A 144,179-nucleotide genomic window follows, 5' to 3' on the forward strand; every position below is an offset into this window, starting at 1 on the left:
CCTAAGAGCCAGAGGAGTGGATGACAACAGGGACGATCATGGCTGGATGGAGCAACACCACAGAATTCCTTGCAGACTTCTTGACCTAATTACGCACCGAAGCTGCCATCTCAACCAGCTATTCAAGAACAAGATCAATGTGATGACAATTGTGAAAACAAGGTTTTCACCCTAATCTTCTATTATATTTCTTCACGCATGGCTTCATTGGAACTAGCTATGTCATGTTCCTGAAGGTTTGGATCCAATTATCCCCCCGGTTACAACCTGTCACAAAACTAGAGATTAGCATGAATATCCTGTCAACATTTTTTTTGTTAAACCCTGATCTCGAAAATCTGACTTGGATGACAGTTACTGTGCTTGAAGGATAACTGCAAGAAATCTTTTTTCGGACACACAAACATTCTCTCTTGACACAAAAACACCAACCGCCATTATGTCAGTTGAGTAGTAAATTTGATAAAGAGGGGCTGCTTCCGGGCGAATCCTATGCGTAATTGACACATCAGCTGACAGGTATTTTTCTCGTGCTTCCTCTGCACATGCAGCCGTGGCACGCTGGGCTTTGCCTCAGGCCTCTATATCCTGGCTCTCCTGTTGTGTCTTAGAGCCCGAGAAAGGCCTCTGGCATGTATCTCCTGGAAGCTGCTGCCCAAGGCACCCCGCAGGCCCTGAAAGATCTCATTCGCTATGCTGCGTAAACAGCAGTGCCCGGGGGCCTTAGAGGAGGAGGTACACACACACGAATAGTGGAACCCCCCCCCCCCCACACACACACACACACACACATGGACATGAAAGGAGAAGAACCAGCTAGGACCAGCTAAGAACCAGTTCTCGCCCTCTTTGTGCCTCCGTTTTTCTGCTTGTCACTTTTCTCTTGGTTTCCTCTTTTATTGAGAAGGGTTCAGCACGGCAACAATGCTCAGGGCTTTCTGTACGACCACTCAGCTGTCCTCTGCTCCCTCTGGCCTGCTCCACTTCACATCCTGCCCTTTTAGATGTCGCGTTTTATCACATTTATTTGAAACGCCAAACGTAGTTTAAGGTGAATAAGCCACGTTTTTTTTTTCATCTAGCAGCCCTCCTCCTCCGCGGCGGCGGTGTTAGCCGCCACGTTGCTGTGGGCTTAACTGCACAGCCAGGCCGCTCGGTGTGTCTCTGGCTAAAGCCGGGGCAACGTGGTCGGGCAGCAAAGCGCAGCCCCACAATGGCACATGTTGTGCGGTTTCCTGGGAACGGCTCGGAGAACAGTGCTAGTATTGTGCCAGGCGTCATTATACTGCCGGGGGCCTCGCTTTGGCTGTAGTTTGCCAGGCCACTCGAGAGGCTGAAAAGGTATTTTCATCGGGGCCCTAATTGAAAAGATGCCACCTTGAATTCAGCAGATGCCAGTATCCCGCATTCGTGCACAGTTGTAGCAGAGATGCTGACGAATCACTAGGAAGGACCACGCTGTCACTCACGCTGTCTACAAATCATGAAGAGGCTGGGGGGCGGGGGGGGGAGCGGCTGGAGAACAAAACGCGATTGGCTGCCTGGTTGCGAGAGTGCCTCTTCAATGGCCTCACGCAGTGGAGCTTCAACACGCCAGACCTGATTGGTCGGAGTCATGGCTCCTACAATCGTCGTGTTAACAAAGGCAACACGTGACATCCTTGAAAATAGCGGAGAGTGAAAACACACTCATTCAGCAATAAGGATCTGCTCACCAGTCCTCCAAGCTGTGAGCAACTGACGGTGACATTAACATAGGCAACATGTGGAGAAAATGCGCCTTTAAAAGTAGGGCAAACTGGTGCCGGGAGGAATGTGATACTGAGATTTAAGGCTCAGAGGCCCACATGGCATCAGGTATTATTAGCTATTAAAAAAAATACAAATATAGCTTCAAATAATATAGTTTTAGTTCAAGCCATAAATGCAGTGATAACGAGGTACGAGTCTGGGGGGGTCAAGTGCTGTATAGGAATTAGGGATGTGCGCGACTAGTCGTTTAATCGTTTAACCGCCTACTCATTTATTAACCGTTTAGTACTATTTTACTAGTCGGTTAAACGCTGCATCTTGTTCTTCACGCCTCTGCCTCGGCTTCTTTGTAAACAGGCTGAGCAGCCAGGGAGATAATTGCTCCTCCTCCCCGCACTCGCAAAACAATTACGTCTCGACTCGAGATCAGCCATCGCAAAATGACAGAGAAGATGCAACGAGTGTTCGAGGGGGCAGAATATGTGGCCATAACTTCAGACGGGTGGACGTCCATAACCACCGAGTCATACATGACTATAACATGTCATTATCTGGACGAAGGACATCTCCGCAGCTGTGTGCTTCAGACGTGCGCCCTGGAGGAAAGACACACCGCTGAAAACTTGGCTGCCCAGCTGCGAGGTGCGATGAGTGAGTGGGGACTGGATAACAAAGTCGTCGCCTGTGTGCATGATAATAAATAAAAACCAATAAACGGGGCAACTCCAATCGTGAACAATCTCAGCATGAGACACCAGCTTTATTATTCTTCCGCTTCCAGCATAACCTAGCGTCAAGATCTCAAAACAACAACACACACACTTCCGTTTCCTGTCTTCAACATAAGAGCCTACAGTGCATTGGCTGTCTAGAACAACATACATAAACATAAACATAAATTATATATCACCTTCATAAAAATAGCTTACACAATCATGCAAGACACGCTGGAACTCCGTCCTACAACATTATTCATAATAAATGCCATGCATTGCATTGGCAAATGTATCAGAAATGTATTTCTCTTTCATTTGTTCACCTTTATTCAATCAGTTGTTGTTACATCAATATAATTTAAATTAACAGCTTGTACTGAATGTTTGGGCTAAAATAGCTCCTAAATACACAAAACATTTGCATTTTAAACTTTTAAATTTTTTATTTAATATGTATATTAAATTGCGAGTTTTCTTGCTTATAGACTAGTCGACTAGTCGCAAATAAAATTTGAGACTAGTCGGCGGGGAAATTAGTCGAAATTCCCATCCCTAATAGGAATAGGGGTGGGCAATTATTTTTCTTGGGGGGCCACATGAGAAACTCTGATTGTTGTCGGGATACAAAAAAATATTGTCATGCCATGACCTCAAATTGTATCACTAGATGAAATTATAGAAAACATACTGTGCACTTATTCTTCAGCATTTATTATATTAAAAGTCACTCCAAACAGCCAATTTAGCTCATCTCATTTGATTTTTCTAGCTTCATAAGTAAAATGGTTTGGTTTATGTTAGACCTCCCGGGTCAGACAGAACCATCATCAGGGCCGGTTCTGGCCCCCGGGCCGCATAATGCCCAGGTCTGTCCTAGACTATAGTTAACATCTAATCTGCTGGCATTCTCTGGCATCTACTGGTTATTCAGAAAAGGCGAAATAGCAAACAATCCATCATAGAAGACTTTTGTAGTCCCATAAGCAAAGGTGTATAGGTCAGCTGCTGCATACTTGCACACATTTTTGTGACTCACATTTACAGTGTGGGAGATAATGGTCTTTTAAAGCTTAACTCAATGCCCGCCAACGCCAGCATTAAAAAAGAAGTTGCCAGCCACTGCCAGCCTCTTTGATCATTTTCACTAATCTTTCAAGACCCACAGAATATTTTGTTCTATGAATATGTAAACACTGAATATCCCAAAAGAAAGAAGAGAGACCATACTTTAGTTTCATAGAAAAAACAAATGATTTATTTATTTATTTATTCTAGCTTCATCCGTTCTTTAGTTATAACTTGAACGTAGTCGAAAACATTTTGTAAATGATTGGCAATGTTCACGCCGGATCCCGAACCGAATCAAATGTCTCTGAGGGCGGATAGTGACTGGTGTTACACCCAACTATGCAGCCCATATGATTTGGTTTCCCTTTCAGGCCAAACGTGAGGCAGATTCACCACGCAGAGGGGAGCCAGGGGCCGGGCGGGGCGACTGGTTCTCTGTGTCTGGAGCTCATCTACCGGCTGAAATTCACGGTTGGCAGCGCCTGGTGAAAAAAATTCCTTCAGCTTCGATTGACAATTAAGCTGCCCTGCTGTCATGGAGTCCGTGTTATCAATGAAGCTGCCCTGCTGTCATGGAGTCCGTGTTATCAGCGTGTTATCAGCGTGTTATCAGCGCGTCAGCTGGGTTAAAGCTGCAGTACCAACGCTTTGAGCAGCAAGCCTGGAGCTTTTTCTGATGGGAGAGTGTTGCTTTTCCTCTGCTTCCTGGTTTTGGAAGCATTGTCTCGGAAATGATGTCCGATAACGTCAATGGCAGGAAAAGAGTTCACATGTTTGAACTTTAATTACAGCGCCACTGTCTGGTGGATTGGGGTCATATTTGTCTGGTGGATTGGGGTCATATTTGTTGAGTAGCAAGCCATCACCATATTCCATGTCTCTGTCAGCTATATTGTAGAAGAGAATCCTGCTGCTTCAGACCTCAGACCTGCAGTTAAAACTTATTTTTTGATCAGGGTCTTTTTATTTAAATTTTTCACATTATATCGCAGGTCCAACAGAAGAAGAAAAAACTTAAACAAAACTCCACCCACCCCAAATACCAGACATATGCATGTAAACATTACAAACATTATACATAGCCAGACATCCATAAAAGAAAAATACACAATATAAATCAAATGAGATGACAGCAGTTAAAACTTTTAATGCAATGTTTCAGTTGTCTCGACTTCATAAGACCTAAATTGAGTGTCTCTGTCATATGATATACCTCCTATATCTCACGGGAAATTGGAAAAACAAAGGAAAAAAGGAAAAGGATAACCAGCACAATTGGGTTTCGACCCTTCAGGCCTGAAACCCCAGTATTGCAGAATAAATGAAAAAGGTTGTGTGTCCATGAGCAATTAATGTCTATAGAGCGACAACGCTCTGCCAACAGAAGTGAAATCACATGCTCGCTAGTCTGGAGACACTGTCATACTAAAACACACGTGCAATTGTCTGCATGAACAATCACCATTTGCCCTGATTTGAAAAAGCATTGTTACGAGAGCCAGGCTTTCTCAACACATGGAGGGAGGTGGACAAGACAAGTGCATCGGTGTGATGATGACTCCATCACTCCCTACCAGTTTGAAATCACTGTGCTGTTCATTGAAGCTCTCCACATCAATAACGAGGTGAGTCTATTTTCCCCAGCTCAGGCTGACAGGGAGTGAATCCATCTCGCTCTTCAGTCTGTTGCTCTCAATATAAGAGGATGAAGTGGGTGGGTAACTACTCCACACATTTGTCTCAATGTGCAATCATTATAGGTCTGTGCTTTGAGTGGATAATAGTACATACACTTTACATGATGTCTACATTCACCCATTCACACTCGCACACCAATGGTGCCTGCATTGTGATGTCATCAGTGACGTCATAAATCCTTCCCTGCTGGTTATAAATTGGACGACTCACTCTTGCTCACAGCCCAGCCCACATGAAGCAGCTCTCGTGCCTTGAGCCGGCTCGAGTCAGAGAAAAGCACACGCGTTGGCATGCGTTCGGTTACACCCAGAAAACAGTGCTATCCAGGCCATTTGATGCCACCCTCAACACACTGTGCACATGTACACGCTTCAGCTCGCCTGCTCTGACGTAAGCCACTCTGCTGAGAGACGCCATCCCACAAGAGGGCCAATAGGGCCAGGCAGTTTCTCCAATGGCTAAGAGTTCCCCCTAAACCAGTGGTTCTCAAATGGGGGTCCGGGGACCCCCAGGGGTCCTTGAGGGTGTTCCAAGTCAAAAGGGGAGTCATTTATTTTCGCTATAATTCCATTCATAAGTAACACAATGACTATTTTGGTCATGGGTTTTTTACACTTTCTGTAATAAAACATCTAAAAGCATCAATCTTATTTATTTATTATGGGGGACCGTGGGACAAAATCCTATCAAATAGGGGTCCGTGGTCTAATCGTTGTCAGTTTAGGGGTCCTTCATGTGAAAAAAATGTGAGAACCACTGCCCTAAACTGATGGCTGACCCAGAACATATCTGCATACTGAGTGATTACTTTATCCTTACATGTCGCCATGCATGAGCTGCATTGTGTGTCAAACTGGAATAGCGCCTCCTCCATCACTACTTTACCACATTCTCATAGGCCTGTAAGCCTCAGCATCATTAAATGAGTCTCCAGTGTAATTCTCAGAGGATCTTAATCTCCTGACGTGCGTTTGGACAATCATCAACTGTGAATTTCTTTTTTCACACTCAGGCCAGGGATGGAGTCAGCGAGTCGACAGTAGAGAGCTCAGCTGCTTCACATGCTATCCACAAACTACTGATTAAATCCTTCAGATCACTCGCCGCATCATCGCACACACAGATCATTTAAACACAGCACAGAAGAACAGCTGCCTCACCAGGCATCAATACTCAAAACAAAGAAAAAGAAAAGAAAAACAACTAACTAAAAAGTTTGTATATCGGCTGCTAAAAAAAAAGTATCTTCAGTAGCTGTGCTGAAAAACAGATTGACAGATTCAGTGTCATCCTCCCTTTCTGTCCATGAACAGAGAGTGATTTCCTGCAGATTAAGAGATTATACCAACACATCCCCACAATTTCTGATCATCACCAGCTAATAGAATTTCCTTCAGAGAACAGTTTTAGGGTAAAACAGTGGGCTGAGTTTTGGGACCATCCCTGACAGCCTTTGTTTCAGCCCCCAAGATGACAGACGGGATCAGATGAGGGCTCATCTCGCTCCGAGGGGAAATCGGCATCAACCCTCTCGTGTCACTCCGTGCACTCTCGTGTCACTCCGTGCACTCTCGTGTCACTCCGTGCACCCTCGTGTCACTCCGTGCACGCTCGTGTCACTCGGTGCACGCTCTGGTCACTCCGTGCACGCTCGTGTCACTCAGTGCACTCTCGTGTCACTCCGTGCACTCTCATGTCGCTTCGTGCACACTCGTGTCACTCCGTGCACCCTCGTGTCACTCCGTGCAGCCTCGTGTCACTCCGTGCACGCTCGTGTCACTCCGTGCATGCTCGTGTCACTCCGTGCACGCTCGTGTCACTCCGTGCACGCTCGTGTCACTCCGTGCATGCTCGTGTCACTCCCCGTGCATGCTCGTGTCACTCCGTGCATGCTCGTGTCACTCCCCGTGCATGCTCGTGTCACTCCGTGCACGCCCGTGTCACTCCCCGTGCACGCTCATGTCACTCCGTGGCGTGCACTCTTGTGTTACTCTGTGCACTCTCGCACCTGTACCAAAAACAGCTACAGAGGAGTGAATAGCCATGCTGTACCCCTGCATCATGTCACACACAAAGCTGTGTTTAAGTGCTGCTGCATATGCCACTGAACACAGCAGCTGTCTGGAATAAGCATGCCCAGTAAACATTCAGGGAAGATGCTGCCAAACACTGCGGAAGAGCCGAACAACCATCTGTCTGTATTCTGGTTCTTCACACAAGGGCACAGATGCATATACAAACACAAACACACACACATGCGCACACACACACACACACACACACACACACACACACACACACACACACACACACACACACACACACACACACACACACACACACACACACACACACACACACACACACACACACACACACACACAGTATAGTGTAATCACAGGAAAATATGGTGATTTTGTTAGATGGATGAAAGTTATTGTTAAACGAATGAAAATGAACAGCTAGGGACAAAGAATAAAGCTACAGGCATGATGACACTATAGTGTAATTGAGAGAGGTGTGCTACATGACGTGCTACAAATCCAGCATGAGGCGTTAGCAATTTAGCTTCTGCTTTAACAGGAATACCACTGCACTTCAGATTCCAAACATGCTACTTTTTATGATCAATGACAAACACCCTGTATTTGTACAACCTTCCCTACCGTCTCACGTAACCCAATACAAGAGTAAAACTAGAAATACTGCATCGTGGTTTGCGTCCGCCAACAAGTGAGCAGTCTACATCCATGTCTGACTAGACTCATACAAGTGCAAATACCTTGAAGCCCACAGCACAGTGGTGTGGCCATTCAGCCTTATGGCACTTTAGGCAATGTTTGGGAGGACCTCAACAACACGGCTAATCATTTTCAACATGGAAAGTGGTCCTACTACCCCTACCTCAAAACCACCCACATCCCCCCAACCACTACAACGCCCTACTCTCTATGACCTTCCTATCCATAGCTATGGCCCCGTTCCCCTGGCCTAGCCCCACCCCTCACCACAGTCCTTCCCACCACCCAGAGCCCCCTATCCACTCCCTCTACCCACTAGGGATGGGCATCGAATTTCGAATTTTCGAATAATCGTTGTTATTATCAAGGTCGACTTTTATTATTGAAATTCGAGAAAAAAAAAAAAAAAAAATTTTTTTTAGTGAAATGTTGCATTGTCTCCCCTGATTCTAAGTATAGTCAAATCGCTTGGTTTGAGCAAGTAAAACAATTTTTATAAGCATTTTAAGCAAGGTTTATGGAAAAATGAATGGCGGATGAAATCCCATGAAGAGGGAGAGGGGGTGACTTTGGCACCCCTTTTTTATTTTTATTTTCGAATTTCGAATTAAATTCGAATTTGGCCAGCGAATTTCGAATAGTGTTTTTGCTAGAAATGCCCATCCCTACTACCCACCCCTCGAACCCTGACTCTCTACGACCTTCCTATCCCTATCCCTATCCCTAGCTACGGTCCATTTTTCCTAGCCTCGCCGCCTTACTGCTCACAATCCCTCTCACCCCCCACATACCCCTAGACATTCTCCCAACCAACCCCTCGAATCCTGACTCTATTACCTTTGTATCCCTAGCTACAGCCCCTTTTCCCCCTTTTTGTGAACTTGAGGCGTATTCTGCTTTAAATGTGCTCAAGTCTCTCTCCCTCAACAGACACGACTTGCCTCTCCTTCCTGTGCTTCCTTCATCACTAATAGCATCCCTCACCTTCTCCATCTCTTTGATTTCAGTGCCAGTGTCAAACTCTATCTCTCTCTCTCTCTCTCTCTCTCTCTCTCTCGCTCTCTCTCTCTCTCTCTGTGTGTACTGCAGGCCTTGAATGCCAGTGTGATTAGCCAGCAGGGTGAATAGGAGATTAACTCCCGACACTGAGATTTGTGTGTCCCCTTCTGAGATGCTCCCCATCTCTGAGTTTCCCTGAGCTGCTGTGAGAAACACACGTCAGAGACTATATGAAATGATGCAGTGGGTGGTATCTGCTTGGAAACGCATTTAAATATCCACAATCAGGTGGAAGGTATTATCTCCCACTCCCACAACAAGTCAAGTGTTTATCACACAGTCTCTAATCAGGATTATACCACTGTGTGTTGAGAGTGGGGGGGGGGGGGGGGGGATTACAATGATTTCCAATCTCCTTTGATGATTTTGTAACCTACATTTCGTTACAAGTGCACATACTGGTGCATACCAGTATGAAGTGGAGAATTGCATGGCATATTGGAAGGGGGGGGGGGGGGGGGGTGGCATCAGAAACACCCCACCGGCCACGGCATAGTGTATTTTCACATTTGACCTATCAAATATGTGCACATACTCTATGAAGATTGTCTATAGATAAACATACAGTAATCCATAGTGTTTTGAATGACACACACATAGGATGAAGAAGCCAGCCATTCAATGCTTGTTGTGCACGTTTGCTTAATTACTCAGCACAAACAATCTGATCAGCAACTATAAAGATATGATGTTGTGTTTCACCAAGAGTGCCTACAAGAGGCACACATTTCATGAGTTGAGAGCCTATTTAAGAATACGACTCTTGATTGAAGATAGAGGGGGGGATATTGACATGACAGGGCAGATCATCATTCATCCCTATTCCCTCTTCTGTGAGCTGTTTTGTGACTCTGCACTTTCATTTCCTCCATGAGAGAGTGAGAGAGTCCACTGTTTGTGTGGACCGACTGGCTGTGGTCTCTGTGGATTCAGGGTGTCTGGGCTGGGCTGCAGTGTGCTGTGAGGCAGAGTGGGTTGTCTTGGTGGAGGCTACTGTCTCGTGACATGCCTGCGTGGCAGCTCCAGCCTGGTGGTGACTCACTGAATGTGAGTTATTTATAGAACACACGCATCACATCCTGTCACTATGACTTCAACTCTCACATTGGACACCCCACAGATAGGAGCGGCAACAGCACCACCACACAAACAAATGTGCACAGAACAGGACTCCAAACACTGCAGACAACAGGCCAGGTGATGGGGCACAAAGAGGTATGAGGATCAGGCATTATAGGCCTATGACCCAAGACAGGAAGTGAATGTGGAGATGTAGGGAAAAGTCTACAAGAAGGAGCGTGAGGAGGAAGCCACTGAATATCACAATGTCATTGCAGGTATGATGAGCTAGAAGCTGCAGGGCTGCAGTCTGAACAAGAACAGTGTCTGAAACAAACAACAGGACAGGAATGTATACCAAGGCCAAAAGACTAGTGCAGTAATGCCCCTTCTAAAATTAACTCTCCACGGGCTGTTTGGAACGCCCTGTTTTCAACTGACCGTAATGCCCTTCAAAGACAATGACAGATTTCCTCATTTAAAACACCTCTCCCAATGTCTCCGTCATCACGCTGGACATCGACAGTAGTGACAGATTTCTCTCACTCCTGCAAGAAAGCAGACGCTGTGAGGCGTTTAGGGGACATCTGTAATTTGTAGCTACAGAAAATAACCTGGGTTCCACTTAAGCTTAATTTATACTTATTATAAAGTGTCGCTCAGCACATGGTCGCAGACGAAAAAGAAAGCGTCGCTCATGGTGTTGCATTTATACTTCAGAGGACGTTTGCCTCGGTTCAACGGTCACGTGACACTCGAACGCTATAAGCAGCTGCAGACAGCCAAAAGAGAGGGAACGAAATGCACAGTGAAACCACCTCGGAGGCAAGATGTAACGTACTTGGCTGCAGCCGTATATAAACAGCACACAACCACACAACTCACCTCCTCTCTCTCTGGGAAATTAGTCACGACGTTCTTTGTGATTTTCACGAAGTCATACATCAAGGACAGGCTGATAGAAATAGCGGGGACACGTTCATTCAATCGAGCAAAAACTAGCAGGTGGACCCCAACCAAAACAAGGAAGTCAAGCCTCAAGCGTGTGCCGACTATATAGCCAATCAGACTTGCGCGATACTATGACGTAGTCAGCAACACTAGACATTTCACCAGGTAGCAGACACTGCTCGCCGACACTTGAAAGTGTCGACTCAAGTCCTCATTTCTGTCGGCGACCGTTTCAAAAGTGTCGGCAGGCGAAGCATAAATTGGGCTTTAGGCTATGTTGTCGTGTGCTACTGGACATGTAGCTAACTTTGCAGTCTGAGCCATCTTACATTATCGTATCAGACTGCAGCACTTCATTTATATATTAGGATCTGTATTTTGTTGAGGAAAAAGGACTGAGGGAAAAAAATGCCTTTTAGTTTAAACCATTGGTTTGGCCGTGGTGCCCTACATTTGGGCCGCACTGCCCCAATAAGTTTGTATTGGCCTGCCCTAAACATGACTTCATTCCAGGCCTGAAACAATAGATACAGATTCAGAGGTTGTAGAGAAACGGCATGGTTATTCAAGGCGTCACCAGGATAAACACATGTGGTGTGGAAACAAACAGTCAAAGGCAGTTCTTGAGTTCTACGGGAGCGGTTCCAAAACCTTTTCGGACTCATTGTCCACTTGAAAATCTCCTAAATGTTTGCGGCCCACATGAGACCGTAAACAGTACGGAGGCCAAATAATGTGTTCTCAGAACACTTTTTATTTTAATGATCAAAGGAGCTGTCCATCAGCACCACAGCAATGTATCACAGGAACTACGGTGCTGGCTAATCTTTAAAGAGTTTGTGGCATGGCAAAAGAAAAATAGATACTTAAATACTTAAATAGATACTTAAATACAACTCATGGGGATAACACCTGTTGTGTCATTGTGTGTCTTCATGTGTCTTCCTGTTCACTTTATGAGTGTTGTAGTATTCCCATGACGTCACAGGCATTTTCCTACCAATATGGTGCTACAATACACACAGCTCATTGGCTGTTTGTGTCACTTGATTGTAATCACCTGTTAATTGATTACAATCACCTGTTATTTTCCTACCAAGATGGCCGTGTGGTGATGTAACAGAATACTATCAATAGGATTGTCCGATTGCAAAGTATCAAGTTAGACTTTACCGTTAAAACACATGCAAGTTTGGAGAAATTGTTAAAAGTGTTGACATAACAGAGGTGACACCGATACACCCCTCTGCATCCTCTTATCTCTTTCTCTCATACAACGTGACGCATTAGACACAATCACATACATCCACTTTATGGTTTTTACATCTAAATTACACAGCAAATTAGGGTATTGTCGAAGAAGATTGAAGGACGTCCTGCAATCATGTTCTGTGTTTCAGTCAGCTGGCAAACGGCAGAAGGAAATCTGACAAATCTACACTGGGAAAACTGTTCTCTGAAATAATCTTCTGAGTCATTCAGTCAACTAATAAAAAAGAATCCACAGTTTTGACATGATAATTGCTTGAATAATTGTGTTAGTTCATGTGGAGGTGGGCATAGACTGCCTCTGCAGGGTCCAGTCAAATCAAATAGCTTCCCTTACCCGGGTGAAAGCTCCAGGAATGCGTGCCGTGCAGAGGGCACTTCAAATAACCGGATATTTCTGGTACAACTGTTAAATCACTGTTCTAAGTTAATGAACTAGAAAAGGTTTCAACATTCCATTTCAGCCATAATCTGACACCTCTCGATGAAATGAGTTTCAATCTACTAATGTCAAGTTAATTCATTTATACGGGCCTTCATCATAAGCATGTCTCAAAATTAGCAATAGCTCATGAAAACAACACCTGGCCCTGTGTCTAAGCAAACGTAATAAGCACACAGTTATTCCAGGTTTAAGATTTCAAGAGATTTGACATCTTAAAGTGAGATAAGAGACTTTTCAAAACAACTGGTGGCTACCTCGGCCTGTTCAGTCATTCTCTATAGTGTCACGCACACAAACAATAGCCTACCTTTTGTTTCTTGCCTCAAAGTGGATATGTTGGAATATTGTCCTAAATGTTGTCTTTAGATTAGCCTGCCCCTGTTCTGTGACATGCTAACAATTAGCTTGTCTTTAGATTAGCCTACCCCTGTTCTGTGACATGCTAACAATTAGCTTGTCTTTAGATTAGCCTAGCCCTGTTCTGTGACATGCTAACAATTAGCTTGTCTTTAGATTAGCCTACCCCTGTTCTGTGACATGCTAACAATTAGCTTGTCTTTAGATTAGCCTAGCCCTGTTCTGTGACATGCTAACAATTAGCTTGTTTTTAGATTAGCCTACCCCTGTTCTGTGACATGTTAACAATTAGCTTGTCTTTAGATTAGCCTACCCCTGTTCTGTGACATGCTAACAATTAGCTTGTCTTTAGATTAGCCTACCCCTGTTCTGTGACATGCTAACAATTAGCTTGTCTTTAGATTAGCCTAGCCCTGTTCTGTGACATGCTAACAATTAGCTTGTCTTTAGATTAGCCTACCCCTGTTCTGTGACATGCTAACAATTAGCTTGTCTTTAGATTAGCCTAGCCCTGTTCTGTGACATGCTAACAATTAGCTTGTTTTTAGATTAGCCTAGCCCTGTTCTGTGACATGCTAACAATTAGCTTGTTTTTAGATTAGCCTACCCCTGTTCTGTGACATGCTAACAATTAGCTTGTCTCTAGATTAGCCTAGCCCTGTTCTGTGACATGCTAACAATTAGCTTGTCTTTAGATTAGCCTAGCCCTGTTCTGTGACATGCTAACAATTAGCTTCCCTTCTTTATCTGAACTGGTAACAATCTCCCCCAGCGAGAGGGAAATATCGCGGAATGATCTGTGAGGATAAATTACTTCTTTCTTTTTTTCCACAGTTAGTAAGATGACACTTAATCCTCAGAGAGGTGGACCCGTGCTCCAGTTTAAATAATTCTCAGTTTTCTTACACAACTTAAGAAGAGTGGCTTCCCTAATATAAGAAACAACAGGAACCTGCGAACCATACATTCCACTGGGCAATGGACTGAACTCAGGCTAAAGACACAAATTGATCTTACATCATTACATTATCCTTTAAGTGTGAAAGACAATTGTGTTCAGAAACTACATGACACTTTGGACTAGACATCCAGTAGGTCTATCTAGGCTCTAGCGTTTACAAGACATTAGCTAGTTAGACATGGCAGAACTTGCTTTCTCCTCTAGAGAGCCAGCTGTGCATTTCCACCGTGCCTCCAAGTGCAGCACGAAGCAGGTTGCCTGGGGGCAGAATGTAAAGGACAGCATGGACGCAGCCAGGGACAGGGGGCAGGACACTGAATGTAAAGGACAGCATGGACGCAGCCAGGGACAGGGGGCAGGACACTGAACATAAAGGACAGCATGGATGCAGCCAGGGACAGGGGGCAGGACACTGAACATAAAGGACAGCATGGACGCAGCCAGGGACAGGGGCAGGACACTGAACATAAAGGACAGCATGGACGCAGCCAGGGACAGGGGGCAGGACACGGAATGTAAAGGACAGCATGGACGCAGCCAGGGACAGGGGGCAGGACACTGAATGTAAAGAACAGCATGGACGCAGCCAGGGACAGGGGGCAGGACACTGAACATAAAGGACAGCATGGATGCAGCCAGGGACAGGGGGCAGGACACTGAATGTAAAGGACAGCATGGACGCAGCCAGGGACAGGGGGCAGGACACTGAATGTAAAGGACAGCATGGACGCAGCCAGGGACAGGGGGCAGGACACTGAACATAAAGGACAGCATGGATGCAGCCAGGGACAGGGGGCAGGACACTGAATGTAAAGGACAGCATGGACGCAGCCAGGGACAGGGGGCAGGACACTGAACATAAAGGACAGCATGGACGCAGCCAGGGACAGGGGGCAGGACACTGAACGTAAAGGACAGCATGGACGCAGCCAAGGGTGCTATGAGGAAACCTTATATTACTTTTGACAATGGGAGAAAGTATCAGCAGCTAACATGCCTTCCATCCAGACAGTCGTCCCTCACCACCACACCACTCAATGGCAGCTCTGGGTTTTGTCAGTCATGTGACCCGAACCAAAGTAGCGCCCTCTGGTGGCTGCACCCGCTCTCGCTCATCACCCTCACATGGGGAGAGAAAGAGAGAGTGAGCATCATAGGGTCAAATGCAATCGGCTCGAAATACAACTCCCGCAGTGCCTGGCCACCATGGTGCATGTGGCACTGCTGACTCCATCACATGGAGTCAGTCCCAATCCCAATCCACTGACAGAGAAGTCGTGACCCCAGCAGGCGCACTGTGTAATCAGATCAGTGTAAGGCTTATGTATCAAAACCCATCCTAAGAACTGCATAGAATACAATAGACTCCATGGCTTGCAGTCATACAGGAACGTGGATAAGAAGTCCAAATACAGCTCTATAACTTATAAGGCTTAATGCAACTCTTGGGGTGGTTTGATTATGGCAAAAACCATAATCATGATTATTTTTGACTGATACTGAGATCACGATTATTTAACAGGATTACTCATTGACTTGCCCAACATCATGCATTTATTCTTGAAAAAACCACTGGATTTAACACTGTACGCATACTTCAGTGTACTTCAGTGTACTTCAGTGTACTTTAGCGTACTTCAGTGACGCGTACGGACCTCGGCTGCTCCTCGGTCCTGCCGCATCACTGTCGTGCCACTAACGACAGTAAAGCACACCCTCTGGTGTAATATTGCTTAAGTGAAAAGTCACATTCTACACAGTCAGTAACGGGGATTTTCAGAGAGTAACTCGTCTTCACTGCCCTACAGACTTTAACAGTAAGTGACGTTACCGATTTTCAACCAGCTTTGTATCATTACAAAACCAGTAGTATATCCGAAAAATGTGAGCAGTTTTGCAGTTTGACAGTTATTGAGAGTTGATTTGAGTTCAGTTGTGGACCAGTGATGTATGACATCACTGGTGTGTTGCCCTCAGGGGATAGTGGGGATTATTCTGAATATTATTAGTATTGTAATGCTGAAGGCTACAATGTACTTTATTGAAGCTAAGGATTAGATGGAAACTCTACAGGATGGATTATTATTTTAAAGTCTACTTTCTTCTCTCTTTTTTACCAGACATGAGCAAAGTCAACTTCCCTCAGGGCAGCAATTAGCTACGTAGCCTAGGCCAAATAATGACAGATGGGTAGATATATATATATAAGACATATTTTAAAATACTGTATCTATATGTGTGGTGGCCTGCAAAAAGCATTTTCACATTTTGATATTTCCAGAAATTATAAACTCTCCTCTATGACTGAGATAGCTCTCTCAAATCAAAAGTTATGAGTATTTTTAATGTTATGTGTCGACAAGTAAAATGTGAGAAAAATGGCTTTAAACATCCCACAACATATTTTCTACAGTGGCATTCCATCTAAAGCATAAACATAAATACTTTCCCTTTTGTTTTGTGAAAATAATTATTCGCCCATGATGTATTATGGTGATGAAAGTAACCAAATCACTCCAACTCTCAAAATACTTGCAAAACTCATTTTCAACCTTCTTTGGCTCATTAATACCAACAATGTGTAGCAGCAGCGACACAGTGGACACAGAGCAGTGCAAGCATTTATATCAAAACGTCTCAACTTTAGACTTTTGCAGTTGAAACATCGGCTGTTGTAACAGACAGAGGAACGGGGTAAGCAAAGGTTTCCAATTTGGCAAACTGTTCTAGAGACCAAAAGCAAATCCCTGTAAAGCCTCCAGACCAGACGTTCATATCCCATCACAGTCTAATACTGTGGAGCAGTACAGTCACAGCAGGGGGTTGTTTTTCTTACAGGAGGCTACATTACATTCTAAGAAGGAACAATTCACTTGATGTTTTCTTTTCATTCCTGCACAGCTAAACCAATACCTGCACGCAGGATCAGGATAACAAATGAACACAGGACTTATTAAATAAGAACTGAGTGAATCCCTGTGCCCATTTAACTCTGCATTCATTCTCACACAACTACAGTGAAGAAAACAATAGTTAGGAGGGAGAAGCAGATATGATATAGTACTGATCCACTAAACTGGCTAGATAGATATAACTGCTAAAAATGTTTAAATGCCTTCATTATAATCATTGTGACACTGTAGGACAAAACCATTCACAATCTGGTGTGACTGACTGGACTACGGCACATGTTGTACTACTGACATGATTACTGTATGGGTTTGAACAGAGGAGCCATGACCTTTGTTGCATGACAATGCATGCATGCATTCCTGCATACATACATACAGTACATACATGTTGTACATACATACATACATACATACAACATACGGTACATATACACATACACTCTCTCTCTGCCCACCTTTCCCATGACTATACAGTATATCATCTAATCAAGCTGAAAGGACATGAATTGTCAATCTCATAACAATCCTCACTTATCCATGGATGGATGCACACACAACCACATGCACAACACACACTGTGCACGCATGTGTGTGTGTGTGTGTGTGTGTGTGCATGCACGCACGCACGCACGCACGCACACACACACACACACACACACACACACACACACACACACACACACACGAGCACCGGCTTTATCCTCACACACCTGATCAAAATATCAGAGTGCAAACAGCCTGCTGAGGCAAGGTCAGTGTGCTCAGAGTGTGATGTGAATCTGGAGTGGCCTACCTCACTGTCCAGGTCAGTGTGCTCAGAGTGTGATGTGAATCTGGAGTGGCCTACCTCACTGTCCAGGTCAGTGTGCTCAGAGTGTGATGTGAATCTGGAGTGGTCTACCTCACTGTCCAGGTCAGTGTGCTCAGAGTGTGATGTGAATCTGGAGTGGCCTACCTCACTGTCCAGGTCAGTGTGCTCAGAGTGTGATGTGAATCTGGAGTGGCCTACCTCACTGCACGCTCCAGAGGGTAGTGGAGGTGGAGGCACATGACCGCCTGACGAGCCAGTGGACTCAGTCAAACAGCCTATAGCAGTGGCCGGCGGCCCAGGCGTGGGCTCGTCCAGCAGTTACAGCAGGCTTCAACATAATATTTTTCCCCACTGGCCCACTTGGTCAGTAGATCAGAGTTTTACTGGCCCCCCGGGCACGGCCAATAAATGAAAATATAAATAACTTTTTCTTCCATATTTTTTCCCTTTAGAATTGGTTGTTTTTCCATTAGTTATGGATATGTAATGTTGATATATTACACAGATACACAAAATATTAGGCACATATTGGATCAGTATATGAATGCAGTAAGCCTCTTCTCCTCTTTAAGGCCTGCACATTTATTATGTCTTGCCAGCAGGGTTCAAAATTAACGTTTTGGCCTATCTGCCAATGGCTGGTAAACTGAGAAAATTTACTATAGTATAATACTTCTAAAAAATGCTCTGGCTAGTGAACTGGCCCACCGCGCCAGTGACATCATCTTGCCCTCCATAAGCCTTTACTGGCCACGGGCCAGCGGGTTATTGGTTATGTTGAACCCTGCACAGTCTCACCTGCTGCTCTCAAGCCATCACAAGGGACTCAGCTTTGCAAAGTGTGAGACTCAGGCTGTTGCCTGCAGGTGTCAGAAACCAAACCATGCTGCATGGAGTTTCATCCACTGTATGAGATTGTTCTTACTGGATAGAGAATAAGATGAGGTAATTAGGTAAATGACAGCACACCCACAGGCACACACCAGACACCCTCAGAATTCCTTTATAATTAATGCTTGGGACATACGCTCTTCAATGATGACAATGCACATCACAAGACTGGTTAACGATGTGTTTGTTTCTACTTAATTGCATTGCCTTAACCACAAATCAGGAAAAAAACCTAAACCAAAGTGTTTCTTCATGGTAGCACTTCCTGCCCCAGTAATCAGACCCTGAACTGCTTTTGAAAGTGGCTTGGCCCCCTTCCTTCCTAGCCAGACTTGCCATTTGACCAAAAGCCTGGGTGCATGGCCCACAACAGTCTAGATCACCAAATATGAAGACCAGCTGGCACCTGCAGCCAAGCTGTGAGGTGGTGTGAGTCAGCTGTGGATGCTTGAGCAGCATCAACATAAAAGATATGACGTGCAATCAGAAAACGAAGCTGTCTGATATTGTGCCGCTGCAGGAAGCCAGCTCAGTACAGTAGCAGCGCAGTGACGCCTCAAACTCCCATACTGAACAGTTACGCCTCAAACTCCCATACTGAACAGTTACGCCTCAAACTCCCATACTGAACAGTTACGCCTCAAACTGCCATACTGAACAGTGACATTTCATGAGTGCCAATCTGAAAACGCTGGCTGGCGTGCAAATGTGCCAGTTTGGTTCCAGCGTACAATGACTGTAAGCAAATGTATGAAAATCATGGGGTCCAGGAATCCCCAGGGGGGCTGCGGAAGGGCTGCCAGTTAGAGGGTCCTCCATGTCCAACCATATAATTGCACTATAATTATTTCATTTGAATAGCCTATATGACAGTGACAGAATGAGCGAGCGTGGCTGTTATCATGATAGGCTTCAGTTCACTCTGCAAAATGTTATTATCTCCCATAACTAGTCTACTGTGTAAACATTAGGCTCTGTGCCAAATCATATCTAATGTTACAGATGAAAAATCGTCTCACATGGGCTCCGTGGGGAGGAGGGGAGGTCTTTTCAAATGGGGTCCATCCATGGCCCATCTAAAAGGGAAGCTGGATGTGAAAACGTGAAAATGTTAGAGAAATGAGAACCCTGCTCAGAACGTGCTGCACGTTTGTAGGCTACTGTGATGTCACCTCTCTCTCTCCTCTCCTGCAGCTCACCTGGCGACAGACACATGGCGCGCGCTTGACCCTTCGGTTTACCTTGACTTCTGCTTTCCATCAAGTGGCGTTTTGTAAATTCTCGCATGCATGCATGCAAGCTAGCTAGCAGGCATATTTCAATCCATTGTATGTTTAATGTGAGCTTTGTTTCGTTTTTTCTATCCAAATTATTATCTTTTGGGTCACCTGTGAAAAATGTGGATAAAGTTTAAACATGGTTACCGGTGCTCTATGATGTCAACGTGAAAAGACCAGCGGCTCATTGAATATGTAGATAAAATAAATGTAAATGCCCAGTGCATCTTACCAGAGAACTGTGGTGAAGTCGGCTGTCCTCAAACTCCCAAATATTTCCACACAGAATCTAGCCTCCGCTGGCCGCCTCGACCCGTCTTGTCTCCCGCTAGACCCGTACGTGCTCCCTCCACATTGCGTTCATGTCATGTGTCCCTGTTCGTCCGTAACTCTCTTCAAAGTGGGATGTGATGTGGAGTCAGAGAGAGGGTCCAGAGTGGTTCCGCCTCTCGCACGACACGGCACGGCACGGAGCGGCTCCAATCAATGTGCTGTACAATGCATGAGCGCGCGCAGGGATATACAAAAAACCCTATTTGGCACGCGCCTGTTCAAGCGTTTCGAAATGGCACTTGTCAAGATTTATGATTTGCGTCAGTGTGTCGTCTTCGTTGACGTAACAAAAATAACCTTCACGTGCTGACGGCGGCGGAGTGTTTTTCATGTGCATCATGCATCATATGGATTCATCGTCGCCTCAAAAACGATGACATTCACATTCAGACAGAGGACCACAGCACAGAGGACAGGTGGACGACAACGACACAAACATTGCGCACTATTCGATGCCCGAGCCTACCTAGGCTATAGTGATGCTTTCGATGGTTTTCTCCTCCGTTAGTTCCAGAAATATACAGGCATGCGGTTATCGATTCAAATACGAATCTAATCTCTCTCTTTTTTGTGGCACTCGCGTCGAGGCTAGTAACCAACAAAGAAAACAGCTGCCTGTGCCACCATGTGTCCAAAGCCCACTCTTTCTTACGCACAAAGGATACGCACGCACATACCACATTTAGGTCATCGGCGGCATCGCGCTTTGATGTCACACCGCTCCGGGGAATCTCTCTCTCTCCCTATTATATTCCTCTATTATCGCATACAGCTACACTGGGAGATAGGCATACTCCTGTACAGCTGGTAGAAGCCCGTATCAATTTACTTGACCTAAATATTGATTTCAAGTAAACATCTATCTGCATTCATTGGAGATTGCATGTGTGCTTGCTTTTTATCATAATAACTGATGATAAAAATAGCTTTCTATAGAAAGTTCATTTATAGGGTGAGACTCTGGAGAACATGCGCCATGGGCGCACTTTTTGGGGGTGGGTGGGGGGGGGGTGTGACCAAACTCATGCCCTTCACCTCACTCAACCAAAGTTTCTCTGGCTCGAGCCCTGATGATCACTGATGACATCACAATTCTGTCTATGGCATCACTGATAGCACAATGGCTACTATGACATCACCGATAATGTCACAATGTCTCCTTCTGTGGTGTTTCACGGCAGTTGGCATCCTTCATGTTGCATTGCCGCCTCCTTCTGGATTCATCCATGACATCATCAGTGGGTCTGTGCTATGACATCAGTCACCACTGGCCACACCTACTATTACATCATCAGTCACCACTGGCCACCAGGCTGGGCATGTTCCGGCCACCACTCAACGATTCTGGGCCTTGACTGTGTGTATGACAGCATCAGTCACTACTGGCCACCACTCTGAGCATATGATCAGTTGACATCATCAGTGGGTATCATATCACTTGACGATTGTGGGGCATGATATCATCACTGGGTATGACATCACTTGACGACTGTGGGGCATACCATCATCAGTGGGTATGACATCATCAGTTTGCATTTGCATGCTCAGTTGTATGGATTGTGTTCGTGTGTGTCGCCGCGCTGCCGCATCACGCTACCCCACCAGCCTATACAGTATTACTAAGATGCCTGGCATTGACCAACCACACATATTCCATAGAAAATGTATTTACACAGCATTCCTTACATCCAAACACCCACACTAGCATACATACAGTGAGTACATACTCAAAGCTGAGACATTTACTTTACCAGTCTACTACCATGCTCAAATTAACACGCGGCTGACCCCTTGCTGTGTCCCTCCCCTCAGTGAACATGGACAATGAGCGACCCCTCTTTCCTTTGAAGCTGTCAGAGTAAAGCTGACCTTGTGGAGAGGAGAGGACATTTTCACCTTTGGGATATGCACAGCATCTGCTCAGGGGTGGACCCAGTGGGGAACGGGCTACCCATCGAGTAAAGGGCCAGAGAGGCAGAGAAAGCCCCCCGAGCAGTTCAGAGGTCAGCAGAAGAGCGCAACAGATGTATGCTATAGCTCAAAAAAGAGGATCTCGGGTACATGAAGGAGAGATGCCGTTTCCCCTCTGTTGTCTTCTGATACAGAGTTCCTATTCACAAATAACACACATTGTGATCGGCTGCTGTTCACTTTAGTGCCGTCAACCCAGTGTAGTCGAGTCACTCTATCTTGAGTCCGAATTGAGTCTCGAGTCCCCAGTGTTCGAGTCCAAGTCACCAGAGAAGAGTCCGAGTGGAGACCCCATGAGTCTGTCCAGAGTTACTGAACAATGAGTGTGCTACAACAGGGTCTGAGGTGAGGGTGAAAGGAAAGGCATCTGCAAGCTGCTTCTGCAGGCCGTGTTTTTATTCATCACATGCACTCCCCCCTGTTCTTCTCTGCATAATCGTATCGTCTCACCTTGTCTCACCTGGTGACTTGAAAAAGGTGATGCACATATTTTGGAGGATTATTGTGCAGGGAAGTCATATTATTACATGTGTGAGGTGTAACGAAACGCTGCACCACAACTCAACATATGACCTGAGGCACTAAATGCCTAATGAGATATATGGCAGCACCGCCAAAATGTATTTTATCACACAAATGACATTATTAGAGGTGGACAGGCTCAATTATAAGTAGTTTTATTCTGAAAACTGACAGTGTGTTAATTTGGCTGGAACAAATGGTTGCTCTACATTGGTGTTTACAGCAGAAGATCAAGTTACTAGAAGCTCATAGAAGCCATCAAAACACACTCAATGTTTGGCCTTGGCCATAACAAGGAAGATGCCTGTTCTGATGTTTGATTGGCAATCAAACATCAGAACAGGCATGTGTTTTGTTGTGTGTTTTAATGGGTTCTATGAGCTTATTGGCACCATGGGGCCATTGAGCAGACACACTGCACCTTTAGCAAAAACACTTCTAGCCCGGTGAGCAGAATCATCTGCCCTTGATCGTCTCTATTGAGCAGAGATCAAAATGTGAAACTGCCCTCAGCTTGTTTGTCAAATGGGGTGTCTGTTGTGCCAAGGAGGCTCCCTCCCAAGTGCAGAGCTGGATATGGGGCTTACAGTACCTTCCATTCTCTGCTGCCCTACAGCCTCAGCCATGCACATGATTTGGAGAAAGAGGAAGAATACACCTCATCATCACAGACCACTAAACCCATTCAGTTTGTTTTGCTGGCCTCTGCTAGACGCTGCAATCAAACTCAATTAAGGTCACTCTTCACCAAATGATTTCATCCGTTGGGGAGGAGATATGCCATCCGCTCTCACAGGCAATATGGCCCAGCCACAGATGAGCAAGAAGTAGTCATGCTGATTATTATGGCTATGAAAATACTCATGAAGTGTTTTTCAATGAGACTAGCGCAGTATCTGCGTGAATGGCTGCGCAGCCAAGGCACGGCATCGTATAGGTTTGGCCATTAATCTGTGCAGCCATCGCAAATTTGGTCATTCACCGTCCCTAATGACCTAATTAAAAAAAAAATCTGTCTCCCTTAGGTCACCCGCAGGGGTGCTCTTTACACTTCCTGAAAGATTCAGCGCGGTCACACGTAAAATGACATAGCTGTGGCCGGACACTTATCATATAGGATGCTTTCTTATGTAGGAGTGCACATTTGGGTGAATTAGTCTCAATGCTGTGTGAAATGGTGGCGACTCAATTCCTTTCGAGCTGCACTGAACAACACCACTGATAACACTTGACATGGTGCCTGGGGGGCTACAGGATGAGTCATAGGTGTTAAAGAAAATAGCTTGCCTGATCAGTTGGTCAGGTTTGTTTCTATAAGATGATGAAGATGATGATCAAAAATCCATTTAACTAATTTTTTTTAGATTTGATCATTTCAATTCTATCATGTTAGCAGTGTGTCCGGGAGTCTCAGGCTGCTATAGTTTGTAGCTTGAGGCTACCTATTCAAAATACAGGAGGGTGCCGGTGATATCCCTTGAGCATATATATCAGATATATATACCAGAGATATATGTTTGTTGGATAAAAAAACTTTATCCGACAAAACCAGGTTGAACACCATGGCTGCTGGACTGGTGGTTTCAATGCATCCTTCAATATTTCTTAGGTTTGTGATAGACAGCTTTGCATAAATCCTTCATAGACGGTTCTCATTTTCACTTGATTTGTTGTTTTATCAAAGTAGCCACAATGTGGGCCTCGAATCCAGAGAAAATGCGAAGTATACAGAATTTTACCCTACAAAAAAAGTTAACTGAGCTTTTGATCTCAACAGAGAAATGTGTCTTGGAATGGAAATTAGAATTATATCCCTGAATTAAAATTAAGTTGAAGCGCAGCTCAGCTACATGTGATGCTCCTGAATATCAAAACTGATTTTGGTGTGGGAATGTTTGTATAGTTTGATTATTGACTCCTCCGAATATGTGATTAACTGATGTGAACAAAAAGTGTGGCAAATCCATGAAGGCTGTTTGGTTTGACGCTCTCCCACATTATCTGACGTGGGAGAATTCTCTGATCTCTGTGTTCATTGAAATCACCAGTGAGGAAAATATTGCACTGACCCATTTCACATCCCCAGAAGAAGAATTAATTTGAACTTCAGTAACACCCACAGCCAATACAGCCTGTGCGGTCTTTATAAGAATCCCTGTGCAAATAACCAGCCTATAGCCTACTCTGTAAAGTCTCCGTAAATACAGGATTTGCTACATGAAGTTCAAATAGGACATGAGATTTTTCCCACCTCAGGCAACTTGGCGAGGATAGAACAGAGACTTAAGACTTTTTCTTTTCTGTAATGAAATCTCATTAGAGAAGGCTTAGCATCAATACCAGTTACATAATGCAGCAGCAGCCACGAGTAATCCGTTTCTGGAGCCTTTATCGAGAGGAGACATCTGTCATACCAGGGAAATGTTTGTTATTATCTCCAGACTTCAATCATGCGAGTACATTTTTACAGAGCAAGTTCACAAAGTACCCCCCTTTTACACACACATAAACACACATAGGAGGAACACCTGCCCCACGCTCTGCACAAAAGCCCCGGCAGGAAGGAGAGCAGCCCTGAGCAGTCTCCCCCTCTGTGGGAGGAATTCCATGAAGGAGCAGCCAGGTGCGTCTCCATGCAGGAGAGAGCAGACAGATGACCGAGCGAGGCCCAGAGAGGGAGGAGGAAGGTCGGGTTCAACATGACCATGGACAGCAAAGATCAAGGCAAAAGGAATACTAAGACAAAAGTTCAAACGTTTTCAAACAAGTCTTTCATGCGTCAATAAAAAGTTGTTCTGTGCTGCTTACCATGGTTCAGAAGGTAATTAAAAAAAAATCCCAGCCAAATTCCCAGCCATTTTTCAATATTGGTAATCTGAATATTGGGCTTATTTGGTTAATGGAAATAATTGCAATTATAATTTCGTCTGATTACTGCTACTCACTCAAGATAGAAAGTGCCCCCCCCCCCCCCCCCCCCCCAGTCAAAACTGGGAGGGGGAAAATATCCCCGGGTTCAGATTTTCAGCCAGTAAAACTGAAATCTTTACAGGCTGCAAATCAATCTCGATCCTGACAACAATGTCTGGTGAGTGCAGCCAGCAGTGGAAATGCTGGGAAAGCGTGGGATGGGATGTGTGCTCAGCGCGCCACAGTCCTGAAGCAGCTATGACAGGCTCATACAACACAAGTCACACAGGCAGCAATCTCCTGCTAGAGAAGTGAACTCTGTATGAACTTGGTACAGTATGATTGACCACTCAGCTTTATTGACCAAACAAACAGTAGTGGAGTAATCTGCACACAGCGAGATGTGTATCGAAATGTCCAAACTGACATGTGAGATCAACTGCATCAAAAACTTTGTGTTCAAAACGATACCACCTAAAACTGGTGCATTCATATGATAACGATGTTTAAATAATCAAATTAGATTGGCCCTTATTGACTAATAAGAAGACTATATAGTACAGACAGACAGTGAATCAACCTGGAATTTATTATGTAGTATGTACAGATATTATCAAAGCCTCAGGGCATGATAGGAGAAATATCCCAAAAATGTTTGGAAGGAAAAATAAATAATGAAGAAATGCCTCCTTTTATGAACTCTAAAATTCCTAACATATTAATACATAATACATCTAAGTCTTTTTGTGTCTGTTGTATGTTCTTTAGTTATTGAATTCAGTTGTGTTCTGTTTGGACAGCTGGCCAGGGTATTAAACGCCTTGCCTGCATGAGACAAGTGTATTACCAGTGTGGGTTCTTCTGTTTCTCATGCATTTGCTGCGAGTATAGTCTTAGATGTATTTCCTTTTAGATCCCCGAGGATAAAAACACAAACATTTCAAACGGGGACGAACACTAGACGGTATGTGCTTTGGATCACTGTGGCTCCACCACACTCCCCCTGGCAGCACGCCACAGCAAGTTTCCCCCTTTAAACCATTAAACAGGCAGAATTAATTTACATTCATCCACAACAAATAGGAGGCGGCCATATAAACAGATAATACAGCTCTTTAAAAGAATATCAGTCAAACTAATCTAGCTCAAAAATGGAGCAGCACGCCTCCACTGAGAGGATTAGAGAAGCGTGGCAGGAGGAACTTGGTATTGATTTATCTGAAATGATATGGGACAGGAGTCTGTCTGTGGTACAACTCTGCTCAGTTAACAGCAGACACCAGCTGATCCAATTTAAAGTCGCTCACCGTCTTCACTATTCCAAGCATAGGTTGCACAAGATCTTCCCTTCTGTCTTGCCACTATGTGATAGGTGTCGGGTTTCAGAGGGCACACTGTCCCATGCTTTTTCGTTCTGCCCTTCACTATCTGGATTCTGGGCCAAAATATTTGATTGGTACTCTAAAGGCCTACAAAATAACCCTTCAGCCGGAGGCGGAACTCGCCATCTTCGGCTGCTCGGAATCCTCTCCGCTCCTCCCTACGGCTGTGCAGCAGTCTCTGACACAAGGGACGACTGTCGCCAAGAAACTCATTCTGAAGGAATGGAAGTCCCCCTCTCCACCTTCTTTTCAGCTGTGGCTGACGGACATGGTCTCGGTTATACGGATGGAGAGACTCAGGTTCCTGAGGACCAACTCACTTAAAAGATTCTCAACTATCTGGGACCCATTTCTGGCCTACTTTGACGAGGTTAAGAGTGACAAGTGACTCACCCAGCTGATCTCTCATGGAGCCCTTGCGTGGGATCCCACGCACACCATCTCTTACAAGCACATAAGCACCTCACTCATGCAGCTGGTAGCACCACGTTGTAATATTGGAATGTTGATAGTATGCCTTTTCTTTCTTTTCCTTTCTGGTGTCTGAGCTTGTTCGTTTTTTTTGTATTGTTCTAAGAAAAATAGAAAAATAAAAATGTTGACAAATAATGGAGCATCACAGTCATGCCTGACAGAGGTATCAAGGTTCCAGGTTATTGTATTTGTCTCTCATGGCAGAAATGTGTCTTGGGTTAGTTAGAGGGTGAAATGCTGCATTACACACCATACATTAAAAGACATGTGCAGACAGTAGCATAAGAGCAACAAGTTGAGGTAGTCACAGAGTCATTCATCACAGTCATGCACACTAATTAATTACCTTACAGGCATGCTTCTCGGACCATACGCATCATAATACAATACCGTAGTGCAAAATCCAATAGGTTACAGTGCAATACAAATGATACTAGTGTATCTCTGTATCTGTACCCATAGGCATATGGGAAGGTTTGCCTGACAAACATCTTGGTGCCATTCCCTCGTGCACCCAGAGAGTTACTACTACACTACATTGCATATTACTCAGTTCTTCTAGGCCTCTGTTAAATTAAGTACAAGCCTGTGTGTGTGACTGGTCTTCTGGAAAAGAACTAGAATAAATACGATCGATATGTATGAAATGTGCTGTGTTGAGGACTGTCAGCTGACATGAAATCACAAGTTAATTGTCTGCAAGGTTGATTTAATGTCAGAGGGTGCAGATCAGAAGTGAATGTTCATTCAGACTCATGATCTACCTTCACATTTTCTTTCCTCTAGTTCATAAAAATCCCAATAAAACCCGAGATGGAACTGTAGCTTTCTGAGGAGATATTTTTAGACACATCGATACTGTGAATTTAGGTGACAAGAATTGACAAGAAATTGGGTCAGTTGCTGTTGCTGCAGGGGGCGGGGCATAGCCTGAATGTAAAAGATAAGAGGCAGAGGTAGTGACAAGACAAGTCAACTTTGCTCCAGTCCAGGCACAAGTCTCAAGTCAAGTCCCAAGTCTAAATGTAGCAGTATCAATTAATTTAATATCTTACAGAAAACTAAATATCTAGCACTTTTCAATGCACTATGGTTTTAAATAGGACAGCACTTGAGCATCATGAGTTTGATTTCTATAATCAGTTTCAATCTCTATAAATGTAATCATTCCATACAAATTCAGAACACATACTTTAAATTCTGTTGTCTGGTGGAACAATCTCATCACTTACACTGTGTGCCATTTACACCAGTTATTTCTAACCAGGGCCGATGACAAAAGGAAAAAAGAGGCCAAGCCCAAACACCGGCAGTTCAGTGAAAATAGATATTTTGTGTGGATTTAGGCTACTCACCACATACAGCCACAGTGTTTTCTCTGCAGCGCAAAGAACGAGTGAGGGGCTACTATGCATGGCAAAACCGCTCAAGGGGTACAAAAAGGTTGGGAACCACTAATTTACACAAACACAATATCTTTTGTCAAGACTAAACATTTTCAAGTCATCAAAGTACAAGTCAAAGTCCCAAGTCTTAAGTTCTCTTCATGAATCAAGTCAAGTCTCAAGCAATTAAAACTGCCTGGAGTCCCCACCTCTGGTAAGAGTGAGGTAATGTTACATTGAGAGGCACAGTTTGAGTAGTAGGCTGTTATCTAGGTCTTATGACCCTCTCCGAAAGACGGATGACAATACAAGGAAAGGTCTTTTCAAGCTGAAACAGCTCACAAGTCCACCGTGCCAAACTGAATTCAGACAAGTGCATGAGCTTTAGGAACTTGGCAATACTTTGACAGCAGCAGACATCTCTAGTAAGCCGAGGCTGTGCCAAGCGCCAAACTGAGTAGGCATTCATAAGTGTCCTCGAGAGGGACTGGACACAGTTCATTTTGTGCTGCAGCAGTCATCAAGAGGCACACACACCAAAGCCGTCAACTTGATACTATGAGGTTAGTTCATCACAGCGTTTGATGCTATGAGGTTAGTTCATCACAGCATTTGGCTACAACTCAAGAGGCGAGTTAGCTTTGGCCTCCTTTTTCGTTTTCATGTCACCTGATGCCACTTTATGAAATCATAATGGCGCTGATGGGCTCCCCGTCAAAACCAGAATCGAGTTTAAAATCTTGCTACTTGTTTATAAAGCTTTAAATGACCTTGCACCTCAGTATATCAAAGACATGCTAATTATATACAATCCAGCAAGATCTCTCAGATCCACAGACAGCGGCCTTTTAACGATCCCTCGTAGCAAGTCTGCCTTTTGTATCTATGCCCCAAAGAGATGGAATACCCTGCCTGAGAACCTGAGAGGCCCCCACACTGAACACTTTTAAAAGCAGGTTAAAAACCTTTCTTTTTACAACAGTTTATGGCTAGGTTATTGGTTTCTTGGTGTGTGTGTGTGTGTTTACATTTGTATTTTTCTGCATTTTTACATTGTTTCGTCTTTGTATGTAAAGCACATTGTGTTGCCTTGTGTATGAAATGTGCTATAGAAATAAAGTTTGACTTGACATGGGGGGGGGGGGGGGGGGGGGTGTTATCCTGACCTAAAACAAATGAAAATAAACAAATAAAATAAAGATTCAACTAAACTTGTAACTACCTCTGTATTCAGTTATGTTATGACCAACCATTTGGTTGTAATCCTCCCACTCCATGCCCAGGAGGGAGTCACCACTGGATAGGCAATGTGAGGGAGCAGAGGCTCCACAAAGCTACAATGACAATAGGATGAGTAAATTATGTCACTTGACAAGCCATTATACAACAATAGGGCAGGAATAGAACACGTCATCTGGGCAGCATCAACCTTTCCCCATGTTGAGGCTTGCTGTTGATGTCAAGCCTATAAGTGCAATACAGAAGAGGTAGACAAAATACAACAAAAAATATAGATATCACAATGTATGCACGAAGCAAACATATTTTAATTTTCCACATTATCATACTAATGGCTGTCTAAGGATTTATACTGATGATTTCTATGCGCTGGGAGACATTTGATAAAAGTTTTTGTCATCTGACCCAAGTTTAATAGTGATCATTGGTTTAAGCAATATCTCCTGAAACTGATACTGCCCCCTGGTGGAGATTAAGTTTACTCTCATCATGAATTCACAGAAGTCACCAAAGTCAAGCAGCTTCTTGTTTGTCAGTAGACAAACCGTGCATACACAAAAAGCTATGTAAGGTCTGTGAATGTCTCCCTCTCCATTGAAACTCGATGCTGCAGTTTTAGATTTGAATATACAGATTGCTTCATAAGATGTGATTGCAGACCACACAATGTAAAACAGTGAATAGTGAACTAACAAACTAGGACGTAGAGAACAGCAGAGCAGAGTATAAACACCAAGTTTTGTCTCAGTGATTATTAGTCATCAGTCATTTCGTGATTGCAGGCACAAAATTATTGCATTGGATATTTGGAATCTTATATCAACATATTGACTATTTTCAACTGGAGTGAACATTCTAAATGAAATTTAAATTAATGTTTCAATATCGCTGATTCACCAGTAGCTGTTATATTATTATACATTGTGGAAACTGTGATTATACAAAAGTAGTTGTGCAGTTGCGTGCACAAGACAACCCTGTACAGCAGTCAGACACTTAGGACATATCCCACTGTAAAGACTGGAAGAAGCAGGGGAATGGGAAGGCAGACAGGAAAACAGTTACTACACCAACACACGAAACACCCCACCACCCCCCTCCTCAACCCCACCCAATGAAATAAAATCGAGATAAACCTCTTGATAGTAACATGATGAAGAAGAGATTAGTAATTACAATATAAAAGTAACAATGAAAGACTCAGCAGGTTCACATTAATTTTATGTACAAATATCTATACAAACTTTTACATGATCCAATGTCCATTCACCCGATGACAAGCATTTAAAACAAACCTGAATTTTATATACAGAGAGAACGTAAAAATTGTAATTTTAGCAAATAAGAAAAACTAAACAAATGAATAAAAGTTTTGGCTGAGTATAAGGTCCTAAAAAAACCAAAAAGCTCATCAGCCATTCATTCCTCTGTCAGGGCTCTTACAGTTGGATCAGTCCGCCATGCAATTACAAATTCCAGGGTAGAAGATGTTTCTCACTCTCTCCAAATCACTCGGTTTCATCAAAGCGTGCAAACATGGCCTTACGGACTGCGTCCTTATAGGTGTCAGATGCAGAGAGTTCATATGAACTTGCTTTAACGCCCAAGCCCGTGCCCTTGGTCCTTAATGAAGCCTGTGGGGGAGATGCAAAGAGACAGTTATGAGAAGAGACGGACTGGACACAGGTAGCCCTCAGGTAATGCCACTAATTGGATTCGCACTGCGAAAGAACACATGAACATCCATACTCCATCTGGCAGGAATTGCTAAGAGGGAGACGCGAGCATCACTTTGATGGACGTGTCAAAAGTCCTCTGTTAATTGTTTCTGGCTTCCTCACCGAGATGGGGGCTGTGATGCCCTGTTGGTGGCGCCCCAGGCCTTTGCCCTCTTGCCAGCCCATCGCCTGCAGCATCTTGTTCCCGATGTTGTCACTTGTTAGACCGTCTTTGGTGGGCTGCTCGTAGTTCCTGTGTTGGGAGGATGAGATGGAATGTAAGTACCGTGGCAAGACTGACCCCATTCAGGATCAGAGATGTCTCATCAGGAGAGCCACTCTCTCCAGGAAAATCACTTCCAGGACACTGATCTGAAAAGACACACAATGTGCAGTAGCTTCCTTTCAGAGAAAATAAACGGTATAGTGATAGGATGTCCCTTAAACATCTTTAAAATACTTTGCATTCTATGACTGTGGATCATTGAAAGACTATGGAGAGCAAAAGGGGGTTCTGGAGTATGCTCCATCAAGGAAAAGACTTTGGAAGAAGACTTTTGAGAGAACGGCCTGTGGCCATATGATTTTTTTAAGAACTTGTCTATAATGGTTTTCAAGAGGATTTTACTTATTTTCATGTGTTGATCGTCTTTAAATTTCTACGTATTTGAGGACATGTGCAAACAGTGACTCAGGTCTTACACTGTAGGGGTTGGAGGGTGAAAAAATGGCTTCTTCTTCTTTGGTGCAGGAGGTTCAGGAACGCCGTACTTCTCCCTTCTCTCTGCAGCTCTGTCTCGGTATTTCAGCTGTAAAGTGACGCAGATGACCATGACACTGTCTTCACTGTCCACTTATTTCAAAGATTTCTGAAGGGAAAAAAACTGGAGAAATCCTTGAGCCACATACCTCAGCTTCTTTCCTCGCCAGCTCCTCCAGCTCAGCTTCTGACAGCTTGGCTCTTCTCTGTATTTCCAGGTTTTGCTAAACAATTAATAGCAATTATAAGTAATTGCCGAAAGGTGATGTTACTAACTGGTCAAATTAATATTTATTATCCAATTTAATTTTGTATCGAATGATATTTGATCACCTTAGCAGATGGCAGAGCCCAAAATATAGATAGTGCCATGCAGATTCAGTGTCATGTGGATTCAACACCTGCTGTTGAATCTTATTTTCTAATCATGTTTTTTATTTTTCTTCTCCCAAATTGTACTTGGCCAATTCCCCCTGCTATCCCGGCCGTTGCTCCACCCCCTCTGCCGATCTGGGGAGAGTTGTAGACTTTCACATGCTTCCTCCGATACATGTGCTTCTTTTCACCTGACAGCGAGGCGTTTCACCGGCAGGACGTCACGCATGGGAGGATCACACTATTCCCCCCCAGTTTCCTTCCCTCCCGAACAGGCGTCCCGAGTGACCAGACACCCCACCGGCTTCCCACCCGCAGACACGGCCAATTGTGTCTGTTGGAACGTCTGACCAAGCTGGAAGTACCGCTGCCGGGAAGTGAACCTGGGTCTTCTAGGTGGTGGTAGGCGAGTACTTTTACCTCTACACTACCAAGACACCCCGACACCTGCTGTTTACTATCTTACCTTGTGCAGGTCAGACTGCTGTTGGTGACGCAGCAGGGCCTCCTTGCTGGGGAACTGCCGTCGACAGAGCAGACAAGTCTTCTTATTCCAGTCTGTCAGCTTCCCTGCCTCCTCCTCTGCCTTTTCTGGACCCGCCTCCTCTGGGTCACTGTCCCCATTGTAAGCTGCAACCAGGCCACTCTAACATTACAAAAATACATAAATAGGCGAGATGTTAAGGGACATGTTTTTTTGTATAGCTTAACTTCCATGTTTGTGCATTTTTTCATAAAGCATATCCACACCTTGGATGAGGTCTCTTGCTCTGTGGCCTTCACTTGCTCCATAATAAGAGGCTGCATCTCAAAGCCTGCAAATTGCTGAAATGAAGCAACACAAATTAAGTCAATAAGCAGACAATATAATTTAAAGCTATAGTATCATACAGATGTTCAAGACACACATAGACTCTCTGGTTATTACTTGTGGGGTACATCTAACATGCAAGTGATGTCTCTATGGCAACTACTATTGCAAAGGTATTGATTTTGATAGTAAAATATGTAAAAGTGGACATGGCTCAGATGGGTGGCTAACAAAACACAAATGAAGGTGTATGTTTTATTCACAAACCATCAAAAAGTATGAAAAAGTCTGTGATTTTGATGAATCTATAAACGGGGAATGAATGCATGCATCATACAAGTGTGCTTTTCCAGTTAGCCATGTGTGTCTGGCTGTACTAGTAGAATTTATATAATATTCTGTTACTCTAGTCCAGTGCAAAACATTTATGGAAAAATCGTGATCTCAGTACCTTTTTCTCAAAAATGGTGAACGCTGCATCGGCAGCTGCAGACTCTCTCCTGTCTTCATCCTTGCATTGCCCCGGGGCTTGGAAGCAACTCTTAGAACTTTCTTTTTGCTTGTTCAAGCTTTTTGCCCAACGCTCCATGTCTTTTGCAATCTGTCAATTGAGAAACATCCAATATAGATATCGTTTCAATAACACCGTAACAGCCGTTTGCAAAAATACAACTGTTTTTCTTGCCTGGTTGAGGTTGCATTTACCTGCTGTGCAGACTTGCTTTTTGGCTTGTCTTTCTTCTCTTTAGCGCTCATGGGGCTTGTGGGGCTGCTGGTGGTGTTAGGTGTGGAGGCCTGCTCCGTGCTCGTGTCCGATGCTGCTGGTGCTGGGATGTATGCCTGCTTCTCACTGTCCCAGTACAGGTACTGCTGGCTCTCAGAGTTGTAGTAGTACTATTGAAGACGAGCACAACAAAAAGTGGATCCAAGTCAAAGAGAGATTGGGGGTAATTTTTATTTTTTATTTTTATCTGCCCTCCCCCCAATTTCTCCCCAATTGTACTGGGCCAATTCCCCCTGCTATCATGGTCGTTGCTCCACCCCCTCTGCTGATCTGTTGTTGTAGACTAGCACGCGCTTCCTCCGATACATCAGATGCATACAGTCGCCAGCCACTTCTTTTCACCGGACACTAAGGAGTTTCACCAGCCAGGACGTAACGTGTTGGAGGATGATGCTATTCCCCCCAGTTCACCTTCCCCCGAGCAGACGCCCCTACTGACCAGAGGAGGTACTACCAGGACTCATACCACATCGGCTTCCCACCCGCAGACATGGCCAACTGTGTCAGTAGGAATGTCTGACCAAGCCGGAAGTTGCCGCTGCCGGGAATTGAACGCGGCTCTCCGCGGTGGTAGGTGAGTGCTTTTACCTCTACACTACCCACACGCCCCTGGGGTCAAATTACCTCTGATGGAATACAAATGCATAGTGTGAGACGTGTCTATAAATACAGTGAGACTCTAGACGTACCTGGCTGTTAGGATCATAGTACAGGCCACTCTGTGGATCGTAATAGTAACCCGATGACTCATCATACTGATAAGAGTAGATGTCAGGCGCAACTAGGAAAAAAACAACATAGAAGCCCATATGTAAGGCTGGCAACATATTATGTACATTAAATATAGTAAAGTTCTTCTATTCATGTACATACACAGAGGCTTTTCAGTAGCCAACTCATCTTACCAGATGTGTTTACTGTGGGAACAGCAACAGTGGAGGCTGCCGATAGCAGGGATGAGTTGCAAACACGAGCAGTCTGTTGTGTGCCACCAACAAGAGAAATCATTCAATAAAGACAAACAGCGCCTGGGTGGCGTATTATAAACGAGCAGCTCTGCCTGCCACGGACACACACGGAGAAGATGTGTTGATGTATTTATTCTCTACCTGTAGTGCAGGCTGGTAAACCTGAGAAGTCTGGGAGATAACCACACCTGTGGCTGCAGGGATCAACGTCTTCCCTCCTGGAGCGGCTGCAGCAACACAATACAAATCAGATTTGGTTTGATCACATTGGCACTCTCAATCCACGTACAAAAATGAGCCAAGCGGTCTCTGAGTGACTGACAGCTTTTACTACCTCCTAGTAATCCATCTCCAATAACAGGTGGCAATCCTTCGCGTTGCTGCTGCCATAGCTCATGATTCTGTCCCTGTAGAGGGAAAAGCACTTAGTAAAGCCTTGTTTGTTAAAACCATCGTCACAATGGAAGACAAAGTGTGTGGACTGACCTGTGTTGACTGTGATGTAGTGTAGTCAGAGGGGGCACCTGAACCTTGTTGTAACTAAGAGAAAAAAACAACGATGGCGATACATTATGGACACAGAAATACCATTTTAACCCATTGATACCTGATGCAGCATTTGTGTGTGTATCCCTTTAAGTCTTAAAGGGATACACACACAAATGAAGGATATACACACAAATGCTGCATCAGGTATCAATGGGTTAATGTCACATCATCACCCACTTAGCATTAGTATACATTCCAATATGCATTAAAATAGAATTAAATTAAGAACAGAAAATACCTGGCTGAATGACCACTGAGCAGCAGCAATGGCTGTGCTGGCATTGACAACAGAGAGAGCAGCAGGTCTGATTCCATCAGGCTGCCCCGACTCTCTGTAAGGGAACAGTGGCATTTTTGAGGACTATTTAAAGGAGGTGGAGTATTCAGCACAGATGTTATACAATCTTCCTGGTTTGCATTTTAACATTGAACTTGCGTGTAGGAACTCTCCAGTACAACTCAACAACAAATAAAAAACCATTGACCAATCCATGACCTGGCTTTCCATGCCGGTAGTAGAGCTGCATAAATTTACTTATTTTCATTCTGGTGCACATTTGAAACAATGAAATAAAAATAGCTATAGCATGTGGGGGAAAAACAACGTATAGGTGCAGTTCAAATTGTGTAGAATCTAAAAGAGCTTATATACATCTTATTCAATGGAAACTATCCCGAACTTCAATTGGAGAGGGGGAAGGGTGACAATGACTCACGACTTTCTCGCACTCTTGGCATATTCCACATCAATTGTATTCCCATCAAGGTTTAGCGGTGGCTGAAGGCTCTGTAGGCTGGTGAGCAGCTGAGAAGCCTCCTATACAAGAGGAATTGAAGACATACTGTAAGCTATTCTCATAAACCCCCAACAAGAAACACACTGACATAATAGCAACATATTCCCAGCAGGAATAACATACCAGGGGAGATGAGAGCTGAACAAAGGCAAAGCCTCTGTTCTGTCCTGTTTGCTTGTCTTTGATGAGGCGGATGTTGGCCACAGACAGGTTGGCGTAGAGTGCCAATATGTTGAAAATCGCATCAACATTTGAGAACGGGGCAATGTTTCTCAAAAGTATTGCTGTGAAAGACAGAAGGAAACATGACTCTATGCACAATACATGTGCTGAAAGAATATATTATTTGAATCCATAAAAAAAAAAACACTCACTGTCCCCATTGTAATCTCCACACTTGAAACACTTCTGCCTCTTCCGGAAATTGTACAGTCCGCACTGTGAGAAACCAATACATGTTTTAATTTAATTTTAAGTAATTGTGAAAAAAAAAAATATATATATATACTTTCACTCTGCCAATGTTGGGATCAGAATGTAGTTTGAGATGACGCTCACATCATTGCAAACCCAGTTTTCTTGTCTCCTGTTGCTGTAGTGCACGGCAATGCCTTTCCCCTGGATCACCAGCTTGTTCTGTCAAGTCAAAAGACAACAGTTATTTCAAATTCTAAGAGGATACAAGCCAAAAGGAGCAGGTGAGGTCCTGCCACTATCCCACCTCATGAGTGAGCACAGCCAGAACGGGGAAGAGTGGCTAGCCTGACGCTCACTAAGTCAGAGTCCCTCAGGGAGTACAGGGAAGAGTGGTTCAGAGATAGAGATGTTCAGAGAGAGAGAGAGAGCTGCAGGTCTCTGTATGAGGGACCGAGTTCTCCAAAACGTTTTAACGTGTTTCGGCTCGGAGTGCTGCCAGCTTGTCCTCGTCTCATTCCAATTTTCAGATTTGAAAATGGATGTAAGAGACTGAGGACGGGACTGAGACGGGCTTCCGTCTGAAATCGTGAGCTGGAGCAGTGTGCTATGGAACCCTAGAGCAATTTCCACACATCAAGTATGGACTATGCCCAGTAAATCAGGCCTGGGTATTTACCGGACTTACCCTTCTAGACATGAGGGATCATTGTTTCTAAACAGGAGCAGTCAGGAATAAACAAGACCACTTGGGCCACTAGATGAACAGGTCTACTCTTCAAAAGCAGAGGCAAAAGGCCTTGTGCTCCCTGACACCCCAAACCTATTGAGATTAATATGCCCCTACATTTGTTTATGCATAAACTTGATTAACCATCCAAACAGAACACAGAAAAGATCATGACTCCAGTATTGGGGGTTTCATTCCCAATAGCACAAATCATCTGACACTAGCATGGTTCATATTTAAAGTTCAATACTCTATTTAATTCACAACATGAACTAAGCAGCTGCATGACTTGTGTTTTGCCTGTGAAAGTTATTAAATATTCGGCACATTAATCAACCAAGTCCATGATTCCAAAACATATCTGAAGAAATAACCTCTGCTATTAGTTTGACATACGGTAATTTACTTCAACTAAATATGCTAAGCTTTCAGATGTCTAAACTGCAGATACTTCAAAACTCTCAATGATCAGTCACTCATGGTATCGGTTATTTGGGGCTCTACATTTGAGGATTGTTTGGGCAACCTGGTTTGTCTCCATCCATCGGGTAGCATCTTGCAAGTGATAAAACTCCACGAAGGCGAAACCTCTGCTTATACCTAGAGACAGCATTCAAATATAGACGGGAGGCGTGTTAGTTAGAATGCTTTGATACAACATTCAAACGCTCACAGACGGCGTGCCGTGTACAGTCCAATTCAAAGTCAAAACGGAAGGAGATGCTAAGAAGGTCAAAGGGATTGGTGGTGGCTAACCTAAACCACAGCATTAAAAGACTTCACAAATATGATGCAGGTACAGTAGTACATACAGCTACCTCCTTACCTGGCCATATCATCAAACCTATGTTCACACAAACAGAAAACATTCTATAGAGAGACAAAGTGGAACGTCACTTCCTGCTTCAGCACTGTACCAGAGATTTTCATCCGCCATTTATTTTCCCATAGAGACTTCGTAAAATGCTTATAAAATAGTTTTACTTCGTCGAACCAAACGGTTCAGCTAACGCTATAATCGGGAGAGACCATAGAACATTTAACTCGGACCAAAAAAAAAAACATTGAAAAAATATTTTCTTTAAACCCACATTTTTCTTACGTTTTGGCCCCGGTGAAATGTTATGCGATCTCTCCTGTTTCGAAATATACCTGTACCGTTTGGTTTGAACCAGTAAAACTATTTTTATACGCATTTTACGAAATGTGTATGGGAAGGCGGATGAAAATCTCTGGTACAGTGCTGAAGCAGGAAGTAAGCGGTCACAGTTGCATTATGGGACATTTTGTAATGGCAGTGATAAGGGAGGCAGAGTGGGGGGGGCGGTGAAGGCACGGTGCATGGACGTGGACGTGAACGTTAACGGGAGACACTCCTCTCAGCATCATAAACACTCACCTGTCCTTTTATTCCACAAGCGGATGTCCACAGGCTGGGGGCCCTGCAGCTGCTCAAGTGCTGTCCGGATCTGCACATCAGAGGGTGACCGTCAAATTCATCCAAATGCAACAACTCTACAGTCAAACAGTGCAGAGTCATCGACACCATATATGACTTTGAGGATTTCTGACTGCCTAAGTGTACGCTCACACCGTTACAATGTGCTGCCCTAAGCATCATTTGTACGTCTAATTTGAAAGAGCAGGTTTCACTGCGCACTTAAATTCAAAACCAGCTGCCACTATCAAATCACTATGTCCCACTTTCAAGCGCTTACCAGAAACACCCGCAACACCACCAAAAGTGCCCCATACTAACTCGTTATGATCAGAATACAAATGATGATGACCCACTTTTCAACTGTTACTTTCTCCATTCTCATTTTGGTTGTTGTTGTCATAAACTCTCAGCTGCAGACTTACTGCCTCTTCTTCATTGTGATAGTCAGCTCACAAAAAAGCAGCCGATGTCATGTGCGAGTTAACCTTTTCTAAATTTTAGACAACTTTGCCTTTCATGTAAAAAAGTTAGAAAAAAATAAAAATAAAAAAAGAGCGTAGAGAGAGTAGCAAATGTCTGAAGGTGCACTTAGGACTTATAACGAAAAGTAAGAGCTGTGAGACATACGGCATCCTCCGTGACATGGACAGAGAGACCCTTGAGCATAATGATGTGGCTCCCCTCCTCCTCCTCCATTTTGTAGTCCTGGTCTGGATGATCCCCATCGTAGTCTTCTTCAGATCTGTCACTGTTGTGTCGTTTTCTCCCCCTCTGCTGCAGACAAACAAATAATGCTGTGATTGTCAAACTGACAATCTTGATGTTTCCTATTCCCCTGTCAGACGTCTGAACAGTACACGAGTATGCAAAGTAATTCCTATTGACTGACCTGAGGACTGTCTTGGTCTCGGTACCTAAAGCGCTCTCGGTATCCGTCATCACCCCAGCGTCGATCACGATCCCTCTCTACATCTCTGTTTCGTCTATCATGCCATTCTGGATGAATCCTTCCTCCATCTGAGCTATATCTTCCACTGCGTTCACCCCGACTGAGCCTGAAATACAAACAAAGGCACACAGGAATGCCCGCATAATTGACATGAAAAAAACAACAACATATGGTATGGCTGAAACCTGAAGGCAAACTAGTCAACGTAAGATGTGGAAAAGAGGGCCTGGCGTAAATAATGCCCGGGTCCTACTAACAAACAGAATTCATGCCAATACGACAGTTGATCAAAACCATCATCTTACCTTTTATCATCTCCCATGGTACAGTGCAGAGGACCCACGCCCGATCAAAGAACCCTGGAAGAAGATTATCAAAAGATAATTTCTTAGCCATTCAATCAGATGAGTTTTTGAGTCCATATTGCATGAGACAGACAGACAGATAGCGTTAGATAGATAGATAGATAGATAGATAGATAGATAGATAGATAGATAGATAGAGATACTCGGGGGCATGAATGGGAGCCACAAACCAATCCATCTCAACTTTTGAGCTTGTGTGCTTTGATGCAGAATTTTCCATTGAATTCCCTGACTCAGCCTGGCATCGCCGCCAGACCAATCCACATTGCACAGCAAATGAAAATGAGATTCGTCAGGTTCCCAGGCGGCTATCACCAGAGACCTTGATATTGACCGTCTATCTTTGCTATGACTCACATTAATTCAGACCAGAATTCTGGTCGGGAGTCTCACGTTGAGGCTAATCCTAGCTGTGTTAACGTTAGCTGGTTAGCGTAGCTAGTAGGCCAGACAGGAGACAGTACCGTGTCAATCACTCACCGCTTGAAAATCCTGTAACACCGTGTTGTCTTTCTCTGATAGAATGATAGACGAAGGATTTCGTGGTGAACAAGTTTCAAAGTGAGCGACTTGTTTACCTGCGAGCTAGCTAGCGATGAAGATTTTCTTTCTTTCTTTTTTCTTCTTCTTCTTCTTCTTTGCGTTTTTGGCGGATGGCAATAGCAACTTTAGGTGCGTACTGCCAACTACTGTACGGGAGTATGTAGAACAGTATCAAGTTTACATTAGTTGGAGGATCTAGGAAAATAAAATACATACAATAATAATCATCATAATCATCATCAGCAGTATAAATGGGAGCTGGGGCTCTGTGTCTCTGTCTGTCCCGTGTGATGTCAACAGTGAATTACTCACACACACAAGGCTATAGTTCAGTGATGATCAGTGACTAGTCTCTTAGAACAGACGAGTTGGCTTCCGCAATTTTCAAATGCTCTCGCCATACCGTCTGTACGTTAGACCCCCAGAACATGCACAAGGAAGTAGTGAAAAAAACCTTCAGACCGGAAGGAAGTTCGACGGAATCTGACCAATCACGACACGCGTGTCCACGAAAAATATGTTCCCCCCGGAAACTTAAACCGATGCAGGTTGCTAATGCTAGCAGTGCTTTAGAATTACCATGGAAGCTACGCCGACGAAACCGGTGAAAGAAGACCCTGATAGACGTAAACGATGTGTCCGCGGCTTGGAGGAACCTCGTGCAAGACGTGCACTTATTCCAGAGTTAAACGAAAGTGATGAGGTAAGTTGCTAACGTTACTGAGCTTATCGTTCGTCTTACTAATCAGCGTTAGCTAACGATAGCTACAGCAGTATACAGCTAGTTAGCTAATGTTAAATTCTGATTGGACGAATGAGCGGAAGTCCCGCCTTTCAACTTCCTCTTCCGTTTGGTGCATGATTCTCCCCCACGAAGTACAGACTGTATATAGCTGCATCCGCCGGATGTAGATAAGACAGTCTGTTTTAAGAGACTAATCAGTGACTGACAGTGATATCATACATACGCATTGTGACATCATCAGTGATGTCATAAATTCACTCTCACACACAAAGCTATAGTTCAGTGATGATGTCACTGATGACATCATCAGTGACTGATGTCATCAGTGATGTCATATATAGGCATTGTGACATCATCAGTGGTGTCATAAATTCCCTCACACACAGGTTATAGTTCAGTGATGCTGTCACTGATGATGTATCAGCGATGTCATAAATCCCACTGATGACATCAGTGATGTCATAAATTCACTCACACACACAAAGTCAGGAGAGAGACTCAGGGAGAGAGAGGAGAGGGAGAGAGAGATAAGAGAGGGGGGAGAGACTGAGGGAGAGAGAAGGGGAGACAGACGTGCCAATAGGGCAGGCAAGGCCACACAGCAGCCGAGCTGCGGGCGAGCTGTGAATGCGAGATGCGAGATGCCTAGTAAATATAAATAATGTAAGGAGGGCAACGGTGTAAAATGCAGGCGAAATTAAGATGAACGAAGGTGCTCTTTGGTAAAAAAAAAAAAAAAAAAAATTACAGTCAACCCACTTCTCCAGGGACCACTACACCACTTGGCATCAACCACAATTGAAAAGAAGGTGAAGAGGGGGACTTCCATTCCTTCAGAATGAGTTTTTTGGCAACAGTTGTCCCCTGTGTCGCCCTGACATTGTGGTGTGGTCCACCAAGGCAAGAGCGGTGCACCTCATCGAGCTGACAGTCCCATCAGAAGAGGGGATTGAGGCTGCCTTTGAGCGCAAGAAGGCCAAGTATTCAGAGCTGGCTGCTGAGTGCCGGGAGGCTGGGACAGGGAGACGTCCCTGTCACTGCTCCGCCACCAGGAGACGTTCTAGTGATTAAAGGAGCGAAACGTTGATGAATGGTGGTTCCTAGCTGATGACCCTGCAGCTGACCCGTGGGCACCGGAGGAGGTGCGACAGGCATCAATGCCAAGCAGGAAATACCACCTACCTACATTAACTGTGTCAGAGACTGTTACACAGCTGTAGGAAAGTCCAGAGTTCTGCCTCTGGCTGAAGGGTTATTTTGTAGGCCTTAGAGTACCAATCAAATATTTTGGCCCAGAATGCCTTTAGTGAAGGGCAGAACTAGAAAGCATGAGATAAGTGTGCCTTCTGACACTTGACATCTGCCACACAGTGGTGAGACAGAAGGGAAGATCTTGTGTAATTTATGCTGGGAATAGTAACTGACGGTGACCGACTTTAAATTGTCTGCTATTGAGTTGTAGACTCCTTTCCCATATAATGTCAGATAAATCAATACCAAGTTCCCCCCTGCCATACATCTCTAATCCTCTCAGTAGAGGCCGTTGTGCAGTTGTCAAACAGACATACTGTACAAATCTAAAGATAAGATGCTTGGAGTGAAGAGCGTTCAACAAAACATATAAAAGCATGTTTATTTGGGACTGCTTCAAAGGTATGAATCTTGGATCAAACATAATCTCTGATTTGCAGGTATCTGAGCCAGTGGGTGCCGGGCAACTCAAACTTCCTCTTCAGTAGCCTACATCAAATTATGCAAAATTACCATCTACTGTATGTATAGGTCTCTGATGGAAACCAACCCCTTCTCATTCCAAACAAACCCCATAGTAAGGGGGGGCAGTATATTTAGTTTTTTTTTCTGGCTGTGACCAACACCTCCTGCTCTGGATGTGCACAAGTGCTCTCCTATTTTTATTTTCTTGTTTATATACATTTGACAATAAAAGCATAAACCCCTTGAGATGAACCATTTCGTTTTCAAGGGGGTCCTTAACACAAATATACAGAAAAAAAAACAATAAATACCACAAAACACATTACACTCACACCACTAATTCCCCTAAGAATGCAAAAAAGAAAACAGAGAAATACATCCTGTAATAAATATACACATATATCCATATACAGTAAAGCTGCATTTACATACATCACACATATCAGAAGTAAATCATTTCCATTTCACAAGTATAATAATTAGAAACAAGAGCAGGTTGTTTGGAGATAAGTAAAGAACGATGCCTTAAGAATGGAAAAAGGTAAATAAGGCCACATTGAGACGACAACAGTCTCTGCATAAAACGGCAAACTGTTGTTGCGTTCTGGCCTTTGATTCTGCGTTTATACACAGTGTTTGTGATAACGATTCGTGTAGACTGGAACCGCAATGTCATCACCAACTCCAAGCAGCGTCAAGTCAGAATAAAATGGAAACTTCACAATAATGGCAATTAAATAAAGTAATAGCCTTATTGATGCACATAACGGTTTTTGTGTGTGTGTCATCCGAAATACAAAAACACATATAACACAGGCAAAATGGTAATTGGTAAGCAACTCGTTATCAGACTCTGTTGAATGGCAATGCGTTGCATTGTACTTGTGCCATGCTATGCTATATTGATGGGCTAGGGGGGGGGACATGTCGTCACATTAATTGTGTTTTGCCACATTGCACGGCGGGTTATCACGGAATTCCACTCTAGAACCTGGGTCCAATTTTTTTTGCGTTTTCAGGCCCCAATAATGCCGTTGTCATGGAAACGGAAGGCCCAAACACAACAAAATGTTGTCCTTTTATGCAGTGTTGTCATGTAAACTATAGGCCTAAGTGAACTGGGCAGATTCTTCCAGTCAGATGGAGCTTTAAATTTAAAGGCACGTCGTCCAATATGTTATGGTAAATGTCAAAAAACGGGAAATGTTTTTCGCAAAAGACCAATACAACTACATTTTTCCCAGCAGAAAGGGATCCGTCAGAATGCGCTTCATCCTTAACTTCATCCTCAGGCTGCTTTCTGCTTTCAGTAACATTTTCATGCGTGTGGTGATGTCACTGTCCTAGAAAAAGCGAACATAGCGATGTATGCGGATGACTCTACTATATACATGTCAGCACTCTCAACCAATGAGTTAGATATTGTTTTAAATGCAGAGTTACGTTTAGTGGCTGACTGGGTTGAAAGGAATGAACTAGTTCTCAATATTTCAAAAACTAAAAGTATGGTATTTGGCTCACACCATCTGTAAAAATCCAGTACTAAACCTTATATTAAAAAATTTAAGTATTAGTCAAGTGCATGAAACAAAACTGCTTGGTATTACCATAGATAATATATTATCATGGACAACACATATAAATAAGATAACTGCGAAAATGGGAAGTGGGATCTCTGTCATTAGGAGATGCTCATCTTTTTTAAGACCCAAAGCCACTAAACTTGTCACTCAAGCATTAATTCTGTCAAATCTGGACTACTGTCCAGCAATCTGGTCCAATAACTGGATATGATTAGTAAACTACAAATGATACAAAACAGAGCTGCACGCATTGTACTCAATTGCAATTACAGAACAAATGTTGTAACAATGCATAAAAGTCTTAACTGGTTATTTGTAAAAGATAGATTGCTTTACTCACTGCTGGTCTTTATTAGAAATATTTCTGTGACAAAAACACTGGGCATTCTGTATCAAAATCTATCCTTCAGTAAGGACAAACATAATCACATCACTAGACATGCTACTGTGGGTAACTTCACTCTTCCTAAAGTAAGAACAAATGCTATGAAACGAATGGTCATGTAGGTTCGAATGGAACTTGCTCCCCAGAGACATCTCTAAAGAGAATGGTAAAACAAAATTTAAATTGTTACTGAAACATCTGTTATGTTAAAAACTGTGTTATGTTAAAAACTGCTGAACTGTTATAGCGCACTGATATTGTATGTCTGATAACATATACCTTATATATTGCACTACTTAAGTTACTGTACTTTTACTATTTTGTGTATTGTATTTTATGTATTACTGTACTTGCTATGTGATCGGACCCCAGAAAGAATAGCCGCAGCATCTTGCTGCGACTAATGGGGATCCTAATAAACTAAGTAAGGGATAATGTATATTGAGGCGGTGATTACGGGGGAAATAATGACCGACAGGTGATGATTGAGCCCGACGCGCAGCGGAGGGCTTAATCATCACCTGAAGGTCATTATTTCCCAGTAATCACCGCCTCAATATACATTATCCCGCTTAGAACATGGCCTACAACTAAATCATTCAATAATCTGACAAAAATAATTATTCAAATAGATTTTTTAATAGCGTTTTCAACGACAAAGCGGTTTCATTCGTAATTGGCACACAAGACACCACAGCTGCAACTGGTTGGCCTAATTAGTAGTGTTTGCTGACAAAAAGCTCTTATCAACTGATTAATCCAGGTGTGGCAGAGCAGCGGTCGGTTGTCGAGAAATAATGACCGGTGAATCTTGTTGATTTACCAATCAGAATCGAGTATTCAAGAGAGCCGTGTTCTAAACTAAACTAAACTGCAGCAAAAATCATGTGACATTAGCAGTAAGAACTAAACTGTAACAGAGGAAACTCTCCAGTTGAAGCAAAATTAACCTTTTAGCTTCTGAAATAGATTTATCAGGATGGTTGCTTTGTGTGTGAACTTTTAGCACACACACACACACACACACACACACACACACACACACACACACACACACACACACACACACACACACACACACACACACACACACACCATTACATTTAGCCTACTTAATGGGCAGAGATGGGCAGTATTTGAAATACTTGTATTTGAAATACGTATTTCAAATACTTTTTTGTATTTTGTAATTTGTATTTGGCTGGGCAGAGAAAAATGAGATGTAATTTGTATCAAGATACTTTCAGATCTTGTATTTTGTGTATTTCAAATACATAAAATACATTTTTCTTTTTATTCTCAAATTGACACATGTAAACATTGACACAGGTTTAAACTAAAGATGGAGAAATTAGTTGTACTAAAAACAACTAAGTGAACTAAACTGAAACCTGATATGAATAAACAGAGAAATTACTTGTACTAAAAAACAACTAACTGGACTGAACTGAAACCTGATTTGAATAGGAGAAATTAGTTGTACTAAAAACAACTAAGTGAACTAAACTGAACTGAAACCTGATATGAAAAGATGGAGAAATAAGGTGTATTGAAAAACAACTAACTGAACTGAAACCTGATGTGAAAAGATGGAGAAATTAGTTGTACTAAAAACAACTAAGTGAACTAAACTGAAACCTGATATGAATAAACAGAGAAATTACTTGTACTAAAAAACAACTAACTGGACTGAACTGAAACCTGATTTGAATAGGAGAAATTAGTTGTACTAAAAACAACTAAGTGAACTAAACTGAACTGAAACCTGATATGAAAAGATGGAGAAATAAGGTGTATTGAAAAACAACTAACTGAACTGAAACCTGATGTGAAAAGATGGAGAAATTAGTTGTACTAAAAACAACTAAGTGAACTAAACTGAAACCTGATATGAATAGATGGAGAAATAAGTTGAAAAAACAACTAACTGAACTAAACTGAAACCTGATATGATTCAGAATAGATAGAGAAATAAGTTGTACTGAAAAACAACTAACTGAACTAAACTGAAAGCTGATATGATTCAGAATAGATTGAGAAAGAAGTTGTATTGAAAAACTAACTAACTGAACTAAACTGAAACCTGATGTGAATAGCTGAAGAAATAAGTTGTACTGGAAAAAAAACAACTACCGTAACAGAACTATACTAAAACCTGATATGAATAGATTGAGAAATAAGTTGTACTGAAAAAAAACCTAACTGAACTAAACTGAAACCTGATTTGAATAGGAGAAATTAGTTGTACTGAAAAACAACTAACTGTCATAAACCTGATTTGAATAGATGGAGAAATTAGTTATACTGAAAAACTATAACTGAACACCAAATTACCCTAATGAAAATCAAAAATGTCTTTCTGTTGCTACAAGGATGTCTGAGCTTCACTGTGCATAATGATGGCTGTGCAGATTTTGACACTAGAATGGTGTTACCACTGCTGATAGTGGAAAGTTGTATTCAGTGAGTGATTGTTCTTTAGTAATTATGTTCTAGATAGCCAGGTTGTTTTGGATTTTGTTTATGAAGCAGAAGGAGGGGAAGTCATTTTAAGGATGTAAGGATTTGAACAAGAGTCCAATTTCATGGAAGGCCTTTTTTGTTTGAGATGCAGTTTCTCATCGTTCCTCTCACCGATTCACAATTTCACAACCTTAGACAGGATGTGCATCAGGGCATTCAATTCCTGAAATGTAACCTATAGTTGTATAAATATGTTTGCACGTTAAATAAATACTGTGACGACAAGTTACTGACATGGTGGTGAATGTGAAGTTGTTTAAAGGGGACCTACTATGCCTTTTACCTATTTCAGTTATTTATATATTGTGTTATGATGTCAGATATCTATGGCTAAACATAGTCAAAGTTCCAAAACTTGAGGTTAACATGCAGAAATGCTGCCTTTAAGTCAAAAGCCCTCACAGAAGGTGATTAACAGCTGAGCTGAAGGAGAAATTAGTTCTACTGAAAAACAACTAAAACTAAAATGGAAGAACTGCAGTGTGTTAGGGCAGTGGTTCTCAAATGGGGGTCCGGGGACCCCTAGGGGTCCGTGGCACTTTGCAAGGGGGTCCGCGAATTTTTTTTGGGGGGGAAAGCTTCATAGTTCAATGAAAATATTTGATGCTTTAAATCTAAAATGGTTCATGGATTACATTCTAATCTAACAAACCTATCAATTTAAAAGTGAAGCACATTACCGTGGAAACAATTAAGCTTCACCCAAAATCACAAATCAGAATGAGGGGGTCCCCAGTATATTTTCTATCTTGTAAGGGGTCCTTGGCTGAAAAACATTTGAGAACCTCTGTGTTAGGGAGTACACATACTGTGACAGAGGACTAAAGAGAGGATTTACTGTCTAAGGAAACCAGAAAATTTCACTTTTGAATAGCTGAAATCAGAGAATTAGGACATTTTCCTTAAAGAAATGTCTCTAAATGATTAATAGATCATCAAAATAGGCAATTAATTTAATATTTGGCAATTCATCTATGAATTGACTAATCGTTGCAGCTCTTTATAAGTTTTTATAAAATGTATTTTCATGTATTTTCAAAATACAAAATACGTATTTGTATCTCAAATACATTTTCAGACAGGTATTTTGTATTTGTATTGTGATACATTTTTTGAGCAAGTATTTGTAATTTGTATCAAAATACTTTATGATGTATTTTCGCCCATCTCTGTTAATGGGAAACTGTCTCTTGAATGATAACCTCATGCTGCACCAGAAGATGTAAATAAAAACTCCAGCCAATGAAACACCATCACAGATTTGTAAACACCCTCCTCTGCCTTTCTTCCCTAACTGATCTCCCATTGGTTTAGACTTCTGAATGATCCCTCCTCATGGCGGAGTCTGTCTGATAGTAGAGTACATGCTGTTCTGGTCCATGGTGGCTGGATGGAGGTTCTGATAGGGGGAGTCTGGGGACGTCACCTGCAGGTTTATGGCATCAGAGTTTCCCCTGGTGTTCAAACCTGTGGACAGACAGTACAAAGGTTGTTTGTTTGTAAGAAATGAGCAGCCTAAGACATAGTGAAGATGATATCGACAGGGTGGGAAGATAACTCACCATCACCTTCCCTCTGTGTCTTCCATTTGCAGAACAACAGCAGACCAAAAGGCAGCAGCAGCAGCACAACAGCAGCAACCACAGCTACCCACACACCCCAAACCGGAAACATTGGCTCACCTGGGCGAGAGACACGGAGAGAGAATGGGGAAGAGGGGAGAGAGGGAGTACGAGAGCAAGTCAGAAAGAGAGAGAGGGGCAGGGGTGAAACAATGACCTGATATAAGTGAGAAAAACCATCCTATCAGGTCTGATCAACTAAAGAGAGAGAAATCGTAAATCCTACAGCTACAGTCATTGGATTTGTATCACTATTATAATGTGAGATTAACAAGAAATTACCAATCACAACGGGAGAGAGGGTTAAAAATAGGGAGACTCCTGTGTGTCGGCAGGTATGATGTCTAATGTGTGGCCCTTCGCTTACTTGATGTAGGTCAGTATGGACCTTTGGAAAAAACGTTGCCCACCCCTGATTTAGGGGCACTTTATGGTAATTCGAGGGACCTTGTTTTCGGGGCATCCTCTTTTCTTCACCCCCCCCCCCCCCCCCCAAGTTTGGGGCCTTTTTATGGGGTGGGGGGGGGGGGGGGTTGGGCGTGACTTTGACAATTTGGCCAACCCACTGTTGTTTCCCGCCCCGGAGGAGGGCGAGACCCTCCTGGACCCCCAGGGACCGCACTTTTGGCATCGTGCTTGCCTTAGTCTTTTTATGTGAATAACATATCTAAATCTTGCTTCATCCAAAATTTTTGGATGAAGCAAGATTTAGATATTGTGACTAAACTAATAACCAACAGCACAAATAATTGACAAAAATCTCAAAATAAATATACAGTATTTACCCTAATGAGAAAAGGAGCAAATGTGATGGTTAAAACTGAAGAATGAGATCACAACAGTCTAATCCTATTAAAAATGAGATATTAGTCTAAATCTGTCTTCAAACGGCCAACATTTGAGAAAAACTTCTGAAATCATGTGTTTGGGCCTGAGGATGTGGGCCTGTACAAATTGTGCCCCCCCCCCCCCCACCTTTGAAATGTAAATTTCAGCTTCTGCTGCACAGGTGTGAGTTTCATATCACACTTTGCACCATAATGGAATTAAATTAAAATTAAATGGAATCTATCCAAAACATACGTCACTGCTGAAGTTAGACCGCAGTGTTTACTCATAGGAGGTGACAACTAAAATTCCCACCGTGGTCTTTCTGTCTTCTGCTTCCGCTGCGCATGCACGTGTGAGTTTCATATCACACTTTGCACCTTGAGTGTTACACGGTGCCAAGTGGAATCTATCAAAAACATATACCTCACTGGTGACGTTATAGACCAGTGTTTACTCATTATAGGAGGTGACAACTAAAATTCCCAGTATTTTTTTACCTTTATATGTTAAAGACCGTTAAAATGTTTGTTTTTCCATCTGAGCTCTTGTGTCCCCAACACCTTTCCACACAAAGAGGCCATTCATACCTGGCATTAACATGCATTTTCTGTCATCAGATTGCAATCAGATAGTGCTTGATTTCTGATAGTGCCTGATTTCATTTACACCTGGTGTTAACATGCGTTTTCGGTGATCAGATCGCAATCTGATTGCAATCTGATCATCCAAAATGGGTGTCCTCTCAATCCGCATACAGTTGTTGTATGTGGATTGAGAGGACACATTGCATTTACACTTGTGTTCAATGTGTACACGATGCATCCCTGACCACCTCCAGAGGTGGTTTGGCCGATCAAATTGCAATCCGTCTTCAATGTGTCTTGGGGGAGTTTACACCTGTAATTTCAAGTGGTCAAGCACAATCTGATGACAGAAAATGCATGTTAATGCCAGGTGTAAATGGCCTCAAAGTGACGCCCTTGTACATGAAGATTTAAAGATGTGAGTGTTCAACCGGGTTTCTTCAATTTAAGCTCAATATCAAAGATCCGATCCGTCTCACACTCCCCCCGGACCACGACCCGCTACAGTTTGCATACCGCCCCAACAGGAGCACAGTGGATGCAGTGGCACACGTGCTCCACACCGCCCTGTCCCACCTGGAGGGGAAGGACACCTATGTGAGAATGCTGTTCGTGGACTACAGCTCAGCATTCAACACCATAGTACCCTCCAGGCTGGTAAGCAAACTCAGGGACCTGGGACTAAACACAGCGATGTGCGACTGGATCCTGGACTTCCTGACAGACCGCCGCCAGGTGGTGAGGGTGGGCAACCTCACCTCCTCCCCGCTGACCATCAGCATAGGAGCGCCCCAGGGGTGCGTCTCCAGCCCCTTCTGGTACGACCTCTACACCCACGACTGCGTGGCGACTCAAACTTCAAACACCATCGTGAAGTTTGCAGACGACACAGCAGTCGTGGGGCTGATCTCGGGGGGCGACGAGACGGCCTACAGAGAGGAGGTGAGGGTCCTGGAACAATGGTGCCAGGACAACCACCTCTCTCTGAACGTCTCCAAGACCAAGGAGATCATTGTGGACTACAGGAGAGGGGGGGGCACACACCCCCCAATCACCATCAACGGCACAGTGGTGGAAAGGGTGGACAGCTTCAAGTACCTGGGAGTCAACATCCACCAGGACCTGACCTGGGGCGGCCACACCGCCACTGTTGTCAAAAAGGCCCAACAGCGAATACACGGACTCAGGCGCCTGAAGAAGTTTGGGCTAAGGAAAGAAATCCTCAGGGACTTCTACAGAGGCACCATTGAAAGCCTGCTGACTGGCTGCTTCACCGCCTGGTACGGGAACTGTTCCACCATGGACCGCAGGGCGCTACGGAGGGTGAGGCGCGCGGCCCAGCACGTAACAGGAGACGAGTTGCCAGAACTGCACGAACTGTATAACCAGCGGTGCCTCAGGAGGTCCCTGAAGATCATCAAAGACACAAACCATCCCCACAACAGCCTGTTCTCCCTGCTACCCTCAGGGAGGAGATACAGGGTTCCAAAAGCACGCACAAATCGCTTGAGGAACAGTTTCTTCCCGCAGGCCACGAGACTCCTTAACATACACAAATAGTGTAGTAGTCGTACCGTACCGTACTGCAGCTGCTACCATTATGTATGCCTAATGTTTAATTGTATGTCTAACAAGGTACATGCTATTTGCACCTGTATGTCAATTACGTCGAATTTAAAATGTCTGAACACGTCTAACGTATGCACAATGCCTAATGTTTAATTGTATGTTTAATAAGGTACATGCTATTTGCACTGTATGTCAAATACGTCGAATTAAAATGTCCGAACACGTCTAACGTATGCACATGACATGTGCACCTATGTGCAATGAATATGCCACTGACTTGTCTTATCGCTATTCTGCCTCATTGCCTATTGCTGCTTAGTATTGCTTATTGATGCCTATTTCTTATTGCCTATTGCTCATTGCTTGTTGCCTATTTGTACTATGTCGTAAACGGAGTCCACAGCACAAGAATTTCACACGTGATACTTGTACCATGGAGTGACAATAAAAATCTTGAATCTTGAATCTTGAAGAGGATTTTCTTCAAAATTCAAAAGATTCCCAAATGCAGTCTATGAGGAAACAGCTAAATTTATTTTTTAATGTCAAAGACTCCAGGTTAGAAACAGAACAGACTTTTAAAAGTTTTTGTGTCCTTACCAGAGACGAGGTGGAAGGTGTCCCCAAATGTGAGACTCCCATTTTTTATGTAGGCACAGAAATAAATCCTGTAATCATCCGCGGTGATGATTTTAATCATGAGTCTGTTTCCCTCCAGCGTTACATATTTTGTTTCAAATTTGTAATTGTCCTTGCTGTATATGGCATCAGCAGTTATCTTATTGAAGATACGCAAGATGTGCACACGGATCTGGCTGAGCTGCATGTACCAGAAGATATTTCCATCCTGCAGAGAGCAGCTAAATGTTGCGTTATGTCCCAACAGTGCCTTAACTATCAGGTTCTCAGCTTGGACACAGATCAGGAAAACAGGGAAAATGACCCACACCAGCTTCATGTTCTTCTGCAGCGAAGACTAAAACCAGTCAAAACAACAGACACAGCCTGACTCTCTGAGTGACGAGACCCCTGCCTGTCACTTCACTTCTTATGTGACAACTCTGTCTGATGTGGGCGGATTTTAAGTTGTGTTCTTATGGGAACACCACACACACACACACACACACACACACACATACACACACACACACACACACACACACACACACACACACACACACACACACACACACACACACACACACACACACACACACACACGTTGCCATAAGATGAGATAAACCCAGTTGCGTTGGCTGAGGGACCGGGGAATTACATTTCTGTTTATGGACACTCACAAGGAGGGGCTAAATGTATACTGTGTGTGTGTGTGTGAGAGAGAGAGAGAGAGAGAGGGAGAGAGAGAGAGAGCGAGAGAGTGAGAGCTTGCATGCGCTGTACATTTTACCCCATCAACATAAGGCTTAAGCCTACTGCAAGTGTTATGGAAATTGCTCAGAAACACCCTCATTGTCAATATACTGTACCTGGAAAGCCATACATCCTATAAGCCTTTTTAGAGGACTTGCTGCTAGACTAATAACTGTTTTGGTCATGGGTTTCATACACTGTAATAAAACATCTAAAAGGCAAACATCTTATCAGAAGGGGAACCCTGGGACAAAATATTATCAGATGGGGGTCCGTGGTCTAATTTGAGTCACGGGCCAGTTAGGGGTCCTTGTGGTCCCCAATATTTATAACAGCCGAGCTCCCGAGTACCTCAAAAACCACTTCCTGAAGAGCGGTGATGCTCATGCGCACCACACCCGAGCCAGCATTGCTGACCTGTGCATGCCAAGGTTTAAAACCAACATGGGTAAGTGTTCGTTTTAATTTTCTGGTGCGGTGCATTGGAACAAGCTACCTTTACCGGAAACCAGCATCTTAAAAAAAAAAAAAGAGCTAAAAACCTGCAGACTGCGGTTGAGTTTGTTCTTCAGAACCTAACCTAAAATAAACACTGACATTTAACACATTCACATACACAGAGAGATGTGTTAACCACAACCAAACAACAGTTTAACTGCTTTCTGCAGCACGCATAGGGGGACTATGAGATGACGTGCCCCTCGGCCAGATACAAAGATCTCCACCACCCCTGTGACCACAACAGGAAATGTTTGCAACAAACACAGGCTCGTATGAGCCCCATCACCTAAATCTCAAGTCTATTTACAGCTCAGAATGTACATAGTCACAGCATGTTAGAAAGGCTATCTGGCAATAATCTTTGACTACGGTACTCTTAAAGTCACTTCACTTCTAACAAATGAATGACCTTATTGCATGTTGCTATGCTTTTTTTTTTTTTATTACCTCCACGAACCATTTCAATATGGTTTCTTTCCGCCCTAATCACAGCACTGAAACAGCCCTGGTAAAAATCACTAACGACCTCCTCGTTCCTCGACCTTCCTAGGGATTTCTGTTTTTCTGATAAAAAAGAGAAAAATGATAGAGTCCTATGTTCCTATCACCACAAAGTACAATTTCCGCCTAAACTAAAGCTACGTTTACAGGACTATAATTCATTATCTTTTAAGGTAAATCATTTTCTGACGTTCATACCTCAGCAAATCTGATGAGGAAAAGAGTGAGCATTCTCAAGTTATGGGCTTTTTGTCACCTTTGCCCTATTCAGACTGGCCTAATTTGATTGAGGTAATTCTAAAGAACAGCAAAAAAGATTTTATTTTTATTTTTACAGTGCACCTGAACGCAACATGCAAGATATCCGCTGAATAAGTGTCCAATAAATGTTCATGTCATTCTGGCCAATACTTCTGTTATAGCATTTCAGTCTGGAATATGGAATATCTTTCAATAATCTATGATTTAGCTGCTAAATTGTCAAATACCGCCATCTGCTCGCTACCCAGGCACTTATGTATGTACTTAACCTAAACTAACTTAACCTAACTAACTATCCGGTGTGCACAACACTGTCAGCCTAAACTCCGGCTGACACCCCAAAAACCTACAATCCGCTACAGAAAAATGTATATTGTTTGTTTATTAACTGGCCCCTCGCCTTCTATCATTTCACGAAAGTGGCAAAGCAAGTTGAGTATCCCTGACCTATAGGGAGAAATTTAGTTTGTCATTGTAAACCCACAGCACAGTAATGATGACATGTTCTTCATAGATCTAGCCTTTTAATTTTTCTCTTAAGCTTTCTCAAAGTACACCAAATTCATGCATTTTACTTTAAAATGTTTCAAAAAATCTCCCTTCAGGACCTGCATGCAGCCAGAACACTGAAGCGGCCTCGGTAAGATCATGGCCGACCCCTCCCACCCTGGCCACGAGCTCTTCAAAACACTCGCCATCGGCAAGAGACTGGGGTCTGTCAAGACCAGAACCTCTCGCCACAAGAACAGCTTCTTCCCAACTGCCATCGGCCTCACCAACAAGTCCCGTAAGCCCCTTCCACCAACTCCCCCCCACCTCCTCCTGAACTCAGCTGAATCCCCCCCCCCCTCCACTCGTCACTTAAAGTATTACAGCCGCTTCCTCTACCAGAACTTTACAAGATTACTCTTGCTAACAGCATCGTGCAGTGTGCACCGCTTACGCTTAGACTGTAACTCATATTTAATTTAATGCCTATTTAACTCGGACTGTAAATTCATGTAAATTCACTGCCTATTTAACCATTAGCCTCCATTCTATGATGATACTAACTAAATTGACGACTGTCGCTCAGCTGGTTCTGCTTGTGGGCTATCGGCATAGCGGACTGTCGGCACTGCGGTCTGGTAACGCTAAAGTTCCGGTTGCAGGGAGCTGGATGTAGATAGTGGTAATTAACACATAAACTCGTCGTTTTCAGTGGGGGTTGTAAAAAAAGGCCAACCTGAAATCCTTGTTATTGGCGATTCCATAATTAGATCTGTTGAACTTCCAGGCGCCATCATCTACTGCCTTTCTGGTGGTAAAGTTAATGACATTATTGAACTCACACCAGTCCTTTGTGATCAACATCCCTCAGCTCACACACTCATTATTCATGTGGGTACCAACGACGTCATCAACAAACAAGCAGTTATACTCCGTGAAAAGCTTCAGTCACTTGCAATTACAATCCAGAGCCTTGGTAAAACCTGTGTTTTTTCCGGCCCCATTCCTACACTCTCTCATAATTCTGAACGTTTCAGTCGTCTTTTTGGTCTCCATGAATGGTTAAAAACCTTCTGTACTGCAACTGGGTGTGGCTTTATTAGCCATTTCGATTACTTCTGGTCCAGACCAGAACTTTTTAAACTGGATGGCCTGCACCCAAATATATCAATGGTGTTAAAACACTCACAAATAACCTCATTCAACACATTGCTTTCAATTCTGATTGATACAGACCTCAGCATGACCCCACTATAGATATCACCCCCATCCGCATTTATGAGCATCCCTCCCAGGGTCCTGCTGAACACTCCTCAGTTTCAAACAAATCCTGTATCAATCCAGAGAGTCTCTCTACCATCTCAGTTATAATCAATAACAGACCACCTAGCAAAAATAATTTTTCAAACCCTACTGGTTTCTCAAGATTAGGAAACATTGTGCAAATCAGCACAAGTAAGCCTGATCTTACACCTTCCACATGGCCCTCAGATGATTTTAAGTTTGCACTACTGAATATTAGATCGCTTTCTAGCAAGTGTTTTTATATTAATGATTTTATTTTAGATTTTTGCCTACACTTTTTATTTCTTACTGAATGCTGGCTCTCGTCCACAGCTTCTGCCACGCTTGTAGAGGCCTCTCCCCCAGGCTACAGCTTTTTATTCTCTGCTAGACAAAACAAGAGAGGTGGTGGAATAGCAGCCATTTTCTCTAACCAGTTTACCTGCAGTGAATGCACTTTTGGAGATTTCTCAACTTTTGAATATCTTGCCATGGTTATTAGAACGCAACACCTTTTTTCTCTGCACTACGGCCTTCCCTAGAACTATGGTTGGGTTTGTCACATTTTAAAACACCCCTTTTATTTGGGATGTTTTTTTAATGTGGCTGTTTTACTAGTTTTTATTCATTTATTTATTTTATTTGTATTCAAACACCCCTTTTAACTTGTTTTTTTTTATGTGGCCCTCACTTGTGTTTGTTTTGTTTGTAAACATCCTTTTAACATTAATTTCTTAGAGCATTATTTGTTTGTTATACTTTGTCCTATGCTCTTTTTAAGTGTAAAGTGTACTGGGACCATGCTTCATGGTGATTTTGCACTTTAAATAAAAATTGATTGATTGATTGACTGTAGCTCACTGTATACTGCGTGGAGAGGGACGGTAAAGGCAGTGTGTATCTTGGTTATGTATGGGGGATATGGCAAATGAGCGAAACTCCCAAAAAGTTGGCGTAACCCTTTAAGAATAACTATATAAAATGAATAAATAAATAAATAAAGCTACATGATAAATAGAAGGCTTTAATCGACTTGCAAGCACCTCTAATTTGTATGGGACAGTTTGGTTGCTTGGTTAAGCCAGTCGAACTGATTGTGCACCCCCCCCCCCCCTCTAATTAATTAATTAATTAATTAACTTTAGCTTCACCATACCTGGTACTCCTGGTGTTATGCTCACAGGTGGAACCTTTGTTGTCACAGGCTGATCTGTGTGGATTAACAAGTTGAAAGGTCAGTGATCAGCAAGGTGCTGTGGACATCCAGTGGTCGTATACTGTATATCTATCTATCTATCTATCTACAGTATATAGGCTTGATTTGCATGAGTGGATAAATCACTTGCTACACTGGAGTTAGGCTGCGTTTCTGTGCATGGTACTACCCCCCCCCCCCAAACAACAACAACAACAAGAAAACCTTCTCAGCTACAAACCTGTGACTTTGAGTTCGACCTCTTGTTCCTTGAGGATCCTGCAAAACGGGATAAAACAGGTATATAGTCCGTGGTCAGTCAGCTGGACCTTCTGCAGAATTATAGAGTAGTTGCCCTGGCTGTAGAGCTCAGGGAAACTGTAGGTTCGGTCCTTGTAGGGAGGCTTCAGGGAGGAAAGGTCTGGTGCATTGCGGATGATGTCGTAGACGTTCTTCTCATTTTCGTACCGCCAGTATACGCCCTGAAGTTCCTGTAGCTTGTCGGAGGGGCTGCAGGTACAGGGTAACAGGATGTCTTCCCCTAAGAAACCGCTGATTATCTTCAGGGCAGCAGCTACAAGATACCAAAAACAAAGAGCTTTATATAACAGAGATATTCTCCTACCTTTCTCATTGTTATATATTTGCATATTACTATTTTTTTAAATGTCCTTTTTTATGACATGTCCTGCACTCAGCATCACGGGCCGGACAATCCTTCCATAAATGCATTTTCGCATTTCCACATCTGCCACATTCTGAGGATGTGGCATGCTATACAAATAGCCTATAGGCTACACGCTGCCTTTTACGGGAGGTGTGCGAGGTGGGTGCAGAATAGGAGGAATGGATGTTTGATGAGGATAAGCGCAGTTTTTACAGTAGCCTAATATAGTTTTATAAGTGTATATGGTTTATATGTTTACAGTTTTATAAAGACAGTCACAGTCAGCTGGACGTTGGAGCCGCGCTTTCACCCTCCCTCGCAAGGCTCAGACAACAGGAGTAACAGAATTAACAATGCAGAAAGAGATGACACAATGACGGGGAAGGAGAATTTAAAGTTGAAAAATAAGCTCTGTTCGGCAATTAACTGCAGAAACTCTGACAGCAAACAACATGCCTTTTATCGTTTCCCCAAAGACCCTGGAAGGTAATTATTCACGACCGTGAACAATGAAGGCTATTAGTCTCGCTCTGAGGCTATAGTATTTTCAAGTTGAAGCTGTGTTCACCATATTATGTACATGCTAACTAGTTAATTGAAACTAAGATGACCAGGGTTACAACCTAGTCACCTTTAGGTGAGTCACCCTTTTCATCCCGAAATAGGCAGATTTCTGAATGGTTTTATGTCTGCCCTAGCTGGTATCGGTCACCTTTTTCCACTAATCACTATGAACAAACATCCAAAAACATCAAAGCTTGCCTTTTAGCATTTGGAACTGAATCCCCTCCAGTTTCCCCCACCCCCATTTTCTTACTCTCAGCAGTTCTTGTTCATTTTAATAATTAAAATGTCATGTAGCCTACAAATCAATGAAGGAACAAACAAATTAATTTAGGAATAAATACATGCTTCTGCCTTTTACAGGTGTGCCAGGTGGGTGCAGAATCTGAGGAATTCAACTTTGATGAGGATAAGCTCTGAGCGCCTTAATCGGAGTGTGCAGTGCACATTTTCACCCCAGCCAGTTTAAGACACCGTCTGATGTGTATGTATTTACTGAAAAATATCACAATCAAACAATAGCCATCTTGGCAGGCCATCTTGGCAGTGCCCTGCTACCAGCCTGCTACTGACAGTTGCTTTAAAAACATCAGTGGTCTCAGCCCTGTGCAAAGATTTCTAATTGGCTCATTTGAACACATTTCAGAAAAATCGCTCTTCACAATGTCAATAGAGCAATGGGCTTTTGACTTGGCATGTGGCCTTGTGCCCTACAAAAAATTGCGACGCCAAAGGCCAAATGGCCTTTCCCCTAAAATAACGAAATTCCCACCCTGAAAAGATGTGCTTATTTGAATGCCCATACTCCTAAAGGCAACATTCAGAGAAAATCGCCCTGAAAGTTGAACAAGCTTGGTTTGCTATAATATTTTTCAATGTACCTTCTATTCTCTGTTGGAGGCAGTGTGCTGTTATAAATCTTTGACAGATTTGTCTACTTCATGTGGTTTTCAAAGTGGGAGGCGGCCCTCAGCAGGGGGGCTCGGGATCCAAGCAGTTTCAGGGGAGGCTCAGTGAATTGAAGTGAATAATATATGAGCTATTACATTACCGTAGTTATCAAAAGGAGAAGTGATTTGGTTAAAGAGATAGTTCAGAGATCCAGTAGTTTGGGGGAGTTTTACAGTATATCCCCCACTTTTTTTTAGTCAGAAAGAAAGAAATGTCTCCAGACAGAACTTATGGGGGGGTACCTTTTATGTATTTTGTGTAGTCTGAACTATGTCAAAGAGCAATATCTGGCTATCTTGGCTCAATTAAGTGTTTTAATTTATGTTTATATGTTGGCATTAAAATTCCATGATTTGACCATTTCCACTCGAGTCGACTAATTTATAAATGGGTGATTTAGCAATGGGAGTATGCCATGTCTTGTCTCTTTGTTGTTTGAAAAATTGTTAAATAAAGAGTTAAAAAAAAAGAATAGCTTAACTTTTCTAGCCAGGTTCAGTCTATCCAGGCCTATCCCCTCTACATTTTTACGTTAACATACATTTACTTGAATGTTTGTTATGGTATAGATTTATAGGCTACATGATTGCAAATTCTACATTGACATTTTTTCCCCCTGATTATAGTCTGGACCATGTCTGCATATAGCCTACTGTTGTAGTCAGTGAATTTTTCAGCAAATGTAATCAGAATCAGAAAGACTTTAATGATCCCTGGGGGGAAATTGGGACAAATTAACGCAGATTTATCTATATACAGTATGTAAGCACACATGGAGCTGATCTTTCATCAATAAATGTGTTTTCTTTATAAATAAATAAATCAGTAAATTGAATTAGTCATTCTGAACCCATGATTTCAAAGTGCTGTATTTATTTAATAAATTAAATTCAGAATGAATGTTTACATGTTTCTGCTTTGATCCTGCCATTGAATAAATAAGTAAATAGTATAGGCTAAGTAAATAGAATAGACGATATATATCACAATATATATGTCCATTCTACGACTCAGTCGGCGGGAACTCATCCCTCAGCGCCTTCTCAATCTCCTCTCCGGAAATGTCAACAACATTCAAGAACCTTCTAGCTGCATCCATCATCATCTTAATCTTTTCCTTTTTTCCCTTGATCTGCTCTGTACAATTAATCACCATGGCCATAAATGTCAAAAATCCTTTTTTGTCCACACAAATGTTTTGTTCAACTCCCTTCTGTTTCTTCTCTGGTTCCTTTTCAATTTCTTCCATTGTATCGCTCTCATTCTCCACTCTTTTAACAGCTTCACCATATGACATACCCTTCTCTTTTACCCTAATCTGAATCACTTTCACCTCATTTACTCTCCTTGGGAACCCGCATGATGATCACCATCACAGTGTAGGCACTTCGCCTCGTCTTCCTCTAAACACTTGTCTCTCTCACACTCCTTTCCCCCACATCTCCCACATCTCCTGACCCCTCTACACACAGCAGCAACATGACCATACTCTTGACAGCAATAATATCTCAGCAGTGCTCTTTCAAACGGCCTTACCCTATAACAACAATAATCAACATCTCTCAGGCAACTCTCCATCAAAGGTCAAACACACAGACAAACTCTCCTCCCTTTCCCCCTCACGATATCGCGTCAATCTCTTTGCATCCAGCACACCCTCCACACATTCAAACAACTCAGCCTCTACCGACAGAGGCACACCACTCACCACACCCTTCTTCCTTGCCTCAGATCCAAGTGCAAAACATGTTACACTAGCACGACCATAGGTAGAATCCCTATTACAGGACACTAAGTATTTAAATTCTTCCACATTTTCGACAGGCTGGTTGTCAATCAGTACAGGTGTAAAGATGTGTCCAGCGTTCCTGTGGCTCGCAATGACTAGCTCCCTAGTCTTCGTGCCGTTTATGAGGAGGGCGCAGTCATCACACCACTTTACAAGCTGTTCTATGTGATGGAAATAGGTGGATTGACCGCTTGTGTCCCCTGTCCTCATGAGGCCCACTAGCGCCATATCATCGGCATATTTATACATACAGGCCAAAAGCAACACAGTTGCAGCTGCAAAATGCAGGAGTAGCCTAGATATGAATAATCTGTGAGCAGGCGATCCGATATGAAATTGCTTAGATGTAGTAGGCTATTCTAGCATGTATGACCATTTCCAACCCAACGTCAGCCTCAGCTCCGTTGTGCACACGGCACCATGCGCTTTGGAGACGTTTATGTAACCTTTTTATGCCGGTTTAGTGATATTTCTCCACTCACCATTCAGCTGCAATCGATCGGCGGGGTCAAACAACATATCTAGGCTACTTGAGAGCACAAAAACGAATATATAAAAACATATTCCAAAGTGGTAAGTAGGGCTTAATTTAAATGTAGCCTGCAACAAATGCAAGGCTTTAGTACTTGATAAATTCAACAGGAGCCTTTTTTTGTCTTTTTTCTTTTTCTTTTTCATTTGAATGCAATGTATTTTTCATATTGGGACCATATGAATGGTGACTCGCTGTTTCCAGAGAGCTGATTGGTAAGCAGGTGGGTCTTTCATGGGTTTTGATCTTATCCTCTGAACTTAACCTGCTACAAAGCGTAGAGCATAAGTTGCTATGGTGATCCATCTCGATAAGAAGTTAACTAGGGTCGTGGTACGGCAAAACTAGGGATAAACCTGAAGTTACCTCGCTAAGCCAGTAATCTTGTTTCGTGGTACAGGCTACTGGTCTCCATTAAATAAATGAAAACAAGTCATGCATGGTAATCAGAGCCAGCCTTCCTTGTGACACGATTGTCTGGTTCAATCAGACAATCAGACTGATTGCATGTCTTCCTCGAAATGTCTGTAGGCTATTATTAAATTATTTATTAATATTTTATTCCTGACAGCACAGGTGTTCATATGCGTAATCCTTTGAAATCTCTGTGATAGTAATAGCAGAATTTGTCAGGGTCTTTGATCTTCTATCTCCAAATTCCAGATAGATAGCCTAAATAAATACATAAATGAATAAATAAAAAAATAACTTTATCCCTCTCTCTCTCTCCCGATCCCCCCTCTTTCTTTCTTTCTCTCTCCTCGCATGGCTATCGTCGCCCGACGTAGCCTACAATGTAGGTCTAACAAAACATATTCTTATAATCATAAAATCTCTGGGAATTATGTTTTCCATGCCGGGAGGCTATAGCCTACCGGAGTGTCTCCTGGCCAATCCAGGAGGCTTGGCAATACAATTTGGACCGTTTGATTTGTGGCTGTGTGAACTGTGAACACAAACGAACCAAGGCACAAATGGGAACAAAGCAAATGACCTAGAGGTGTGAATACACCCTTGTCTCCACAGCTGTGTCTTGATAATGTTCCCAAGTAGGGATGTCACGATACTAGAATTTCTACTTCGATACCGATACCCAGGAAAATATCGATACTCGATACCATTTTCGATACCACGGGAAGGGGGGATGATGACACATCAAGAGGCATAAAAATAAAATTAGACAGATGGACGGACAGACGCACACTTCTCCATAATCTAGGCCTGATAAAACTTTGAACTTGGACAGCATATTACCGCCACTCTAGCCCCCAGAACACATTTAGCTTGTAAAAGATACCCAATGATAGGGAGGGGTTAAATGAGTGATTTTTCATTAAAAGAAAGCACTGATAGTATCAAAACTGTTGCAAATGAGTATTGTATCCATTTACATTTTTTAGTATTGATACTTTTGATGCTATCGATACCTGTTGCAAATGAGTATTGTATCCGATTCAAATTTTCAGTATCGGTACTTTTCGATACTATCGATACTTTTGACAACCCTATTCCCAAGTCTCCACTAGGGATGCAGGGGTTAACCGGTTTGACTATTAACCGCGATTTAAAACGTCACGGTTATATAACTGCAGAGGCTCCGCTACACCGAGTGTTTTGTTTCACAACAGTTTGTCAGTTTAAAACTCCCGTGAGGCGCAGACAGCGCTGGAAGACACGGAACAGTCTTGCAGGACAGCGACGGAAGGTGGTCGACGTCACGTCCGGACGGGTCGCAGCGGAAATTTTGTAGGGAAATTGGACTGTCACTGTTTCAGTTTAATTTAAGAGATAGCTATTAAACAAAGGAAGCGAACTGCTGTTTTGTCAATGGAAGAAGCTGATGAAGGTGGGGGGAGTGGGGAAAATATGAAAAGTAAAGGGAAAGGAAGGAAGCTTTCGAGCGATTCAGAAGGAGGGGCAGAAGGGGGGAAATCTAGTAAGATGATGAGAAGGGAAAACAGCCAGGCAGAAGAGTTTAAAGTTATCTTTAAATTAAAGGAAGGGCAGTCAGGGTTTTGTTCCTTCAACCCTATCAAGCTTTCTAAAGCATTGAAGGGAGTGCTGGGAGACATCCTAAATGCGAGGCTCATGGCAGATGGGAAACTGCTGGTGTTTTGCAGGTCTGCAGCTCAATTGGCCAAAGCTGTTTCAATGTCGGCAATAGGGAAAAAGCCAGTGGAAAGCTTTATCCCAGGGAGAAGGGCTGTTGGTTTGAAAGGGGTTAAATATGGGGTTTCACTTGAAACCAGCAGGGAGGAGCTAGTAAGGGATGTTGGGGGTGCGAGGGTCGCTGAGGCGTCTCGCATTAGAGTGTTTAGGGAAGGAGCTAAACGTGATTCAACCACTGTGGTGGTCTTAACTTTTCAGGAAGAGCATCTGCCGGAGCGAGTGTTTCTAGGATGTCTGTCCTTTAAAGTTCATCTGCATAGGAGGCCACCATTGAGGTGTTTTAAATGTCAGAGGTATGGCCATATTGCAGCTGCTTGTCAAGGAGTTAGAAGGTGTGGGAAGTGTGGGGGTGAACATGAGATTTTTGACTGTAAGGAAGTGGAATTGAAGTGTGGAAGCTGTGGTGGAGGGCACATTGCTGGGAATCGAGAGTGTGGGCAGTATAAGCAGGCTATGAGGGTGCAGCAGTATAGGGAGGTAAATAAAGGGGTGTCTTATGCTGAGGCTCTTAAAAAAACTGAAACATGTGGTGAAGCAGGTGGAATGAGAGAAAGGGCAGTAATAGCGCCTCCTCAGGTTGCATGTGTAGCAGAGGATTCAGTGGTGGTGAGCAGGGTTAATTTCCTGGCGTTCATTGTGGAAGTGATGTGTGAGATGAAGAAGGCCAAAAATAACTCTGATGTGGTGAGATGTGTGTCCCGGCGCTGCTGGTGGAAGCGGGGGAGGCTCCACTGAGGCTGCGACGTGCAAAGCTAGCTCTAAATTATTGGATCAAGCTAAAAGGCTCTGTAACAGCACTTCCTTCAATTTCTTTGCTGTCTGAATGTTGGGAGTTTGGAAATGGTGCTAGCAGGATGAATAGGTGCAGCTATATTAATACAGTAAGGGGGTACTCAGAGGAACTGGGTTTTAATAAAATAAAGGTAGGGCCCCCTGTGTTCTGGCCACCTGTACCTCGTTGGCTGTGGTCAGAGGCGGAGGTGGACTTAACAATAAGAGAGGCCATACAGGAAAAGCGAATAGGAAGTGTTGCGGTGGGCGTGGAGGAACATCTTAGTAACAACTGGAATAACTATATCAACATTTATACGGATGGCTCAAGAGACCCTGAGAGTAGAAGAGTGGGTTTTGGAATGTATGTCTCTCATGCCAAAATCAGTCAGAGTAGGAGACTGCCTGATGGTATCTCAATATTCTCAGCAGAGTTGATCACTTTACTGTGGGCATTGTGGTGGGTGGAAGAGGGGGGATTCAGTCAGGCTGTTGTATGCTCCGATTCTCTTTCTGCCTTGATGGCTTTGGGGGGAGGTGAGGGGGGTAGAGCTAGAGTAGATATAGTTGGGGAGATCTTAATGAAACTGACTGAACTAGAGAGGCAGGGCTGTAGAGTGTTTTTTTTGTGGGTGCCAGCGCATGCAGGAGTTGAGGGAAATGAGGAGGCGGATAAGCTGGCTAAGCAATCTATCTGGGCCCTTCTTGATCTAACTTCGTTCTCTCTCTTTCTTAAAAATATATATATATATATATATATATATATATATATATATACTAACCTAAAACTTAAACGGTGCAGCTGAGCTGATAAATGCCGACTTGTTCAACGAGCAACAGGTTAGCGGATGTGATAGATAACATCATTAGGCTACATTCCCAAAACGAGTGTTATTTTGTGACGAGCAAACTTTTAATGTCGGAGTTCGACAAGGAAATGCGATGCGAGGAGGGACGCGCTGCGCTGCAGTCATGGGCTGCAGTGCAGAGTACTATCCAGGCAGCGTCAAGCCAGCGTAAACACAGCTGCTCACGTTCTAGACCAGATATTGCTCCCAGAATTATTTTACAGCGGGAGCCTCACAAAAATAAGGTGGATAGACAGCACGATTAAAACCACTGACAGGTCTAAAACACTGCATTGGAACAATTTAGAAGCAATTTATGAGACAGACTACTGTTGTTTATGCGACATAACGTCAGCCATGTGCTTCCTTGGAAATTATGCGATCGTGATTGCTTCTGCACTCTGCAGCAATCGGCTTTTGATTGACAGGCAGCTGCATGTCTTCCCCCAACGGCGTTCAGGCACAGAAAGTCTTAAAGGAACTGCGCACCGGAGGGTTCCGGCCCACTTTCACCAGTGTGGCTAAGGCCAGTTTGGGTAGAGGTAGGGTAGATGTGCAGGTGGCACTTGGCAAGATGGAGTGTCGGAGCATCATTAGCAAGAGGATTAGTCGGCAGTGGCAGCAGGAGTGGGAGGGTGACCATAAAGGGAGGAAACTATACAGTATCCAACAATCTGTGAGAGCTGGTAACAGGGTGAGCATGCCTAGGTCAGATGACATTAAACTGACCAGGCTTAGATTAGGGCATTGTGGGCTGACAAGTGGGCTGAAGATTATGGGGAAACATAAAGATGGCAAGTGTGAGCATTGTGGAGTATTGGAAACTGTGCAGCATGTACTGTTGCAATGTTCACACTATGCCGAGGAAAGGAGGGAATTATTTATTGAGCTGGGCAAACTGGGAGTTAAAAGCTTTTCCCTTAAAACACTGTTGGGTGATACAAATAAATAGTGTTAGGGAAGTAGTTTGCTTCCTTGTAGCTACAGACCTGTATCAGAGGATATAGGTCAATGTGCAGTGACGTAGTTTAACAGTGTGAGGCAGCAATGCACCAACCCGTGCCTAGTCTGCCGGAAATCTAAAGAAGAAGAAGAAGACAGCGCTGGAAGTAGAAGAACCTGTCTCTCTCGCTTCGTTTCCGCACGGACTATTTAGCGGAGGCACCAAACACAGGCAGCTGCCATGTCTCCCAGTAGTAGCCAGTCGGTAGCCTAGCCATGGACGCCAGCACCAAAATAAATGTTGCAATACATGTCCCGCAAGGTTTCTGAGATTAGGGGAAAGTCTGAGCTGGTGTTACGTTAAACCAAACGTGGGGAGGAGGCAGCGGATTTGTTTAGCGACAGTCAATTAGTTAACGTTAGCTGTTGTGGCTAATGTTAGCTAGCTGGCCATGGCCTAGCGTACATAGTTCAACAGGCAGCGGTCCTCGAGCTCGTTGTGACCAAACATCCCCGCATTTAAAGCACTTCATGCTCCCAGAGCTGGCGTAAACCATGGAGAACCTCATGCTTTACACAAAAAGAAACATCAAGGGTTTGTGTCAACTCCAAAAGCAACCCGCTAACGTTACATGTAGGCCTAATAACGTGAAGCTAACGTAGCTAGCTGCTTGGCAGTCATGATCTGACTGAGACAACGAAAACAAATGCTTACATTTACATAACAAACACCAGTCAAGACCACATATTTTCCATGCCTGCCCCATCATCACTTCAATAGAACTGACCCCAATGCAAAATTCAGACGGCCCATTTAGTTGCCAGTAGCATGCCAATAAGTCTAAGTTACTATGCCTTTTGTGTTTTTTCTGCAGACTAAGCAGCTATAGGCTTTCGCTTCTATAAAATAATAAAATATTTTTTGTATTTTTTTTTCTTTTTTTAATCCCAGGTGTGCATAAAATACAGGTTAAGAACTTATTTTTTTAAATACAAAAATGTGAAAAAAGTAACATAGTATGTTTATCGTATCGGTTATTGGAGAATATTTATCGGTTAGCCTAAGCTCAAGTAACGTTACAATAATGATTAATACCCCGTTAACGTTACTTGAGCTTCCCTTTGATGAAATGTTGGCCGCAAAGAGCAAAGACGTGTGTACTTTGATGGTAGAAAAAAAAGCAATTTTTTTTGCTCTCCCCAGCGACTGAACCACGTCGCACAAATCCACAACCTCCTCCTTTCTTTCTCCGACGGGATTCTGTAAAGCACAAGCCAGGCGTGTCTCCTCGTCGGTTTAGTGCAACCGATAGCACAACAGGTAGGCTATCCGGCACTTCGGCTGAACAAACAGCGTGAGTTGACTCGCAGGCAACGGAATGAACAAGTTTTTTTTTTACCGCCAGGTGGGCGTTCCCGGCAGCACGTAACGCCCCTTGAAAGCTATGAATACTATCGGCTGTAAAAAATCCATATCCTGCATCCCTAATTTTGGTTACTGTATTATTAGTCTTCCGGAAGGCAGCAACTGTTAAGATTGTGGGGGAAATACAATAAAACCTCTATTTAAAGAATGCTCATGTGATTTTTATACGTCCATAACAATAATCGTGAAACCGTGATAATCGTGGTTTTTTCTCAGACTATAATCGTACATCAAAATTAATCGATGCATCCCTAGTCTCCACTAGATTGAGCATACACATAGAAATGGAAACAGGTATAGACGGTTTTAACTTGACAACAAAAACATTCTAAATTGAACCCCCGCTCACTTCCTGTTGCAGTGTTTGCTATGGACATAAAAGAAAAAAAACATTCAAGTGCAGGACTGACCATTCCGTGAAAACCGTCTATACAGCTGAGCAGCGAAAACAAAAGTAACGATGTCGAGTGAATATTTCTGCAGTTTGCCGAATGCTGAGAAAAAGGAAGTGCTGTGGGGTTGCGCTCTGGTGAAAACCGTCTAGGCTATAGGTTGTGACACACACACACACACACACACACACACACACACACACACACACACACACACACACACACACACACACAGATCAACAACACTTTGCTTAATGTAATAATGTGAATATTTTCAATTAATATTGCAGTTGGAAAACTGCAGGAAAACTGAGGAAAATGCATTTCAACAACGGGTCATGTTATTGAAAATTTTGACACCAAGATTTTTTGTTATTTTTACTGCAAATCAAATGTATATTGGTTCCAAATATCGGTTAGCGGTCATTTTGATTACCGATAATCGATAACGTTATCGGCCCTGAAAAATCGGTCGATCCCTAAAAAAAATCCACTTGTCCCGGACAAGCCATAATGTCAAGCCCTGCATATTTATATGTATATTTACCTGTTGACTCGAGAGACAGCATCAGCATCAGCATCAGTGCCAGCTGGTGACGGCTGGTGACATTTTGCCTGAAAACAAAGAAAATGGTCAATGCACACTGCCGAGAACCCTTCACATCATGCTACCCCATTATTCGGGGCTTGAAACCCTAAATATAGCGAGTGGCAATAGCAGGGGTTCAAGTCTTGTGCAAATTGAACCACTAATAGTCCTTGAGGCAAATTTGTAGAGCACATTTAGGTGAATGTGTGGAAAAAAGTTGCTTGGAAATTGGAGAAACGGTGTGGGAGTTACAAACATATGCTACTGTTGTGTCAGCTAGAATTAGCTAGACATATTTTCTGTGAAGCCCTCTGGGAGATGCTTGTGAATTAGGGCTATAGAAATAAACTTGACTTGAAGTTACTGCCTTTTTTGTGTTAGGCCACGCCCACTTTTACCATCTGCGGTGCCCCCTTTTGCTAAAATTGCAAAATAGCATGTTAGAAATGCCATTCCAGATGAGGCTGGGAAGTTTGCAACCGATTATCTGAATGGACATGATTTACCGCTATTACATGGTTACACCATAGACCCGCCTACTTTCACCAATCATGACAAAACTTCTGATTTTGACTAGTACATCCTCCTTGATATATCTGCCAATTTTCGCGATCATTGGACAAACAGGTGCGGAGTTACAGCCTTCTTTGTGTTAGGCCACACCCATTTCTGGCGTTTATGGCGCCCCTTTTTGGCCAAATTGCACACAATTTGACACATATGGTCTGTGATGATCTCCGAACATCTGCACCAAGGTTTGTGATGTTTCGTTAATCGATCATGAAGTTATGACAATTTAGCTGAGAGGCCATGCCCTCTCACAACTTTAAGGGTTAATATCTCCGAAATTAAAGTAGATTTCAAAAATCCAAAAATCAGGATTGTAGAGCTTGCTCCATAGATGCTTCCTGGCGATTTTGGTGGAGATCGGTCAAACGGTCTAGGAGGAGATGTCGGGAAAAGAAAATTCCAAACTTTTCAAAATATCTCAAAAACCCTCAAGGCGGACCTTGAGGGTCTTTGAGGCAAATATGTAGAGCAGGTTCACCTGAACATCTGGAAAAAACTTGCTTGAAAATCGGACAAACGGCGTGGAAGTTATGGCCTTTAAGGTAAAACCTTTAATTATAGCGCCACCTTCAGGCCGATTCGAAAAATATTTCTTGAGCAGAAACTAGTCACCAATATCTGTCATTGTGCCAAATTTCAGGTCTCTGCAAACGACTGTGAATGGACTTGATTTACCGCCATTACATGGTTACACCATAGGCCCCGCCCACTTTCATCAATGATGACAATACTTCTGATTTTGAGTAGGACATCCTCCTGACACGCTTCCTGGCGATTTTGATGGAAATTGGTCAAATGGTCTAGGAGGAGATCTCAAAAGTCTATATTTTCAAACTTGGCAAATATCTCAAACTGGACGTATCTCCACAAGCGTAACTCATAGAGACTAATGGGTGGCAGCATTGGATTCGGGGTGAAAAAATACATATAGCTCTTTTGGAGGGATCGCGATCTGACCTTCCCTTTCCCAGAAAATGTAAACATGTCTCTGATTGGATAGTGGGAAATCTGCCTGTTAAGTACCACTCCCATGTCCCACTATATGCATGCAGGGGAATGAGGTTTTGATTATGGAGCTGATATGGGGATCGATTGAGAGCCAGGGGGCAGGGGGCGATGGTTGAGTCATCGATGGCGAGTGTGATGTGTCGTGATGTTTACCTCATCTCATCTCTCTCATTTGGTCAAGTTCAGTTTTGTCATTATTGAGTTTCAGGAAGTTGAGGAGGGAAAGGGCTGTAAATTGTGATCTCTTTTATTAACATCTCTGAACCTGTACATGCTCTTTTTCATGTTGGCAGGTATGATCTTAAACCTGCACATTGACATGTTAATAAAAGCAAAAACGAACGGCAACTATATAATTACCTTTTCCTCTCTCTCTCTCTCTCTCTCTCTCTCTCTCTCTCTCTCTCTCTCTCTCTCTCTCTCTCTCTCTCTCTCTCTCTCTCTCTCTCTCTCTCTCTCTCTCTCTCTCTCTCTCTCTCACACACACACACACACACACACACACACAGACACACGCACATCACTTACCTGCTGTTGTAAACGGCCATCTCCTCTATTATTATTACTTGCTAGATGTCCAAAATGTCCTTATTTTATGTTCTCTTTCTCATCCGGAAGTAATCCTGCTTGGGTTGGGTTCAAGTTGGGTTCATGTACGACGTCGACTCCTGCTGGTTTCCTGTCGTAAAACAGGAATATCATGTGCAAGACAGTCCCAGAGATGGCAGTGCCCCTGAAACAAACAAACACACACACACACACACACAAACAAGACACATTGCTGTGGTTTAATATACGTGAGACTGAGCTTAATACAGAAACACACACGCAAAAAAAACACAATATTGACATGAATTACGATATTAATTAATACTAGGTGTTGATGAGGAATTAATCCATTATGATATAGGCATAGCCTACTTAATTAATAGTAATTCATATATGACTCAGTGTGTTCATCAAACATACCTTTCATTAGTTGATGATGCATCAATTAATGGCTTAATTCATCATGCACGTGCAGGCTGACATTAATATGCAGAGAGAAAAAGGCCCAGAGTACAGGCGGTGCCAGGCACGCCGACAGTAGAGACAGGACTAGGGGATAGACCTGAAGGGGTGCAACCAGTTGAAATGGATCTTGATACAGGGACTGAGACAAAGGGGGAAACCAGCCCAGAGGTCGGTGGGGACACACCACATAAGAAAAGAGACACCTACAAGAGACTGATTGAGGAATGCTAGGAGGGGAAAAAAAGGGAAAAGTATATATATACATAATATATATATACAAGGATGGAAGAAGATTGCATGTAGACTGCAACATTTCACTTTTCACTTGTAACTCATTGAGAGAGAGCCACTTCCTGGTACATCACTTCCTTCCAATGCTGAGCTACTTTGTGAACTATAACCACTAGGTGGCAGTAAATGACTATAATCTTAGCAACAAATCCCACTGAGTCCAATACAAGTATAGAAGAAAGTAGTGCCCTGTGCACAGCTGTGCTGCTAGTCCCGGGTGCAGCTGGAGCAAGAGCAGTAGAAATAGCAGTAGTGAGGAAATCCAGCGCACACCAGGTTGTTAGAATAGACTTCTTTTATTTAAGTTGCATAGATATGGCGAACAACGCGTTTCGCTGTTAAGCAAACCTGATGAAGCAACAGCGAAACGCGTTGTTCGCCATATCTAGGCAACTTAAATAAAAGAAGTCTATTCTAACAACCTGGTGTGCGCTGGATTTCCTCACTATTGCTATTTTAATATGTCTGTCAAGATATTGAGAAATGGGCTCTGTTAGAGACTGTGTCCCAGCTACAATTGACCTATCGCTAAGCCACGCACCGAACGCAGACGAGCCAAACACAGCACGTGCAGCTCTACAATACACTAGAAGCACTAGAAAACTCGAGTTTCCTCTGGTTTTATGGGGTTTATACATTTATAAGTTGAAAAAATTGTCAAACGATGTGCATGGGGGTAAATGCAACATTACGAGGTATCCTGGGAGGCCAGGCAATGGATAATAAGAAACTAGTAAACGTAGATCCACTCACATCCACAAGGCTACTGTTTGAGTTAAATCTGCAATTGTGGTGACAGCGAGATGACGAGTCTTCTCCCTCATTTGGCTTCCATGATCCAAAAGGTATCATGAAATCATCATGGTATTCAGAAAGTCGGCAAAAGAAAATGCTGAATTATGCGAGTTTCCAGTCATTACGTTATGCGCGTGGAGTTGGTGAAGAGGTAGAGAGGGGAGGCTGGCCAGCGAGACTAGTGAAGAGGAGGCGCATTGATTGATGTGATTATAACATCGCCAGACACCAGTCAAACCCTAGTCTCGCTGGCCAGCCTCCTCTCCCTTCCGTCCGAGGAGTCTGGCGCCGCAGGTCTCCATAACTGGGATAAACCCTCCCCTGCTCTACTCTGCTCTCCCATTGGAGCGACTGTTTCGGTGGCAGCCGGATGTCCGCTCCCGGCTTATTCAAACTGTCATTGGTTCCGACCATGTCAATCAGAGCGGCTTCCACTCCATCCTCCCTGTGTGTCGCTGTAAATAGTGCCCTGCCGCCTCAGTGAAAACAACAACGCTAACTAGCTAGCAAGCTAACGGCAGAAACCTACACACTACCTCGTTGCCACACGCTGAAAACGGCAAATTGGATTGTTGGAAACTATTTTCCAAGGGCACTGCCGCTAAGCACCGCCCATCACAATCCCACTATGGAGACCTGCAGCGCCAGACTCCTCGGACGGAAGGGAGAGGAGGCTGGCCAGCGAGACTAGTCAAACCCTAAAACAAGGGAGTTAATCTTGTTCTCCAAATAAATGTGGGGTAGTCTAAAGAGAAAAGATCCGGGAGGAAAACATGATGTTAAAAGCTGTAAGCTATGCCTCTGCTGATCTGCTACACCGCCACTAGGGTTGCCACCTTTCATGCAGAAAATAAGGGACGCCCCCCCAAAGCAGGGGCCCCACTCCTCGGGCCACGACCACCACGGGCCCGAGGGCGGGGTGGGGTGCCAGTGGTAGTAAATCATAACTTAGATTGTTTCAAGAAAGCATTTAGATGAATACTTAAAGTTTGAAGTGCTTAATTAACAATTAACTAATAGACTATAATGATCAAAACTATTCACAAACTATGTATAGGCTACAAACTAACTATTTACAAAACTATTGCTATATTTCCAAGACTTTTAGTCTTAGGCTATTCAAACTCAAAATGAAAAGTGACAAAGAAAACAACTTTGAAAGCAGATTGACTTACCCTAAAAATAAATAAAAATCCTTCATCCAGTTTAAAATACGGTAGGCTAATCAACTTCATAACATTTATTTTCATTGGATGAGCTTATTTCTCAAATCAAATTAAAGACTAATCCAGTGAGACAACAAACTATACTTGCCATTTAGCCTTCAAAACTATTATATTTACAATACTTAGTAGTCCTATTCAAAGTTGGAGCAGTGCTTGTGGACGGTACAGGAGCTCTAACGTTATCCGGAGCCTCTGCTGATGTGCTGGCAGCAGCATAGCTAGAGACAGAAACAGTGTAACGGCGTTGTGTAGGTGGTACTTGCAGCAACCCATGTTAAGGGCTTGTCCAGGGGTGGGTACGAACCGCCGACCTTCGGCTTGGGAGTCAAAGACACTAACCAAGCCTGCAACATGGTAACCATTATTTTTGTCAGCTATGTGTGTGTGTGTGTGTGTGTGTGTGTGTGTGTGTGTGTGTGTGCGTGTATGTGTGTGTGTGTGTGTGTGTACGTACAGTGCCAGGTCTCGGGTAGGGAATGCGGCCCTTGTACTCCACCCAGCGATAGTCCGGACCTTCTTTATGGGCGAATGGCCCGTTGAACGCAGCGCGGATAGATGCCATGGAATACACACACACTGCTGAGCCACGAAATATAGAACTGTGAGAGAGAGACAGAGATAAAGAGGTGAAGAGAGAGAGACAGAAATGTTGATATTCTGATATATGCAATGTTGATATATGCAACAGTGGGTTACAGAAAAGTATACTGCAAATGTTTTATTCTGGTGACCAGGCTGGATGAGAAGAGGAGAGGAAAGAAGAAGGGAGAAGAAAACAGGAAAGGATATAAGGGAAGGAAGGAGTGATGGAGGGAGGACAGGAAAGAAGAGGGAGAGAGAGGTAGGGTTGGGAATGCTTTTATAGATCGGGGATTACAACAACACGACCAGCCAGGCCTCTTCACCTTTGACCCCACAGTGACCCATATGACTTTTGGACTTCCACACGGATGGGCGTGCACATGCCTACCTGGGCGTGCACGTGCCTACCTGGGCGTACACGTGCTGACCTGGGCGTGCACGTGCCCACCTGGGTGTGAGTGTGCATGTGATTCCTATCATTTCGCCTTCCTCCCTACTGGACTGACTGTCTAAAGCAGTGTTGTAATGCAGGGGTTTTCAAAGTGTGAGCCTGCCCTCAGTGAACATAATTGTACCGTAAAACTTCAAATAAACGGCATTTTCTGGGAAACGGATGGTCAGATCGCGATCTCAACAAAGAACTGTATGTATTTTTTCACCCCGAATCCAGAGTCTCTACGAGTTACGGTTGTGGAGATATGTCGGCCCTGCTTGCAGGACTACAGGAGAGAGATAGAGGACAGTGCAGGGGTTGGGGGTGTCAAGTCACTGACCAAGAACTCTATTTCAGTGATTGCTGTCAGAATATAGAGCCATTTAACACTTATTCTAACACAAAAACATGGCGGAATGTACCTTTAAAGCAGGGGTGGGCAATTATTTTTCATGGGGGGCCACATGAGAAACCCAGATTGTTGCCGGGGGCCAAACAAATATTGTCATGCCGTAACCCATGGATGGGTAACTTTGATGATAGAGAGGGCCACAAAAAATGTCCTCGCTACCAGGTTTTGCTGAGGGCCGAACGGCGGCAGCGTGAAAAATTTGGTGCATTTGAAGCCACGTTTAGAGGAATAACTAATTTTAAATTAACAGTTGTGATGTCATTATTCAGTCTTAACTCTTAACCACCAATATTTCATCCTTTTCTCACTCACTCCTATGTCACCACCTGCTCTCAGGGCTTGAAATTAACTTTTTTGACCACCTGCCAATATGGCTGCTAGATTTTAAAGTTACCAGCCAATTAGAATTTCCACTAGCCAAAATGTTTTTCTTGAAATAAATCAGAATATGAGTGGGTTAATTTAAGCATAAGTATCAGTAAGTGGCCCGGGATGATCAAAGCCTGTGTTGAGGGTCACACGAACAAAAATGCAGTCTTGAAGCTAAATAAATCCAAAACCAATGAGTTAATTATTTAAATTTCTAATTCAATGTAGCCTTTTAGTCATAAAGATTATTGAAAGATATTCCATATTCTAAACTGAAATGCTATAACAGAAGTGGAGTATTGGCCAGAATGACATGAACATTTGGACACTTATTCAGCGGGTATCTTGCATGTTGCGTTCAGGTGCACTGTGTTTTTTTTTTGTTTGTTTTTTGCAATTCCATCGCGGGCCACACAGGTGGCGCCCGCGGGCCGGATGCCGTAGTTTGCCCATGTATGCTTTAAAGGAACACGCTAAATTTTGGTAAGACCAGAAGATAGATGCCCACTAGAGGCGCTGTTGGAATGTGTATTTGATTACTTGACGGGGGCAGGCGAGCCAGTCCTGTGGACTATCAGTCATTGTGCAAAGGCTAACTAGCAGGAGGGGCATGTCTCTACTTTCACCTGCACATTAATGGCTCATTTCCACCACATTTTACTGCCCTGCACAGCTCGTCACCACTTGGCTCTAATCGTTTCGGCTCGATGGACGTTTTGCTTCCACCGCGGATCATCTGCCCCCACCCACCCCCGCCCACAGCTGGTCGTCATAGCGACCGCATATCTGTCCTTCGCTTATAGCCGAAGTAGGCTATAACATAACATTACAATTAAATCCATCCACAGAACTTTTAAACTGTTTATGAAATACTGGTGCCTCTAAATGACCTACAGTGTACATGGGCGAATGTGACAATCGACCAGGAGAATGGATATCACTTTGTAGTTAGTCAAACTCACAGGCATGCGCTGCGCTGTGCGGGGACGGGAGAGGCGCAACAGAGTGAAGCCTCTACCCCGCGGCCTCTCACCAGGCAGGTGAGGTTTCACCAAACACCCGCTGCGGCCTAGTGGAGCGCTGCAGCCTGCACTCAGCTACAGAGCTCCCTGAGCGAGCAGCGGACTTTTTTCTCAGACAATTGAACACCCGCCATGATTTTATTTCACCGGAGGCGAAGGCAGCAACACAAAAGACTGATGGAAATATACATAACAGAAGAGAAGGTAAGCCCACTAAACTGGTATGCAGCCGCCAGCATTGCATATGACAGTCAGTAGACAGAGTAAACACGATTCTGCCTGACCATCAGTCGTCAACAATGTTTTCACGTCACCGTATGAACCCGGGTTCACAGAATAGAACCACGACGAGGCAGGTACTAAAAGTAGCATGACTCGACCCCAATACAACCCGGGCTGGGATAGTTTTTATTGGTGGAATGAGACCATTTATCGAGTCGAGCGGAGCGGGATCGCGCTACTACCTGCCGTGGAAATGGGCCAATAGAGAAGAGTAGGGCAGCTTCAATGGTGTGACTCACCTGGAAGTGTAGATGGTGGGGTTCTGCGGGTCCTTCGTCTCCAGGACAAAGATGTCCTCTAGGAAAACACAGGAATGGGACTGATGTTAATATGCAATGCTATACATCAAGTCAATTTTGTTGATTCCATTTTAAAGACACATTGTGAGTTTCCTGAGGAACCGAGGACGGTCTCCAGAGTCACACGTAATTAATTCAGATATCACTTTACAGTAGACTAAGCTATTTTGACTGTAAATTGGGTCAGTAATTTTTGGAATACCATTCTACGCATTTTTTTCTTAAATGTCCTGTCCAATTGAATAAGTGAAACAGGACTAAAGGTAGGTTGCCAAGAGAGCACAGAGAGAATCTGAGGGAAAGGCAGCTGAATTGAGAGAAAAGCAGGGAACACAACAGGGACATGAGGGGGGTTGGTGTATTTTTCAACTCATCAAACTGAATGTCTGTTCCATTTCGGGCTGGGTATCGGTACTCAATATTAAGGCCGTCATTCCCAAAGCGTGGGCCGTGGAGGTACTGCAGGGGTGGCCACGAGTGGTCTGCCAACACTCCCGATTTTCGTGGGCAATCAAATGGCTGTAGCGGGTTTATTTTTAAAGGTAGAGTGAAGATCGTATGAAAGTCATATAAGACTGTAGTTATAGTATAATTACAGTCTTATACCCCGTAGTTATACTATAACTACAGTCTTATACCTCGTAGTTATACTATAACTACAGTCTTGTTACCCCGTAGTTATACTATAACTAGTCTTATACCTCGTAGTTATACTATAACTACAGTCTTATACCCCGTAGTTATACTATAACTACAGTCTTGTTACCCCGTAGTTATACTATAATTACAGTCTTATACCCCGTAGTTATACTATAACTACAGTCTTATACCCCGTAGTTATACTATAACTACAGTATTATACCCCGTAGTTATACTATAACTACAGTCTTGTTACCCCGTAGTTATACTATAACTACAGTATTATACCCCGTAGTTATACTATAACTACAGTCTTGTTACCCCGTAGTTATACTATAATTACAGTCTTATACCCCGTAGTTATACTATAACTACAGTCTTATACCCCGTAGTTATACTATAACTACAGTATTATACCCCGTAGTTATACTATAACTACAGTCTTATACCCCGTAGTTATACTATAACTACAGTCTTGTTACCCCGTAGTTATACTATAATTACAGTCTTATACCCCGTAGTTATACTATAACTACAGTCTTATACCCCGTAGTTATACTATAACTACAGTATTATACCCCGTAGTTATACTATAACTACAGTCTTATACCCCGTAGTTATACTATAACTACAGTCTTATACCTCGTAGTTATACTATAACTACAGTCTTGTTACCCCGTAGTTATACTATAATTACAGTCTTATACCCCGTAGTTATACTATAACTACAGTCTTATACCCCGTAGTTATACTATAACTACAGTATTATACCCCGTAGTTATACTATAACTACAGTCTTATAGCCCGTAGTTATACTATAACTATAGTCTTATACCCCGTTGTTATACTATAACTAGTCTTGTTACCCCGTAGTTATACTATAACTACAGTCTTATACCCCGTAGTTATACTATAAGTACAGTCTTGTTACCCCGTATTTATACTATAAGTACAGTCTTGTTACCCCGTAGTTATACTATAAGTACAGATCTTGTTACCCTCTAGTTACAGTCTAAATTCACTCCTTGTACCCTGTAGTTATATTATAAGTACAGTGTGGTACCCCGTAATTAGCCTATGAGTACAGAATTCGTCCCCTGCTTTAGAATACAGCCCGCGACCCCGTAGTTACCCTGTAAGTACAGTGTGGTACCCCGTAATTAGCCTATAATTACAGAATTGGTCCCCTGCTTCAGAATACAGCCCGCGATCCCGTAGTTACCCTGTAAGTACAGTGTGGTACCCCGTAGTTATACTATAAGTACAGATCTTGTTACCCTCTAGTTAAAGTCTAAATTCACTCCTTGTACCCCGTAGTTATACTATAAGTACAGATCTTGTTACCCTCTAAATTCTAAATTCACTCCTTGTACCCTGTAGTTATACTATAACTACAGTGGTACCCTGTAATTATACTATAACTACAGATCTTGTTACCCTCTAGTTAAAGTCTAAATTCACTCCTTGTACCCGTAGTTATACTATAACTACACTCCTTGTACCCCATAATTATACTATAACTACAGATCTCTTACAGAATTGCCTGGCACGAACTGGCTCAGAAATGTTCGTTCGAAGATTCACACCTTTGAAGAGCTCCCAAATGAACATGCTTTTTTCGATGTATTGTTGAGCCCTCCTCACTCCAAGCATCTTATCTCTAGATGTGTATGTCTGTTTGACAACTGCAACACGGCCTCTACTTAGAGGATTAGAGAAGCATGGCAGGGGGAACTTGGTATTGATTTATCTGACATTATATGGGAAAGGAGTCTGTCTGTGGTAGCCTAGAACTCTGCTCAGTTAATAGCAGACACCGGTTGATCCAATTTAAAGTCGTTCACCGTCTTCACTACTCCAAACATAAATTACACAGGATCTTCCCTTCTGTCTCGCCACTGTGTAACAGCTGTCAGAGGGCACACTATCTCATGCCTTCTGGTTCTGCCCTTCATTAAGGGGATTCTGGGCCAAAATATTTGACTGGTACTCTAAGGCCTACAAAATAACCCTACAGCCAGAGGCAGAACTCGCCATCTTCGGCTGCTCGGAGTCCTCTCTAAACTTGCCTACAGCTGTGCAACAATCTCTGACACTGGGGACAACTAAACTTACATCATGGCTGATGGCTCAACAGTAGCCTACTGTACATCATCAAGCCATACTCAAATGGTTAATTTCTGCGCTCTTTTTTAAACGGTGACAGAAACTGATAATTTTCTGCCTCCACTCATTATATCAGCTTGTTAGCTATTTAACCACTTGCTAAGCTAACCAAGTGTGTCTTGTTAGTTACACTTAACATAAAGGAGTAAAGGTCACATGACAGCTTCTGCTTTACAATAACCAACATCTGCAAACAAATCTGCCTTATTGGACCATTAACTTTTCCTCTTCACAAGACTGAACTGATCTACATCCACAACACAACAATATGTTTCTGATCAGTTGTTACTTAGACATTATTGCACAATGGTAATTCTCCAATGGACCCCCATGGCACTATAGATTTCCAATACAACTACAAAGCCTCTAAATACTATTGTACATGACTTAACTTCAGGCTTTTTTTACGATTCAAACAGCAACATACTGTATTTCCCATTTCTCTCTCTCTCTCTACCTACAGTACCTTGCAGACTCGTGCCACGCGGCTGTACACCCTCTTGTCCCACTGTCCGGCCTCCACCGCTCTCTCCTTGAAGAAGAGATAGACCTTGTCATCATCAGGACTGTGAGTGTCAGGGATGGAGAAGGAGCCCACAAACTCCGGCTCTGTGGGGGGAGAAAATGACTAGTTGTTGTGTTGTTGTTGTTGTTGTTGTTAGGATTTGGCCTATGGTTAAGTTTAGAATCATGGCAGAGATGCTCATTTTCAAGTCAAGTCTCAAGTCTTTGAGCTAGAATCCAAGTCAAGTCTCAAGTCTTTGAAGGGCAAGTCCAAGTCAAGTCTCAAGTCTCTTATGGTTGTAACGAGCATTATATCTTCTTCTGCATCTTCTACAATGAAAGCTTTCATTTAAAGTTAATAACTGATACTATAGTCCCAAAGCTCGAGTCAGAGTTCCAATTCTGACCTTTATCAAAAGATTGCAGGAGCTGCAAGGTCAAATGTGTCACAACATACCATTAACTGAAGCATTGCGGAGCTACAGAGATGTATTACAAATCAGAATGAGAGATGTCCTACTGCACAAATCATATTCTCAGATGCAGCCTACAGTAAAGCCAAGATCAGACTATACGATATGTTTTGTCTTTCATGATGTCACCATGTCTAGACTAGGCAATCATACTGCCAGAAATCTGTGATGTGGAGACTAGCAGCACTATAAGTCTGATCCCGACCAACTCTCACGCAGAACATCGGGAACGACCTGCACGCCACAAGACCATTTTCTCACGCAGTGAAAAACAAATTCAATCAATCAATTTTATATTGATATAGCGCCAAATCATAACAAGAGTTATGTGCAGGTGCTTATGCCTTGATACCTCACGGAGTGAAACCATGACTGACAGCGCGCGGGTAGGCAAGGCAGACAGCACAGCACCACAGCAGAAAGCCAGAAATGTAGGTTACAAAATCTCTTAATAGCTGGTATATTGTAGCCTAACATATAATAGATTGTGTAGCTATATTGCTAGCTTTCCCTGCATGCTGTTGTGGCTCTCCCTCTCCTCTCTCAGGCAGGCAGGCAGAGTGAGTGAGTTGCTATGGTTACGGGGTGGGGATGCTCGGTGTTTCTGCCCCAGAAGCTGCACTTCAAGTTGACGTCAGAAGGAACTCATTATAATAGTTGTCAAACTAGGTGAGAAAAGACCAAAACGACTGGCAAGTTAGTCTTTTCATCTTTGTTGATGTCACAAGAGGTAAAGACGGCCATTCCTCCTTCCCAACAGTCATATTCGGGCCTGACGCTGGAAATGTGTTACAGACCGCAGCAAAAATCACATTATCATTTTTATATATTTTTGTCAGTGAAAATGAAATGCAGAAATTACTATTCCCACTAAAATCGCAATATCTGTCAAAATAATCAATATGATTTTTGATTTATTCAGCCCTAATCTAATGATGATTAAGTTTAGGCCTGTAGCAGACAGGGTTAAGGTTAGGTCGCAGCATTAGGGTTAGGTAGTCACCATTGAGCCAGTTCTGGTCATAGGCCTCGGTCCGGATGTAGTCCTGACTGCCACTATGCATGGACGTGCGGAATACAGCGGCGTTGGCCCCCATGAAGTCGACTGAGGTACCAGCATATAGCTCACCATCTAGGAAGGAAGGATGGAAGGTATGAAAGAAAGAAAGAAAGAAATTCTCAGATTCCCATAAGTTACAACTGAAAATATTTTTTTACATCCCCCGAAGGCATCTGTAAAATGTTCAGTTACAGTCCATATGTACGCTGTTCATTCTCCATTTCTCATTACTTATAATGTAGCCTATAATGACTGTGCAAACAGCTTTTTAAAATTATACGTTGGAGTTCCCAATAAGAGAAAGTCTGTAAACTTCTTAAAATCCACAATTACACTGTCAATATTTTATACACACACAGATCCAAGGCTTCGATATTTGATTCTCAACTTGTGTGTGAAGATCTTTGACAATCTATTATGACTTACTTGAACATTTAGCCGACTCCGTAGAAAATACAGAGATCTATATCACATATCACCATTCAGCCTAAAAATATGGAGATATGATTTTTGGTCCATATTACCCAGCCACTGACTACTATTAATATTGGTTGGATCACTGTTGTGCTATATCAATCAAGAGTAGGAAAATGTCACCAATTATTACTGTGAGTTCGACAAGATGATCCATTTCTTTGTGTGTGTTGTGGTTATATAATCACAACCCACATGTTTTATGTCCAAAAGTTCCAATATAGTCCAGGCAAAGTAGCGTTTTACGACAAACTAATTGTAAAATAATTTTTTGCAGCTTAGATCATTTCTATGAGGTGTCCAGAACAACATACTAAAAGTCCTAAGAAATCCTAGTTGAAGAAATATGTTTAATTCTCATCAATCCAAGATGTGTGCCAATAAGGCCAGACAACAATACACCCCAATGGGGCTATTTTTTTCCTTTACTCCTATCAAAATAAAACTTTATACAATGAAAGTATCCATGAAAAGTAACATTTTTTGTATTACAAGTTTCTTTGAAAATGAATTTGAATATGCAAATGAGCTATACACTAATCGAATAGGCTACCCAGGAGTAAAGGAAAAAATGAAGCCTATCACAATCAAACCTCACACAGTGAAAGTATACATGAAAAGGAACTTTTTTGTTTTACAAGTTTCTTGGAAAAATCTATTTTAAATATGCAAATGAGCTCAACACTAGGCCTAATTGACTTGTCCAATAAGCCATAAAGTCACAAGTAAAACAGGGGCCAAATAACTAACACATTCATGTCTATTCAGTAAGTTAACCTATGCATAAACAAGATAAATTTGAAGTCACTTGCCACACTTACCTGGGTCGCTTGCCACAAAAAGGCAATGCGATGCTACTTCAAGATGAAAAGTAGTTTTGACCTTAAAGGAGAACTTACCTCCAAAACACTTTTTTTCAGCTTTTAACCAATATATATGACTTTGGGGGTGATGTGTGAAGAATTCTGGTCAGAATTTCCACATTTGACACCAAACTGTTGCCATTTTACCATTTGTATCATTTTTCAGCAGCATAACTGGCATAAGCGCCCTCTAAGGGTCGAACACTGCTTTTTTTTTTTTTCTCAAATGAATGGGAGATTAGGGGCACACTGACGTCACAGTGCCCCCAAAGACTATGGGATTTCAAGATAATTACTCCCCTACCCCCCCTGTACCCTTTCGGCTCCTCAGAACTCCAAGCCTATTCTTATTGAAGTTTGCTCTTAAAATACTGAACCAAACGTCATCAAAGTTGGCACATGTCTTAATTATAGTTAGTTTCCCGCTGAATGTGTCATTACTTTATTAATATCTTACCTGGATAAGCTCGAATGATGATGTATATACTATCAGTCCGAGTTGGAAGCAGCTGTCTCCAGCCCAGCGAGTCGTACTGTAACCTCATGCACTAGCGCCAAGCTCCGGGGGCGCGCGCCCTCCACGTTGACTCGTGTGTGTTTTGCTGCTGTCGTCCTCTCAAGGACGACACACAGAGCTGCTGCACTGACTGCCCGGAGGGAGGGAGGGGTTTATTGTGTGTTTGCAGCAATCAGCTCCGAGAGCCCAGCATCAAAGTGAGAGCCTCACTTTCATCCTTCCGCAAACAAATCTTATCGCAGCGCACATGTAAAATATAACGCTATACTACGACGTGACAACGTGACAAAGCTGGTCTAAACACATCGGCTACTATAATAACGTCACTGTGTACAAGCAACGCCAACTTTTCAGGAAATGTCAGCAGAGCAGAGCGACTGGGGACTGGGGGGGGGGGGGAGGTTGACTCGCTGTGGGCTCAGGCAGCGGGGACGCGCGGGCAGTGAGAGGCGGGGGCTTTGAAGAGGAGAAGAGCGGGGGAGGAGAAGAGCTCTGCGCTGCCTCTCCTGCGCCCTGAGAGGAAAAATGCTGCTGTCATGCTGTAACTTTCAACAAGAATCACGAAAAGCCCCAAAACGCAAATTAAAAACAGATTTCATTGCGCGGTTTATCGCTAGTTGTACGAGGGAATGACGTGGAGAAATCTCGCATTGTGTTACCCCAGAGCGGGGGGTTTCTCCTATTGTGCGGTGTGCTGCTGTAACGAGCCCATGTCACTTTGCTCTCGTAACGTAGTTTTGACACCTGCCATAGAGATACATGCAGAAAAATAATTAAATTTCTAGTTCGCCACTGAATTACCAAATTGATATAACTATCAACAATTTTGAGCAACACTCTTTCCATACATGCCACCAGCGTTGGCTAGTTGTTGATATTTATAAAGATATTGCCCCTCTCAAATAAATTATTTTTGAGGCAGTAGGCAAACTGTAATGGCGTCGATTTCCGAAAAAAAATCTGGACTTGAACACAGCCAAAGAGTCCAGTATAGACAAGAGCATATGTCATTTCTTGATTTTTTCCATAGGTATTTTCAAATCACTGTTCTAATACATATCTAGGGAGTAAGCCCTCCTTTAAGCAAAATGTGTCTACAGTAAAATGTCTAGTTAGAAAGGAATTGGTAACTTAAAATGTTCCGATTGGGTTTCTAGCCTAGATATTGCTGTTGCTAGCTTCTCATAACACTGCAAAGCTACTTTACAAACGGTGGAAGTCTGATGTGTTGCCCGCCTGGTCTGAAATACTTGCTTACTACAAAAAGAGAAGCAGTTTTGGTGTCTGGCAAAATTATTTAAAGGAACTGGAAAGTGTGTCTATCTGGTTTTTCATCTGTCTTCTGTGTGAGAGTGAATCGTTTAGTTGGTAAGAATGACTTCTGCCATTAGGGAGGTACGGTGGTGCAGTGGTAAGCACTATCGCCTCACAGCTCGAAGCTCGTGGGTTCGATTCCCACCTGGGGACGAGGTGAACGCTGAAGGAATGCGTGCCCGTCCGCATGTCCTTGAGTGCCCACCGCCCGGGTGGGGTCGGCTAAAGGGCCTTTCTGTGTGGAGTTTGCATGTTCTCCCCGTGCCTCCCGGGGGTTTCCTTCATATAGGAACCCCCTTCACAAAAACATGCAATATCCTGGTTGCTAATGTGGTTCCTCCTCTGGTCGTTAAGGGCGCCTGTTCAGAGGGAGGGGAACTGGTTGGAATAGCGTGAACCTCCCACGTGCAATGTCCTACCGGTGAAGCTTCCTCTGTCAGGTGAAAAGAAGCGGCTGGCTAACTGCCCATGTCTCGGAGGAAGCATGGAGCCAGTCTCGGCTCTCCCCAGATCGGCAGAGGATGGAGTAGCAACCAGGATTGAGAAATCAAGTGAGCACTAATGGGGAATAAAATGGGATAAAAAAATCGGGGGGGGGGAAAAAAAATAAAAAAAATAATGACTTCTGCCTGTTATCTCGTAATCTTACCAACAATACCAATTATTTGTAAATCTACCAGCCCAAAATGTAATCTCACCACGTTACTAATGACTAAGATGGCTATTCTGACTTTCTGTCATGTCATTGGGTTAGGCTTGTTCGCAAATAAAAAATAATAATTTAGAAAGCAACTGGAGGCAAGATTGTGCAATCAATTCTTAAGGTCAATATAAGTCTTTTTGTGGCAAGTGACCCAGGTAAGTGTGGCAAGTGACTTCAAATTTATCTTGTTTATGCATAGGTTAACTTACTGAATAGACATGAATGTGTTAGTTATTTGGCCCCTGTTTTACTTGTGACTTTATGGCTTATTGGACAAGTCAATTAGGCCTAGTGTTGAGCTCATTTGCATATTTAAAATAGATTTTTCCAAGAAACTTGTAAAACAAAAAAGTTCCTTTTCATGTATACTTTCACTGTGTGAGGTTTGATTGTGATAGGCTTCATTTTTTCGTTTACTCCTATGCGGGTATATTTTGGGTATAGCCTATATTCGATTAGTGTATAGCTCATTTGCATATTCAAATTAATTTTCAAAGAAACTTGTAATACAAAAAATGTTACTTTTCATGGATACTTTCATTGTATAAAGTTTTATTTTGATAGGAGTAAAGGAAAAAAATAGCCCCATTGGGGTGTATTGTTGTCTGGCCTTACTGGCACACATCTTGGATTGATGAGAATTAAACATATTTCCTCAACTAGGATTTCTTAGGACTTTTAGTATGTTGTTCTGGACACCTCATAGAAATGATCTAAGCTGCAAAAAATTATTTTACAATTAGTTTGTTTTTTGGTTCCAAAATGAGTTACGGTACTTTGCCTGGACTAATAGGGACATGACTGACAAGGCTGCAGCACACTTCCTTTAACAGCAAACATGTGTTGTTGTGCAGTGAATCCACATTGTGTGTGTGTGTGTGTGTGTGTGTGTGTGTGTGTGTGTGTGTGGTTGTGCAGTGAATCCACATGACTTGCTCGACAAACACCATTGTTGTTCAGTTATGCTTCTGACTCGTCGATAGCAGCGCTCAACAAAGTCCATATAGGGTCTTTCATTCGAAAATGCTATGTATCCATTTATGAAAAGTGTTACCTCGTGTCCACTGTTCTTTGTTCAATAGCTCCATAATAAAAGGGGTTAAATGGGCAAACTGCTTCTAAATTGCACCCTGAGTCCCAAGACAGCGACTTGTACCTTCATGCCAGCAGCCATTTTGTTGTTGAAGTTGCCACATTTTTCAAATGGTGAATATCTCATTTAGGAAGGAAACACTTAATATCCTCCTCAGGCTTCTGACATTCTCTAATAGTTAATATGTTTGCTGTGCACAGATCTTCATATCCTCCTCAGGCTTCTGACATTCTCTAATAGTTAATATGTTTGCTGTGCACAGATCTTCATATCCTCCTCAGGCTTCTGACATTCTCTAATAGTTAATATGTTTGCTGTGCACAGATCTTCATATCCTCCTCAGGCATCTGCCATTCTCTAATAGTTAATATGTTTGCTGTGCACAGATCTTCATATCCTCCTCAGGCTTCTGACATTCTCTAATAGTTAATATGTTTGCTGTGCACAGATCTTCATATCCTCCTCAGGCATCTGCCATTCTCTAATAGTTAATATGTTTGCTGTGCACAGATCTTCATATCCTCCTCAGGCATCTGACATTCTCTAACAGTTAATATGTTTGCTGTGCACATATCTTCATATCCTCCTCAGGCATCTGCCATTCTCTAACAGTTAATATGTTTGCTGTGCACAGATCTTCATATCCTCCTCAGGCATCTGCCATTCTCTAATAGTTAATATGTTTGCTGTGCACAGATCTTCATATCCTCCTCAGGCATCTGACATTCTCTAATAGTTAATATGTTTGCTGTGCACATATCTTCATATCCTCCTCAGGCATCTGCCATTCTCTAATAGTTAATATGTTTGCTGTGCACATATCTTCATATCCTCCTCAGGCATCTGCCATTCTCTAATAGTTAATATGTTTGCTGTGCACAGATCTTCATATCCTCCTCAGGCTTCTGACATTCTCTAATAGTTAATATGTTTGCTGTGCACAGATCTTCATATCCTCCTCAGGCATCTGACATTCTCTAATAGTTCTGTCTGTCTGTCTGTCTGTCTGTCTGTCTGTCTTTGTCTGTCAGCACGATATCTCAAAAAGCGTTGAACGGCTTTGCACGAAACTTGGCAGAAAAGCAGATCATGGTCCAACTTAGAACTGATTAACTTTCCACTCCCACCGGCCAAAAGGAGGCGTGGCAATGGGCGTAGCCAATCACAGAAAGTGGCCTCCAAACAGATTCACGTAACCACACGCCGCAGCGGAGGTATGAACTCTAGTGCCCTCTAGTTGTCTAATGGATCCAATCCTCATTGATATATTTGTGCCGCAAGTGTCCTACGGGCCAGCGACTGACGTAGGCCTGTGAAATAACTCATGGGCTGTGCAGGGTGGGGAATCCACCATGGCCACCATGTTGCCCCTCCCTCTGGCCATGATGCCCTGAGATCCCTACGGCCACCATGACAGTTGTGCTCTGCTACCAGCCTGCTCCTGTCAACATCTCTAGGTTGTTTAAAAGCAGTGCAGCAGAGAGCGAGACTCTCTGTTTAGACACAGACTGTAAAAGTTGACGTTTAGCCTATAGACAGTTTTCACCAGCTGCAACCCCACAGCATTTCCTTTTTCTCAGCTTCTTCTTCTGTGTTTTATGGCGGTTGGCATCCTTAAATGTTGCATTATTACCGCAACCTGAATTGTATCAGCTTCACAGTGCTAACTATTGACAGTGTCCACTTTCTAAGCTGTTCAGGGGAAAACACTGACATAGCCTACTTCTATTTCTATTTTTTTAAATGTAAAGATAGGCCTATGCGTGCAATAACGTACTGATAGTCAGCTTACTCTGTAACAAATGTAAAAAATCGCCAGTTAAAGTTTTTTTGTACTCCTGAGCAAAACAAGGAAGCCATTGAGAATTGGTGAGAAGAAAAATGTGGATCTAGCTGTCAAGAAGTAAGTTGGAGTGTTCATCTTCCGTATATACAATCTTTTTGTGCAACACGCAACCATGCACGTGACATAGAGACACTGCAAGAAATAGGCCATGCCCATCACGGGGGAAATCGGTCTGTTCACTCCCATTCACCAGCGTAATTTTCCTTGAATTAAACATAGATAAAAGCTGTTGTGTGCTGGGCTGCGCACACAACAAATGTAAAAAATCGCCAATTAAAGTTTTTTTGTACTCCCGAGCAAAACAAGGAAGCCATTGAGAATTGGCGAGAAGAAAATGTGGATTTAGCTGTCAAGGAAGTAAGTTGGAGTGTTCATCTTCTGTATATACGATCTTTGTGTGCAACATGCAACCATGCACGTGACATAGGGGAACGCCAGGATTGGAGGGGGGCTTTGTGTTTTCCCCCGTCTTGGGCGTGGTTTCTGAATGATGACGCGTTACGCAGTGTCTCTATAGGAGAACGCCAGGATTGGACAGGAGTTTGTGTTTTCCCCCGTCTTGGGCGTGGTTTCTGAATGATGAGGCGTTACGCAGTGTCTCTATAGGAAAGTCAGTTATTTATTTGTACATTACACTCCAAATCCTCTTATTTCACTCAATGGCCTTTGTCTCCTGGCATGTGGCCTTTGTGCCCTAAAAGAAATGGTGACACCAAAGGCCAAATGGCTGCACCCCTAAAATGACCAAACTCCAAGCCTGTCGCCGTGTGCTGGGACCACACAGCACAGCTGAACGCAGGGTTTGCAGGGAGGAGTGAGAGGTCACTGCAGACAGTGGTTTGCAGGGAGGAGTGAGAGGTCACTGCAGACCGTGGTTTGCAGGGAGGAGTGAGAGGTCACTGCAGACCGTGGTTTGCAGGGAGGAGTGAGAGGTCACTGCAGACAGTGGCGGGATTGTCTGCTGCCCTGAGTCACCACAATGTGAATACGGCAGTCAGAATGTGACAGAAAATGATTGAATATTTCCACTAGTAATGCATCCACTGTGTGTGTGTGTGTGTGTGTGTGTGTGTGTGTGTGTGTGTACATAGTACATGATGTGTGGATGTGACCTACCCATCAGGCGAGCAGTAAATGGCTCTCTGGGACTGAAGGGACACTTTCCTCTGCCTGACTCCACTGTCTCAGACAACACGAACAAAGGTTCCTATCCACCTTATTTTTGAATGCCCCACTGTAAAAAATAATTGTGCGTACAAGGTCCGGTTTAACGTGACTTATTGTTGCAGCTTGCCATTTCCTAAATGTTATTCTACTTGATTTGAAAAGATGGCCACCTACACTCAGTCCCTTGTACCCTGGCTGAATTGAACATAACTTGGTCAATAAGTATTTAACATACAAAATAAAACAACCCGTAATATCTTAATTGTATGTAGAATGCAGAGGACATGTAACTGTTTAGTTAAACTTGCATTCCAGGAATATTGTGCTCTTAAGATGACATTAGTGGCTCGAGTCTGTTTCGTCCTGAAACCCACATAGGTTGCGCCAGGCGTTGTGCGATTCGAAATAACGCATCCGAGATAGAAAACGTTATGAATATAGCCACGTTATAAACAACAAACTAACGCTGGTGATCCGTATGGAAACAGTGTTACTCGAAATGGTTAAAAGTTATATCAATTTGGTCATTCAGTGGCGTTTTACTACCATGTAACATAACTAACTAGCGGCTAATATTAGCCACAGCAGGCAATTACCCATGAATGCACTGCGCTCTTAAAGGGATATTTATCGGCGAGATTTTTGCCAAGCTGGACCTGATTAGTGATTTGCTCCGTTCGCCCAGACGGGTGTCAAGCTGTCAGCAACAAGGCTGTGAGGATCACACCGGAAGAAGCACCCATCATGCAGATCAGGCAAAAATGGCCGCCAAAAATAAGGTGGATAGGAGGGAGGGAGGGAGGGAGGGAGAGAGGGAGGGAGGGAGGGAGGGGGGGGAGGACCACACACAGACACACACACACACAGAATTACAGATAGTCAGAAGGAGAGGAAGTTCCTCTATTTCTTTCCATATCCATGCTGTATGCATTCATTTTAATATTATATTGGTATTCATACAGTCCAATACAGTCCAGTTTCTCAAATGGGACCTAGGGGTACTTTGAAGGACTGCAGGAGGTACTTAACCTGACCATCTGCCAACGAGTCGCTCGTTAAATTTTTTTCAAAAGCACCCCGCAGGTGATTGGGTGAGCCATAGCTAGGGATAGGTAGGTCCTACAGTATAGAGACAGTCCGCATGTCTGGGAACGCCCACAAAATGTTAAACGGCTGGCGCGCGAGTGGGGTAAAACCGCTCATATATCTCATGGGCTGACTCACCAATAGACGGTGCTGCGGCTCTAAACTACAGGTTTGGGGGTTCTAGAGCAGAACACAAGACGTCTGCTCAGATGTGCGTTTACTGCGGTGGTTAAATCCCCGATCGTGTCTGCCTGGGCTGGGCTATCAGCTAAATTCTAACTTTGCTGAATGGATAGAATGGGGGTTTTTACCCCACCCTGACCACGCCCCCACCCAGGCTGAGCCAGCTAAACCAGCAAATGACGAGACGTGGCGTCAACCTATACACCTTATGTAGCCCCGCCCACTTGACCCAGTTGTGTTATGACTTCCTGTTCAAAGCACTGTCTGTTTTACCTGGGCCCCGTTCCAATACCCATACTTCCATACTATTTAGTAGGCAAAAAAAGATTTAGTATGTCCCAATACATAGTATGTCAGATGCAGTATGCCAAGAGTACCAGGATGTTGTACTACATCAGCTCCTATTTCGGAGTATGCATCGATGCATGCTGCACCAGCCAATCTTCCCCACAATCCTTTGCGCAGCAGGAAGTTATGTCTTCTTCTTCTTCTTCTAATGTTTTATGGCGGTTGGCAAACAACTTTTTGTGCATTACCGCCACCTACTGGAGTTACGTCGCACTGACTGAGCTGCGTGTTCATGAATGAGATAATTAACTTTAAGAAAGCCTTGAAATATGTTAAAACCAAACAAGCATGGTGTGTACCAAAACATGCATATCTTGATTCCTGTTTAGAACTCTGACTTAATGTTTTTGCTTTATTTATTTTATTTTGTTTATTTGATTGTCTGTTCCAATTTTGTAAATGTTTAGTCTGAATTTTTTGTATAATGTACTGTTTGTTACTGCCAGACTTTGTTTATTGAATAATATAAAAAAAAAAAAAAAATCAAATGTGGCGCTGCGGACGTCGGCGGAAGTGAGCAAGAGGTCGGAGTTCAGGAAGCTCACGTGACGACAGATGTAGTGTGTCCCAATAGTATGCATTTTGCATGCATGCTGCACACTACAATCCATACTTTGTGAGGGCAGCGGCAGTACATACTACAAGAAAGAAGTACAAGTATGGGTATTGGAACGGGGCCCTGGTCACCAGTACTGTACTGTCAGAGGAAGTGTAAACACAACAGGTAACTGGCTGACCCGTGTTGAAACATAAGGTGAATAGGTCAGGGTTCAAGGGGTGGTTAGGGGGAGTGGCTAGGGAGATGTGGGTGGTGGGAGGGGGATATGGGTACCGTAAATTCCGGACTATAAGCCACGGCTTTTTTCCCGTTTTTTGGCCTTTTTTGCCCCCTGCGGCTTATATAACGGTGCGTCTTATCTATGGATTTTTTCCAAAAAAAAAAAAAAATCTCTCTTTTTTAGCACTCTTTCTAACTATAAATCCACTTCTGTTTTAATTTCCTCTCTTGCCCTCTTTTAACAACATAACATAACATAACATAACACAACACAGGTAAGCAGAAAGAAAAAGACGAAGCAATCACGCCAAGAATGAGGAAATGACTCACCTGCTGGAGGCTGGAGATACACGCTTGGGCTAAACTTTTACTCCGTGAAACACTATCGATTAAGTCCGACATCGCTCAGAGGTTTTGAGCAGCTTGAAAACAAGTTTGAAAACGTGCAGAAGTCCATCCACTCACTCACTAAAGAAACTAAGGCAACCGTGAACAGAGTTTATAATGCGGAAAAGCGCATCCGCGCACTGGAGGACAAAAACAACACAGTGAGTCCGAAAATGGATAAAATGCTAAATCGAAACCCTGCACACGCAGGTTGATGACTTAATCAGCAGGAGTAAAAGAAATAACATTCGCCTGATCAATGTAAAAGAGGAGCTGAGATTGGTGACATGGACGCTTTTGTGGCAAAATCCTTTGTTACATCCTGGACCTGAAGGAAGGCGAGAAACCACCAGAGGTGGACAGGGCACACCGGGCGCCTCGGCCACGTCCAGACCCCGGCCTGCCACCGAGGGCCATCTTCATCTGCCTACTCCGCTGGCCCGACCGTCAACTCATCCTCCAGGCTGCGGGGAAGAAGCCCCTCACCTGGGAGGGTACGCGCTTTTTCGTCCGGCAGGACCTCTCCGCGTTGGTGCAACAGAAACGCGCAACATACAACAGCATCATCGAGTCAATGGATATCGCTTTGGCGTACTGTACCCAGCGAGACTCGTCATAACCAGACCGGACTATCTTTAGCACTCTTTCTAACTATAAATCCACTTCTGTTTTAATTTCCTCTCTTGCCCTCTTTTCACCACACCGCGGACACTGTGTGCCCAGCGGCGGAACAAGAGCTCAAAGTGAAACTGCCGAATATCTTTTGAGTTGGACTGGTCAATAGTACTGTGAGTAACTAAAATAAAAAAAATAAAAAACGGAATTCTCTCTTCTTTAGCACTCTTTCTAACTATAAATCCACTTCTGTTTTAATTTCCTCTCTTGCCCTCTTTTCACCACACCGCGGACACTGTGTGCACTGTAAAAAAAACAAAAAATACCACAATGTGTGATTTTGTCTGGGGATTAGTGACCTGACTTTTGTTTTGTTGAAATGTTAATAAATGGGAGCTTCCCCAAACAGCCATCTCTTTCCCGACAATCCCCTCTGTGCACGAAGCCTTACATATGGTAATTAAACATCAAAACACCCGCGGCTTATAGACCGGTGCGGCTTATAGAAGAAAAAAATAGTCACCTTTGAAGGTGCGGCTTATAGACCGGTGCGTCTTATAGTCCGGAATTTACGGTAGTTATATTCATAGGATTAACATAATGTCACAAGGATTTTCCTACCAATATGGCGCTACAATACACACAGCTAATTGGCTGTTTGTGTCACTTGATTGTAATCACCTGTTAATTGATTCCAATCACCTGTTATTTTCCTACCAAGATGGCCGTGTGGTGATGTAACAGAATACTATCAATATGTGAGTGAAATAATGAATAATGAATGAGTGTGTTTCCCTGTATCTCTGTGTTGTGTCCTAAGTGGAGGTAGAACACTGAGGATGGAAGGCTGTACCTCTGTGTTGTGTCCTAAGTGGAGGTAGGTGCACTGAGGATGGAAGGCACCAGTTCCACAGGCATAAACATCAGTCTTATTGAAGGGCTGCAGCAGCCGCACAAAGTTGGCACAGTCAGTCTGCAAAAAACAAAAACAAAAAACAGACAAAATAAACATTCCACACGCTGAAAAAGAGCTTACCTGCCCAGTAAGTCAAATAATGTTTGAGAGGGGAAGAAAATGTGTCATTGATTTTCCTACCAATAAGGTGCTACAATACACACAGCTAATTGGCTGTTTGTGTCACTTGATTGGAATCACCTGTTAATTGATTACAATCACCTGTTAATTAATTGGAATCACCTGTTAATTGCTGTAGGGAAGAACTTGCTGTTTGGCCTCCATAGCAATGTGTAGGAAGCACAGTGTATACGAATGTAAGAAACGAAAAGACATCTGTTGGTTCATATTTTCTTATTTGATTCATATATAAATCAGATGTTTGCGATGTGAAAGACACTCACCTCCAGGCTTTTCCCTGCCAGCCTGCAGTGCTCCACATGCTCTCTAGCAGCGGGCCAGTAGATCTGATGGAGAGAGGAAAACACATGCAGTCTGATCATCACTTCCAAGGTTTATTAGATTAGGTGTGTTCTATTAACCCACCGACTGGCCCCCCCACATTATGACATCATTATGACATCATCGGTGATATGACATCACTATAGAATTTTTTGTCAATACATTATTTTTCTGTTTTTTTAGAACACAAAGAACAAAAATGAACAAACTCAGACACAGGAAAAGAAAAGAAAGAAAAGGCAAACATATAAAGAGCTTTTAAATTTGCTGCGTCCTCCACGTGGAATGTCTTACAGAGTGAGTTGCATGTTAGGGAGCTAGTCTCGTTAAGGGTGTTTAAAAGATAAGAAATTAAAATATGATATTTCACTGTTCGCGTCGGCAGCTCCAAGCTCTCCAAACTCAGCAGGTAGATGTGGTCTTTCCCTCCGACCAACAGCCAGCCTTGATCCTCATCCAATAGCAAGGCTTGGTAGGCCCCGCTAACCCCGCCCTCCCAAAATACACCTGAACGGTTCTTGGTCTGAGAGAGAGAGAGACAGGCAGACAAATAGAGAGAGACAGAGAGAGTGAAGATTTTAGTTTACATTTCTTCAAATATTCAAGTTTAAATTATTCAAGGCCAGTGTTGTGATTACTTTTTTCAGTTACGTATGTGGTATTGCAATTTCACATAGAGTGCCAAAGTCATTCCCTCTTCCAGGTTCTGCATACAAGGGATTTCATCCGCCATTCATTTTTCCATAGACATTTTGTAAAATCAGTTTTACCTGGTCAAACCAAGCAATTGCCCTCCAGTATATTTAGAATCAGGAGAGACCATAATAACATTTCACTCGGACCAAAAAGATAGAAAAAAAAGGAATGTTGATCCCCGAAAAAAAAAAGCTGTATAATAAATTGGTTTCAACTAGCCTTCTTCTCGCCCTGAAGAAGACTAGGCTGTGAGTTGAAACAGGTAGGCGCTAAAAGTCAACGTTCTGCATTAACCCCTGGGCAAAAGACTGAGGTCTGTCAAGACCAGAACCTCTCAGCACAAGAACAACTGCCATCGGCCTCATCAACAAGGCCACCTCTACTAAGGTAGAAGCCCCCCACCCCCAGATATCTCCCAAGCACAGCCGGCTCAACAACAGGCTATTGACCTCAGTCTCGGGTAGAGCTGCAGCCGATAAAACAAAGCTGCATTTTGATAGAGCTGCTCCACTGAGTCCTACATGTCCTACACATCACGAGAAGCTGCTCCACTGAGTCCTACACGTCCTACACATCACGAGAAGCTGCTCCACTGAGTCCTACACGTCCTACACATCACGAGAGGGAACGAGGGGAAATACAGGCGTGATGGAGGAGAGTGCAGCGGGAGGTAACTCACAGTGCGCTCCCTAAAGGGGCTGCGCTCGCTGCAAATAATATATATATATATATATATAATATGACATGAAATAGCAACGAGGAGAGAAAAGCACATGCTTTGCGTCACACAGAGCCATTGTTCCATGTCAAATTTGTCTTCTCTTTCCCCGCAGTTCTCCATTCGTTTTAATGACCACTTGTACAGCCTCCCCCATGTTTATGTCACTGGTGTGAAGAAGTGGAGCAGCAGGAAAAAACATTGAGAAATTGTAAAAACACATAGCTGTCCATAAGAGAAACAGCCATTTGCAATGTTTAGAGACTTGAGTGTTTGAGGATACCACAGGATTTTGCAGGATAAAATGCATGTAATGTATTGGATGTATGGAGGACCAGAACTCAATAGTCCAATAGTCTCCCGCTAAGACTCTCAAGTTGTTGTCTTGTAGCTTGGCTGCATTTAGACAAGCAATAACAAGCAATCTGACTGACACATCCACTGCCATTCTTTGATAGTTGCAACTGTTGCAACAGCCTCCTGGACAGCTTCTGGACAGCTTCTGGGCAGGTTCTGGATCATCACCAAGCAAGCAATGCTAGTTTGATTACTAATGCCTAATAATCACACATTACTCACTGAATCTGCAGTTAATTACCTCCAAGCCGATTTCTCCATCCTCCAACATGCCTTAACCCCTATGTGACATTAATTATTACTATACGTGAATGTCAATAGATCATTTTTGGTCACTCAATATGTTAACGTAATATGTGTGCATTTTTTTAGTTTTTTTTGTTTTTTTTTGTGTTTGCCAAACCTTATACCCTCAGATGACATCATACATACCCAAATGTTTATACATTTTCAGAATTTTAACCCTTTATAAGCCACTTTGTTTTGAAAATGCTTTCTGTTTGTTTCAGCTTTCCACAATTTCCCACAAAATACAATTCCCACCCAAAGTTTTTGGGTGGGATTAACACTCAAGGGGTATATGTAAAATTTGTCACCAACATTGTGTTTGTTCCTCTTTTATTTTTGACGCAGTGTCAATTAAAAAAAAAAAAAAACGTGAGTTGCATTAGACCATTTTTGGTCACTTAGGAGAGTCCTTTCTGGGCACTCACTGCAGTATGGCCGCCCCTGGAGCTCCAGAGAGGATTTTTTTTTTTTTTTTTTTTTTTTTTTTTTATCCAGAGCTGGGGCTCCATTGAAGAAGCTGGAGCTCCTGGAGCTCCGTGAGCTCCAGAGGGGGGGTGCGCGATGCACTGCTGCTTGCCCGACACCCTGCACCCGACCTCGGGATGCAGCAGAGTGTAGCCCCGGGGGCAGCCTGGAGCTCCGGCCCAGCTGCAATCGGCTGCAATGAGGAAACTCACTCCCGGGAGAATGTCTCATCTTCTCGGTGAACGAACGATGAGGCATCGTCACCCCCCACCTGCCCCAAAGCCCCCCGCTGGATTATAGGACGGGTCCTCTCCCTCTCCCTCTCTCTATGCTTCCCGCATTGGCGAGGACCGCGTGTCCGTGTGTGTGCGTGCTCCCAGCTCGGCCCCGCGCCCTCCCTTTCTCTCACGGCTCAAATTTCACTCTTCAGCCTGCCGACGACCGGCAAGCCCGGCGGTGTCCACCCGCTGTGCCGACTGCCCACAGCCCGCAATGCCAACGGCGTGGGGGCTGGAAGAGGTCCAGCCGAGCGGCTCTCAAAGTTGTGTGTGTGTGTGTGTGTGTGTGTGTGTGTGTGTGTGTGTGTGTGTGTGTGTGTGTGTGTGTGTGTGTGTGTGTGTGTGTGTGTGTGTGTGTGTGTGTGTGTGTGTGTGTGTGAGAGCGTTCAGTGGCAGGATGGGCAGAGCAGGGCTGCTTCCCACATCTCTGGCAGGTGGATTTTGCATCAGTGCAAAAGTGGCAGGTTCGCCTGCCACTCACAGGCGCGTCGGGGGGCGGGGTGGGCGGGCCAGGGGCGGGCCCTGCAGCAGTGTGTGTGTGCGTGTGTGTGTGTGTGTGTGTGTGTGTGTGTGTGTATGAAGAGAGTGAGGTGAGAATTACCAGTTTTATCTCTGTACCTGCAGTTTTATTTATTTTTATTTTTTTAGCTATAGCAAAATTGCCTGCAAAACATGAGAAAATGTTGCAAGCTGCTGAAAAATACTAAAAACTAAAATGTTGAAGCCTTAAGTCCAAAAAGTCTGGAGGAAGGCGTTAAAAAAATAATTTTTGTAAAAAGTGTCTCGGGGCCCAAAAATAGCACTTTTTTGCAGTTTATAATGGTTCTTAATTGTTTCCACGGTAACGTGCTTGACTTTTAATTTGATAGGTTTGTTATTAGAATGTAATCCATGAACCATTTTAGATTTAAAGCATAAACTATTTTCAAAGATTTTGCAAAAAAAAAAATATAGATATATTTTTTTTATTACATTACATTTACATTACGTCATTTAGCAGACGCTTTTGTTTTGTCCAAAGCGACTTACAATACCACAATTTGTCAACAGTACAGAAAACCACTATGCAACACAATCAATGATCAATCAATTTTGATAGACTAGCACCATGTAGGAAGTAGTTTGAGAAGGAATAAGTAACATTTAGCATTAAAAATAAATAAATAATAATCATAATAATAATAATAATAATAATAATAATAATAATAATAATAATAATAAAAAATATATATATATATATATATAAAAAAATATATATATAAAAATATAAAAAAAAATATATATATTTTTTATATAAAAAAATATATATTTTTTTTTACCTGAAAACTTTTCGCAGACCTCCTGGCAAAGTTCCATGGACCCCTGGGGGGGTCCACTGCTCTAGAGAGAGAGTGGCGTCAGCGGAGGACCAAAATGCGAGACTCATTAGCCAATGAACAGGCAGGAATGGGTCTCGCGCTACTTTTGCATGCTAAAATCAAGCTGATAATGTACAATTTGATTCAAGGGATGAAAAACCCTTTCAAAGTACAACACAAACTGTCTATTTTGCTGCAACTCGACAGTGCTGCTTTTTTTACTCAAGAGTTCCAGGACCTTACTTCCTGGAAAAAAAACAGGTCCATTGGAGTGAATGGAGATGTCGGAACGCTTCTATCTACACGGCGGCTCTGTGATTAACATGCCTTTTTTATTTATTATTTATGGGAGCAGTGGCCTGCCGTCCATTAGGCGAACTAGGCAAATGCTAGGGGCGCTTGGGCGCCAGAGAGGGTAATTTTTTTTTTTTTTTTTTTTTTACAAATACTTTTTCATGATAATAGGCCTACTATTATTTTACAATAGTAGACAAAAAATAAGCACAACAACGTCTTAAGTCTTTAAATAATAGTTAAATCATTTTTCTAATTCTGCAGCACTTTCACCATGGTCCCTAATCCATACCACCCCACCCCCTGCGCGGCCGCGCCCCCTTCAACCTGCTCGTGCTCGGAGCTTTTTCCCAGAGTGGGGGAAGGCCAAGGGAGCTGGAAGGTGGGTGCTGGTGGCAGGAAATGGGATTTTCGAAGTTGTTGGATTTGGCTGTCTTGTGTTTATACCACCAACAAAATGCATTAAAAAACAGTTTGTGATTCCCAGCTCTAATCTTATTTCATACGCTCTCTCTTCAAAAGTGTTTGATTTTCATCATAATCTGGTTTTCCATAATAATAATAAGTTCAGTGTTTATGCCTGTGTTGCTGTCTGTTGTAGTGTAAAACGACTAAAGGGAGAGCAGGTGCTTACATGAAAGTGAGTGAGAAAATGAGAAGATACTGAATAATGACATCACAACAGTATAATCCTAATGTTAATTTAAAATGAAATATTCTTCTAAATATGGATGAAAGTCCAAAAAACGTCAAACTTTTTTCGCCGCTGCCCTTGCGGGCAGCACCGAGAGTCCCTTCCTTACAGCACCCCCTACCTAAGGGCGATTCTGAGCCTGCACTGCAGTGGTGGAATTAGCTACGATATCATTTTTATTATATTTTCTTTGGGGGGGCACCAGCAAAAATCTTGCCTAGGGCACCAACTTGGTCAGGCACGCCACTGTATGCGAGTGAGTTTAACCATTCCACTCGCTACCACTCGGGACTCACGAGGAATCCGCGCCGCCGCTGATTCACCTCGGTTACAGCAGCACGGGGCTTTGGTATAAGAAACCGATACATCATGAACGCACAGCAGCTGCAAGAGTGTTGTAAGTCACTTTGGATGAAGTAAATGAATGTAATGTAATGTACGTCAAGCTATGAGCTTTCGCTAGCAGCACAGCATTCACGAACTGAGAGAAAGATAATTTCTAACTTCCTAGAAAAGTCACCATGGTGTGTGTGGAATAATAATCGCCGATTGGTTCTCTACTGCTGGGGGCGTGTCTTTGGGTAGGGGTCTGCTCACAGACACATAATTTCTCCACAGTTGAGTCTGGGCAGCGGAGATTTTCTGTGCAATTTTTCCATTGGCTGGGGGTGAAAATAAACATATTTTCCTAACTTTTGATTGGGTGGGCAAGACTCATGTCTGGGTGGGCTTTGCCCACCTCTGCCCATGGCTGAAATCGGCCTCTAACCTTATCCCACTTCTTGTTCATGTTCAATAACGTGTTAAACTCACCTGTGTTCACCAGCCTCCTGCAGTCTTGGCGTTTTGCGATCTAGACTCATTAGCTAGTACGGACTACCGTATTTACGAACGCATGCCTTTGTATTCATTTTCGCTAACCCTGTCAAGCCAAGTGTTTGGTTCTTCCCATTCACATGTGTATTTCTGAAACTTCAAGCGAGTTTTCACTGGAAGTGGCGTTGTAAAGAAAGCCATTTTCCCCACCAGCTTTCTGCGAAGACCCGCCCCGTCCCTGTTTTCTGATCGGCTCAGCTCAGACCCGATTAGAGCCAATCAGCGAGCAGAGCCTCAGCCTGACCGTGACTGATGCCTAAAACTAACCAATCTACCAACAAAGGTTTTCATCACGCAATGCAGGTGGTTCAAAACGGGAGACATGATTTCACTGTCAGATACGGGACAATTCTGTATTTTAAGGGATGCGTGGCAACCCTAACATGCGTGCCTGCCCTTGTCTCGCTATGAAAAACATATACAATCCCAGATCGACTGGTTTAGTGAAACGTAATGTGGAGCTAAACCGTCCATCTGGCAGCGTCAGGTTACAGACACTCCCACAGCCACACAGTCACACACAGACCCTCATATGATGTTAGTCTGCCAGGACTCATGTCATGACCATGACATGTAGCTTTCCGCTCAGTCAGCGACAGACAGCGTGCTGTCAGTATGTAAAAAACAACGAAACAAGCCGTGTGTGCCGCGTGCCGTCAGTCGAGTCGTACAGTCGAGTCTGTCACAGCTCTTGTGTTTCTCGTTCTCATGAGTCGAGAGGACTTTGGAGGCGGGCTGAAGCTCAGTGCCCACCCAATAAGAAGCTAGAATCGATACTGGTATTTTCTGTGCAATTTTTCCATTGGCTGGGGGTGAAAATAAACATATTTTCCTAACTTTTGATTGGGTGGGCAAGACTCATGTCTGATGTCTGGGTGGGCATTGCCCACCTCTGCCCATAGCTATAATCGGCCCGAAGCTATTATTATTATATCCGTTAATTGGGTAACACTTTACAATACTCTAACACAAAAAATGGGTAGTTACTAAGGAACGAGTCAGGAACGAACCATTAGTTCATGATTAGTTCATGAATAGTTAACTCATTGAGTGCCAGCCACTTTTGGAGAACGGACGCTCCCAGTGCCAGAGTTTCAGAGCGTTTTCAGTGATTTCTCGAGGCCCACAGAATATTGTGTGATATTACTATGTAAACACTGAACACGCACAAAGGACGATGAGACTCTCTTCTATCATCTGCAAAAAAAAGTTTATTGATCCCATTTTCCTTTCTTTAGTTATGAGCCGGAGAAGATAGCTTGATTTAACCAAAAACAGCAATTTTTTTCTAGAAGCTGAGATAATGAGCCTTTTGTGAAATTAAACATTTCAAGCACATCACTGACTCTGAAGCTAATATTTTCTAATGTAGTCACACCTCAAAAATAATTTCCTTCAATAAAACAGTGAAGGCCAGGGAATTTTGTTTGGCAGAATAATATTTTTTAGCTGCAACCAGCAGCGCTGGCCCCTGCGTGCGCTGCTGGTTGCAGCTTCTTGCTGGTCTTGATTTGCTGCTGGTGGGCATCGGATATTCTGGCTTGCGTTTGCCAATCCTGTCCTTCTGTCTGGGTCAGTGTTGTGTGCTGCTCTGCGTGCCCCACCCCCCTCTCCCCCCCTCAGCCGCAAACTCCTCCCCACACTAAACACAGCCTCACGCACCCAGTCTATTTTCGGAGCGCTCCGTTTGTGTGTGCCGGCCGGGCAGCTCCCAGCGCAACAAGGAAATGCCAACCCGGACTGCAGGGAAAGGTTTGGCCCTTCGGCGTCGGGTGCTGCCTTTCTGGCGGCTAATCGTGTGAAGAAACTATGCAGACAGACAGACAGAGGCAGAGGAGCTCAGTTGTGTGCGCGGATTGACTGCGGTTCGCAGAGCTGCAGACAGAGCAATCTATATGGCTCTGGCTGCAGCATGCATCGTTTCTCTTTGATCACGGCTTTTTCCTCCTGTTTTCCGGACTTTTCTGTTATCTGGAGAGCACTGTCGCCACCTACTGGGTCGGTAAAATAGGTTATAGACCTCCAATAGCTACAATATTTGTACAGGAGATGTATCGGGCATTGATCCACGTCCCACCGTCAAAAAACGCAATTGACGACAATCGTCGTCTTTGGCACTCTACCTTAGTATTCGAAATGATGACAACTGTCGTCATTGGCACTCAATGAGTTAATAGGTAGTTCCTTAATGGTAGTTACTTAGTACCTGACCATTAGTTACCATGTTAACGAACCAGTAAGTAATGATTACTTCCTTAAAAAAAAAAAAAAAAAAAAAAATTATTTCGCTAGTTCATGAGTAGTTAATGGGTAGTTCCTTAATGACCCTTAATGGTAGTTCCTTAAAGATCCTTAATGGTAGTTACTTAAGAACTGACCATTAGTAACCATGTTAATGAACGAGTAAGTAATGATTACTTCCTTAATTTTTTTCCGCTAGTTCATGAGTAGTTAATGGGTAGTTACTTAAGAACAGACTATTAGTTACCATAGTTGTTACTAGGGAATTAATCATTAGTTCATGATTACTTTCCATTACTCTGTGCCCCCTCAAGTAAAGCAGGCTATCATACTTAGTTGTTACTAGGGAGCAGGGCCGCTGCTGGCCATTTGGGTGCCCTAAGCGTAATTGTTTTGTGGTGCGCGGTAGGCAGAGCGGTAGGCCATGAGGGCTAGATAAGGATCACTGGACTTCTTGAGGAGACTCTTGATTGTCCTTACAGCCCGCTCCGCCTCCCCGTTGCTCTGCGGAAAGTGTGGACTTGAAGTCACATGGCTAAAGTCCCAATCACGTGCAAACTTTGTGAAGGATTCAGACGCAAACTGTGGCCCGTTGTCGGATCTGACCACTTCTGGCATCCCGTGACGAGCAAAGATAGACTTGGAGTGCTCAATCACAGCTTCTGATGATGTCGAGGTCAGTTTGGCGACTTCAAAGTATCTGGAGTAATAGTCCACGATGACTAAATACTGTTTGTTGTCTATCTGAAACAGATCTGCTCCTACTGTAGACCATGCCCTTGATGGAAACTCAGTGGGTAGCATCGTTTCTCTGAAGTTTGTTCTCTCTCTTGCACATGTGTCACAGTTCTCTATCATTTTTGTCAGCTCTTTGTTGAGGCCAGGCCACCACACTGATTGTTTTGCTCTCTCCCTGCACACAGATGACCCTCGTGCAGCTTGTTCAGTATGTCGGCTCTGAGTGATGCTGGAATGACGAGTCTGCAGCCGAAGAGCAGCAAACCATCATGAACTGTGAGATCCATTGAGAATGGCAGATAGGGCTGGAATGCTCTTCCAATTGAAAACTTGTCTGGCCATCCTTCTGCACAGTACTGCTTCAGCTGTCGCAGTATGTCGTCATTGTCCTGATGTGTTTGTATTTCCCTGAGCCTCTTCTCGGTCGCTGGCAGGCTTGCCACGACAGAGTCAGCATACAGGTTGATCTCCTCCTCTGACAACCCCTCTGCTGTGCTGTTCACAGGTGCTCTGGACAGCACATCCGCCGTCACAATGTCCTTGCCGGGCACATGAGATATTGTATAGCAGAATCTCATTAGGCGCATGCGTAGGCGTTGGATGCGCGGTGGGAGTTCATCGAGGTGCCTCGAGCCCAGCAGTGGAACTAGAGGTTTGTGGTCTGTCTCAATACGGAAGCTTTTCCCGATGAGAAACTCTGCGAACCTCTCACAGGCTTATGTGGAGGCCAGTGCCTCCTTCTCAATCTGGGCGTACCGCTGTTCGGTGTTGGTGAGCGCCCTCGACGCATACGCCACCGGTCTCCAATCTGCATTTTCTTGCCGCTGGAGGAGAACATCGCCCAACCCATATGAGGACGCGTCGGCAGACACTAGCGTCTCCACGTTTGGATCGTATAGAGCCAACCCTGGATGTGTAGTCAGTTCTCGTTTAATTTTGTTGAAGGCTTGCTGTTGTTCCGATGCCCAGGTCCACCCGTTTGACTTTTTCAGTAGATCTCTGAGTGGGCGTGTCTTTGTGGCTAGGTGAGGAAGGAATTTCCCGAGGTGATTTGTCATCCCCAGAAAGCTTCTCACTTCACTGACGTTATCGGGCTCTTTCATGGCTCTCACAGCGATTACCTTGTCAGGGTCTGGGCTGACCCCCGACGCCTCAATGATCTGTCCCAGGAATTTCATCCTGCTCTTTGAGAACTCACACTTGTCATTGAGGGTCACTCCTGCCTCCTGCAGGCGTGTCAGTGCTCTCCGCAGCCTCTCGTCGTGCTCAATCTGAGTGGCTCCCCAGATGAGCACGTCGTCCATCTGACACAGAACACCTTCTAAGCCCTCCAGCGTCTGCTGCATGCGTTTCTGAAAATGTTCTGCCGCGGATGAGATGCCAAAGCACAGACGGTTGTAGCAATACCGCCCAAACGGAGTGATGAATGTTGTTAGCAGAGAAGACTCCTTGGCGAGTGGTATCTGCCAGAATCCAGCATTGGCGTCTAGCTTTGAAAACACTTTGGCTCCAGCAAGCTGTCCTAGTGTGTTTTCCACTGTGGGGAGTGGATGTGTTTCTCTCTTTACTGATTTATTCAGCTCGGTGAGGTCGGTGCATATTCTCACCCCCCTGCCTGTGCGCTTGGGCACCACCACCATGGGCGCACACCACTCTGTGGGCTCCTCCACCTTTGAAATAACACCTTGCTGCTCCATGCGGTTCAGCTCCTCTTTAATCCTTGCTAGGAGTGGGAGGGAGATACGCCTGGGCGTTGTTATGGTAAATGGGGTAGCTCACCCTCCATTTTTCCTAGTCCAGAGAACAGCTTTGGAAACTCCTGTTTTATCGCCTCTTTGCAGTCCAGGCTGACATCATCTAGCCTGGCGATCAGCTGCAATGCTGTGGCAGCTGGCCTGCTTAGCAGCGGTGTGCTACGACATAGATGTCCTCTTTCGTAGATTTGTCTCTCTTGCTCAGAGTGGCAGTAAACTTGCCTTTGACGCTGAGATGACCTCTTCCAGGCAGGGCCGTATCCAGGGTTTCGAAATAGGGGAGGTCCAGCAAGGGGAGGCCCAGCAAGGGGAGGCGGACTCGGTGGCGCCCGCCAGGGCGCTGCCGAATTTTTTTTAGTTCCCCCCCCCCCCTTTTTTAGCTATATTTAGAGGAATATATCATTCTAAATCAACATTAGGATTATACTGTTGTGATGTCATTATTCATGTCACCACCCTCTCTTCTTCTCTCTGTGCATTCGGTTCTCCTCTTGGTTCTCCGCCTTGTTCTCTCTGTTCTCCTTTCTGTTCACTTGGTTCTCCACTCTGCTCTATCTCTTCTCTCTTTCCACACAGTCCTCTCAATTCTCCACTTTGTGCAGTTTCACTTTTCTTTCTATCCTCCTCTTTCTTCTGTCCCTTCTCATCCTCTCTGTCCTCACTGTCACATGGCACAGTTTTTCTTTTAACAAATGAATCTAATGTTTTCTGCTGCAGAGGTTTTTTTCTTTTTGGCATTTTTCTGATTCACTCTTCTGTCACTTTCTGACTTGTTGATTTTCTGTAGGGGGTATCAAGGAGGTGGATTAGACATTATTGATTACATTACATTATAATGCTTGAAAATAATTTGGAATGAAGGGTTCAAATTATTGAATGTGATTATTATCAAATTATAGGCTAGCAAGAGTAATGCAACAATAACAAATACATAGTAGATGACACAAACATGTGGGCTCATGTACTCTTCAAATAAGTGAATGAAACCCTGCATAATGTAAAAACATTATTTGATATGGTTTAAGGCTTCAAGCTACTGAATAGTGCGAAGGATGCCTATTGCCCAGTATCAAATACCCACCTCGGTCAAATCTAGTCTACTACAACACATACAGGTGCATCACCATAAATTAGAATATCATGACAATGTTCTATAATTTTTTATCAGTTATCAAATATATATTACTATAATTATACTATATATACAGTGTATGTATACAGTTTAGTATATTCCAAATGAAAAATAACATTTATTTATTCCTGATAGGAACGATTGAAAAATAAAATAAAATATATTATGTTGTTTTTAACTTTACACCACCTCTTTTTGTTACTTATTGGGTCATGAAACTGAAACCATGCATACAGCCACCTGAATACCTGACTTCGGGAGCTTGGCAATTGGCATCATGCATGATTAGCCAGTAGCTTCCCAACGTGTCACACAGGTAACGTTACTTAAGAGACAGACTAGACACTTACTTTCTTGGTTGTTGCTAAAAAATCTGTCAGTGTCACTCACTCACCTCGTCTGTCGTTCACTCGCTCACTGTCTCGCAGCTCGCTCACCTTCAATTATCTCGCCAGGCAGACAGACAGTCATCACCACCATGCTGCTGCTCTCTCGGAATCAAGTTACCGCGGACGCGGCGTCAGATGACTTCCTGCCTGACCTGCCTTTCGTTTCAAAATAAAAGCGATCCCGTGTTTTTCATGCTTTTCCATGCAGCTTATTTTTTTTTTTCTCTGAAATATTAGGGGAGGTCCGGACCTCCCCGTCCTCATAGCTAGATACGGCCATGCTTCCAGGCCCCTTCAGGATCTTTGTAGCCTTCTCCAGTCTGCTGAACTGGCCCTGTGCGTACAGCGCTTCCGGGACTGCTGACACATCTGCTCCTGTGTCAATTTTGAACACTGTTTTGCAGTTGTCCATTTTTATTTCTGTCATCCAGGGACTGTCCCCCGCATCAGTTGTCACTGAGCCCAGGAACGCGACCTCATAGGATTATTCAGTGTCCTCGGAGACTGTGGCAACATTCACTTCATGCATTTTTTTAGTCTTACACACTCTAGCATAATGTCCTTTTTTTCTGCACAGGTTGCACATCACATCCCTCGCTGGACATTGTTCCAGGCTGTGCCCTCTTGTGTCCCCACATCTTGTGTCTGTCATGTGTTTTCTTGAACGTCTGACTACTGTGTCTGAATGACTGTGGTTTAGCTTGCGTTGATCTTGCGCCGCCATGCTGCTGTGTGCGCATGCTGTCAAGCTGCGTGTTTGAAATGTCTCCTTTAAAGTTAGACTTTAGCATTTCTTGTTGCTTTTTCACCTGCTCGCTTTGTTTAGCTCTGGTGACCACTTTTTCAAGTGTCAGTTCGGGGTCCATTTGCAGTTGTTCTGACAAACGTTTATCTCTCAGACCCACCACAAGCCTGTCCCTCACCATTTCGTCATGCAGAGCCCTGTAGCCGCAATACTCTGCTAGGCAATGCAGCGCAGTGATGAAGCAGTCGGCCGTCTCGCCTGTTTCCTGCTGTCGCTGGTTAAACTTGGCTCTTTCAAAGATCACGTTCCTGCGAGCTATGAAATGAGTATTTAACTTTCCTTTGACAGTCTCGTACTCACTCGCTTCTTCATCGCTGAGGTGTAAAGAAACCAAAATGTCCTCGGCTACCTCTCCCATTGTGTAGATTAATGCATTGACCTGATTTTCGTCCGCCTGTATTTCCAGACCAGACGCGATGCGAAATCTGTCAAAACGTTTAATCCACTTTGTCCAATCTTCAGCTTTAAACGTGAATTTCTCCAGTGGGGTGACTTGAAACTGGTTCATGTTGCTGCAGCTATCAGCTAGCGTGGCTAGCTAGCTCTGCTAACTTTGATTGTCGCCGCTACTGGCTCGCGCAACTTCGACCAAGCCGACACTTTTCTTCTTCTCAAAAAGCGGCGCCGAACCCACTTCGCGAGTTATTAAACTTCTGACACCATGTCACATTGTTTACTGGTACAATAATAAACCTAGGAGGCTAACTGGAGACACGACACAGGACGTCCATTCAGTTTACTGTCTAACTTGTTTATTGGTCCCCCGTGCAACAACACATATACAATGGTTCCTAGCTGACGTACGTGAACCCATCACTACATTAAGTAACTACCCATTAACTACTCATGAACTAGCAGAAAAAAATTAAGGAAGTAATCATTACTTACTGGTTTGTTAACATGGTAACTAATGGTCAGTTCTTAAGTAACTACCATTAAGGATCTTTAAGTAACTACCATTAAGGGTCATTAAGGAACTACCCATTACTACCCCATACTCATGAACTAGCGAAATAAAAAATAAAAAATAAATATTTTTTTAAGGAAGTAATCATTACTTACTCGTTCGTTAACATGGTAACTAATAGTCGGTTACTAAGTAACTACCATTAAGGAACTACCTATTAACTATTCAGGAACTAATCATTAACTATTCATGAACTAATGGTTAGTTCCTGACTAGTTCCTTAATAACTAGCCTACCCATTTTTTGTGTTACATTATTGTAAAGTGTTACCGTTAATTTTACCTACTAATGTCAACATCGTTTGAGCATAAAGCCTAACCTACTTACGGCACGGAGCATTCATCCTGGCGTCCCTGCAGTCATGATTGTATAGGCTACTTTTTTTTTACTTTCACTCATGTCTGACTCCTTATTCCAACACATGAACAATATATAAAGAACCCAAAACGCTCGGTTACAATACTTTTTGTTTGAACTGGAAATGCACGTCTCTGCTCCCTCCTTTTAAAAACCTGTGATGTTGGGTATTCTCTGAAACGTTTGATGTGGTATTCTCTGGGTGAAACTCCCAGAGTGGCGTTGTATGACAACTTAAGGCCCGGTGTCATACAACGCCAACACAGGGCTATAGTGCCCTGTGGTTACATAAGCACTAAGCACATTTGTATGCTAACTTTACTCCTATTCGTATGTATATTATATTTGAGTGCAATGTTACACAGAGAGAAAAAGAAAAGGGTGGTGATTCAGTCTCACTTGAAGTTGACTCTTATGGTGGAATAGACATTAGCGGAGCGGGTTGATCGCGCGATCCCGCTCTAGCTGCGGTGGAAATGGGCCATTACAGTATAGACGGTTTTCACGGAATGGTCAGTCCTGCACTTGAATGTTTATTTTTATTTTTATGTCCATAGCAAACACGGCAACAGGAAGTGAGCGGGGGTTCAATTTAGAATGTTTTTGTTGTCAAGTTAAAACCGTCTATAGCCTACCTTAGCTGGTCCAGCTATGGCTGTTAGCACCCCCAATTCATCCTCTGGAAGGAGGTCCTGTCCTATCTATCCTTCGATAGAATTTGATCCGATCTAGAAAGAGAAATTAGCGTCCACTTGTGCCACTTTCACAAATGTCTGGAATTCAGGAGTTATCTAGAGGGCATCCGTATGGCGGTGTATTTATGTATAATACCAAAATGTTGGTGGCTCATGCGCGCTCCCGTAGACCTCTAACGTGCATCTACGCGAGGTTACGCGCTTTCTTAGGAACAGCACATCCGGGTAATTTGCAAAACTTGAAGGCCGCGCCCCTTTTTAGGGGATCATCTATGTATCTCATAACACAAGCCACTCGCGTTGACTTCAATGTAAAATAGCAGTACCCAAAACATCTATAGAAAAATAACAGAATGAATTTCCTTTATAAATGACCCAAAGACACCATGACATGACAATATATTTCAACTCGGCCGGCCATAGAATGCGCAAGATACATCGACACGAGGTACTTGCCTTATATGAACGCTGTATCCAGTTTCCACCAGGTTACATGCACCGTCCACATTGACGGTGTCACGCCTACCCTATCGCAGACCAGTTTTTTTTTTTTTTTTTTTTTGTTAGTGAAACTATAACAACACAGCAACTCTTCGGCATATCTCTATCAAATTAAACCGTTTTAAATAGTTTGTTTGAAGTGGTTTCGGCTTCTTGTACCGTCGTTTACTATGGTGGGTTTCCCCTAAAAAGGGGCGCGGCCTTGGAGCTGGGCGCTTGAAGACGCGACGCAGTTCTGGTCCCGGCCATTTTTGGAAACAGAATGCGCCTCGCAGTGGTCAGCTGCGGTAGCGCGGGCCCCTATAATCAGCCTCTCTAAACAGTAACTCAACGGGAGAACACTCTAAATTTCGTGGATTCACATATTTTCTGGGCGTACTGTAAATCTTGATTGAAGTGGTGTAGTGCAGGGATGTAAAACAACAACCATATTGTGGAAACTAAGCAACATTTTTCTTTTTTTCTTTTAGTTTTTTCAAGATAAATAGTAAATGCAAAGGACCCGAGGTTAAAACCACGGCAACGCACTTCTGACGGAGTGGACGACAGCCGCATTAGCTATTTATCTAGAAAAAACTAAACAAAGAAAACGAAAAATTTTGCTTAGTTTCCACAATATGGTGAAAATATGAAAATGTTTAGGAAGGAGCGCTTCCTGGACTCAAAATGACGGCACGGTGGCTCAGTGGTTAACACTGTTGCCTCACAGCAAGAAGGTCCCGGGTTCGAACCCCGGTCCGTCCCAGGTCCTTTCTGTGTGGAGTTTGCATGTTCTCCCCGTGTTCGTGTGGGTTTTCTCCGGGTGCTCCGGTTTCCTCCCACCATCAAAGACATGTATGTTAGGGTTAATGTACGACGAGGTGTCCATTATCACTTTTTAAGGGATGACGTGGAGGCGTGAACCGTCCGAGGCGAAGCCGAGGATGGTTGCCTCCGCGAAGTCCCTTAAAAAGTGATAATGGACACCTCGAAGTGCATTAACCCGCTTATACCATGGTCACTTGCCAACAAAACAATAAGACCAGTCATTTATATTTCCATGTGTAATAAATAAAGCAATCTAAATGGCTAAATGTCTGTTATTCATACTGTAAATCAGTCTTCCACGAAATAAAATAGTCCCTCCCACCTCCACCACCTGCTCCGTTTTAAAGCCGACTCAAACGTTAACTTTATTACAGGAATGCAGGTTTAACGATGTTTTGCGTTCTACATTAAATGAAGACATTACCGTTTGGCAGCTTGCTTTATTTTGTATGATAGATACGTATTGGCCAAGTATATTAACATTTAAGAGCGATCGAGTTTCAGGAAGTAACACAGAGCAGCGGGGGCTGTATGTGGTGACATGCAGAGAGAACTCTCTGTGTTAACGTCTGCGGGTCTTATAAGACGTAAATGGCGCGAGGCAGGAGTAGAGTGAAAACTATCTGCTTTCAGTATGTTGGAGTCCAGGTATGTTTTGTACAAGGACGTCTCTCAGTGTGTTGCTGTTAACTGCCCATTGCGTTGTTTTCTTTTTGTTGATCTCGTCTTTTTCCTCTTTGACTTGATTTGTGCATAGCGGGTGGACCCCTTGATTTGTATCAGTGATAAGAGGCAGCGCGCGCTCTCCCAGAGCGCCTGGCTGCTGGTTGCTGCAAGTTGTAAACAGGAGGTTTGACAGTTGACAGCTGAGAGCCCGGTTTCTCTCTCTCTCTCTCTCTCTCTCTCTCTCTCTCTCTCTCTCTCTCTCTCTCTCTCTCTCTCTCTCTCTCTCTCTCTCTCTCTCTCTCTCTCTCTCTCTCTCTCTCTCTCTCTCTCTCTCTCTCTCTCTCTCTCTCTCTCTCTCTCTCTCTCTCTCTCTCTCTCTCTCTCTGTGTCAAAGGCCGGGCTCGCCGGAAATCTCCTCTTTCTCGCCGAGAAGAGCCTGATGACGCGAGGTTAAAAAATCTCCGAAACGAAAATCAAATCAAATCAAATCAAACTGCTCTCCTGATAACACTGATGAAACTATGGCGCATTGATATGAACGGTGAACAGACCATTTAGCTAGGTGTCCATTATCACTGTACAATATCACTTTTTAATGGACACCTTGCAGCCAATCAGAATCGAGTATTCACACAGACCATGGTATAAGTTAGGGTTAATACTCCTGTCAGTGCCCCTGGCCAAGGTACTGGCAAAAAGAACTGGAGTTGGTCCCCGGGCGCTGCACAGTGGCTGCCCACTGCTCCTAGTTCTAGGAAGGTTCCTAGTAGAGGATGGGTCAAATGCAGAGGATGAATTTCCCCAAGGGGATAAATAAAGGATAACTTAACTTAACTTAAAAAGTGTGTTTGTTTGAGGTGCTCTTTGGATAGGGTTACAAATAGAGTTGAAAAAAACAAAAAACTCCAAGGCACTCTCCTTTAAAAAAGTTAAAATGCCTTTATTTACATGGCAATGTCATATTAGACTTTACAAATCAACTTTGACGTGTTTCGGCATCTAGCCTTCTTCAGGAAGTGAATAATCAAAGAATGAAAATATGGCCTGGATTGTGGACTACCTGTCTGGCAGACCACAGTATGTGCGCCTGGGGGCGGATGGGATCATAATTCAGGCCGGGATACCAAGCAGGCCACAAAAAAAAAAAAAAAAAAAAAATATATATATATATATATATATTTTTTTTTTTTTGCAGGCCAGGCCAGGCCAGGCCAGGCCAGGCCACCGGGCATTTGCCCGACGTGCCTGATTATGCAGTCCGCACCTGAACTGTGTGTCAGACAGAGTGGTCAGCAATACGGAAGCACCACAGGGGACGGTCTTCTCTCCCTTCTTCTTCACCATCTACACCACAGACTTCACCTACCAGACAGTCTTGCCACCTTCAGAAGTTCTCTGATAACTCTGCGATAGTGGGATGTATCAAAGATGGTGATGAAGATGAGTATCGGGATGTGGTGGCCAACTTTGTCACATGGTGTGAGCAGAACCACCTGCAGCTCAACGTGTCAAAGACAAAGGAGCTGGTGGTGGACCTGAGGAGGGTCAAGGCTCCGGTGACCCCTGTTTCAATCCACGGGGTCTGTGTTGACATAGTGGAGGATTACAAGTACCTTGGAGTGTACATTGACAATAAACTAGACTGGGCTAAGAACTCTGATGCACTCTACAAGAAGGGGCAAAGCCGTCTCTACTTCCTGAAATGGCTGAGGTCCTTCAACGTCTGCCAGACCATGCTGAGGATGTTCTATGAGTCGGTAGTGGCTAGTGCCTTCCTGTATGCTATTGTGTGCTGGGGCAGCAGGCTGAAGGCAGCGGACGCCAACAGACTCAACAAACTGATCCGTAAGGCCAGGGACATTGTGGGGCTGGATCTGGGCTCTCTGACTGCGGTGTCGGAGAAGAGAACGTTGTCCAGGCTATGCTCCATTATGAGCAATGACTCGCACCCACTCCACGGCGTGCTAGTCAAACACAGGAGCACGTTCAGTGAGAGGCTGATCCCTCCTAGATGCAATACGGAGAGGCACAGGAAATCATTCCTGCCTGTGGCCATCGGACTCTTTAATGCCTCTCTTAAAAGAGCACCTCGGAGACGCTCAGTCTCCCTGAGACTGAGCCAGCCGATAGGTTAACTGTGCCTGGCTGAGCCACGTGTAACGTAAAGGGCAAGCCGACTTAATATAAGTCCAGTGTGCAATAACGGTAATTGTCACGTAATGTATACTTACTCGACTTATTTTGCTTACTTTATACGTACTCTACTTATTTTGCTTATTTTTGTTTACTATCGCATTTTACTACTGTTTATTTTTATGCTATGTTGTGTTCTGTGTGCGAGCTACTGTAACCTGTCCCAATTTCCCCCCGGGGATCATTAAAGTCTTTCTGATTCTGATTCTGATACTATAAGTACAGTCTTGTTACCCTGTAGTTATACTATAAGTACAGTCTTGTTACCCTGTAGTTATACAATAAGTACAGTCTTGTTACCCTGTAGTTATACAATAAGTACAGTCTTGTTACCCTGTAGTTACACTATAAGTACAGTCTTGTTACCCTGTAGTTACACTATAAGTACAGTCTTGTTACCCTGTAGTTACACTATAAGTACAGTCTTGTTACCCTGTAGTTACACTATAAGTACAGTCTTGTTACCATGTAGTTACACTATAAGTACAGTCTTGTTACCCTGTAGTTATACTATAAGTACAGTCTTGTTACCCTGTAGTTATACTATAAGTACAGTCTCGTTACCATGTAGTTACACTATAAGTACAGTCTTGTTAAATTAATTGTGGCTTCTGCATTACAGACCAAGAAAAGAAGGAATAACCGTCGTGCCAAGAAGGGCCGTGCCGTGGGCATGTGCAGCCCATCCGCTGCACCAACTGTGCCCGTTGTGTCCCCAAGGACAAGGCCATCAAGAAGTTTGTCATCAGGAACATGTGGAGGCAGAGGCCGTGAGGGACATCACGGAGGCCAGTGTCTTTGATTGTGAGTGTTGAATATTTAAGCGGTCGTCCTCACACTTGACGCTGTCACGCTGGTGAAGTTTCTCTCCTCAACTGTACCCGTCCCTCCCTGCGTTCTTCTCTGCAGCCTACGTTTTGTCCAAACTCTACGTGAAGCTGCACTACTGTGTCAGCCGTGCCATCCACAGTAAGGTGGTGAGGATCCGCTCCTGTGAGGCCAGGAAAGACCGCACCCCACCCCCCAGATTTAGTGTTAGTGTTAGTAGCCTCCACAACAGCTACCCTTCATATATGTTAATGTGGTCAGTTGTCCATGTGCTGTCAGAGATCATGTCAGTCTAGCCCCAGAGAGAGTCTTAAGAAATTCGCACCATTTCACTTCAATAAAATCACATCAGATTTTTATCCTAGATGTCTATTGAGTTTCGTTTTTCCCCACAGGGTGGTGCACACAGACCTCCTGCAAAGCCCATGTAAAGCAGGTTTTGAAGATGCTGTACACGTGAAGGATAAAGTGAAATTTGATAAAAACTGGAATTTGCAAAGCTCTTATTACTCTAGTTTACAGATTATGCAATTATAGGAAAGACAGGTTTGTCAAGTATTTTATTTGGAATAGACTTTCTTTCAGTACAGTACAAAACTTACAGTAGTTTTAAGATCGGTTTACACAAATGCTTAATTACATTATGGTACATTTAAAAGGCTCTGCAGTTATTTAAAGCGATATCAGACCATTTACTGGCGTGGGAAGGTTAACAAAGCAGATAGTCAAGTTGAAGGGAACACAAACACAGTGCAATAGGAAAACATTGAAACACAAAATACCACAAAACTAGAGTAACTTTATTATTTGAAGCATGGCAATGAATTGAGTAGAAATAGAATAGCTTTCACTTTGTCATTAAGACCAATGTCGAAAGTAGGCTTGGGTATAAAGAGTAGCAAACCGTATTGGTACCACATGCACCAGGTTTGACAGCCAATTACCACTGTCCAGTGTTGCACATCAAAGAAAATCTACCCAAACCCTCAACTTGTGAAGGGAGAGGGCTGCATGGTAAATAGAAAGGTTAACTTGCTCCTCAACTGATGTCAAATGTATTACACATTTAAATCCCTGTTTAGAAGTGTCCAGTCACAGATTGGGGTGCCAAGCATTTTTACTAACCTTTGAAAACATTTAATCTTGTCAGATTAGGTCAAAAGGGCAGTGGGTTTACATGTAGGGAAATTTGGACACGTTTTATGTCACAATGAGAGCTATTTCTTTGGCTGTTAGCATTACCAACATTTTTCTTGTGGATGATCTATGGTCAACTATAAGTATTGGTCCTGAAAATTAAAACAAATTCTTGGTTCTGGCTAAGATCAGTGTGATTCTGGTTTTAGGTCTACTCTATGGCAGGGTTAGTGGGGAGAATTTTCAAATATGTCCAACATATATTTAAAGCCTTTTGTAATGTGTGATAATTGTGCTACATGATTAATCCAATTCAGCAAAAGTTTTAACAGTTGAAAGACGGCACTTTCAACTGATGCAGGCAAAAGGCACAAAGCAAAAATTTACTGCACAGAAAGCCACACCAAAAGGAGAAATTTCACACCTGGGCCCTTTTCAATAAAAAATTGTAGCCTATTGTGTAAAAAGTACTCGATTTATCAAAGCCTTTTTTTTACGCATGCTATTTGACATTTTCATGACAAGTTCAGTGATTTGCAATCACAACTTTGGTGTCTAGGACATAATTTTACATTATAAAGTCACTTTGCAAATGCTCTATAGATGGCGCTGCGGAGCCAGAAACCCACTACATTTCAATAGTCTGTGCCAAATGTTGCATGCTCCATTTACTGTACATGTCCAGTTCTCTCTCAACTTGAGCAAACAGTCAATACATTGCTGCTAATAAGGCATCATGTTTAAATCAGTGAAACGACACCTTTGGGGAAGCAGAGTCAGTTTGTTTGTTTGGGTCTGTATGGCAACATGGAGGTGACTGGATCTCCAATGTGCTTTGTGTACAAATCATCTTCCCTCATGACAAATCTTACATTTACAAATGTAAATGTTTGCCAAAGCAAACTTTCCATTCACCCATCAACAAAATGCATCACCTGTGAACTAACATCATTCTTTAAACAGAGGTAATATTTGAGGTAAACACTTCCATCACATTTATTTTGAAAGGGGCAACACCAAACTGTCTTCTGTAAATTTCTTCTCCACAAAGATTTGAGATAACCCATATAGGAATCATACCACATTTACAAATGACAATATTCTATTAGAGCAGTGAAAATCATTGAGAAATGTTACCCTATATCTGATTACTCTTAAAAGGGAAAGCTATATAGTCCTAACCCCCCGCCCCCATTACTGATTCAAAATGTTCCATTTTACACCCAAATAAGGGAAAGTGCTCAATAGTAGTGGTTCTTTGGCTCAGTTGTAGGGGAACTGCATTTAGTTCTATATAGAATAATCTGAGAACCAAGTAGGCTACTTTTTAAATTCCTCTTCATAGAAACCATTTAAGTAATATTGAGACAGTATATTGGAGACTTTCAGTACATTGAGATCATTTTCATGAAAAAAGGTGGGATTTCCATATTATAACCCAGTGAGGAATCATTCAGAAGACTAAAATGACAAACAGTGAAGAAGCATTTATAGCCACAAATGAGTTAAACGGTTTCCATTCACTCCACAAAGAACTGTGCTTCTTAATAGATGAAAGGATCTAAACAAGTAGGAAGTAAGATTTCTCATTTTCAAATGACATCAAGTCTAATAAACATAATTGAGAAGGTCATCAAGTTAATGCTTTTTATGCTACACTTTCTGGCCAAAATATGATTGGGGCTGAAGTCAGCTGATGATTCTGACTATTTGCTACTACAATAATAATGGTTTATTCACAATGTCTGTAATCAATAAACACCTCTAGGATTTCAGTATTTTATGGATGACTTTTTTTGGATTTCGATGCAACGGAGTACGTGGTTCATGTAAATTACATCTAATAAAAAGGGTCCGATTTTTCAATACAACTTCAGATAATCATGTCAAGTCTCAAAACTGGCATGAGTTACATAAGCACTTCTTGATTACAAATTCTCATTTTTAACTAAATGGGAAAATTAATAGGGAGTAGACACCCAAAGCTCTGTGGTATAATCCTGACTTGAAACGGATTCAAAGGTAAGACTTTTACATGTACCAACTAAAGAATAAAACCCTGTAATCCACATACGCGTGGACAATATGACCAGGGAAAAAAAAAAGAAATTGAGATTCATAATTTCTTTTATCCATCAAAAAATGTGAATTAAAAACTAAATCAAAGTCTAGCACTTGGTTAATCAGAAGTCATCTATTAATTTCACACTGTACCTTAAGTTGAAATTTTATTTGAAATTCATACAAGAATGTAGTTCAAGCAACGACATGTCTATGAAGCAACTAGTGGAGCTGATGGTTTACAAACGTTTCTTTCTTAATGTGCTCAATGGGTATGTAGTCAAATATTAACTAAACTTGACTACAATAATTTCAAATTTTCTATTATGTTTTCACATGTAAACAGCCAGAATCAAGAGCTGACAGTCTTTACTTTGACTCATCTTCATGTCTCTCCTGACACATTTCAAATGTTTTTGCAATGTCACCAGGACGTGGTCATTTAGTCACAATTTATATTTATGTACTACTGATTTTTAATATAACCAATTTCACTCAACATTCATGAGACTGAAACACTTAACTCATCTTAATTTGAATTCAACTGTCGGTGAGGAGTGGACTGTGGTCAATTGCCATGCACCTAATCTTTGATAATGAGCGATGTGCTTGGTTCCCAATCAATTAATTTAAATCAACCCCAGGGTTTACTTGAACAGGCCTTGAAAAATAGCAATTGTGCAAAACCCTAAACTAGGGACTAAATAGTATTATCTGGAATATAACTAGACTACTTTGTCTTTGACTATTTGAATATCATGATCTCCAACAGGATTAAATCACCCCAAAAACTATTCTGTCAAGAGACATGCCAGTTTGGTAGTTCATGTCCTACACACAGAGTAGTCAACGAGGTCAGGGTGAAGAAAGGCACAATACAATCAAGCAATTACACCAAAATCTTTTTTTAAATATAGCATAAATAGAATAGTTTTGGTTTGCTGTTTCATATAGTTATGTAAGGGGAGATCTTGAGGACCGTCGGAAATCTCAAACACCCTCCTAACCTCTTAAATAATCTCTAAAATAGTGGCAGTGATACTCCTACTCCTTTCTTAGTGAGAAAAAGGTGCCATCTATTTTTTCCTCACATTTTCAGAGAAATGTGCAGATCGCAAATGTGTTCTATAAAATAGTTTAATATTGTACTCTGGCAGGTATCAGTGCAACAAAAAGCAGTCATAGAAAAGAAAAACTAATATTCAATACACCATCCCATCCCACACCACATTCACACAGATAAAAGCCTTCATTTTTCACTTTACTTACAACCTTTACTTCCAATAAAACACGGGATCTCTATCACACACACACACACACACACAGTCACACACACACCTGTCAACCTCACCCCCGACACAAACAAAAAGTGCATTCCTATTTTGAGGCCACCCCCTCAAACACATCTATTTGACTTGGACCTGGTTTTCTGAGTTTGGTCTGCACCACATCTAGCATTATAAAACAATCTATTGTACAGCATCAGCCCTAAGCTCTCAGACTTGAGAGAACTTCAGGTGGGAATGAATTTGAAAAAAAGTGCTTTTCAAACAAGCCATTAAAATGACCCTAATGGTTCAATTCAATGCAAGCCTATCAAAGTGCAGACTGGCAACTTTTCCTGTTAAGCGCTTTTTACATCATCTCAGTTAAAGTGCAGAAGAGGGGAACTTGTCAGGTCACCGACACAAATCACATTTGTATAACATTTTGTGCGCCAGGTTTGAATCCCCGGATTAGATAGCAAGGCACTTCTGAAGATGAAAAAGTGCATTGACTCATCATACTTTAGAATATCATTAATTTGAAAGTGCTTTTTAAAAACGGATTCATTGGTCAAAGTGCATTAAAATTTTTAGAGTGATGAGATATATGAGCTTTCCTATCATGCGTATCTGGAGTCAAGTGTTGCATACCAACAGTACCAGTGCCCGTCTGAAATATTAATATACAGTCTGAAATGTTAAGATACAATCAGTTTCATTCTTTCACTGCCCCAATGATTGTACTGTGCAGACCAAACCCAGCCAGGTCTTTGTCTCAGTGTAAGAATAGCTCTAGGTGAAGCAGCTAGTCGGACCCTTCCTCAGTCTCAGTCGAGGATGTGCTCCCCGCGGACGATGTGTGAAGAAAATTCATATCGGTCCTGGCTGCGGTGGCCACAGATGTTACACTCGAAAGGCTGGCGAAAGCCGTGGCAGCCCATGTGGATGGTGAACATGACATGGTCCAGGAAGAGCACGCGGCAATGCTCACATCGGAAAGAACGCACGGCTCGCCCCTCTCCGTCTACAACCCGAAAAGCCTCCCTGGAGGTGGACGAGGGCACCGTCGGTGAGCCGGGGGTTGGAGCGAGGGCAGGAGGTGGAGGAGCCGAGTGGCCTCCCTCCTCCCTTTCCCCATCCCTGTCTTTGGCATGGCTGGGGCTGTGTCTTTCCCTACTCCTGTGGCACAGAGTGGGGGGAGGCGGTGGGTTGTGGTGGTGGTTGGTGTGGAGGGGATGGTGGTGGCTGTTATGGTTCATGTGGAGGGACAGAGTTGGACCGGTGCTGTTGCACGGCTCGTCTGGCATGCTCTCTGTGTCCGTGGAGTCCTGGCAACCGTTGCTAGGTGAGGGCGCGTGACTCCGGCCCGCGGGCAGGTCCTCGTGACCCTCCGCTGCCTCCCTTCCCCCTACAGCAGCGGCCCCGAGCACGGGCCCGGCCCCCGTACAGTCCAGCCTCGGGCCCAGAGGGGCTATCGGGCCATGAGCGGAGCTGATGAGCGGCCGGAGCTCTGATAAACACGAAGGGTGAGTGGGAGGAAGGTGCAGTGGTCGCACTGTGTCTGATGCCCCTCCTCCTCCTCCTCCACTACCTGGTGCACCCACATATTCTCCCAGACTGGGAAAATGTGGCGGTTCAAGGTCCCCAGGGTGCAGCATCTCCCCATCTTTGTCTAAACCAGCACTGATCTCGTAAGGTGCGTCTGCCAGGCTGAGGCGCATGTGCTTCTGTCCTGCAGCAAGGAAACATAGTCTTACTCTTAGGATAATGGACTAGAGTCGGCCTAAGTTGATGACAGATTACGGTGTTTATGATACAATGTTAATTTTGGGAGGCCCACCCAGGTAAATTGACAGGCCACTAGGTTTGGGTGATCTTGTATTTCTCCTGTCAATCAATCAACATCACGTACTTTGTGAATTCCCAAGGCATTTCTCCACAGGAGACAAAGGCAGATAAACACAAACATGGAGTAGATGGTTGAAATCAATACCATGATAATCAAAGATTTTTTTCAGTATCGAAATATATCACAATATGGCTCACGTATGCAAAATCTCCTTAAATCCAGTTGAACTGAATTGTCAAGTGTGTAAAGTTTGCTCGTTATCAATTTAGACCGCAGAATTGTGTCACGGAATCACCATATTATCACGATGATTCCACTGAAAGACGATATACTGAATTATCGCCCAGCCCTAGACGATACATTTTTATATTTTAAAGCCCCAATCAGTAAGAGTTTTGACATTTTTTACTGTAATATAAGAGCTTTTTAGTCACAGGACATGGTAGATTGACTTGTAATAGGGAGAGCCTCGTCTTTATTTATCCCACACCGCCCTCCATTGGCCAGCCCTGGGACTAAGCAGTTTGCTGCCTGCGTCCCGTAGCAAGAAAAAATAAAAAATAAAAGGACGCGCGCATGCGCTGTACAGCGGAAGCGCTGTGTTCATGAAAACAAGGAAGTAACTTGATTCGGATTTGCTACGAAAATGATGTTTCACGGAACTATGGATTATTATTTCATCACGTGGTGAGTACCCGATGTCACAACATGTACATAGAGCTTTCTGGCGCTGTGTTTTGTTGACTTTGAACGGCGATATCTTTATCGATACTATTGGACCCAGAGGGCGCAGTTTCTCCAACAGTAAAACTTGGAAAACTTACTGAATGGGGCTTTAAATGATAGGCTAGTGTAAGTCCTTCAGTCACACAAAGTGAAAGAACATATTAGCTGGCAGTGCAGTATAGGAAGCAGTAGTACAAGACACTCAAAGAGACAAATCCACCTGGAAAATGTTTGGCGGTTTAACCACTAAACACATTTTAAATTAGCTCAAGTAAAACTTTTTCTCTGTGTGTGTAGTAGACTACTTACACATTTGATTACCGGTAGTCATATCATTAACATAGAAATTCTAAATTATGTGGAGAAACAAAAAACAAAACAAAAAAAATATATATAACGTGTTGTCTATGACATCTAGTAGGCATTTGGCACAATGAAGAGAGTTTGATCTGGAGGGAAAAAAGTTGCAAGCTGTGCCATCTAAAGAAAATCAAGAACACTGGCTAAATTATGCTGATGTTGTCTATAAAAAAGTTCAACGAGGACTTTATATTATATGCGTGATCTGACCATTTAATTATATGTTTCTGCCCTGAGCCTGTATTCACTATTGTACAAAGAGCCACTATATCCCGCACTCCTGTTTTAGCTATGTGCAACTGCAAACTGTTGTCAAAAATAGAGCTCAAAACAGTTTCTCCATGTGGTTTCCATGTTGTCTTGCAGCTACAGCAAATCAAACAGCTCAGAAAACATAAAAACAGAGAGCTGGTGGTCACGTCAGAGGAAAAGGTCCTGAATGAAGGTCAAAACACCTGGTCGACAGGGGGCTCCTCCATCTCCTCCACCTTTCCACATTGAAATCAAGTGCTCACCTACAAATTTTTGTGGCATGGATCTCTTGCGCTTCGTCATGCTGTTGGCGAGTCGATCAATGAATGCCATCTTGTCTGAGGAAGGCTGCAATAGAGAGTCCGGTATGAACTCAAGCTCCCTCATCTCCTCTCCTGCACAAGACATCATCACATCACAAGGTTATTTGTTCAAAATGACATATAACAGCGTTGAACGTCAACGTTTAAGTTGAAGTTAGTCTTCAGAGACTGAATCATCTTTTTGATATGGAACATTACTATAAGTCTTAGGCTTAGAGATTCTGTGCAGCACATTACCTTCTTTGGGAGGCAAAGAGGACTACATATATACATAGTACAGTATATTAGTATACATAGCAGTATACATACATAGATACATACATACATGCATAGTAGGGCTGCTCGATTATGGCAAAAAATCATAATCACGATTATTTTGACTGATTATGAGATCACGATTATTTAACGCGATTACTCATTGACTTTGGCAACATCATCCATTAATTTAACTTGATTTTTTTTTGGTCTTTTTAATACTGGATGTCTTTGAACTTTAAATATAATTTAAGGGAAAAACAAAGAAATAAAATGAAAGTACTATTGTTTTTAAATAGGCTAACTAAAATAAATAATATATAAAAAAAGATAATTGTTTTATCTCGATTATCTTGTTTTCATAATTGTGGGAATCCAAAATTGTAATTGAGATAAATCCGATTAATTGAGCAGCCCTAATACATACATACATACATACATACATAGTATACATATTGCATGTTGTGATTTAGAATACTGCCTCAACTGGGAACATGGTTGCTTTTGGTTGACGTCCACCTCAGTGACGGTCATAACACACTACCTGGGTTTTGACCACTGCTTGGCTGCTGTGGCTCCAGGCTCTGCAGGTAGCTGTGGCAGCGTTCACGGTGCTCCTCCAGGGTGCTCTGCTGCTTGTAACTACGGCCACAGTAACTACACTTAAAGGGCTTCCCTACAGTTGGAGAGGACACTGGGGACAGAGAGGGAAGACTGTATTATTATTAAGAAGTCAAAAGTCAAAACTTGACCTCTGAGAACTACGGTAATTTTGTTCCACAATCACACACCAGGCTTGCTAAACAAAATATGCCAAATGTGAGGCAAGGGTCATATTCTTCTAGTATTCTAAAACACACAGGCCTGAAAGACAATTTTGAAAGCAAGAAATCTCAACACTTGGCAAGGTAGGCATGGTAATCATCATTAAGTCATTGGTGGTATTGATCAACAACCCAATGGTCATTTTTGGAGTACGGGACAGACAAATATTAATTGTTGAATTTTAAGTTACAAGCAAATCGAACACTATGTAATCTAAGCCTGTATGAAATTAGATTATAACTGAGCTAACATTCCCTGTAAGCATGCATCCCTATATACATCCCTCCCTAAGAGTGCTGAACAGAATATATGTTGAAAATATGAATATATAGCTGATACTAGTGTGACCTGATAATACACAATAAAATACTTTATAGATCTATTAGTGTCATAGAGAAACACAGATAAACATAAGAGTAAGATTTGGGACCTTTACACTACTCTAGGACTGTTGCATGACTTACCAAAACATACAACGCAATCAGGTTTTTTAAAGATTAATATTACTATTGGGTTTGAGTTTGTATTGTCATTATGGAAACTGTTAGACCAATGCAATGCTTGTATTGTCATTATGGAAACTGTTCGACCAAAAGTTACTAATAAACTGCCAGCATGAGAAATCATTGCACTGTAATTTCAAGAAAGTATCAGCACCTAACACCACAAATTAACTAACATTTTCATTCCATATCTAGGGGTTGAATGCCCACAGTAAAGCTTTCAGTTGAAAGCATTTAATTGGATACGTTCATAAACATCTAACAATATGTTGTGTTTGATCAAATTTACCTGTCAAGTGTAAACTATTCACATGCACTGACTTTGTAACTTCTACCTATAATCTGAACACACACCTAACTTCATTTCAGGATGTTACAAAAGCCAAATCCTAGTGTTCTTTTTTTATTTTTCTTATACTTGATAACAGCTAGTATATATATATATATATATATATATATATATATATATATATATATATATATATATATATATATATATATATATATATATCTATATATCTATATATCTATATATATATATATATACTGTGTGCAATACACAAGAGATAATAACCCATAACAACCCAATGTTTTGGGTTGTTAATTTTCCTCACTTTTTCATGACTGGAAAACTGACCTACTAAAATTGCAGCTTTTGCGGGAGCCCTGAAGGTGAAATGAGTCAATGAGTAAACAAAAGCCAATTATTAGTAACGATACTAAAGCAAGTCCAACTGTGCATTTCTGTCACTGGTATTTGTAAATATCTGCAAAGTCTAAGAATCCCTCTCACCCGAATGAGTGCGAAGGTGGCCAGTAAGAGCGTCTCGTCTACGACAGGCATAGCTGCAGAAGGGACATTTAAAGGGTTTCTCTCCTGAGTGCAGCTTAATGTGGCGAAGCAGGTTACCCTTCTGAGTGAAGGAGGCGCCGCACTGATTACACTGGAAAGGCCGTTCACCTGTGGGTAGATCAAACCTATTAACTCAACACCTCTCACTGAATCTGTATGCCTAGTGCGTTGCCTCCCGACATCCGTATGGTAACTTGTAAGTAGAGCTGGGTATCAAAAATGATATCAGGCAGCCAATAGACACTCCCCCCACCAAGCACAGAGGCTTGGGAATCCCAGAGTTCACAAGCCATCTCCACTATTTCACAGGGCAAATCAATGCAGAGAATACCAAATGAGCCAAAAATCAACTGATTAGGGTCTGTTTCCCTGTAGAACAAGCACATTGTTTGTACAAACGATGCAGACAAAATAATTTACTCTATTCAAATGGTGAATGGTTGTTTTCATTCAACACAGACAAAGTGCTGTTTTACAATCGGTACCAGTAAATGTCCAAAGATTCCAGCCCTACTTGCAAATCATCATGATAAAAACGTACACTGTTCAAAAGAAATAAATTCTTACTTATTAAATATGTGAACCACAAAATAGTGCATAATCAACCAAAACAAATCTATCAATGTTGCTCATTTTATGGCTCTGACAATAAAGAGCAAATCAACACTAGATCACAAAGGGCAGAAAAATTGCGGCTGCACTTCCTTTCTGTGCGTTGAATATTTCAACTTAGTTTCAAGCATGTTCCACTTCTGGCCACAACCTTTGACAGCTGATGGAAAACACCAGCTTTGCAACTCTAAGGTGAGGAAGCATAACACCCCGTAACACCCCGTTCACATATTTAACTCTAAGGTGAGGAAGCATAACACCCCGTTCACATATTTAACTCTAAGGTGAGGAAGCATAACACCCCGTTCACATATTTTCGCAATGTTAGCTTACGATATGACGGAAGTCACTAATTTCGATGAGGGACAAATTTAACGGGGAAATAACACAATATACAGACGTTGTGCGTGCACCCGGGGGCTGCCTGGATGCATTGAACATTTTCAACTTCCCCATCGTCCCCACACTGACAAGGTCTGCCTTAAGTTGTATTTCATGAGCTAAATAAATGTTCATATTTTTAAACATATGAATTTCCATGCTTAAACCTGTTCATTTACATAAGCTTTCAATTATTTTGATTTGGATTATGAGGTAGACTTCTTTTGCTTTTTTAACCAATTGTCCCTCCAAAATGTGTATGATGGCTGAGTATCTTTTTCAACTTCGCTTACAACATAAAAAGACAAAAGACAATTCTAATAATTTTTGGCCCAAGGTGAGACCCATCACGCTCAGTCCTGTGTGGTCCTGCCATCACCACTGTTGTTATATCCTTAGTCAACAATGACATGTCAGAGAAATGCAGAAAAGTTGTGTCTATGAGGCATGAACAAAATTTCTAAAATTATATAGTAAATTCCTGTTAGCTGTACTTTAAGAAATATGTTTAACAAACACCACACTAAATGTGTTGTGTTTTCCAAACAGGGAAAGATTAATCAAATTAAATGGATCAGTTCACCTGTGTGGCTGCGTTTGTGCACCATGAGAACATTAGGTCCAATGCAGATCATTCCACAGATGTCACACCTCAGTTTCCCATTTGGCAGCCTGGTGGCTCCAGTTGGCATGGGCTCAGGACTGGGAAGGTCCCTGTAGCCTCCCACAGCCTCACTCCCCTGCTCTGGAACTCCCTCCCCTCTTTCTTCCTCAGTACCGCGACCTGGTTCCTCATCACTGTACAGCTCCACTTTAATGGAGTTAGCTATAGAGGCAGAAGAACAAAAAATAAATGAATAAAAGCTTTAAATGAGATGTATAGATATGAGATATTCTCAAGGTTAAAATGCTGAAAAAAGACGAAGGGGCTGTGTCGACAGGGAATGTGTATTTGAGCAGCCAGCGCCTTTCTGCAATTCTTTCTCTATGGTAAGGACGTGCTAGGAGCGCTGCTCTTCCCAGGATCGCACCTGGCATTTAAGAACTCTTGGCAACTAGTGTTTTTGGGCGGAGCGCTCTGGGCGTCTCAAGCTGAAAAAAGTTAAACATTTGGAGGAAAAGCGCGCTGCTCGTCAATGTCACTCTTCCTTCCTATCCCTTCTCCTGGCAGGGGGATCTTCAAACTCCCCTGCTGCCAGAATTGTCAATAATCTGGCTTTAATTAGAGTGTGCAACAATCAACAACAACAAACAGATGAAACTAGCTGGCTATCGTCCGTGTGACCGTTGTACTGTGGCTGTGGTCTGTGCGTGTTGGAACTAAGCGATCTGGACATGATTTCAAAAGCATTCTGATCTGAAAAACACGTTTCCTATGGACAGAGTCTAAGAGGCCAGTTACACCTGGCATTAACATGCGTTTTCTGCTATCAGATTGCAATCAGATTGTATTTTATCACTTCAGCCTGATTTCATTTACACCTGGCACTAACATGCGTTTTGGGTGAACAGATTGCAATCCGATTGCTCTCCAGCTCGAACGTCATCACGCGCGCGCCCCCTGAACGTGTGCATGCATGTTTGCATGCATGCACAGGGAAATAGAGGTTATTGTTAAACTCAAATGCACAGTGAACGTCCCCTTCACCTGGACAAAACGATGGCCGATCACCCAGCACTGCATCTACTGTATTTATTTATAAAAAAGGACACGTTGCCCTACCCCTGCCACTTTTCTTGTTCTTGTCCTGTCTGTAAGCCAGTTTCAGGTGTTTAATTTTTCGCTGACATTGTAGCCAGGTCCTGTTGTGGCCATTCTCTGCCAGTTTCTTAGCCACTACTTCATAAATGGGTCGGTCGCGATATGCACTGCCAAGTTTAGCTTGTATACTTTCGTCAGACCAAATTGAAAGCAGGCACTTGGTCTCCTCGTGACTCCATCCACGAGTGTCAATATCATCCATAGCATTAGTTCTCCTTTCTTGCTGTTAACGTTAGCGCGTAACGCTAGCTCTAGCTGTGTTGCTCTTTCTTTGTGCTAACTAGATAAACACTCACGTGCGAGGACGTATTTCCGTAATTTGCAATGTAGTTTTAGCAATCCAGTAGGTGGCGGTAAGTAAGGCAACATTTAAGGATGCCAACCGCCATAAAACTGCAAAGAAGATGAAGATTCTGTATTTCCGGATTGCAATCCTTCTTCAATGCGTTTTGGGGGTGTTTACACCTGTACTTTCAAGTGATAAAATACAATCTGATTGCAATCTGATCACCAAAAATGCATGTTAATGCCAGGTGTAAATGGCCTCTAAGATTCAGTAAAAGGGTAGTCTCGACGCCAGACCCATGAGAGTTCTTACGCTGATACACTACGTTACTGCATGCTGCAGATCTCTCTCTGGGTCTGGGACACTTCCCCTCAGAGGGCTGGTTATGGGAGGGAACCATTCACTTGGCCAGTCATATGCCAGTGATGGCTTCAGTCCTCTCCAATCAGTAACGACTTTGCGATCAGACAACACGGGAGGCGCAGCCCATTTTTCGAACCGCTCTCTCATCGGTGCTACGACCTGTCACTCATTCAATTTCAACGCGCCTTCAAAACCTGCAGTGGCTGTGAACTGGCACAGACTCACTTATGTAGTATGCGGAGCACAGCGATTCAATGTAATATTTGAGTCTGGGGAGAGACTAGTAAAAGAGTGTCTGTGTGTGTCATATGTTTGGAGAATGTTGTCATGACATGTAAAGCATGTAAAGCACTGAAAAATTGTCATAACATTTAATTCAAATGTAAATTCATTTAAATATTGAAGTAATATATCATGTATATATTTTGTGCACCTAAAATATATTACATTTGCAAGCTGGTCTTTTCCAGACAGGTCAAAGTTGGATGATGATGCCAATTTCACAATTCTGCTTGAACACATGGCCAATTGGCCATAGCACAATAACTAATGTTATAAGAAGTAGCTCATTGATAACAATTGAGAGACTGCGAGGACACAGTAAAATATGTAAATTGTGAAATACATGAGATTTGGGGTTTTGATTCAGCATAACAGTCATATTTTTGGGGCATTCAAACATAATTTCACACTGACCACTGAGAGAGCGACTAGGAGAGGTGTGCTGGCTGTTGGGGGTGCTCACTGTTGGACCTCCAAGGGCCCCAGTAAAGTCCCTCTCCATTGATGAGTCTCCACTAGCTGCAGCCCAAAAGAAAACAGACGGCATTTCAATGAGATGCCAACCTTTAAACGTCAGTATATCTGTGAAAACATTAAATACTGAGTCTGCCTTATGGAGTTGTACCTGATATGTAAGACCGGCCATTGCAGTCATCAACATCCATACTCAGTCAAGCTGAATATAGAAATAGCACCATTATTTCAGACAAGGAAGTAGAAAACTTAAATATTTATCTCATTCATTCACTCACTCCCAAATATTAAAGGAAAACACTGGCCCAATTTGACATCAGATTATGAAATGAAAAACCATGATGGACCATGTAAAAATTTATAGATTTGAGCCATCTAACGAGCTAAATAAATTACCAGTTAGCTGTTCAACTTAACTTTTGTTGATCACGAAAAAGACCCACTGCTAGCTGGTGTTAACTTGCCAACACCTGTTCAATTAAAGTAAGGCTGTGATTTTTAACCTGCACAAGTATTTAGCTAACAGTTAGCTAACAGTGAACGTAGCCCCTCGCGCTATATAGTGTTAGATCTGTTGACAGCTGATTAAAAATAACGTTACCAGAAAATAGCGGTTATCGCCAACTCCAACAGCAGCCGCAGATCAGCTGCTACTTTCGGGTTGGCTAATCACAACATTGGTAAACTGGGCTAACTGGGACTCGAGGCAGACAAAAAACGATTAAGCATGGACTGCGGATCATAATGGACAGATAACGTTATACCGTTAACGTTTATTTAATAATGGCGTTGGGCCAATGTTATTAATGGCCTTTATGGCTAACGCGTTATGCTAGCTTAACAGTAGGACAAGTGATGGAAAGTAACGTTAGCCAGGTTAGCTAATGCTAAAACAGTTTGACTCCAACAGCAACACTAGCATCGAACAAAGTTAGTTACATTTGAGCAGTGATGTAGCTAACGTTGGCTTGTAACATTAACTACCCAACGTTAACTATCGCTAACTCTATAACGTTACTGTACATTCAGTCTCAGTAAGTTATGTAGCGTTAGTTTTAACACAACAACAAACTAGCGTTAACTAGCTAGCTAGCCACCACAACCAGTGTTTCCTAAACGGTTGCTATGGCAGCCATCGCCTCCCAAAATGCTATGGCTAATCAGCTACGTAACTGGTTGGCTAGCTAGCTCTCTCTCTCTCGCCGATATAACATTTTGAGCTGACTTCAACAACTCATTGGAGTTAGGCACTTCTGGAAATATTTCCTAACAAGTACGCTTCTCTCGGTAAACTTCACATTACCTGTCCCTATCACGGCCGTTTCAATGAAGTTATTCTGTTTTCATCTGCTTGTTTTCCCTTACGACGGCAGCATCTCCCTCCCGGCAGCGTTTAGTTTGACCTCCAAACAAGTTCCGGTCCGATTAGACCCCAATTAATTAAAGTTAACAAGCTGCGTGCATTACAGAAATCACTCAGCATCAGCAACATCATTGGCAATAATCAGCCAATAATTGCTCTCTCGACTCTCACTCTCTCTCTCTCTCACACACACACACACACACACAGAAAACTGATAAAACAATATAACTCACTTGCAGCAGGCAACTTAGTTAGTTGCAGATAAATGCTTATACCATAGGCTTATACTTGAATTTCCATTGTAAATAATATAATTTCCCCAAATTTTGTTGCATGGGGTTGCTTCCAGGGAAAGTGCCAATTGTGAGCATCACCACCTTCAAGATATCTAGGGTTAAACTCACAATATCAGGGCAAATCAACTTGAAGGCTTTAAATTGTATCCAAATATCAAACTATCTGGACATTTTGGCTGTCGCCTCACAGCAAGGTCCTGGATTCGATTCCCGCCTGGGATGCTGTGGGCGCTGAGGGTGTGTCCCCATGTCCTCAGTGTCCACTGCCCAGGTGGGCTCGTCAAAAGGGGCTTTCTGTTGTGGAGTTTGCATGTACTCCTCTGGGGTTTCCTCCAGATAGGAACCGCCACAATCCAAACTGTTCAGGTGGATGGAGACTATCCTGTATGAATGTGAGTGGGCCTGACTGTCTCCATGCCTTGTAATGGACCTTTCTGCCCAATGCTGGGACAGGCTCCAGTAGTGCTACTCCTCGGGAGCGGTCTCGAGACCACATTTTAAGGGTTGTAATTTAGATTGGGTCTAACAACATAGATAATAATGTAATAATAATAGATCATTAGTTCAACAAGATATGCGTTTTTAAAAGCAATAAAGCTCTGATGTTTAACAAAAGAAAATAATTTTCTATTGTACAAGCAGTTTCATGCAATGGATTGTAGAAATTGACAATTCCTCAAAAACTCTATGGTCGTATTTTGTTTAACTTTACTCACTTTAATCAGGGTGCCTGGTGTGTGATCAGTGTGTGTGTGTGTGAGAGAGAGATGCACATGCACCTACCATGAGAAGATTTTTGACATGACCATCAAAACATAGCCCTTAATGAAATATATCAAACCACTCTTCGATTCACTCCACAGGCTATTTCTTGAACACCTTGACAAAAGACTCAACAAATGAAGAGGGCAGGAGCTCTGACCTGGACTGGACGTGACTTGAGATATATAATGTAGGCAGGATATTTTACAGTTTAACAATAAACTTTATTGTCCAAAATGACAGTGCTGTGCACTGAAACTGTAAACTTCTCTGGGAATTTAATCATTATTATAAAGAACTAGAAATACAAAAAACACAAATAGAACTAATATATATGACTTGAGTTAAGAAAAACAATCAAGTATACACAACATGTGGTCTATAACTTAAATATATATATATATATATCGGCCAACATATCGGTCTTCAGAAGTAATACATGGCATGGGAAAACGTACACACAAGCCTTTACAAAGCAATTTGTGAGCACTCTGCTCATTGAAAACACTTGAAATATCTCCGCCCATATCAACTCACTTGTTGAAATTTATTTCCAAAAATAAAAAATATATATATCAGCTTTATCAAACAATCTCAAGCTAAATTGGCCAACAAATGGCTTCATATTCATGTAAAAATGTCAATCATGTCAGGAAAACATACGTGCAGCATACACATAAAGGTGGTGACAAAGACCAGGAAATTAAAACTCTCAGACAAACGACAGTACATGCAGAATATACAGAGAGAAAAGAGACAGCGGATGTGCTCAAGAGTTGAGGTGGCTGTTGGGTTGCATACATGGGCAACATACGGCCCGCGGGCCGTATGCGGCCCGCGGGCGCCCCCTGTGTGGCCCGCGATGGAATTGCACACAAAAAAAAAAAAAAAAAAAAAAACCCTTTTTTTTTTTTTTTACAGTGCACCTGAACGCAACATGCAAGATACCCGCTCAATAAGTGTCCAAATGTTCATGTCATTCTGGCCAATACTCTTCTGTTATAGCATTTCAGTCTGGAATATGGAATATCTTTCAATAATATTTATGACTAAAAGGCTAAAAGTAATCTCATGTGTAAGAACTGACTGTTCTACATTGAAGTAGAAATTTAAATAATTAACTTGTTGGTTTTGGATTTATTTAGCTTCAAGAGTGCATTTTTGTTCTTGTGTGACCCTCAACACAGGCTTTGAGAATCCCAGGCCACTTACTGATACTTACCGTAAATGCTTAAATTAACCCACTCATATTCTGGTTTATTTCAAGAAAAACATTTCGGCTAGTGGAAATTCTAATTGGCTGGTAACTTTAAAATCTAGCAGCCAGGTGGTGAAAAAAGTTAATTTCAAGCCCTGCAGGGAGAGCAGGTGGTGACATAGGAGTGAGTGAGAAAAGGATCAAATATTGGTGGTTAAGACTGAATAATGACATCACAACTGTTAATTTAAAATGAGTTATTCCTCTAAACCTGGCTTCAAATGCCCAAAATTTTTCACGCTGGCGCCATTCAGCCCTCAGCAAAAACTGGTAGCGAGGACATTTTTTTGTGGCCCTCTCTATCATCAAAGTTGCCCATCCATGGGTTATGGCATGACAATATTTGTTCGGCCCCCGGCAACAATCTGGGTTTCTCATGTGGCCCCCCATGAAAAATAGTTGCCCACCCCTGGGTTAGAGGCTTGGCTATCGCCGCAGCCAGGTGTTCAGCTGTTGGCTTTTCTGCAGTAGCACTAACACACAGGCCATCTGCTGTCATGGCCTCTTCTGTGGTGGGGCCTATATGTAGCTGCTTCTCTTTTGATCGAGCCACAGGGGAAGAAAAGCGGTCAAATATTTGTGTCCTCTCGTTCAACGAGAAGACGTGAGAGAACGTCTGCTGTCCCGGTGTCCTCGCCCGGAGGATTTAGACGCAGATTCTGCACTAATTCTGCAGTTTCCTTTCCAACCACATAGATGGGCTTGGCGTTCCATTTGTCTTTTACAGAGCTGTTCCACTCTTCCCGTCTTCCCTCTGAACTTCTAAACACATCTCCACAGCCTCCACTGCTCTTGGACCGGAACAAATGAGGCCTCCACATGTTTGTCTGGCTGGAAAAGCTGATCTGATAAGGTGTTCAATAACACAAACTTAAAAGACAGCACAGGAAATAGGGTTACTTTAGGTCCATGTGATGCCACCTCCTTGATGTAAGGATCAGCATGCATCTTCATAGAGGTCTTAACACAGTTGAGCTGTGGCCTGAAATAAAGCTTTTGACTCATGTAATGCATCCTGACTAGTAACCGAAAACAATGTAGTACCGACTAAGTACCGAAGTACCGAAAACCGTGACAACACTAATCCTGACTTTGTTGTTCCATATTGTCTGGATAACATGGAACCATGAATTCAACAGCAGCAATTACCAGTACTATCCTACAAGCTAACTACAGTATATCAAGCAATACAAATATTACCCTCTTACACGCTATCCATATCAAACAACAAAGATATGATCAGATTTGGGTCAGAGAAACTAAATCAAATGGGGGGGGGGGGGGGGGTGTCTGTGCCCCTAATGTGAACAAAACTAGGGGTCCTTAGTATGAAAAGGGCTGAGAATAACTCACCGCATTGTAGGATCTGCGCTGCTTTGTTCAACCTCTAATATGAAGACTAGTCTAGAAGATGCAGATCATTGCAGCATACTTTTTTTTTGCAATCACAGCACAACACTTGGACACCAGTTTGTCAGCGCACAGCAAACCATGACCACTTTGTCTAAGAATGTCACCTTGTCACCCTCACATGGCAGAACCATACCGATAGGAATTTTTGAAGACAGTATTTTGTATTTGTTGTTGCGCACAACACCAACCACTCGCTCCACGTGGATTCGGAGATGTGCAACGCGTCTCGTTTCCTCCGCCTTTGCATCCGACCGACGGCGGCGACCCTTTGCGAATGCTGGCACCTTCACTTCAGCAGAAATCCCCCCCACCACACCACCCTTTATGTCCAAACCTCCATCTGTCAACACTACGTCGCCTGGCAATAGTTTGTCTAGTAAACCACTGTCCTCTGTTATTTGCTTGTCGCTGGCGCAGCCACCCCACCCTTTGGAGACGAAGGAAATAACTCCTTGTGGAGTAATAGCGAAAAGGTATTTCATTGTGTGACAGTCTTTGCAGTGTGAAAATGTCTGTGTCCTTGCCTGAACATTGGACGGTCTGTCTATGGAAACTTCAAAGCAGTCCACAATGGCGGCGAGGCGTTTTCCAAAGGTCTCCACAAACTGGTGTGGCATGCTGAGCCACAAACCCTCTCTGTCTGGCCAGTGCACCAGCGGAGACAAGCGTGCGTACAGGACGCTCACCGTGTCCTGAAACGCACTACTAACGGTTAATCTGTTCACACCAAACAGATGGCTGATGTGCTCGAGCGGCAGGTTCAATCTCAGACGCATGAGGGCAAGAAGGAGCATCTGAAACGGTGTCAACCTTCTTCTTCCCTGAGGCAGACATGGCGTTAGAATATCCAGCAACACCTGGAAAATGGCATAGCTTGGAAGTCCAGTGTAATATTTTACCTTGCCATCATCATCACCCTTCAGAAATGGCTCCGTCATCTTTCGTTGATCAAGTTCGTGCTTCAGATTCCTGTTCTCCTCTAGCAGACGGTTGATCTCGTCTTGCCTAGGTTTGCAGAGCACACATTTCTTTTGGTCATCGGGATTTTTGGACGTCTCCACTTCCTGCTCTGTCACCTCCAGCGCTGCTTGTGCCGTCTCCTCCGTTTCACGCCGAGCCCTCTCGCCTGCTTCTAGGGACGGGAATCACAAGTTTCATCACAATACGAGATTATATCTATTCTTTGGATAACTATACGATATTTGCTGATATTACAAAGTCTGCCTCGATACGATTTCAATTTGATGCAATTCAATTCATTTCAGGTGCCTGTGATTGATTGAAGTAATTTTCTATCTATTTATATTATCTTATGTCGACCCTTGGCATGTTTTGTGTTTTTATTTATCTACCATTTTATACTTATCACTTGGTTGTGTTTACCCCTTCACTTGTTGTTCGTGTTGTTGTATTTGTACATTTCTACTAAAAACAAACTATGCTTCATCTTGGAATTACAAGTTGTATCTTAAAGATGGCGATACATATCGATGTTTTCACTTTGCATTGAGATACGATACGATACGATAGATCAACGACGTACATCAATGTATCATACGCCCCTACCTGCTTCCTGTGGAAGTGTATCCTTCCCTTCATGTTGAGCCCTCTTGCCTGCTTCTTGTGGAACAATGTCCTTGGTCTTCTCATATTTTCGTTTTGAGTCTCTCTTTAATTGGCGTGCAAACCTCTCTTTGTCTGGAACTTTCCCTTCATTGTGGCCCAAAAGCAAAGATGGCTTCCAGTCAGGATGGGTGTCCAGCATCTCATATGCTGGTTGTCCTGTAAAACAGCAATTTTGCAGGTTATAGTTATACACAATGATGCAAATCCCTGAGCATCCCGGAGCATGTTTGTTTTCTGATTTCGATAACTAGGTTGATTTGTAGGGTGGAGACTATGGCGATGATGTGCCATGGCTGCATTTATGCAAATCGCCCGCTTTGCGGGCTCCCAGAATAGAGAGTGACTGAGAGACACCACCCACCCACACACCTACGTGCCATCGTGCAACCGTGCGCCATCGGCTCACACTAGATCATCACAGTTGCTCAAGTGACATCACTGATGACATCACATTTGCTCGAGTGACATCACTGATGGCATCACAATTGGTCAAGTGACACCACTGATCATCACTTCCATCACAAATCGTGACTGACACCACCACAGACAGAGCCCACTGGAATTATACCTCCCGCATGGACGGTCGCACGGAAATGAGAGACACAGAATTCTGAAGAGAAAGAGTTTGGAGCTTTTATACCCTGTGCGGGTTTCTCCTCGTGGAAGTGAGCGGGAGTTTTGAAAATTCCACTTTGTCCGCCCAGCCGCGTCCGCATAGTTAGAACATTTGGGGTGTGCATGGCCAGGCGACAACTGCCCGCACGGGAGCCTTGCGGAGGCGCGTGTCTGCTGATTTGAGGTCACTTTTCTGCACAGACACTTGCGGAGTTGAGCAATTGGCCCTTTTCACAGGGGGCATTTTGTGTCGAAAAGACAGAATGAACACAGGTGACAGCAAAACACTAATGGGGGTTTCTCAATTCCAATCAGGGAAGTTTGAAACCCTCATTAGTGTTTTGCTTGCACCTGTGTTTATCCTGCCTTTTTGACACAAAATGGCCCCCGTGAGAAGGGTATATTGTGAGACTTGCGCTGCGGAGCCCCTCGCCTTATTATAGCAGTGAGATAATGAGGGGTGTGTGTGTCTCTCTCTCTCTCTCTCTCACACACACACACACACACACACACACACACACACACACACACACACACACACACACACACACACACACACACACACACACACAGTGAAGAATATTGTACATCAAAGTTAGAGACGAGAGAACTCACCTGAATGAAAATGCCGGGAACACACTTTCGCTGAAACAGGGATTCTGTCAAAAGTAATGTGTTTCATTCTTACTGCAGCTACCCACGCCATCCGCCGTCTTCTCGTCAGATCCTCAACCTGCTTCCCTTCGTGTTTTCTGCACTTAGGAAAGCAGAAAAAACGTATTCCACTGTCCAGTTTTGTCCCATTTTGCCTCTGTGAGTGACTAGTGCAGCCATTGACGCAGCAGTACTGACCCATGACAATCTTTTTCTGAAACCAACTTTTTAGAGAGAGAAGAAAGAGAGAGGGACTGACTGCACAAGGTTCGCAGGTAACGTAGCCTCCTTTAATGACGCCGAGTCCCAACATGCAACGCGGCGTGCTCCGCATTCGCCGTCTTTTAAAGAGGCAGTGCGTCACAAAACAGTGTGATCAAATTAAGCACCGTCGTGTTTAAAAAAACGGTTTGCTACAGGTTGTCGGTGCTGAACTCAACCCTGTGTCCTACCGATATGATGTATGGAATAACTCATTCCGAATAACCATAATTATTCCCCACCTATTGACAATTATGTATCTAACAATAAATCTCTTCTTTCTGGCACAATTTTATCAAATGTGCAGCCTATCTATTTAGATATTTGACATGAAAATATTAAGGAACTCCTGCCACAGTAAATAATTTTGAGCTGGATACACACGGGTGCTGCACACCTATTCTGTGCCTCTCAGAACCTCCTTTTTCCATACTCGCCCAAGTTTTTGTTTATTTATTTATTTTTGTTTATGAAACTTGTATGAGTCGAGAAAGGTCAGACAAAGAGCAGTAAAAGACACCGACTGGGACGCAAGAGTGACCTCTACTGTACAAAGTGGCAAAGACCGCAGTGACGTAGCCGTGCTTTTACGACGGTGTGCTTACACAATGACAGTTTCCGTCAGTGTGACTTGCGAAGCGTAACTGCGGCGATCAAGCATTTTTTTTCGTTTCCAATACTCAGTACAAACAGCTATTTTATCATTTGAAACCAATGACCGCTATCGATTAATATATTAGGATCCGTAAGATACGAGTTGTTGAAAGAAGTACAAGTTGTACTTGATTCAGTTCAACTCGAGGCCCAGTGGAGTGGAGCTTCGAGCGGCGGCTCTGAAAAGTTTGTTGTTGTCACGTGACGTGAGACGAATGTGGCGATAAAGTTTGTTTTGATAGTAAAACTAGGTGACGTACTAAATTAGATCTATCAGCTAAACTCCGTTTTCACCGCAATGCCTCAACCAAAATGCCGAAAGATCGCTGTGATAGGTTACAGGTCTGTAGGTGAGTGATGCACACGAGCTGGCGCTTAGCTATGAGTTAGCTAGCTGGCTAACAGGCTAACGCCCAGGCTTTGTTTTCCTCTTGAATGTACCAGAATAACAACAGGAACGCCAGCTTACCTTTGTTCCGTTGTCGTTTTGCATTGTGTTTGCTGAGCCACTGCTAGCTAACCAGCACCAACATTAAGCTCGCCGTGGTGGTTAGCTTTAGCCATATGTCACTAAATGCAACCTGTTCTTGTGGAAATAAAGTTGGGTAGCTGCTCTCAAACGATGGCGTCAGGCACACTGTCAGCTGGTGTATGTCTTGAAATGTTACTGACACTGTGTCCAACATAAACAATGCGTGGTCTTATCTAAGGAGATCAGTCTATCCATACTTGCCCCCTCCATGGCAACAACACCATTTTTTTCCTTGTATGACCATGTCGTTTAAGTGATTGTTAATTGAAACTGTGTTATCATTCTGTGGTTTGTGTAAATATGCCACTGAGTGGGCCTTACTCATAAGGCACAATTCCCTTAGCAATGAGCCAACATCGTGGCATATCTGTGTCAGAGTTGAAGTTAGTGTTATAGACTAGAGACTAGAGAGCATCATTATCAGTAACCAAGAGACTGGAATGAATGTTGGCGAGACAGTCATCATGTCATGTTCTTTTCCCCTGCACAGGAAAGTCATCTCTTACAATACAGTTTGTGGAAGGACAGTTTGTTGACTCCTATGATCCCACCATTGAAAACAGTGAGTGTCATTTATGTGTGAAAGATGTAGGTTGGAGTAAATCACAAATGTGAAGAAATCATATGCGTAATGACTCTGTTCCCCTCCCCAGCCTTCAACAAAATGGTCTCTGTCAATGGACAAGAATTCAATCTTCAGCTCGTTGATACAGCTGGACAAGTAAGTTGTTTGGCCAACAACATAACTCATACAAACACTTTTGAGAAATCCATGGGACAAATTAAAATTTAAGAACTCACATTATAGCAACACAGAGACTTTCTTTTTCACATACTGACAGATCATTTATTTGTCAAGCACTGTTTATATTGTCACAAGTAGAGTGTGAGTGACCAGTAGCCTGTACTACGAAGCTAGTTTAATGCCTTATCCGAGTAAGTTTGAGTTTAAACCTGGTTTAGCCGTACTACAAAGCAAGTTAACTTTCAATCACCATGGCAACTAACGCTGCAAAGCTAACCTGGTCGCGACCAGGTTAGCTTCAGAGGATAAGATCAAAATCCATGACAGACCCATATAATCGGCTCTCTGGAGTCACTCACCATTCATATAAGATCGCCATATGAAAAATAGATTGCGGTCAACTGAGAATATAACAAGAAAAACATTTGTGGCTCTGTAGGCTACATAATTAAATTAAGCCTACTTACCACTTTATGTCTTAACAGCTCAACGATGCGTGGAGAAATATGATCACTATTAATCACCGCAGCGCATATCATGAATGGACCCTCAAATGGAGTGAGGGTGATATTCTCCTACATGCCAGAAAAGCCTATACATATAATATAGATATGGGATAAATATGGATAGCCCCAGCAGTTTTCTCTTTTATAGTAGGCTATTAGGCTTTATACTAGGCTATTTTATATATGAATTATTCGATCAGTGCAACCACACACATGAGTGATAGAGATCATTATTCATTGAGCATGCGTTTCTAAATCTATGGTCTAAATAGGCTTACAGATTGTGGAAATGTATAGACTGAGATTACACATTTACATGTGTTGCTGCTGCCTGTATCAATGCAGCTGTATCAATCGCTGATCAAAGTAAATCAAATGACTGATGTGAATACAAGCTGCTGCCTTAGACAGCCCTTCAGCAGACTATCCAACGCGGATTTTCATTCTGACATTAAATCGCGGATACATTAAATATCCGCTAAAACTCTGATCATGCACTGCGCTTCATTGAACGAGGAAATGGGTGTGGAAATGGGTGTGGGCGTGGATAAACTCAGCTGTTCATAATGTGATTGGCTGGCGCACCTCTTTCGCGTGGACGCGCGCCTGTGCACGAGCGAAAAACGTGCGCGTGCACAGGCAGATCCCAGGTCCACTTACCTAGTAAAAAACCAGCGTCGTAGTATCAGTTAACTAGATAGCTTTGATCCTGTTCAGTCAAACCAGATCAAAGGGACTTATCGCGGATCTGTTAAACTAGTTTCGTAGTACAGGGCTCAGGTAAACGTTGTCCAGTTAAACTGATTATCTAGAATCTATGCTGTTACACTTTTTACCTCATTTGATGAGTATCTGATGTTTGGTAAGAACCTAACAGCCCCACTGAGAGTGTAATAGCTATCCTCTCTCTATCTGTAGGACGAGTACTCAATTTTTCCACAGTCCCACTCAGTGGACATCCATGGTTACGTCCTAGTCTATGCAGTGACCTCCATGAAAAGGTGAGTGGATGGTTGAGTTCAATTGGTCTTGTTCTTATAATATGAATAATGCCACATGTTTTACCAAGTTCCCAACAACATGCTAGGTGAGTGATCTTTCAAAACAGGCATACCCTCTATTGTCTAGCCTCATGATGACTCACATTTTTCCTTAGTCATTAAGTTGCGAAAATTTCAGATTTTTGTTTAGGCCTATACGCTTTTTAAACAAGTTTAAACTTGTTTAAAAAAAATTACATTGAACTGTGAATTTTCTTGAATCTTAGTTAAAATTGGCTATGGGGCTGTACACATTGGACCTGTGTATTTGTGAAGCCAGCGCCTTTCTGCATTTAATTCTCTATGGTAAGGACGCGCTAGGAGCGCTCCTCTTTCAAGGACCACACCTGTGGGGTTTAAGCGCTCTCGGCGGCTAGTGTTTTTTGGCGGGGCGCTCTGGGCGTCTCAAGCTGAAAAAAGTTGAACATTTGGAGGAAAAGCGCGCTGCTTATCAATGTCACTCCTCCTACCTCTTCTCCTGTCAGGGGGATCTTCAAACTCCGCTGCTGCCAGAATTGCCAATAATCTGGCTTTCATGTTTACAGTGTGAACAATCAACAACAACAAACAGAAGACTAGCTGGCTACCGTCTGTGTGATCATTGCGTCCTGAACTGTACTGCACGCGACGGCAGGGAAAAACAAAACACACACAAAAATGCTCCGTGCGCTATTTTGTGCGCATTGGAAGCACTCTCAACATGATTTCCAAAGCATTGTGATGTGAAAAACACAGGTCCAATGTGCACAGCTGCTAAGTGGGTAGGTCTGTGGTGCCGGTGTCTGTCACGATTGTGATGTCAGTGATGTCACTTGAGCAATTGTAATGTCATCAGTGATGTCACTCGAGCAATCGTTGTGATGTCATCAGTGATGTCACTCGAGCAACTGTGATGTAGTATGAGCCGATGGCGTGTGGGTGGGCGGTGTCTCTTCCTGTCAGTCATGATTTTGGGAGCTCGCGGAGCAGGCGATTTCCAATTGTAGCCATGGCGCATCATCTCCAGAGTCTCGTCTTAAAGAAATTTAGCTGAAATATGGAGCATTCTTTTTACCCCCCTTCCCGACAAGCTAGCATGGCATGGTTGTTGTTAACAATGGATGTGTAGGTCTTCTAGTTTCATATAACAGTATTTTCATTCTGACTTTAAAAATTAGCCCGCTATAGCCTCTGAAAGACAGTAATGTTGGCTGTGCAGGGATGCAAACTAATGTCCTTTAGGTCACCTTTTTCATCCAAAAAATAAGGCACTTAATTAAGTGAATGATTTTGTGTCTGCCCTGGTTTCTGTCACCTTTTTCACTATTCTTGAATTTGCATCTGGCGTCCTCAAGGAGTAGAATAACTTTAACTTTTCTTCATGCACACATCCACGACCCACTCAAAACGGCTCTGTGACCCACTTTTGGGTCACAGGACCCACCAGTTGAGAACCACTGAGGGTCTGTCTGCTAGTGCTTTCCCTAATTTAGATCTATATATTTGAAGGTTGATGTCACTGTCTATCTTTCTCTCCAGTTTTGAAGTTGTGCAAGCTCTACATGACAAGCTGCTAGATATGGTTGGAAAGATTCAGTAAGTTGACTTTGGTCATTACGTTTTGATGGCTCCAAAATGGTGTTTCTGTTTTTGTTTCTCCAAGTGAAATGTTTTTCAACCAGCATG

At 43.0% G+C, this 144,179-nt stretch overlaps 5 protein-coding genes and 1 pseudogene across 10 annotated transcripts in view; 2 read left to right on the forward strand and 4 right to left on the reverse strand.

Moving 5' to 3' along the window:
• Nucleotides 1-31,416: 31,416 nt before the first annotated feature.
• Nucleotides 31,417-41,576, reverse strand: LOC310799118 (RNA-binding protein 5-like). 5 transcript variants are annotated; one of them, XM_083661678.1, is made up of 24 exons: nucleotides 41,325-41,576; nucleotides 40,785-40,838; nucleotides 40,420-40,585; nucleotides 40,158-40,301; nucleotides 39,489-39,558; nucleotides 38,616-38,689; nucleotides 37,504-37,581; nucleotides 37,320-37,383; nucleotides 37,069-37,229; nucleotides 36,865-36,965; nucleotides 36,387-36,480; nucleotides 36,086-36,139; nucleotides 35,934-36,006; nucleotides 35,741-35,826; nucleotides 35,537-35,609; nucleotides 35,321-35,412; nucleotides 34,553-34,741; nucleotides 34,299-34,448; nucleotides 33,787-33,861; nucleotides 33,503-33,682; nucleotides 32,811-32,885; nucleotides 32,604-32,710; nucleotides 32,025-32,154; nucleotides 31,417-31,817 (listed from the first exon to the last, which is right to left on the reverse strand). In XM_083661678.1, exons 2-24 carry the CDS (start codon nucleotides 40,799-40,801, stop codon nucleotides 31,692-31,694), a joined length of 2,379 nt encoding a protein of 792 aa, XP_083517804.1. In that variant the 5' UTR covers nucleotides 40,802-40,838; nucleotides 41,325-41,576; the 3' UTR covers nucleotides 31,417-31,691. The 5 variants fall into 5 exon arrangements, with proteins under 5 accessions (XP_083517804.1, XP_083517802.1, XP_083517803.1 ...); XM_083661676.1 differs by having other exon boundaries at nucleotides 40,158-40,304; XM_083661677.1 differs by having other exon boundaries at nucleotides 40,158-40,304; nucleotides 41,423-41,569.
• A 7,760-nt stretch (nucleotides 41,577-49,336) lies between these two features.
• Nucleotides 49,337-72,412, reverse strand: LOC310799244 (uncharacterized protein). The gene is made up of 6 exons (XM_083661815.1): nucleotides 72,294-72,412; nucleotides 70,146-70,213; nucleotides 58,789-59,121; nucleotides 58,509-58,562; nucleotides 49,902-50,021; nucleotides 49,337-49,806 (listed from the first exon to the last, which is right to left on the reverse strand). Exons 1-6 carry the CDS (start codon nucleotides 72,311-72,313, stop codon nucleotides 49,673-49,675), a joined length of 729 nt encoding a protein of 242 aa, XP_083517941.1. The 5' UTR covers nucleotides 72,314-72,412; the 3' UTR covers nucleotides 49,337-49,672.
• LOC310799349 (semaphorin-3D-like) lies at nucleotides 72,368-98,165 on the reverse strand (the record flags this gene model as incomplete). Its single annotated transcript, XM_083661942.1, has 10 exons — nucleotides 72,368-72,498; nucleotides 75,546-75,690; nucleotides 78,431-78,486; nucleotides 81,762-81,904; nucleotides 83,276-83,404; nucleotides 91,259-91,349; nucleotides 95,560-95,679; nucleotides 96,066-96,128; nucleotides 96,494-96,646; nucleotides 98,136-98,165. The coding sequence occupies 10 exons, from the start codon at nucleotides 98,163-98,165 to the stop codon at nucleotides 72,415-72,417; spliced, it is 1,014 nt and encodes a 337-aa protein (XP_083518068.1). The 3' UTR covers nucleotides 72,368-72,414.
• Nucleotides 98,166-111,181: 13,016 nt separating this feature from the next.
• LOC310799350 (small ribosomal subunit protein eS26-like) lies at nucleotides 111,182-116,651 on the forward strand (annotated as a pseudogene). The gene is made up of 4 exons: nucleotides 111,182-111,187; nucleotides 116,015-116,196; nucleotides 116,302-116,432; nucleotides 116,616-116,651. The product of its transcript is annotated as a small ribosomal subunit protein eS26-like (transcript).
• A 4,859-nt stretch (nucleotides 116,652-121,510) lies between these two features.
• LOC310799204 (zinc finger protein Eos-like) lies at nucleotides 121,511-132,192 on the reverse strand (the record flags this gene model as incomplete). Its single annotated transcript, XM_083661768.1, has 8 exons — nucleotides 132,093-132,192; nucleotides 130,941-130,991; nucleotides 130,730-130,834; nucleotides 128,206-128,448; nucleotides 126,570-126,737; nucleotides 124,993-125,142; nucleotides 124,134-124,265; nucleotides 121,511-122,415 (listed from the first exon to the last, which is right to left on the reverse strand). The coding sequence occupies exons 2-8, from the start codon at nucleotides 130,978-130,980 to the stop codon at nucleotides 121,511-121,513; spliced, it is 1,743 nt and encodes a 580-aa protein (XP_083517894.1). The 5' UTR covers nucleotides 130,981-130,991; nucleotides 132,093-132,192.
• Nucleotides 132,193-139,681: 7,489 nt separating this feature from the next.
• rhebl1 (Ras homolog, mTORC1 binding like 1) overlaps nucleotides 139,682-144,179 on the forward strand; it is a 6,713-nt gene continuing 2,215 nt past the window's right edge. Inside the window, exons 1-5 of the mRNA XM_083661705.1 lie at nucleotides 139,682-140,041; nucleotides 140,714-140,785; nucleotides 140,877-140,944; nucleotides 142,393-142,475; nucleotides 144,033-144,089. Coding sequence (XP_083517831.1) covers nucleotides 139,990-140,041; nucleotides 140,714-140,785; nucleotides 140,877-140,944; nucleotides 142,393-142,475; nucleotides 144,033-144,089 — 332 coding nt within the window. The 5' untranslated portion in view covers nucleotides 139,682-139,989. The remainder of the gene's footprint in view (nucleotides 140,042-140,713; nucleotides 140,786-140,876; nucleotides 140,945-142,392; nucleotides 142,476-144,032; nucleotides 144,090-144,179) is intronic.

This window comes from Poromitra crassiceps, assembly GCF_964638095.1.
Source record: "Poromitra crassiceps genome assembly, chromosome: 27".
In the NCBI taxonomy this organism is placed as follows: Eukaryota; Metazoa; Chordata; class Actinopteri; order Beryciformes; family Melamphaidae; genus Poromitra; species Poromitra crassiceps.

Coding starts and splice junctions, on each gene's coding strand:
- LOC310799118 (XM_083661676.1), bottom strand. Junction 40,305..40,419: donor GAGACCAAGACAGTCCTCAG/GTCAGTCAATAG, acceptor GTTTGTCTGCAG/CAGAGGGGGAGAAAACGACA. Junction 33,683..33,786: donor AGCAAGAGACCTCATCCAAG/GTGTGGATATGC, acceptor TTGTAATGTTAG/AGTGGCCTGGTTGCAGCTTA.
- LOC310799244 (XM_083661815.1), bottom strand. CDS start 72,313: ATGGCCGTTTACAACAGCAG. Junction 58,563..58,788: donor GGTCGAACTCAAAGTCACAG/GTTTGTAGCTGA, acceptor TAATCCACACAG/ATCAGCCTGTGACAACAAAG. Junction 49,807..49,901: donor GACACAGAGGGAAGGTGATG/GTGAGTTATCTT, acceptor GTCTGTCCACAG/GTTTGAACACCAGGGGAAAC.